The sequence below is a fragment of the Gymnoscopelus braueri genome, assembly GCF_963280865.1.
Source record: "Gymnoscopelus braueri genome assembly, chromosome: 6".
In the NCBI taxonomy this organism is placed as follows: domain Eukaryota; kingdom Metazoa; phylum Chordata; class Actinopteri; order Myctophiformes; family Myctophidae; genus Gymnoscopelus; species Gymnoscopelus braueri.
In genome coordinates this window covers 7663161-7807339 of record NC_137607.1, presented here as the reverse complement: position 1 = coordinate 7807339, position 144179 = coordinate 7663161, and the positions used below count along the sequence as shown (strand labels likewise).

Here is a 144179-nt window from a genome sequence, read left to right as displayed (position 1 = left end):
GGAAATTGTATGCAGTGACGGTAGTGACCAGCAGAGGTTGCTAAAAATCGTTATTTGTGATTCTGCATTGTACAACTTTAAGGAAAGGCAATGTAGAAATACTCTGTTACAAGTGAAAGTCCGGAATTCAAAATTCACTTGAGTAAAAGAACATAAGTATTGGTATCAAAATGTACTTAAAGTACCGTAAGTAAAAGTACTCTGAATTAAATGTCCCGTTTCACAAGGTAATATGTATCAAATGTAAAATCTTTTGAAAATAGCCGATGTGAGCTTGTAGATTGACAATTTTCAAATAGCCAAAGTTTAAATAGGGCTGAAGACTAAGAGGTTAATGTATGTTTTGTAATAATAATTCAAATCTACAAAGTAACTAAAGTTTTCATATAATTGTAGAGGAGTAAAAGTACAATATTTGTCTCTGATATATAGTGGAGTAGAAGTACAATAACTAAAACTTGGAAATACTCCAGTAAAGTAAAAAATACATCAACTGTATGTACTTAAGTACAGTACTTGAGTAAATGTACTTAGTTACTATACACAACATACTATAGGTGACATGTACATCATTAAATGAAATAACCCCAAAACCTAATATACTATTTTGTTTCTTTGTTTCATCTTTTTCAATGGTGGTAACTGACCTCTCAGCTTCTTCCTGTCATCTGTCCAGACAGTGTCCACACAATGGATCAGGTTCAGTTGCATTTAATAAATGAAACTAAGAGACCAAGATGTGCTAACCAATGGGAATATTTTAGATTGATAATTACAGTTACATTCTCTTGACCAATAAAGAGCACATTTCAAGAGCATGTAAGACTAGACAAGGTAGCCAAATAAATGGTTTGTTAAATAAACCTACTCACTACCGGTAACTCTTTGTATCTCAACATTTGTACTAAAACGTGGCACTTGAACTGCATCAAAAAGCCTAGATTCAGTAGGGTATGGTAACCAGTAGAAGTAGTACAAAAGGTTTTTTAGAGTGATTTATTCAAAGTTAAAATATTACATAGTATCACATTGCAGCAGCAAACTGTTCCATTGATGGATGACATGCCATGAGGTCCTTGTCTGTGGCCCAGCTACATTACTTCATACGTACATTTTCTGCATTTGAGTGGATATCAGATCAGCCTTGAACTTCCCCTATAAACACTAGGACAGCTGTTCTATAACATCGCATGTGTCATAGACGCACTGCGAAGAAAACTGGCACCTGAAGTTAACTGTAATGCATTGAAGTCGATGAGAGCAGTTTCTATCAGACATCACATGCTTTCTGATCTCTTGTTTTTCGATGTGCACACTATATCTTTAGTTTCCTGAACCAATCATTTACAAAAGAGCACAAGCATTAAAACATAGATCTTCATAATCATGTCGACCCATCTCTCATAGACTGCATTACGTGACACACAATCCACTCTTCTTCAAACATGTCACAATCATTTTCCAGATCCAGTTGTTTGTCACCTCCTGCACCTCTGCAATTGAGCCACTCCATACAGCCTGCAACACACAAACATCAAAGGTCTCTAAAGAGGAAACATTACATCACCACATCTAATCTAATTAGATTTATAGAATTTCAGGTGTTCTGTACAAATACTTGGGCTCTGTAGATTATTTTAAGTCAAAACTGTGTTATCTAGATTAAAATCTGTACTGTATCAATACATTGTGTCCTATTAACATGTTTAGAAGGACCAGTCAGATTCTGTGACGAGCATAATTCTGCCTAAATGTAGCTTCACAACACTGATTCATATTATTCAAGTGATTTTGTCTGGTGCTGATTCATTAAATAGGATCTGATTATGTATATTTTTGTCTGCTGTTTTGGAGGTCTAGTCAGGTACATGGTAATGTATGAAGCAGGATTTGCTTCTTTTTGTGGTTATTGCACACAATCAAACATAAGATAGAGATAACAAACACAATTTAAGCCACACAAAAACCTTACAAATTAGTATTTTAACACTGTGCATTTAACCAAAAGATATAAACGGGCTCTGAACAGTTGTACAAAATAATGAATGCAGCATGATAGTGCACACACACTTACTTGACAGACAAACGTAATTTAACCTAGCTCCATAAAGAACCTCTCACTCCGCTATACAGCTCCGAGATGAGGTTCTATGTCGTTACCTTCCAGAATCGGGTGAACGTCCGCCAAGGCTCCGCTGTTTACCCTTTTGTATATGTTGTATCCCAAAACTAATGGTAGATTCCAAGCCGCACGGATGTTTAAAGTTTGGAACGGAGCATAATATTTTAGGTCCGAAGCGAAACTACCCGTTTAAATCGCTTATTTAGTCAGCCTGTGGCCATGTTTCCCATTCAACCCGGAAAACCCCCCTACGTCCGCTGCCAGTACTGCTCCCGGTTTGGCTACAATGGGAAACATGGCCACAGGCTGACTAAATAAGCGATTTAAACGGGTAGTTTCGCTTCGGACCTAAAATATTATGCTCCGTTCCAAACTTTAAACATCCGTGCGGCTTGGAATCTACCATTAGTTTTGGGATACAACATATACAAAAGGGTAAACAGCGGAGCCTTGGCGGACGTTCACCCGATTCTGGAAGGTAACGACATAGAACCTCATCTCGGAGCTGTATAGCGGAGTGAGAGGTTCTTTATGGAGCTAAATTTAACCCAACTCGCCTAACTATCTACATTAACAACTGGTAACTTTAGCTTAGAACTTGTCAAGAGAGAAATAACAAATCACCAACCGTAACCCTAAACACCAACTTTGGCAACGGATGCACAGTGACTGGAGATCTGAACAGAAAAGATACGAGATGGAATCAATAAAATAACGAGGCAACGTGTAGCAGAGCCAACTAATGATAGCGAGACATTTATAAAGGGGTACATATTGATTGGTCACTGCTTAATAGTATCTTCAGCTGTTGTTAAAACGCTAAATTTGCATCTGCAAACCATCCTGTTGCCTGTAGGCAACCCTAACGTTATAATGATATAATATTGATGCTTACTATCATAATGTGCCGTCATCAACACGGCTCATTCTATTGTCTGCATCCATTGTATACATTTTCATAAGAATAAGACAACGACGATCATCACAAAACAAATATTACCTCTTAATCTTTCTGTAAGATATCTGTTGTTTTCTTGTTTACAATAGTCCGTCAGTCTGAGCTGTATTTCCGGGTTCTGCTCTTGCAAGTGGTACGAAGAACGTGATTGGCCAACTGAATTGCACGATACAGTAGGCGAGCTTTGATTGGTTTATACTTCGCAGTGGGCTGCCATTTTCTTGAAAATAAGTAACATTACTTAGTGACATTATATCTAAGTTTTATTTTTCTGGCGCAACTTTTCAGGATGGAAACATTTGATAATGTGTTCATAAACAACTAATCTACACAATACTAAAAAATTAGCCAGGCTCTTGATGGGGATCAACCAACTCAAAAACTAAAGGAGATAGAGGCACTCGGCCCACGGCCTATATGTCTTATATAACTATTTTATTAACTTACTGTAGCACTAAAGACATAATGCATATACTGTATGTCTCAATACAGTCTATGATTATGACCTTTAATAGTCAGGTAGAATTTTATAAGATCTTTTATGGTTTCATGTATACTATCTAATATCTATCTATCTCACTAACATCAAAGTGTTCATACTGAGACCTGCTGCAGAGGGAGGATTTCACAGCTGAAAAGCAGTGGTATAAAGTAACTAAGTACATTTACTCAAGTACTGTACTTAATTACACTTTTGAGGTATTATTATTTTTTTGCTTTACTGGAGTATTTCCAATTTTCAGTACTTTTACTTCTTCTCCACTACACCCCAGAGGAAAATATTGTAATTATATGAAAACTTTAGTTACTAGTTACTTTTAAATATGATTACAAAACACACCAACCACTTCAGCCCTACATTTCCGCCATACATTTTGAACTTGTGAAATGGGACATTCTGCAGCCTATATATTTTCGTTATTTGATGTATGTATAATGAAGTATATAGGGCTTAAGTAGTCCTTAGCCTGGTCCAGACCAGGCTAACTTCACTTCAATACAAAAACTTTACGGTCACCTTAGTTGGTACCAATTTGTGAAAATATCAGTGTTGGCCCCTGGACTAATAGTGATATTCTACTGTTTAGACTGATGATAGGTTCTTAGTTTACCTATGATCCTAGATTAGAACTATTTCTATGCATTTGATATATTACCTTGTGAACCACACACAGTTACAGACAGACAGGACAATCAATACAGAGACAACATAAGAGCAACAAAACTAGAAAAGTGCAGATCCCCACCAGGCCAGGTTGCCTACCCAGGGCAGTAGTGATGCGTGGGTCAACCCATCATGGTTCTGATAAATGTGCAGGTTTCTGGTTCACAAGACCATGATGGTTATTACTGTATATTATGTTGTAAAAACTGTTGTAAATAGAGGGAAGGCTGGAGCTCTCTGCTGGAACTGTTGCCCCCGCGACCCGACTCCGGATAAGCCAACCCGATCGCCAGAGGAAACGTTGTCATTGAACGTTTTTCAAATTCCGTGCATAGACAACTGGAAAACCAGAAAATCCGTGCATAGCCGCCTGGCATCTCCCCCATTGTGACTAAACCATTTCGGAGGCGCACAGTCTCAAGGGAACTGTCGCCACGCAAGGGACCACCGAGCGAGCTAAAGCGAGCGAGTTGCCGTCCCGAACGTTGCGACGTTCCCTTGAGCCTAGGCCTACTCAGCGCCGTTTGAGTTACGTACCGATAGGCACAGAATCGTAATTTTTTTTGTGGGGACTGCTCTGCTTCCGGGTTTTTCCGGGTTGCAACTGGTTACGCCCACCAGGCATACTGTATGTCGGCAGCACAGTTGAGTGGGTTCAGTTTGCCTGGTTCCCCCGCTCACCGGCAGCACGTGCCTAATATTATTTTAATGGACATTGACTCTATGAACTTCAACTAAAGGTGGACATACACTACGAGATAATCTTAATATTAACGATTTTTAAATCGGGTATCATCACACACTACAAGATAATCTTTCAAGATTCTCTTATCAGATTATTTTAACATGCACACACTACACGATTAAAAACATCGGGGGCATCTCACATTACAAGATTCTATCCAGATTCTCGGGCTTGCCCGAACAGCAATAATAAATAGGAAAATATATTTAAAAAAATATAAATTATGAATTATTAATAATTATAATTATATAAGATATTATATCAGTAGCCTATATTATTTTGATATTAAATAAAGTTACATATTACAATCCTAAAAAATCGGGCTTTTTTAGCCCGATTATCTCGTAGTGTATGGCCACCTTAAGTAAGAACAATGAACTACAACGACTACGACTTGGAGAGGAGGGAGGAAATGTAACAGAGAGAGGTCCTCTGTTACTTATGTTTGAGACAACCCACATGTATTGAATGATCTTTGCACAGCACATTTGCACTTTTAGTGCACAGTTCACCTTGCAGTGCAATATGGAGAGAGTGAAATATGTTTGTAGTGTGAGGCTTTATTGTTGAGGTTGATTGAATGCTCAACAGTACCTGTTTGTTGCCAGCATGATTTGGGCTGGACCATATCAGGATAACAGAGGGGGGTTATGATGTGATGTGTGTTTGCAATTGCTAATATTTATGTTGTAGTATCATGTGGATAAAGAATCACTATTGGTGTAGTTCATGGAGTTTTAATAGATGTTATGAGAGTTCATGTCATCTGTATTTATGTGTGTGTATTATCCAGTAATCTACCCCTTGACATGGTTGAGTGCCTCCACCCGAGTATAAAAGGCTGCCAGCCACAAACATACTCCGTTGGTGGTAGGATGAGAGCTGGACACCACCATGTCACCTGTGTGGAGAGCTGCCTGTGTTAATGTATTTTTGTATTGTCGGTGAAACAATCAGAATAAATACACCTTTTTGGTTGCACCCTACCAAGGCCTCTGTACTAACTCCAACCACAAGTTGGGCATTCTCTCACACACACTCTCACACACTCACACTCTCACACACACGTACACGCACACTAGCGCACCGCACACACACTAGCACATATACTACAAATCTACTAATATTTATGTCCTTTATCTTTTTTTATACTGTGTATCCATGTTGGATGTATGTCGTTAAATAATGTACGTTTTTCATTTATTTTTCTGATTACATTCTTATTTGTATTGTATTTTTGTTGTTAAAGGACAACTTTGTTTTTTTACAACCAAGGTTTATGTTTTAGATTGTAATTAAAGTAAATAAAAGATGTGTTACAAATTTTAAATTTACAGTGGGCGGGGGCATTCTGTCCGGTGGCTAAATATGTCTTTTTTTTACACAATAACTCGGCGTTTTCTTTATTATTATTTACAGTAGCTCTTCTAGCCCCCAATAACTCACATCTGGCCATCAAAGACCACAGGACCTTTTTTATTGTGTAAAAAAGGCATATTTAGCCACCGGACAGAATGCCCCCACCCACTGTAAAAAAGAAGACTGTAAAACTATAGAAAGCAGTAAATGAAAACAAAATAACTCATCTTTTATTTACTTTAATTACAAGCTAAAATATAAACCTTGGTTGTAAAAAAACAAAGTTGTCCTTTAAATAGGTGTGATCAACTTTATAAACCCCACACCTTTTTTCCTCTCCTGCACAATCTACTATTATTATTTGTAGCATATTTTGTTGTTGCTTTTGTTATTGTCCCGTGATTCCAACTACTTCTATGTCTGCGACTACATGTCACAGAGTGCAAACTAAAAGTTAACTGTGTCCACCCAAAATGTTCCCATTCCCAAATCCATTCTATATCCCAGACCCAGATCTGTTTGTCTGAGTTGTGATTCCAACTAGTCTTTGGCTCTTTGCTAGTGCAAGATGACAATCCTTGTTATTATTAACTTATAGACCAATTATTTGTTTACCAACATTGAGACTGGACACAGGTGATTGTTTCACGCAATCAATTCTCAACCTTTTTTGGGGTGCGCTGGTTTCTCAGTCTGGTGAGACCTGACAGAATGGGTTTCATTGAGCGCATACTGGTTCTTATCAGTGTGACATCGTCTGTTAAGGGGTCTATAGGTATGGCTTACCATTAGTTACTGTTAGTTCAGTCAGACAACTCTTAGATTGGATTAGAATATATATTTATTAGCAATATATATTTAGCAAGCTTGAGCATGGTATAGAAACAAGAGGAAGCATAGTTTGGCGTCAGGCCTCTGAATCCATTCATTCCCTGTAAGGATAACATTTTAATGAATGTTACATGCCAATTAGCATTTACAGGGAATGAATTAAACCCCCAAGGGGATCTAGAAACAGAGCCTACAGGTGGATGCCGGGGAGGCGGTGGGATGAGACTATTCATGGTCAGCAGCATACGTAGCAAGCAAGGGCAGCAGATCCGGCAGGATCTCGGCAGCAGCGCAGCAGCAGCAGCAGCGTCGCACGTCAGAGCAGCAGAAGAGCGCAACCAGACTGAACAGGTAGGCAGAGCATTACTTATAACTCACCGACCAGGAGAAGAGTGCATGTGACTTAGTCACCTGATCGGTTAGCCCAATCCCTTGAGTTGCCTGGCCTGAACTAGCTCCGTAAACTGCGCCTCATTTCAGTCAGACAACTCTTAGATTGGATTAGAATATATATTTATTAGCAATATATATTTAGCAAGCTTGAGCATGGTATAGAAACAAGAGGAAGCATAGTTTGGCGTCAGGCCTCTGAATCCATTCATTCCCTGTAAGGATAACATTTTAATGAATGTTACATGCCAATTAGCATTTACAGGGAATGAATTAAACCCCCAAAACAGCAAGAACCCCCAAAACGGCTTGAGAGCACAGGGCCTGACGCCGGACCAACCATCTGTGAGAATGGTGGAGCTCCATGACTTGTTTCTTACTAACATGATAGTGTTCCTCACATTTAATTTTTTAAGTTTAACTTGCAAATGCAGCATGCACCATGTGTTCAACAAGCCTGATGAATCCAGGTACCTGTTGATCCTGAACCCAGGAGTCCTAGACGGTATCCTAACACTACGGTGTCCACTGCTGTGCCGCACCACGAGTAGGATTCGAAAAGGACATTCTATATTTATTTCTTTTTCAAAGAAATCTGCTATATATATATACGTATATATATATAAATGAGGTCATCCTATGATGAATGATAACTATTGTTTATCATCCATAATAAATAAAGTGTACTGACTATGTGTGTAAAGACGTGCTATCTTTACTTAACATCTGAATCAGTACCCAACGATACCTGAGCGGCAATTACTAATAGACTGAGCTTGATATGATTAGCCTGACTGCATAGTCATAGAAAACCCAACATTTTTTAGCGCTACCATAGAAAACCCAATTTTTTTTTTTTTTTTTAACGCTGCCATAGAAAACCCAAAATTTTTTAACGCTGCCATAGAAAACCCAAATCTTTTTTAACGCTGCCATAGAAACCCAACATTTTTTTAACGCTGCCATAGAAACCCAACATTTTTTAACGCTGCCATAGAAACCCAACATTTTTTAACGCTGCCATAGAAAGCGATACCAAGGAAAGCCCAACATTTTTTAGCGCTATAAATAAACCAACATTTTTTAGCACCATGACATCACCACTAAACTAAATCCCCAGCAATCCACCCGAGTTGTAATTAAAGCGTCAATAATGCTCAAGCAGCATTTATTGAATTAGCGATAGAACAGTGAGAGCACTCATACTCATGAGCTTTTTGCCTGCAGAATGTCATCCTTATTAACCAATATCTACGTAAGCTCCTGCGGACCATCGCCCCATAGATTTAGAGAAGCAGAAGACAAGCAGCGCTGCAGGTGTAGCTACACCAATACGGAGGATGGAGAAAGCCCGCAGCTGAGCAGATCTCTCGCAGCTTTGCAGTGAACCAGTTCAAGTTTAGGCCTACAGATGGAGAGACAAACACAATGTTATTGCAATTCTGGATTAGCCCGGCCATCCTATGACCAATTTAACCAATTTTGGGTTCATGTTGCCATTTACCGTATAGCAACATGCATTTTATATATATATATATATATATATATATATATATATATATATATATATATATATATATATATATATATATATATATATATTTTAATAACTATTTGAAGTTTCCAGAACTTAGTCAGGATTTAGAAGGCGATTTTTTAAATCGCCTTGGTCTAAATGGGTTAAGCGCCGTGTGGCAGCATGTTAGCAATTAGCATCATAGCAGTTGATGCAGAAAGAATATGGTATACAAGCTTAAATAATAGCTTGCAGAGCTTGACGCAGATTATTAGACATGTGAATAATATTAACTAACGCCGATATCCCTCTCCATCCATAGCCTAATAGATTTAGCACGAAATGCCATCTGTTGCAAGTCTGAATCGGCCCAACAGAGCCAGACGCCAGAGGGTTGGCAGAATTGATTTAGCAGAGTTTAGCAGCGAGGCTAGGCAGCTCAGTAGATGATGCAGCATAGGTGCCGAGAAGACATTGAGAAGCCCACATCTCAAGCAGCTCTCTCAACGCTACCTTGAGAGCCTTGTGCTGGCCCGCACAGTAGATGATGCAGCATAGTGCTGAGAACACTGAGAAGCCCACATCTCGAGCAGCTCTCTCACGCTGCCTTAGAGCTCACAGAGCCGCCAAGAGCGTAGGTAGTTCAACCTGGAATCTAGAACCAGAAGCAGAATTATTCTTGCAATTACCATGGTAAGCCACCCTGGACGAGATGACGCCGTTATAGACCGCTGGGACAGGAATTTACTTCCTGAAGCCACTCACACATCCACTGTGAAAAGTGCGTGCTTCACTGTGGATGTGTGGGGACGCATGCTGCACGCCAATGCGCGAGTGTGGCCTCAAATCCTGACACAGTCAGTTGCACACCGCAAGCTGCTGGTTGCGCTGCAACACTCGTCACCAGTGATGAACACACTGTGATGTGGTGCCAAATATGCCGTGAGCATCCCAATCTGGCGGATAAAGCAGCGCCTTTTATACGGGGACAAAGACTTCCAGTCACCCAGCTTTTGATAAGCATGAGAAAAGCAAAGAGCCCATCAACATAGTGTAACTATTGATAACAGGAGCAGCCAGGATCGGAGTCCCTCTTTATCCGTCCTGCGAGATATTTCGCGGATTGGTGCGCACCAGCCAACATTGACAATGACTGATATCTTGACTCTACTAAAGCCCCACCATCTATCCTGTTGCAATAACTTTACTTCTGTAAGCTTGTTGCTCATAACATGACAACATCACTTGGCAACCAACTTTTCTATATACTGTACCATATACCTTCCACATGGAAGCAAGCATGCCATGATAGCTTGTGCTACCACAATCCAGAGCTATCCCCATAAGCAAGCCATGCCGAGTTAGCTTGTGCTACAATCAATTTGATAGCTTTACGCATGGGAAGTAAAACATGCTGTGTTTAGCTTGTGCTACCGACCATCCAAGCTTCCACATAAGCAAAACAACTGAATTAGCTTGTGCTACGAACAATCCGAGCTCCCACGTGGGAAGCAAAACATGCTGTGCTAGCCTATGCTACAAACAATCCAGAGCTATCCACATAAGAAGCAACACATGCTGTGATAGCTTGTGCTAAATAATTCGCCTCCACATAGGCAAAACATGCTGTGCTAGCCTGTGCTACAACAATCTAATCTTCCACATAGAAGCAAACATGCTGAGCTAGCCTGTGCTACAAACAATCTAAAGCTTCCACATAAGCAAACATGCTGTGCTACGACAATCTAAAGCTTCTACAAGAAGCAAACGTACTGTGTTAGCCTGTGCTACAACGTCTCTACCATCTCTTATCCAAGTGTATGCAGCAAAATGAGAATCCCTTTAGCTCATCCTGATCCTTAACAAGTGTAATTTAGCAATACAAGAGCATAACAACGGTAGAAATGCAACCAATAACGTCTAATCTGCACTGCAAGTTCATTTGATTATTTCATCGTAATATGAAACGGCCTACTTTACCTCCACCACATATTAGAGCAATTCAACTGCTACATGATTTGACACTGACACTGTCACTGTTGAAGACACGAGGCCTGCAAACCTGACTTCCCCAGTATCCAAGGTGAACAGCACTCATCCCCATCGGCATTAGGCATCCCATCACCATGCATTAAGCCGGACATGGAAAAAGAAGCACAAAGCAGAATATCAATAAATGCTGATAAATGACTTTGCGTGATATTGCTTTCAATTGCTAAATGTGAGGTAGATGAATGCAGTATTAATGAGGTAGTGGCCATAGCACTAGTAGTAACTTAGCATGTTCATGATCGGCACTTTTGCAGCAATTTTTTGTACTAGCAGCATTAGTCGATTATAGCAGTGGTAGCAATGTAGTCCACATCATTAGCATAATCATGATTAGCAGACATTTTGCCAGCAATTGCAGAATGAGTAGCATTAATGCAGTAGCCTAGGAATGCAGTCAATATAATTAGCATGATCATCATGATGGCACTAGTATGAGTAGCATGCATTGACTGCAGAAACAATGTCAGGGTGACCACCCGTCCCGAAATTCGCGGGACAGTCCCGAAATTGGACCCTCTGTCCCGCGTCCCGCACAAGCAGGGACTGCGGTCACGCTGGCCGCACTTCAGAGAGAGACGGTCGCACTAGCCGTGCTTCAAAAATTGCTGCGCAACTACGTGGCCTTTTACGGTTAGGCGAACTGATGGTGCGTTCAATGAAATCGTAAATCCCAACCACTTCAATATATACATGTAAAAATGTAATAAAACTCTATCTAAAAAAATCTAAAAACATTGTTTGTGTCTAATGTTCTCGTCTGTGATTATTACCAAAATGTTTTACTGCACAAATTATTAATAATAAAATATTGAAATATAACAGTTCAATGTAATTTTTGGGAAAATCTAAAAACAAAGTTATCAACCAGCAACTAAATGTTATTGTGCCAATGTGTGTCCTTTACAATATGTGATTATTACCAATATATTTTACGGTACCGATTAATAATAATAAATTATTGAAATATTACAGAATCCCATCCATTTACATGTAATCTTTCGAAACATCATTAAAAATTATAGTTATCATTCAACAACTATATATTAATGTGCCCAAGTGTCTCCTGCACACCAGGGATGATTATCGATATGTTTTACAGCAGCAATTATTAATAATAAATTATGGAAATATTACAGAATCCCATCCATTTCAATGTTATTTTTCGAAAAATCATAAAAAAATCAAAAAACATAGTTATCACCCAAGGACTAAATATGAATGTGCCCAAGTGTCTCCTGCACACCAGGGATCATTATAAATATGTTTTACAGCAGCAATTATTATTAATAAAGTATTGAAATATTACAGAATCCCATCCATTTCAAGGAATCTTTCGAAAAATCATAAAAAAATCTAAAAACATAGTTATCACCCAAGGACTAAATAGTAATGTGCCCCATAGTCTCCTGCACACCAGGGATGATTATCAATATGTTTTACAGCAGCAATTATTAATAATAAATTATTGAAATATTACAGAATCCCATCCATTTCAATGTTATCTTTCAAAAAAAATTCAAAAATTCAAAAAACATAGTTATCACCCAAGGACTAAATATTAATGTGCCCCATGGTCTCTTGCACACCAGGGATCATTATCAATATGTTTTACAGCAGCAATTATTAATAATAAAGTATTGAAATATTACAGAATCCCATCCATTTCCATGTTATCTTTCAAAAAATTATAAAAAAATCAAAAAACATAGTTATCACCCAAGGACTAAATAGTTTTATTTCCCATGGTCTCATGCACACCAGGGATGATTATCAATATGTTTTACAGCAGCAATTATTAATAATAAATTATTGAAATATTACAGAATCCCATCCATTTAAATGTTATCTTTCAAAAAATCATAAAAAAATCAAAAAACATAGTTATCACCCAAGGACTAAATAGTTTTATTTCCCATGGTCTCCTGCACACCAGGGATGATTATCAATATGTTTTACAGCAGCAATTATTAATAATAAATTATTGAAATATTACAGAATCCCATCCATTTCAATGTTATCTTTCAAAAAATCATAAAAAATTCTAAAAACATAGTTATCACCCAAGGACTAAATAGTTTTATTTCCCATGGTCTCTTGCACACCAGGGATGATTATCAATATGTTTTACAGCAGCAATTATTAATAATAAATTATTGAAATATTACAGAATCCCATCCATTTCAATGTTATCTTTCAAAAAATCATAAAAAAATCTAATAACATAGTTATCACCCAAGGACTAAATAGATTTATTTCCCATGGTCTCCTGCAAACCAGGGATGATTATCAATATGTTTTACAGCAGCAATTATTAATAATAAATGATTGAAATATTACAGAATCCCATCCATTTCAATGTTATCTTTCAAAAAATATTAAAAAATTCAAAAAACATAGTTATCACCCAAGGACTAAATATTAATGTGCCCCATGGTCTCTTGCACACCAGGGATCATTATCAATATGTTTTACAGCAGCAATTATTAATAATAAATTATTGAAATATTACAGAATCCCATCCATTTCCATGTTATCTTTCAAAAAATCATAAAAAATTCAAAAAACATAGTTATCACCCAAGGACTAAATAGTTTTATTTCCCTTGGTCTCCTGCACACCAGGGATGATTATCAATATGTTTTACAGCAGCAATTATTAATAATAAATTATTGAAATATTACAGAATCCCATCCATTTCAATGTTATCTTTCAAAAAATCATAAAAAATTCTAAAAACATAGTTATCACCCAAGGACTAAATAGTTTTATTTCCCATGGTCTCTTGCACACCAGGGATGATTATCAATATGTTTTACAGCAGCAATTATTAATAATAAATTATTGAAATATTACAGAATCCCATCCATTTCCATGTTATCTTTCAAAAAATCATAAAAAATTCAAAAAACATAGTTATCACCCAAGGACTAAATAGTTTTATTTCCCTTGGTCTCCTGCACACCAGGGATGATTATCAATATGTTTTACAGCAGCAATTATTAATAATAAATTATTGAAATATTACAGAATCCCATCCATTTCAATGTTATCTTTCAAAAAATCATAAAAAAATCTAATAACATAGTTATCACCCAAGGACTAAATAGATTTATTTCCCATGGTCTCCTGCACACCAGGGATGATTATCAATATGTTTTACAGCAGCAATTATTAATAATAAATGATTGAAATATTACAGAATCCCATCCATTTCAATGTTATCTTTCAAAAAATATTAAAAAATTCAAAAAACATAGTTATCACCCAAGGACTAAATAGTTTTATTTCCCTTGGTCTCCTGCACACCAGGGATGATTATCAATATGTTTTACAGCAGCAATTATTAATAATAAATTATTGAAATATTACAGAATCCCATCCATTTCAATGTTATCTTTCAAAAAATCATAAAAAATTCTAAAAACATAGTTATCACCCAAGGACTAAATAGTTTTATTTCCCATGGTCTCTTGCACACCAGGGATGATTATCAATATGTTTTACAGCAGCAATTATTAATAATAAATTATTGAAATATTACAGAATCCCATCCATTTCCATGTTATCTTTCAAAAAATCATAAAAAATTCAAAAAACATAGTTATCACCCAAGGACTAAATAGTTTTATTTCCCTTGGTCTCCTGCACACCAGGGATGATTATCAATATGTTTTACAGCAGCAATTATTAATAATAAATTATTGAAATATTACAGAATCCCATCCATTTCAATGTTATCTTTCAAAAAATCATAAAAAAATCTAATAACATAGTTATCACCCAAGGACTAAATAGATTTATTTCCCATGGTCTCCTGCACACCAGGGATGATTATCAATATGTTTTACAGCAGCAATTATTAATAATAAATGATTGAAATATTACAGAATCCCATCCATTTCAATGTTATCTTTCAAAAAATATTAAAAAATTCAAAAAACATAGTTATCACCCAAGGACTAAATAGTTTTATTTCCCTTGGTCTCCTGCACACCAGGGATGATTATCAATATGTTTTACAGCAGCAATTATTAATAATAAATTATTGAAATATTACAGAATCCCATCCATTTCAATGTTATCTTTCAAAAAATCATAAAAAAATCTAAAAACATAGTTATCACCCAAGGACTAAATAGTTTTATTTCCCATGGTCTCTTGCACACCAGGGATGATTATCAATATGTTTTACAGCAGCAATTATTAATAATAAATTATTGAAATATTACAGAATCCCATCCATTTCAATGTTATCTTTCAAAAAATCATAACAAAATCTAATAACATAGTTATCACCCAAGGACTAAATAGATTTATTTCCCATGGTCTCCTGCACACCAGGGATGATTATCAATATGTTTTACAGCAGCAATTATTAATAATAAATGATTGAAATATTACAGAATCCCATCCATTTCAATGTTATCTTTCAAAAAATATTAAAAAATTCAAAAAACATAGTTATCACCCAAGGACTAAATATTAATGTGCCCCATGGTCTCTTGCACACCAGGGATCATTATCAATATGTTTTACAGCAGCAATTATTAATAATAAATGATTGAAATATTACAGAATCCCATCCATTTCAATGTTATCTTTCAAAAAATATTAAAAAATTAAAAAAACATAGTTATCACCCAAGGACTAAATATTAATGTGCCCCATGGTCTCTTGCACACCAGGGATCATTATCAATATGTTTTACAGCAGCAATTATTAATAATAAATTATTGAAATATTACAGAATCCCATCCATTTCCATGTTATCTTTCAAAAAATCATAAAAAATTCAAAAAACATAGTTATCACCCAAGGACTAAATAGTTTTATTTCCCTTGGTCTCCTGGGTCGGGGGATCTTAGTATAATTTGAAATTCAATTCCGATTCACTTTTCAAATAATTATTTTACTGATTTTCCTTTCAGAAACCAAATTAAATATTGCTCCATTTTTCAAATAATCACTTCCAAATTAAACCTCAGATTATACTAAGATCCCCCGGGCTTTTGGAGTCAGGGCATCTTATTTATTATTTGTTTTTCAATTGGAATAAGCGTCTGAAAAGTATATTTTACTGATTTTCGTTTCAGATCCTAAATAAAACATTGCTTCATTTTGAAACTTTTCTTTTTTCCCTTAAAATCTGGAAAATGGCCCATTTTTATGATATTCTCATTACTATTTTGGCTTTTTTTGATTTGGGACTGACACTGAAAAAAAGCTCTTAAAAAAGGTTTTGGCGTTTTTTCATCCCAGACCAAAAATCAAATAATGGCTTCATTTATCCAATTTTCTAGCCCACCAAAAAATCAGGAAAATGCTCCATTTTTCTGATATTCTGATTAGTATTTTGGCATTTTTTGATTTGGGACTGACAAAGGAAAAAGCTCTTTATTTGTCTTTGTTTTTCTTAATTCATCTGGAATCCAAAAGCCTGGAATGGTTATTATTCAAAATGTCAGTCATCTTTTAGTCTACCTTTTTCATCAAAACAAAGAAGCCATGTGACCATGGGTCAAAGCACATGGTCTTTGTCCTTCAAAGTAAAAGTTGTAGTCTAACATGTAATCAATAGGATCTACAGACAGTCATTAACACCACATGTAATTACTGTATGATGTGTTTTTTAATGCATTTTCTGTCATTTTTTTTAGATCAAAGCTACATCTCACAAAAGTATGTTGCAAGACTACTAAAACCTTTCTGGGACATAAAACCGTAAACTCCTTACATCTATATACTTGTGGTGTGGAAGCTCCACCAGCAGGGGTCATTCACTTTCTAGGACCTGGCTAATATATGTGTGCACTTCATTTAGGAGAGAATATCTCAACTGTTCTTGGCTAATATGACCCCAGGGAACAACTTAGGAACTGTGACTAATTCTCTATTCGGGACGAAATACCCGAAAATGACCACGCCCTTTTAAAAATCAAATCAAATCAAATCAAGGTTTATTTATATAGCACATTTAACATGACCAGGTCAACCAAAGTGCTGTACAGGTAAAAAGCAAAACAAAGCAAAAAAATAGTAAACAATGAGTAAGCACAGACAAACAAACATTAGCGCCAATAGAGGAAGGTAAGGCTGCTTTAGTTGTTACTGAATGCCAAGGACAAAAAATTAGTCTTTAGTAAAGATAAAGTCACCCCTGGTAACTTTAGTGGGTGCAGTTGGCACTTCCAGCAGCAGCTGGTCAGCAAACCATAACATCAATGCTCAGCATAAAGTGAATACTGTCATAATAGTCAAAGGTGTATGGAATTTGAACAATATGTTCAAATTAGAATCTGAAAAGTGAATTGCTAAACAACAAATCGTTGCTAGGAATGTGTCTTGGTGTTACAACAACAGAACAGCTCTGCGATAACTGATACATACTGCACCACACACACGCACACGCGCGCGCGCGCACACACACACACACACACACACACACACACACACACACACACACACACACACACACACACACACACACACACACACACACACACACACACACACACACACACACACACACACACTCTCTCTCTCTCTCTCTCTCTCTCTCTCTCTCTCTCTCTCTCACACACACACACACACACACACACACACACACACACACACACACACACACACACACAGTTGCATGTGCTCAGTCCTTTTGATTCCTCGGGTGATGATTGTTTTTAATGTCCTAATCACACAACATCTATATATCGAGATGCAGCAGACTCCAGTTTTGCAGCATTTGCTGTGTCCACTACATGACTTTTGCAGCCACAGTGGAGGAGGATGGCGCAAGCTTTACTGGCATCTGCGAGATGGGTCCAGTAAGGTTCCCAGGTTCGGACATGCTGAATCAGTGCAGCTTGGCTGGGAGGAAGTTCTCAAGGGACCTGGTTACCATTTGACCAACATCAGCCTTCCCTGACTATGGGAAAAGGAGTGCAGGTATCTCAAAGAAACTCTGGTCACCCTTACTTTGGAGCCTGAAAAGATCAACTTTCCATGTCCAAAGATTGGAGTATATGGTCATCATCATATACTGTACGCCGGCAAGAGCCGTGGTGGCCACAGCAGAGTAGATGAATCCTGACAGTGGCTAGTGACTAGTACCGTATGATATCATACTAGTCAATGGTGTATAGAATAGTAATACTATATAGTATTACACTTTATGCTGAGCATTGTTGAACATACTGTATTAGCTCTAGCTGTAGGTCTATCATCATAGGAATTAGTTCTACTGTTAAATCATTCTTGTTTCAATGAAATTACATCGTAAGATACATTGGTTGTTTCAGAACATAGTAGCCATATTTGTGATAATCAAATTAGTGTCCTCTAGATAGATTAAATCATAAAGATAAGCATTCAAACATGTTTTTAATTGTCAAAAAACATGATTTAGACACCAAGTTTGCATTCATAGCTGAAAATGTGGTTCAAACGTTATAGCCAAAAACTTTGTCAGGTGGCGGTCATATTGGATTTGGCCACTATGATGACCCTGAAGGTTGCTGGCTCGGGCGCTCTTGCTAAATCCTTAGAGCATGCCCTGGGTTACATCTGGGACAAAAATATCCTTATGGCCCTGGACAGTAATACGTTTCTTTTAGCTGTTCTGTCAAATATCAAATTAGAAATTTTACACTTTACTATGTTTCCCTAATCATAAGTATTCTGAACATTTTGAGCACCTCAGTAAATCTGTAGCTCCAAAGGTTTAGTAGATAGAGCCATGTTGGAAGTAGTGCACCGGTTATGGTCATTTAAAAAAAGAGCGTGGTCATTTTCGGGTATTTCATTCCGGATAGAGATCACATGGATGCACCTGGGATGTATCATCAGTGTTGTAGCCTGGGGTCATAGGGTGTTTCGGGTCTTGCAACATGAACCTTCGCCCAGGTGACCCAGCCGGGGTTGATCAAGCCCCAACTTACATCCCAGGTAGCTACCCACGGTCAGTCCTATAGGGGAAGACAGTAAATTAAGTTCCCTCACATATACAAATGACATCCTGCACATAATTCTACATTCAATAAAACTATGAACTCTGACTGGGGAGGGAGTTTGGGATATAGGTGGGTTACTTATTGATAATGGGTAATGGGTTATTAGTCTAATGATCATTAAAGAACGACTTCACCCATTTTCAACCTATCTTCATAGATCCTCACTAATGCTCCTGCTAAAATTGTGTGATTTTTTTCTTCTCAGTCTGTGTCTCATAGGAGGGCTATGGACACTTCAGAAACGCATCTACCAGTGAAAGCATAAAGAACGTTCAGGGCATACGTGTCATTGCACAATTTGTCTGTTGTTTAAATAGCTGAAATCTCCAACACATCATAGAATCTCTCTCTCTCTAGGTCGTCCTCAGACGAGCCCTCCATCGTTGCTTCCAGTAATCCCGACTCTCCATACATCTGGCCAGCTCATTGGTGCTATGGGCTCCTGCATCCTTCTTGAGCGTGTCCACATATGTTGGTGTGGGGCGTCCTCTTGACCGGTGCCCATGTGTTGGTTCCCACAGCACCAGTTTGCTGGCTGGCAGCTTTCGGTGCCTTTGGCAGTGTCCTGCTAGTCTCATTCTCCTTACAGCAATCTTCTTGCTCACCCTTGGTATTCCCTCATACAGGATTATGTTGGTAACATGCGCACTCTTGCTGATGTTAAGCACTGCACGCAGCATCCTGGTGTAGCACCCGTCCAGGGACTTCTCAAGGGCTGGTTTCAGATAACCAAAACGTCCAGGACAAACATCAAAGTCCTAAGGGAGTTCATCAGGACTGACATCATGGCTAAGGGAGTTCATCAGTGAAACCGAGCGACATTAACTCTTAGATAAGCATCAGACAACTCATCAGCCTAGTTGGTTTTCCAGCCTAAGCCTTACATATCGATTTTACTTACTTCTCATAGCGGCTCTCGGATCTGGTCAAAGAATCAGCCGATTATCAGTTCAACAGAAAGGATTTTTTCCCTTCAATATTTAAAATTGTATATATTTGTTTTTATTAACGCGAGAACAATGGTTTCCATTATAGCGTGCTAACAGGAATAGAAAGCCTGTAGTTTCTATTATCTTGGATTCCCCATCGGATTTTTTTTTTCTCGATGGGTGCCATATTATCATGAGCATTATTGAGGAACAATTATATGGAGACAGGTTGAAAATGGGTGAACTCACAAATCCTGATGTGAAAGAAAATATTTGTATAGAAGAACAAAAAGGTTGTTAGGTTGACAGCACCTCAGTAAAACTACTTGAAGTTGGGAGGCACAAGGGGAAAGTGAATGACCCCTGCTGGTGGAGCTTCCACACCACAAGTATATAGTTGTAAGGGATTTACGGTTTTATGTCCCAGAAAGGTTTGGTAGTCTTGCAACATACTTTTGTGAGCCGTAGCTTTGATCTAAAAAAAAAGACAGAAAAGGCATTAAAAACAACATCATACAGTCATTAGATGTGGTGTTAATGACTGTCTGTAGATCCTATTGCTTACATGTTAGACTACAACTTTTACTTTGAAGGACAAAGACCATGTGATGTAACACGTGGTCACGTGACATCTTTGTTTTGATGAAAAATGTAGATTAAAAGATGACTGACATTTTGAAAAACAAAGACAAATAAAGATGTTTTCCTTTGTCAGTCCCAAATCAAAAGATGCCAAAATACTAAGCACAATATCAGAAAAATGGAGCATTTTCCTGATTTTTGGGTAGGCTAGAAAATTGGAAAAATGAAGCAATGTTTAATTTAGATTCTAAAAGGAAAATCAGTAAAATAGACATTCTTTGATTTTTATTCTGGGATGAAAAAATTGAAAAAAAAACTATTTTGAGCTTTTCTCAGTGTCAGTCCCAAATCAAAAGACGCCAAAATACTAAGCACAATATCAGAAAAATGGAGCATTTTCCTGATTTTTTTGTGGGCTAGAAAATTGGAAAAATGAAGCAATGTTTAATTTAGATTCTAAAAGGAAAATCAGTAAAATAGACTTTTCAGATGTGAATTTGAATTGAATATAATATATCAGATTATACTAAGATACCCCCAACTGACCTTGGGATCTTAGTATAATCTGAGGTTTAATTTGGAAGTGATTATTTGAAAAATGGAGCAATATTTAATTTGGTTTCTGAAAGGAAAATCAGTAAAATAATTATTTGAAAAGTGAATCGGAATTGAATTTCAAATTATACTAAGATCCCCCGACCCTCCTGCACACCAGGGATGATTATCAATATGTTTTACAGCAGCAATTATTAATAATAAATTATTGAAATATTACAGAATCCCATCCATTTCAATGTTATCTTTCAAAAAATCATAAAAAATTCTAAAAACATAGTTATCACCCAAGGACTAAATAGTTTTATTCCCCATGGTCTCTTGCACACCAGGGATGATTATCAATATGTTTTACAGCAGCAATTATTAATAATAAATTATTGAAATATTACAGAATCCCATCCATTTCCATGTTATCTTTCAAAAAATCATAAAAAATTCAAAAAACATAGTTATCACCCAAGGACTAAATATTAATGTGCCCCATGGTCTCTTGCACACCAGGGATCATTATCAATATGTTTTACAGCAGCAATTATTAATAATAAATTATTGAAATATTACAGAATCCCATCCATTTCCATGTTATCTTTCAAAAAATCATAAAAAATTCAAAAAACATAGTTATCACCCAAGGACTAAATAGTTTTATTTCCCTTGGTCTCCTGCACACCAGGGATGATTATCAATATGTTTTACAGCAGCAATTATTAATAATAAATTATTGAAATATTACAGAATCCCATCCATTTCAATGTTATCTTTCAAAAAATCATAAAAAATTCTAAAAACATAGTTATCACCCAAGGACTAAATAGTTTTATTTCCCATGGTCTCTTGCACACCAGGGATGATTATCAATATGTTTTACAGCAGCAATTATTAATAATAAATTATTGAAATATTACAGAATCCCATCCATTTCAATGTTATCTTTCAAAAAATCATAAAAAAATCTAATAACATAGTTATCACCCAAGGACTAAATAGATTTATTTCCCATGGTCTCCTGCACACCAGGGATGATTATCAATATGTTTTACAGCAGCAATTATTAATAATAAATGATTGAAATATTACAGAATCCCATCCATTTCAATGTTATCTTTCAAAAAATATTAAAAAATTCAAAAAACATAGTTATCACCCAAGGACTAAATATTAATGTGCCCCATGGTCTCTTGCACACCAGGGATCATTATCAATATGTTTTACAGCAGCAATTATTAATAATAAATTATTGAAATATTACAGAATCCCATCCATTTCAATGTTATCTTTCAAAAAATCATAAAAAAATCAAAAAACATAGTTATCACCCAAGGACTAAATAGTTTTATTTCCCTTGGTCTCCTGCACACCAGGGATGATTATCAATATGTTTTACAGCAGCAATTATTAATAATAAATTATTGAAATATTACAGAATCCCATCCATTTCCATGTTATCTTTCAAAAAATCATAAAAAAATCTAAAAACATAGTTATCACCCAAGGACTAAATAGTATTATTTCCCATGGTCTCCTGCACACCAGGGATGATTATCAATATGTTTTACACTAGCAATTATTAATAATAAATTATTGAAATATTACAGAATCCCATCCATTTCAATGTTATTTTTCGAAAAATCATAAAAAGACATAATCCCATCCATTTCGATGTAAATTTTGAATATTGTTCATTGTTTATTGTTCATTGTTTATTAAGGATCACCATTAGTCTAGACCATAGCGGAGACTATTCTTACTGGGGTCCAGGCAAAAATCATCAAAATACAAATCATAAAATGCTGTACAACATAATACATTTGTTAGTGAACAAAAACACAAACTTAGAGAACAACATCTACATTAACAGTAAATTGTGAATTACAAATAAAACACCAACACCAACAATAACAACAACATAATCTAATCTAAATTATTTTCTGATTATTGCTTCCATAAGTTTATTTTTGCAACCAATTGGTAACACTATACTTACATTTTTAACGCAAAATGTACTTATAAGGCTTTATAACAGTTGTTATAGATGTTTATAATTATACATAACAACTTATAACAAGGGTTATGAAGTGTAACTTATAATAATATCATTTTTAAGTGCTGGTCATAATGCATTATAAACTCAGTGGAACAGCACATTATCCCTACCAGGTACCACATTAAAGGTCTTGTCTATAATGCATTATAATCACATAATGAATTATAATGCACTTATAATGCTTCATAACACTAGTTATAAATGTTTATAGTTATGCATTACTATAGGTTACTACCGTAACCCCGGTTTTATGATATAGGGAGCGAGAGTCTCGCCTATGGGAAAGCGCCCTCTGGGTGAACATAGAAGCATTACTTGATACACTCCGGGCAATACTCTGATTGGCTGGACTTGGATGTCTTTCCTGTCTGGAGGTCCCGCCCTCCGTGGTAATAAATACCCAGGACACCTCCGCTTCCTCCTTTTTCGTTTCTTCTCGTTGAGAACTACAGACGCATTCAAGTCAGTCACCTCAAGGATTATCTCTGCTATCGAGCTTCACCAGGCCAGGATAGATTTCTCTGACCGCGAGGCGCATTTAATCCAGGTGATCTGATTATTTCTCCGCTAGGTGACGAACACACGGATCTACAACAGTTAAGCCTGAACTCACAGCTCGCGTCTTCGAGCCTCGCGACTGCTACCTAGCCTAGCCCAGCACACGCTAGCTTCACAGCTAACGGTGTCTCAGGCCTACGCTAACCACCAGCTAACCGCACAGCACATCGTTAGCTTGCTATCGGGTGACTCCGCGTGGCTGTTCTGCTACACTACCATAGCTAGCCCTGTCTACCAGCTAGCCTACCATAGCCTAAGCGGTTGGGCAACACGTGGCGCTCGCCACCATAGTGCTAAGCTACCAAAACGTATGCGCTCGGACAAGCACGACAGAATCTCGTGTTTTCTCCCACACGGGTCGAGTCCACCTCCCCACCCTTCCCCCCACGCCTTCACCAAGAAGAGCATGGCTTCGGGAACCAGACGCAGCGTGAGGTCCACGACCCTCAACAGTTGACAGAAGACGTGTGAGATGTGCAGCCGCCTGATGTCCGGCCAAGACAAACACACCCAGTGTGTAGCCTGTCTGGGCCGGGAGCACGCCGCTCGAGGCCTACGAGAGGGGGCAGATTTCTGCACGGTCTGTGGGGACACAGACCTGCGCTAACTCCGCAAGAGGGACAAGAAATTCCCTCAGGCAGGCTCGACACCACCTCCTGACTCCACGGCAGACGATCAGGAGGCGGGTCAGAGCCGACAATCGGACGAAGTAGAAAGAAAGGTAAATTCTCTCCACAGGGTTTTGAGTCAAAGTCTTTACACTGTTCGTCCACCAGAGGGCAACCTCGCACCTCAGGTGGCCGGGCACACAATGGTAGGTACTTCTCTCACTTCGAGAATCCCAGAGTGGATCCAGTGCGGAGCCTCTCAATGGGTCATCCACACTCTCTCGAGGGGGTACAGGCTCCAGTTCGCATCGAGGCCCCCCGCTTTTGCGAAAATCATTTTCTCAGAAGCGAGGGGCAAGGCGAGCGACATACTACAGGCGGAGGTTCTCACCCTGTTAGAAAACAAGGGAACCAGGAGACCTGGTACTGCCAGACCCCTAGTGGTTGAAATCCGAATGGCCGGACTTCGCATGACGTGTGTGCAGAGGAAAAGAGGGACAGGACAGGAAAAGAGGGACAGACCGACCGACCGACCGACCGACCGACCGACCGACAAAGCCTCATGTAGGCCGACCCCTTGGGTCTGGCAAAAAGAGCCATAATAGAGGTGCCACAACATCAGGTCAACAGCGGGTTTTACTCCCACTATTTCCTGGTCCAAAAGAGGGGGGGGGCTACGGCCCATCCTGGACCTAAACGCGCCAGGGCGAGTGCAATCGACCTAAAGGGCGCTTATTTTCACATGCCCATTTATCCGCCGCACAGGAAATTCCTACGGTTCGGATTCAGGGGAAAGGTCTACGAGTACACGGTACTGCCCTTCGGTATGTCACTCAGCCCGAGAGTCTTCGTCAAATGTACAGTCACCGCGATCGCCCCCTTCCGGAGAGAGGGCATTCGCCTGTCCACGTACATAGATGACTGGCTACTGAAGGCAGACTCGGAACCCAAGGCGTTGCAGTACACACGGAGAGTAGTGGATCATCTACAGAAACTAGGTTTCAAGATCAACCACGAAAAGAGCTGTTAATACCAACCCAGACTGCGTCTTTTATAGGCATAGCTCTAGACTCTGTATCGTTTACGGCTCGCCTATCGCCAGAGCGGGTCCAATCTTTTCAGTGATGTCTTTGACAGTTCCAAGTGGACCACAGGGTCACCTTCAGAACTTGCATGAGGATGATGGGACTTATGGCCTCGGCCATCCCGCTAATACACATGACGAGGCTGCACATGAGGCCGTTTCAAATGTGGATGACGTTACTGGGGATTCCCAGTCACGGTCCCTACAGCAGAGTGCTAGTCACGCGGGAAGGTGTAGCAGCACTCGACCAGTGGAGAGAACCGGGTTTTCTCTCCTCAGGCGTAACGATGGGCATGATCACCCCCAGAGTAGTGATCACCACGGATGCCAGCCTGACAGGGTGGGGTGCCACCTACAACGGCAGGATAGCCAGGGGTGTGTGGGACAGCCGACGGCAGACCCAACACAAACTACCTGCTCCTGGCCGTGATCTTGGCCATGTGTTGGTCAGGACAGACAACATGTCGACGCTGTGCTATATCAACAGGCAGGGAGGCACGAAGTCTCGTATGCTGCACGAGCTGGCACACAGACTGCTTATCTGGAGCGAACCACGACTGCTCTCTCTCAGAGTGTCACACGTGGCGGGACTCCTGAACAAGTGGGCAGGTCTACTATCCAGGGGTAGATGCCATTACGCAGAAAGGTCTCTCTCTCTCTCTCTCTACGTCGTCCTCAGACGAGCCCTCCATCGGAGTCTCCAGTCATCTCGGTTCTTCATACATCTGGCCAGCTCCTTTGTGCTTTCTGCACCAGCATCTTTCTATAGTACATCCACGTAGGTAGGTGTGGGACGTCCTCTTGATCAATGCCCGTGTGTTGGTTCCCACAGTACGAGCTTTTTGACCGGGAATTCTCTGTGCCGGTGGCAATGGCCGGCTAGTCTCATCCTCCTGACTGCTATCTTTTCTGATACACTTGGTAGTGCCCCGTACAGACGCTTGTTGGTAATGTGCTCGTCCTGGTTGATGTTCAGTACCACACGTAACATTCTGGTGTAGCACCCGTCCAGGGACTTCTGTAGGTCTTGCTTTAGTGTCCAGCATTCACAGCCGTAGAGGAGAACGGACTCCACAGTCGCAGAGAAGAAACTGATCTTGATGCGTCGGGGGAGGTTGGATTTCTACACACTGGTCATGCCATTAAGAGCTCTCCAGGCTACTGCTTTCCTCACCTTAAGGTCCTTTTCTGTGGAGCCGACCCATGCGCCCAGGTATTTAAAGTCACTGACCTCCTTTAGCACAGTGCCTTCTGTTGTTGTTGGGGCGGATGTTCTTGGGGGATAACATAGGTCATGACCTCGGTTTTCTTTGCATTTAGCATGAATGAGGCCAACCCTAGCACACTCTAACTCCTCTCTGGACAAGAGCTCCTGTGCCTACTTTACGTGGTCAGATAGCAGGCAGATGTCGTCACCTTAGTCCAGGTCTGTCAGGGTTTCTCGTTGACCTTCCGGGCGTGATAGTGAAGCCGAGCTCATGCTCCCTTCCTTTCATAGCTTGTCTCAGAGCATAGTCCAGTACTGTTATAAAAAGGAAGGGGGCTAGGGTGTCACCCTGCAGCACTCCGGTTTGGATGTTGAACTCCTCGCTGTTACCGTCGGGCGTTGTCACTTGGGCTCTCGTTCCCGTGTACATGGTCCCAATGGCTCGGAGTAGGTTGGGAGGAACATCGTAGGCCTTAAGTATTCTCAACATCATTCCTCTGTGGATAGTGTCGAAGGCCTTCTTGAAGTCGATGAAGCACAGCACCGCCGCCAGGTTGTTCCTCTTTACCTCCTCAATGATCCTCCGTAACGCAAGGATCTGGGCTAAGGTGGTTCTCCCCTCTCGGAATCCGTTTTGGTTTTCCCTGAGGTGGGGGTCGATAGCACTCCGTATCCTGTTCAGTATCATGTGGTTGAACATTTTCGCAATGATACAGGTCAGGCTGATACCTTGGTAATTGTTTTGAGAGATCCCCAGATTTTGGTACCGGGATGATGTATGAGAGAGACCATATTTCTGGCATGATGTTTTCCATCAGAGCTTGGTTGCAGATCTCCAAGATGACATCATCAAGATTGCAGTTCTTGATTACCTCTGGGGGAATGCCGTCAGGTCCAGCACTCTTCCCCTGCCTCAGGGAGGCTTTGACCTTGGCAAATTCCCCAGCTGTGAAAGGGCCGTCATCAATGTTGAGATCCTTCAGGACTGCAGGTATTTCCTTCTCGGCATCTTCCACTGTCTGGTGTGTACCAAGAAGGTTCCTGAAGTGAGTTAACCAGGTGGTCACTCTCTCTTCTGGGCTGTTTCCTGCAACCTGTCCCTCTTTTGGTCTTTTCCTTCCACACATCTCATTGATCACCTTCGATGATTCGCTGTACTGGTGTTCTCCCTGAGCAGCTTCCACTCTGCGGACCGTTTGCATCAGCCTCTGATTTTGTCGTACTCAGCAAAGAGAAGTCGCTTGGCCTCCTTCAGTGTCTCGCGTTGTTCTGTGGACGGGTCTTGACCAGCTGCGTGGCGTGCGTCCTCCACTTTTTGACGTGCTGCTATGACATCCGGGTGTTTCGATCTCGCAGGGCTTCTGGTCTTCTGCATCACCGGTACACACCTCGCTCTTGCTACCTCGTTTACTTCCATGAACTTCATGTACACTGCGCCCGGTTCGTCCTTCACATCTTGTATGTGAACGCGGTCCCTGACCTCTGCTGTGTATCTGGCTTGTTCAGGGTTTGTGGAGAAAGTCCTCCAGTCATGGCGTACCCTGGGGCTCGGTTTTGGGATCCTAAGGCTCAGCCTCACTCTCATGGATACCACCCGGTGGTCAGAACCCACAGAGTTGGTGTTCAACTCTGTGGGTTACGCATTCAAGATGGAATTCCTTCATTTTCGCCTCACTAGTATGTAGTCTAGTTGACGTCTCATACCAGTAGGCCGGTCCTGGAAGGTCCATCTTTTGCCAGTTCTTTTCCTGAACATGGTGTTTGCAGCCATTAGTTCTTGTTCCAGGAGTAGAGCAGCAAGATATGCTCCATTCCGGTTTGTGTCTTCATGGAATGTGTAAGGTGCGTCCTTTCGACCGAGTCTTGCATTGAAGTCACCCAGAATCGCAAGAAAGTTGTGAGCAGGGACGTTACGGACTGCTGTTGCCAGGTCCCTGTAGAACTTCTCTGCTTCCTCAACTGACGCCACATTGGTGGGTGAATACACTGCCATGATGGTTGTTACTGGGCTGCTATCAAACTCAGCAATGAGGATCCGCTCTGAGAAGGTGGGTTTTCCGGACTGCCTTGCGTGCACGAGGGCTCAACTGCAGCCCCACACCTCCGGTTGCTGCCTGGGCTTCGTTCCACCATGCAGAGGAGGTGACGAAGGTGTAACTCTCAACCCTTCAGTATTTGATGTTAATCTCAGCGTGCACCCTTCTATGCTCCTGGACTCCTAGGATCTCCACTCCTCTGCTCTCTACACAGTGTGTAAGTTCCTCCAACCTTCCATCTTCTCTGACTGTGCATGCGTTGAAGGTCCCCATTATAAATGTTTTCCTGCAACGCAGGATAGCATTAGACCGAGTGCTGTTTTCGGACTGAATCCTCCCTTGCGGGTTTGGGGTCCAGTCGTCATGTTGTCCCCCATGAGGAGGACCAGCACTACGGTCCGCTGCGAGGCTCCTACGGACTCCCGCCACTGGAAGTATAGGATTTGAAATAACTAGACTCTCCATGTTGGGCTTTACAATGCTATATAAGGACTGTGGGGCGCAACTCCTCACATTCCTGGTTTTATTTCAGAGTGTCCTTCTCCTAGATGGGTTGCATACCATAGCTATGAGCCCCATCTGCCCATGTTATTTGCCCATAGCTGGGACAGTGGTTGGCAGGCGCCAGGGCATGTCCACACGCCGGTGGGCCTGCACGCCTTGCCTCTGGGGCCCACTGTTGCTCCGAGATCCCCAACAGTTTAGCCTGGGACCTCGCGGTACCCAGTTACCATGTGTGGCCACGGGGAGACACTGCAGGAGTCTTGACGGTGGAGCGGCTTTGTACCGGCAGAAGGAGACTTACGCACTCGGCTCCTCTTTTCACCCTCCACGAGGAGGGCTAGCCGGCGGCAGTAGCTGAAAGCAGAGTTGCAAGCAGAAGCAGCATGCACTAACTACAAGCACTAATACTACAGATCTACCGCACTACGCATCACACAGCCCTGCATGCAAGCACACCCCATCATAGCAGAACAGATCTGGGCTCGTTTTGGGCGACCTCGGATAGATATAGCTATTTGCCTCACAAGACGACGCAAAATGTCGCTTGTTCTTTTCAGTGAGGGGGGCAGCACCTCTGGGCCTGGACGCGCTAGCACATGTGTGGCTCAGGACACTGCTGTACACTTTTCCCCCACTGTCTCTCATCGCTCCTACACTCAAGAGAGTGAGGACGGAGGGCTTGAGGGTGATACTAGTGGCCCCGGCGTGGGGCCACTGGCTCTCAGAAATCACTCCTCTACTACACGAGCGCCCTTGGCCCCTACCGTTACGCAGGGACATGCTAACGCAAGCGGAGGGTGAGATATTCTGCCCACACCCAGAGGAACTGAATCTCTGGGCTTGGCACGTGAGCGGATGAACCTGGGCACCGAGGGGCTGCCTCAGAGTGGCGACGAGGGTGGTGCTTAAGCCCAGACCTGGGTATATCCCCAAGAACCCTCTGACGCCCTGCACTCCTGTGACTTTGGCGGCGTTCCATCCGCCCCCATTTGCGTCATGGGAGGATGAAAGACTGCATCATCTCTGCCCAGTGAGGGCACTGAAAATGTATGTGGACGGATCCAGGACTTCTAGGAAGTCGGATCAGTTGTTTGTGTCATGGGCACCACGATTGCGGGGTAGGCCCATCGCTAAGCAAGCACTATCCCACTGGGTAGTTCAGGCCATTAGTGCTGCACGATTAATCGAAAAAAGATTGTGATCTCGATTCAGACACCTATGCGATCTCGATTTTAGATTATTACGATTTTTTTTTTTTTTTTTTTTTTTTGCTTAATAATTTTATATTTACAAGAGAATTGTGTGAGAATCGTGTGAGAATCGTGATCTCAATTCTTATGGAGGAAAATCGTGATTCTCATTTGAGCAAGAATCGTGCAGCCCTACAGGCCATACAGTTGTCTTACTCCAGTAGTGGCACGTTGCCCCCAGAAGGACTGTGGGCGCATTCCACCAGGGGAATGAATGCATCTTGGGCCTTGTTTAGAGGAGTCTCTATCCAGGCTATATAAGATGCTGCCAGCTGGGCCTCGCCCGGCATCTTTTGTGAGGTTCTATAGTGTGGATGTTATTGCACCCTCAGTGGTGCATACAGTCCTAAACGTGGCCTCAAGGCTCTAGGCAGTACCCTGTAGGGGGCGGCATATGGGACACTGTTTGGAGATGTCTCAGGCCCTGTGGCCTGAGGCCCTGTGGTGTGCCACTTGCCGAGCTTCGCCTCTGACCTTGGAAGGTTTCTACGGGTGAGACGTATCTGCGCCTTAGGGGCACATACGATACCATGCGTTGCCTCCAGGCACCGGGCGGTACCTGAGTCTGGGACCTCTGACTTTGTGACAACAATACGGGAATTTATCAAATTTGCTCCCATAGGCGAGACTCGAAGCGACTCTTCGTAATAAAACTATAGGTTACTAGCATAACCCAAGTTTTATGATATAGGGAGCGAGAGTCTCGCCCACAACACCCTTCTTGTTAGGCGAACAAGAAGAAAACTGTTATCTTGATGAGGAGGGAGCGGATCTATCCTGGGTATTTATTACCACGGAGGGCAGGACCTCCGGACAGGAGAGTTATCCAAGTCCAGCCAATCAGGGTAATAAGTAGTGCTTCACGCCAGAGGGCGCTCTCCCATAAGCGAGACTCTCTCTCCCTATATCATAAAACCGGGGTTACGCTAGTAACCTATAGTTATGCATAACTATAAACATTTATAACCTTTAAGTAGAGTGTTGCCAAAAACAATGTTTTAGAAACTTAAGGAAGCAATAATCAAAGAGGAAATTAGATTAGATTATGTTGTTGTTATTGTTGTGTTTTATTTGTAATTCTTCATTTACTGTTAATGTAAATTTAGTTCTCCAAGTTTGTGTTTTTGTTCACTAACAAATTGATTATGTTGTACAGCATTTTATGATTTGTATTTTGATGATTTTTGCCTGGACCCCAGGCAGAATAGTCTCCGCTATGGTCTAGACTGATGGGGATCCTTAATAAACAATGAACAATAAACAATAAACAATATTCAGAATTTACATTGAAATGGATGGGATTCTGTAATATTTCAATAATTTATTATTAATAATTGCTGCTGTAAAACATATTGATAATGATCCCTGGTGTGCAGGAGACACTTGGGCACATTAATATTTAGTCCTTGGGTGATAACTATGTTTTTAGATTTTTTTATGATTTTTCAAAAAATAACATTGAAATGGATGGGATTCTGTAATATTTCAATAATTTATTAATAATAATTGCTACTGTAAAACATATTGATAATCATCCCTGGTGTGCAGGAGACCATGGGGCACATTACTATTTAGTCCTTGGGTGATAACTATGTTTTTAGATTTTTTTTATGATTTTTTGAAAGATAACATTTAAATGGATGGGATTCTGTAATATTTCAATAATTTATTATTAATAATTGCTGCTGTAAAACATATTGATAATCATCCCTGGTGTGCAGAAGACCATGGGAAATACAACTATTTAGTCCTTGGGTGATAACTATGTTTTTTGAATTTTTTATGATTTTTTGAAAGATAACATTGAAATGGAAGGGATTCTGTAATATTTCAATAATTTATTATTAATAATTGCTGCTGTAAAACATATTGATAATGATCCCTGGTGTGCAAGAGACCATGGGGCACATTAATATTTAGTCCTTGGGTGATAAATATGTTTTTTTTAATTTTTTTATATTTTTTGAAAGATAACATTGAAATGGATGGGATTCTGTAATATTTCAATAATTTATTATTAATAATTGCTGCTGTAAAACATATTGATAATCATCCCTGGTGTGCAAGAGGGTCGGGGGATCTTAGTATAATTTGAAATTCAATTCCGATTCACTTTTCAAATAATTATTTTACTGATTTTCCTTTGAGAAACCAAATTAAATATTGCTCCATTTTTCAAATAATCACTTCCAAATTAAACCTCAGATTATACTAAGATCCCAAGGTCAGTTGGGGGTATCTTAGTATAATCTGATATATTATATTCAATTCAAATTCACATCTGAAAAGTCTATTTTACTGATTTTCCTTTTAGAATCTAAATTAAACATTGCTTCATTTTTCCAATTTTCTAGCCCACAAAAAAATCAGGAAAATGCTCCATTTTTCTGATATTGTGCTTAGTATTTTGGCGTCTTTTGATTTGGGACTGACACTGAGAAAAGCTCAAAATAGGGTTTTTTTCAGTTTTTTCATCCCAGAATAAAAATCAAAGAATGTCTTCATTTTTTCAATTTTCTAGCCCACCCAAAAATCAGGAAAATGCTCCATTTTTCTGATATTCTGATTAGTATTTTGTCATCTTTTGATTTGGGACTGACAAAGGAAAACATCTTTATTTGTCTTTGTTTTTCAAAATGTCAGTCATCTTTTAATCTACATTTTTCATCAAAACAAAGATGTCACGTGACCACGTGTTACATCACATGGTCTTTGTCCTTCAAAGTAAAAGTTGTAGTCTAACATGTAAGCAATAGGATCTACAGACAGTCATTAACACCACATCTAATGACTGTATGATGTTGTTTTTAATGCCTTTTCTGTCTTTTTTTTTAGATCAAAGCTACGGCTCACAAAAGTATGTTGCAAGACTACCAAACCTTTCTGGGACATAAAACCGTAAATCCCTTACAACTATATACTTGTGGTGTGGAAGCTCCACCAGCAGGGGTCATTCACTTTCCCCTTGTGCCTCCCAACTTCACAGCACCTTAGTAGTTTTACTGAGGTGCTGTCAACCTAACAACCTTTTTGTTCTTCTATACAAATATTTTCTTTCACATCAGGATTTAAAGGACGAGTTCACCCATTTTAAACCTGTCTTCATATAATTGTTCCTCAATAATGCTCATGATAATATGGCACCCATCGAGAAAAAAATAATCGATGGGGAATCCAAGATAATAGAAACTACAGGCTTTCTATTCCTGTTAGCACGCTATAATGGAAACCATTGTTCTCGCGTTAATAAAAACAAATATATACAATTTTAAATATTGAAGGGAAAAAAATCCTTTCTGTTGAACTGATAATCGGCTGATTCTTTGACCAGATCCGAGAGCCGCTATGAGAAGTAAGTAAAATCGATATGTAAGGCTTAGGCTGTGAAAACCAACTAGGCTGATGAGTTGTCTGATGCTTATCTAAGAGTTAATGTCGCTCGGTTTCACTGATGAACTCCCTTAGCCATGATGTCAGTCCTGATGAACTCCCTCAGGACTTTCATGTTTGTCCTGGACGTTTTGGTTATCTCCATATGGAGTTCCAGTAGGGGTTCTCTGATGTCAGCGCTAGGTATGTTAGGTATCTCCATGATAATCGTCTAGGAGAGATTCTATGATGTGTTGGAGATTTCAGCTATTTAAACAACAGACAAATTGTGCAATGACATAATTTGTCGTGCGTCCGTCCATTGTATTGGTGAAATTAAGAGCAGACAAGACTGTTAAAATTAAGTGTATTTATTAATCAAGCAGTAAGTTAAAAGTTAGAGAAATGTACTTAACAGAGATCTCTGGGCTCACACTAGCTTTCCTTATCAGCAACAAATTGCATCGAGGTCACCTCACTAAGTCTGAGCCCTCTTATCTGTCCCTAGAGCCCCTATATACTGAAATGTGGGATGGTCTTCAGGTTGGTTCGCCACCTGACTCAGCATTTGTCTTCAAACAATGGGGGGGGGGGGGATTTCTCTCCAACCTGCATCTTTCTAAGATTAGGGAAGGACAGAAAGGAACAGAAACCACAAATGCATACACATGTACAGACAGATGACCTCTCATCACTTCAACGGCCGGGACATCTGACAGTTTTGTCTTCTTTATTGGGACAGCAATTAAACAATAGTAATTAAAGCAATCGCATATTCTTATAATACCAACTAGTATTAACTAAAGCTTTAAAGGGATATCAATTGCCATCAGATGTCAGACTTGGGGAGGTTAATTGTCTCCATCTATGGGAATCTCCATTTGGGAAGGTTGTGATCGAATAGGTCACTAAAGTCGGGACTGAATAGGTCATTCATCCCATTAGGTTTCTGGGCACCTTGCCATGATCCACCTTGCGGTGTTATCCATCTATGGCTAATGCTGGCAAGTATGCCCTGAACGTTCTTTATACTTTCACTGGTAGATGCGTTTCTGAAGTGTCCATAGCCCTCCTATGAGACACAGACTGAGAAGAAAAAAATCACACAATTTTAGCAGGAGCATTAGTGAGGATCTATGAAGATAGGTTGAAAATGGGTGAAGTCGTTCTTTAATGATCATTAGACTAATAACCCATTACCCATTATCAATAAGTAACCCACCTATATCCCAAACTCCCTCCCCAGTCAGAGTTCATAGTTTTATTGAATGTAGAATTATGTGCAGGATGTCATTTGTATATGTGAGGGAACTTAATTTACTGTCTTTCCCTAGGAAAGACAGTAAAAAGTAGGACTGACCGTGGGTAGCTACCTGGGATGTAAGTTGGGGCTTGATCAACCCCGGCTGGGTCACCTGGGCGAGGGTTCATGTTGCGAGACCCGAAACACCCTATGACCCCAGGCTACAACACTGATGATACATCCCAGGTGCATCCATGTGATGTATTCTTTAGTGTATGTACTTAATATCTCAACTGTTCTTGGCTAATATGACCCCAGGGAACAACTTAGGAACTGTGACTAATTCTCTATCCGGAATGAAATACCCGAAAATGACCACGCTCTTTTTTTAAATGACCATAACCGGTGCACTACTTCCAACATGGCTCTATCTGCTAAACCTTTGGAGCTACAGATTTACTGAGGTGTTCAAAATGTTCAGAATACTTATGATTAGGGAAACATAGTAAAGTGTAAAATGTATAATTTTATATTTGACAGAACAGCTAAAAGAAACGTATTACTGTCCAGGGCCATAAGGATATTTTTGCGCAAATCAATCTAAGAGCACCACATTTGTCCCAGATGTAACCCAGGGCATGCTCTAATGATTTAGCAAGAGCGCCCGAGCCAGCAACCTTCAGGGTCATCATAGTGGCCAAATCCAATATGACCGCCACCTGACAAAGTTTTTGGCTATAACGTTTGAACCACATTTTCAGCTATGAATGCAAACTTGGTGTCTAAATCATGTTTTTGGACAATTAAAAACATGTTTGAATGCTTATCTTTATGATTTAATCTATCTAGAGGACACTAATTTGATTATCACAAATATGGCTACTATGTTCTGAAACAACCAATGTATCTTACGATGTAATTTCATTGAAACAAGAATGATTTAACAGTAGAACTAATTCCTATGATGATAGACCTACAGCTAGAGCTAATACAGTATGTTCAACAATGCTCAGCATAAAGTGTAATACTATATAGTATTACTATTCTATACACCATTGACTAGTATGATATCATACGGTACTAGTCACTAGCCACTGTCAGGATTCATCTACTCTGCTGTGGCCACCACGGCTCTTGCCGGCGTACAGTATATGATGATGACCATATACTCCAATCTTTGGACATGGAAAGTTGATCTTTTCAGGCTCCAAAGTAAGGGTGACCAGAGATTCTTTGAGATACCTGCACTCCTTTTCCCATAGTCAGGGAAGGCTGATGTTGGTCAAATGGTAACCAGGTCCCTTGAGAACTTCCTCCCACCCAAGCTGCACTGATTCAGCATGTCCGAACCTGGGAACCTTACTGGACCCATCTCGCAGATGCCAGTAAAGCTTGCGCCATCCTCCTCCACTGTGGCTGCAAAAGTCATGTAGTGGACACAGCAAATGCTGCAAAACTGGAGTCTGCTGCATCTCGATATTTAGATGTTGTGTGATTAGGACATTAAAAACAATCATCACCCGAGGAATCAAAAGGACTGAGCACATGCAACTGTGTGTGTGTGTGTGTGTGTGTGTGTGTGTGTGTGTGTGTGTGTGTGTGTGTGTGTGTGTGTGTGTGTGTGTGTGTGTGTGTGTGTGTGTGTGTGCGTGCGTGCGTGCGTGCGTGCGTGCGTGCGCGTGTGCGTGTGTGTGTGTGGTGCAGTATGTATCAGTTATCGCAGAGCTGTTCTGTTGTTGTAACACCAAGACACATTCCTAGCAACGATTTGTTGTTTAGCAATTCACTTTTCAGATTCTAATTTGAACATATTGTTCAAATTCCATACACCTTTGACTATTATGATAGTATTCACTTTATGCTGAGCATTGATGTTATGGTTTGCTGACCAGCTGCTGCTGGAAGTGCCAACTGCACCCACTAAAGTTACCAGGGGTGACCGGGCCTTTGCCGTGGCTGCCCCCTCTGGAATGACTTTCCTTTACGCATCAAAGCAGCCCAGTCATCTTTACTAAAGACTAATTTTTTGTCCTTGGCATTCAGTAACAACTAAAGCAGCCTTACCTTCCTCTATTGGCGCTAATGTTTGTTTGTCTGTGCTTACTCATTGTTTACTATTTTTTTGCTTTGTTTTGCTTTTTACCTGTACAGCACTTTGGTTGACCTGGTCATGTTAAATGTGCTATATAAATAAACCTTGATTTGATTTGATTTGATTTTTAAAAGGGCGTGGTCATTTTCGGGTATTTCGTCCCGAATAGAGAATTAGTCACAGTTCCTAAGTTGTTCCCTGGGGTCATATTAGCCAAGAACAGTTGAGATATTCTCTCCTAAATGAAGTGCACACATATCTTAGCCAGGTCCTAGAAAGTGAATGACCCCTGCTGGTGGAGCTTCCACTCCACAAGTATATAGATGTAAGGAGTTTACGGTTTTATGTCCCAGAAAGGTTTTAGTAGTCTTGCAACATACTTTTGTGAGATGTAGCTTTGATCTAAAAAAAAAGACAGAAAATGCATTAAAAAACACATCATACAGTAATTACATGTGGTGTTAATGACTGTCTGTAGATCCTATTGATTACATGTTAGACTACAACTTTTACTTTGAAGGACAAAGACCATGTGCTTTGACCCATGGTCACATGGCTTCTTTGTTTTGATGAAAAAGGTAGACTAAAAGATGACTGACATTTTGAATAATAACCATTCCAGGCTTTTGGATTCCAGATGAATTAAGAAAAAAAAAGACAAATAAAGAGCTTTTTCCTTTGTCAGTCCCAAATCAAAAAATGCCAAAATACTAATCAGAATATCAGAAAAATGGAGCATTTTCCTGATTTTTTGGTGGGCTAGAAAATTGGATAAATGAAGCCATTATTTGATTTTTGGTCTGGGATGAAAAAACGCCAAAACCTTTTTTAAGAGCTTTTTTTCAGTGTCAGTCCCAAATCAAAAAAAGCCAAAATACTAATGAGAATATCATAAAAATGGGCCATTTTCCAGATTTTAAGGGAAAAAAGAAAAGTTTCAAAATGAAGCAATGTTTTATTTAGGATCTGAAACGAAAATCAGTAAAATATACTTTTCAGACGCTTATTCCAATTGAAAAACAAATAATAAATAAGATGCCCTGACTCCAAAAGCCCGGGGGATCTTAGTATAATCTGAGGTTTAATTTGGAAGTGATTATTTGAAAAATGGAGCAATATTTAATTTGGTTTCTGAAAGGAAAATCAGTAAAATTATTGTTTAAAAAGTGAATTAGAATTGAATTTCAAATTATACTAAGATCCCCCGACCCAAGAGACCATGGGAAATAAAACTATTTAGTCCTTGGGTGATAACTATGTTTTTTGAATTTTTTAATATTTTTTGAAAGATAACATTGAAATGGATGGGATTCTGTAATATGTCAATCATTTATTATTAATAATTGCTGCTGTAAAACATATTGATAATCATCCCTGGTGTGCAGGAGACCATGGGAAATAAATCTATTTAGTCCTTGGGTGATAACTATGTTATTAGATTTTTTTATGATTTTTTGAAAGATAACATTGAAATGGATGGGATTCTGTAATATTTCAATAATTTATTATTAATAATTGCTGCTGTAAAACATATTGATAATGATCCCTGGTGTGCAAGAGACCATGGGGCACATTAATATTTAGTCCTTGGGTGATAACTATGTTTTTTGAATTTTTTATGATTTTTCGAAAAATAACATTGAAATGAATGGGATTCTGTAATATTTCAATAATTTATTATTAATAATTGCTGCTGTAAAACATATTGATAATCATCCCTGGTGTGCAAGAGACCATGGGAAATAAAACTATTTAGTCCTTGGGTGATAACTATGTTTTTTGAATTTTTTAATATTTTTTGAAAGATAACATTGAAATGGATGGGATTCTGTAATATTTCAATCATTTATTATTAATAATTGCTGCTGTAAAACATATTGATAATCATCCCTGGTGTGCAGGAGACCATGGGAAATAAATGTATTTAGTCCTTGGGTGATAACTATGTTATTAGAATTTTTTATGATTTTTTGAAAGATAACATTGAAATGGAAGGGATTCTGTAATATTTCAATAATTTATTATTAATAATTGCTGCTGTAAAACATATTGATAATCATCCCTGGTGTGCAGAAGACCATGGGAAATAAAACTATTTAGTCCTTGGGTGATAACTATGTTTTTTGAATTTTTCATGATTTTTTGAAAGATAACATTGAAATGGAAGGGATTCTGTAATATTTCAATAATTTATTATTAATAATTGCTGCTGTAAAACATATTGATAATGATCCCTGGTGTGCAAGAGACCATGGGAAATAAATCTATTTAGTCCTTGGGTGATAACTATGTTATTAGATTTTTTTATGATTTTTTGAAAGATAACATTGAAATGGATGGGATTCTGTAATATTTCAATAATTTATTATTAATAATTGCTGCTGTAAAACATATTGATAATGATCCCTGGTGTGCAAGAGACCATGGGGCACATTAATATTTAGTCCTTGGGTGATAACTATGTTTTTTGAATTTTTTATGATTTTTCGAAAAATAACATTGAAATGAATGGGATTCTGTAATATTTCAATAATTTATTATTAATAATTGCTGCTGTAAAACATATTGATAATTATCCCTGGTGTGCAAGAGACCATGGGAAATAAAACTATTTAGTCCTTGGGTGATAACTATGTTTTTTGAATTTTTTATGATTTTTTGAAAGATAACATTGAAATGGAAGGGATTCTGTAATATTTCAATAATTTATTATTAATAATTGCTGCTGTAAAACATATTGATAATCATCCCTGGTGTGCAGAAGACCATGGGAAATAAAACTATTTAGTCCTTGGGTGATAACTATGTTTTTTGAATTTTTTATGATTTTTTGAAAGATAACATTGAAATGGAAGGGATGGGTCGGGGGATCTTAGTATAATTTGAAATTCAATTCCGATTCACTTTTCAAATAATTATTTTACTGATTTTCCTTTCAGAAACCAAATTAAATATTGCTCCATTTTTCAAATAATCACTTCCAAATTAAACCTCAGATTATACTAAGATCCCAAGGTCAGTTGGGGGTATCTTAGTATAATCTGATATATTATATTCAATTCAAATTCACATCTGAAAAGTCTATTTTACTGATTTTCCTTTTAGAATCTAAATTAAACATTGCTTCACTTTTCCAATTTTCTAGCCCACAAAAAAATCAGGAAAATGCTCCATTTTTCTGATATTGTGCTTAGTATTTTGGCGTCTTTTGATTTGGGACTGACACTGAGAAAAGCTCAAAATAGGGTTTTTTTCAGTTTTTTCATCCCAGAATAAAAATCAAAGAATGTCTTCATTTTTTCAATTTTCTAGCCCACCCAAAAATCAGGAAAATGCTCAATTTTTCTGATATTCTGATTAGTATTTTGTCATCTTTTGATTTGGGACTGACAAAGGAAAACATCTTTATTTGTCTTTGTTTTTCAAAATGTCAGTCATCTTTTAATCTACATTTTTCATCAAAACAAAGATGTCACGTGACCACGTGTTACATCACATGGTCTTTGTCCTTCAAAGTAAAAGTTGTAGTCTAACATGTAAGCAATAGGATCTACAGACAGTCATTAACACCACATCTAATGACTGTATGATGTTGTTTTTAATGCCTTTTCTGTCTTTTTTTTTTGATCAAAGCTACGGCTCACAAAAGTATGTTGCAAGACTACCAAACCTTTCTGGGACATAAAACCGTAAATCCCTTACAACTATATACTTGTGGTGTGGAAGCTCCACCAGCAGGGGTCATTCACTTTCCCCTTGTGCCTCCCAACTTCACAGCACCTTAGTAGTTTTACTGAGGTGCTGTCAACCTAACAACCTTTTTGTTCTTCTATACAAATATTTTCTTTCACATCAGGATTTAAAGGACGAGTTCACCCATTTTCAACCTGTCTTCATATAATTGTTCCTCAATAATGCTCATGATAATATGGCACCCATCGAAGAAAAAAAATCCGATGGGGAATCCAAGATAATAGAAACTACAGGCTTTCTATTCCTGTTAGCACGCTATAATGGAAACCATTGTTCTCGCGTTAATAAAAACAAATATATACAATTTTAAATATTGAAGGGAAAAAAATCCTTTCTGTTGAACTGATAATCGGCTGATTCTTTGACCAGATCCGAGAGCCGCCATGAGAAGTAAGTAAAATCGATATGTAAGGCTTAGGCTGTGAAAACCAACTAGGCTGATGAGTTGTCTGATGCTTATCTAAGAGTTAATGTCGCTCGGTTTCACTGATGAACTCCCTTAGCCATGATGTCAGTCCTGATGAACTCCCTTAGGACTTTGATGTTTGTCCTGGACGTTTTGGTTATCTCCATATATGGAGTTCCAGTAGGGGTTCTCTGATGTCAGCGCTAGGTATGTTAGGTATCTCCATGATAATCGTCTAGGAGAGATTCTATGATGTGTTGGAGATTTCAGCTATTTAAACAACAGACAAATTGTGCAATGACATAATTTGTCGTTTGTCCGTCCATTGTATTGGTGAAATTAAGAGCAGACAAGACTGTTAAAATTAAGTGTATTAATTAATCAAGCAGTAAGTTAAAAGTTAGAGAAATGTACTTAACAGAGATCTCTGGGCTCACACTAGCTTTCCTTATCAGCAACAAATTGCATCGAGGTCACCTCACTAAGTCTGAGCCCTCTTATCTGTCCCTAGAGCCCCTATATACTGAAATGTGGGATGGTCTTCAGGTTGGTTCGCCACCTGACTCAGCATTTGTCTTCAAACAATGGGGGGGGGGGGGGATTTCTCTCCAACCTCCAACATCTTTCTAAGATTAGGGAAGGACAGAAAGGAACAGAAACCACAAATGCATACACATGTACAGACAGATGACCTCTCATCACTTCAACGGCCGGGCCATCTGACAGTTTTGTCTTCTTTATTGGGACAGCAATTAAACAATAGTAATTAAAGCAATCGCATATTCTTATAATACCAACTAGTATTAACTAAAGCTTTAAAGGGATATCAATTGCCATCAGATGTCAGACTTGGGGAGGTTAATTGTCTCCATCTATGGGAATCTCCATTTGGGAAGGTTGTCATCAAATAGGTCACTAAAGTCGGGACTGAATAGGTCATTCATCCCATTAGGTTTCTGGGCACCTTGCCATGATCCACCTTGCGGTGTTTTCCATCTATGGCTAATGCTGGCAAGTATGCCCTGAACGTTCTTTATACTTTCACTGGTAGATGCGTTTCTGAAGTGTCCATAGCCCTCCTATGAGACACAGACTGAGAAGAAAAAAATCACACAATTTTAGCAGGAGCATTAGTGAGGATCTATGAAGATAGGTTGAAAATGGGTGAAGTCGTTCTTTAATGATCATTAGACTAATAACCCATTACCCATTATCAATAAGTAACCCACCTATATCCCAAACTCCCTCCCCAGTCAGAGTTCATAGTTTTATTGAATGTAGAATTATGTGCAGGATGTCATTTGTATATGTGAGGGAACTTAATTTACTGTCTTTCCCTATGGGACTGACCGTGGGTAGCTACCTGGGATGTAAGTTGGGGCTTGATCAACCCCGGCTGGGTCACCTGGGCGAGGGTTCATGTTGCGAGACCCGAAACACCCTATGACCCCAGGCTACAACACTGATGATACATCCCAGGTGCATCCATGTGATGTATTCTTTATTGTATGTACTTAATTTAGGAGAGAATATCTCAACTGTTCTTGGCTAATATGACCCCAGGGAACAACTTAGGAACTGTGACTAATTCTCTATCCGGAATGAAATACCCGAAAATGACCACGCTCTTTTTTTAAATGACCATAACCGGTGCACTACTTCCAACATGGCTCTATCTGCTAAACCTTTGGAGCTACAGATTTACTGAGGTGCTCAAAATGTTCAGAATACTTAATAGGGAAACATAGTAAAGTGTAAAATTTCTAATTTGATATTTGACAGAACAGCTAAAAGAAACGTATTACTGTCCAGGGCCATAAGGATATTTTTGCGCAAATCAATCTAAGAGCACCACATTTGTCCCAGATGTAACCCAGGGCATGCTCTAATGATTTAGCAAGAGCGCCCGAGCCAGCAACCTTCAGGGTCATCATAGTGGCCAAATCCAATATGACCGCCACCTGACAAAGTTTTTGGCTATAACGTTTGAACCACATTTTCAGCTATGAATGCAAACTTGGTGTCTAAATCATGTTTTTTGACAATTAAAAACATGTTTGAATGCTTATCTTTATGATTTAATCTATCTAGAGGACACTAATTTGATTATCACAAATATGGCTACTATGTTCTGAAACAACCAATGTATCTTACGATGTAATTTCATTGAAACAAGAATGATTTAACAGTAGAACTAATTCCTATGATGATAGGCCTACAGCTAGAGCTAATACAGTATGTTCAACAATGCTCAGCATAAAGTGTAATACTATATAGTATTACTATTCTATACACCATTGACTAGTATGATATCATACGGTACTAGTCACTAGCCACTGTCAGGATTCATCTACTCTGCTGTGGCCACCACGGCTCTTGCCGGCGTACAGTATATGATGATGACCATATACTCCAATCTTTGGACATGGAAAGTTGATCTTTTCAGGCTCCAAAGTAAGGGTGACCAGAGTTTCTTTGAGATACCTGCACTCCTTTTCCCATAGTCAGGGAAGGCTGATGTTGGTCAAATGGTAACCAGGTCCCTTGAGAACTTCCTCCCACCCAAGCTGCATGTTCAATGACAATTCAGCATGTCCGAACCTGGGAACCTTACTGGACCCATCTCGCAGATGCCAGTAAAGCTTGCGCCATCCTCCTCCACTGTGGCTGCAAAAGTCATGTAGTGGACACAGCAAATGTTGCAAAACTGGAGTCTGCTGCATCTCGATATATAGATGTTGTGTGCAGGACATTAAAAACAATCATCACCCGAGGAATCAAAAGGACTGAGCACGTGTGTGTGTGTGTGTGTGTGTGTGTGTGTGTGTGTGTGTGTGTGTGTGTGTGTGTGTGTGTGTGTGTGTGTGTGTGTGTGTGCGTGCGTGTGCGCGCGTGTGCGTGTGGTGCAGTATGTATCAGTTATCGCAGAGCTGTTCTGTTGTTGTAACACCAAGACACATTCCTAGCAACGATTTGTTGTTTAGCAATTCACTTTTCAGATTCTAATTTGAACATATTGTTCAAATTCCATACACCTTTGACTATTATGATAGTATTCACTTTATGCTGAGCATTGATGTTATGGTTTGCTGACCAGCTGCTGCTGGAAGTGCCAACTGCACCCACTAAAGTTACCAGGGGTGACCGGGCCTTTGCCGTGGCTGCCCCCTCTGGAATGACTTTCCTTTACGCATCAAAGCAGCCCAGTCATCTTTACTAAAGACTAATTTTTTGTCCTTGGCATTCAGTAACAACTAAAGCAGCCTTACCTTCCTCTATTGGCGCTAATGTTTGTTTGTCTGTGCTTACTCATTGTTTACTATTTTTTTGCTTTGTTTTGCTTTTTACCTGTACAGCACTTTGGTTGACCTGGTCATGTTAAATGTGCTATATAAATAAACCTTGATTTGATTTGATTTGATTTTTAAAAGGGCGTGGTCATTTTCGGGTATTTCGTCCCGAATAGAGAATTAGTCACAGTTCCTAAGTTGTTCCCTGGGGTCATATTAGCCAAGAACAGTTGAGATATTCTCTCCTAAATGAAGTGCACACATATCTTAGCCAGGTCCTAGAAAGTGAATGACCCCTGCTGGTGGAGCTTCCACACCACAAGTATATAGATGTAAGGAGTTTACGGTTTTATGTCCCAGAAAGGTTTTAGTAGTCTTGCAACATACTTTTGTGAGATGTAGCTTTGATCTAAAAAAAATGACAGAAAATGCATTAAAAAACACATCATACAGTAATTACATGTGGTGTTAATGACTGTCTATAGATCCTATTGATTACATGTTAGACTACAACTTTTACTTTGAAGGACAAAGACCATGTGCTTTGACCCATGGTCACATGGCTTCTTTGTTTTGATGAAAAAGGTAGACTAAAAGATGACTGACATTTTGAATAATAACCATTCCAGGCTTTTGGATTCCAGATGAATTAAGAAAAACAAAGACAAATAAAGAGCTTTTTCCTTTGTCAGTCCCAAATCAAAAAATGCCAAAATACTAATCAGAATATCAGAAAAATTGAGCATTTTCCTGATTTTTTGGTGGGCTAGAAAATTGGATAAATGAAGCCATTATTTGATTTTTGGTCTGGGATGAAAAAACGCCAAAACCTTTTTTAAGAGCTTTTTTTCAGTGTCAGTCCCAAATCAAAAAAAGCCAAAATACTAATGAGAATATCATAAAAATGGGCCATTTTCCAGATTTTAAGGGAAAAAAGAAAAGTTTCAAAATGAAGCAATGTTTTATTTAGGATCTGAAACGAAAATCAGTAAAATATACTTTTCAGACGCTTATTCCAATTGAAAAACAAATAATAAATAAGATGCCCTGACTCCAAAAGCCCGGGGGATCTTAGTATAATCTGAGGTTTAATTTGGAAGTGATTATTTGAAAAATGGAGCAATATTTAATTTGGTTTCTGAAAGGAAAATCAGTAAAATAATTGTTTAAAAAGTGAATTAGAATTGAATTTCAAATTATACTAAGATCCCCCGACCAGGGATTCTGTAATATTTCAATAATTTATTATTAATAATTGCTGCTGTAAAACATATTGATAATGATCCCTGGTGTGCAAGAGACCATGGGGCACATTAATATTTAGTCCTTGGGTGATAACTATGTTTTTTTAAATTTTATATATTTTTTGAAAGATAACATTGAAATGGATGGGATTCTGTAATATTTCAATAATTTATTATTAATAATTGCTGCTGTAAAACATATTGATAATCATCCCTGGTGTGCAAGAGACCATGGGAAATAAAACTATTTAGTCCTTGGGTGATAACTATGTTTTTTGAATTTTTTATGATTTTTTGAAAGATAACATTGAAATGGAAGGGATTCTGTAATATTTCAATAATTTATTATTAATAATTGCTGCTGTAAAACATATTGATAATCATCCCTGGTGTGCAGAAGACCATGGGAAATAAAACTATTTAGTCCTTGGGTGATAACTATGTTTTTTGAATTTTTTATGATTTTTTGAAAGATAACATTGAAATGGAAGGGATTCTGTAATATTTCAATAATTTATTATTAATAATTGCTGCTGTAAAACATATTGATAATGATCCCTGGTGTGCAAGAGACCATGGGGCACATTAATATTTAGTCCTTGGGTGATAACTATGTTTTTTTAATTTTTTTATATTTTTTGAAAGATAACATTGAAATGGATGGGATTCTGTAATATTTCAATAATTTATTATTAATAATTGCTGCTGTAAAACATATTGATAATCATCCCTGGTGTGCAAGAGACCATGGGAAATAAAACTATTTAGTCCTTGGGTGATAACTATGTTTTTTGAATTTTTTAATATTTTTTGAAAGATAACATTGAAATGGATGGGATTCTGTAATATTTCAATCATTTATTATTAATAATTGCTGCTGTAAAACATATTGATAATCATCCCTGGTGTGCAGGAGACCATGGGAAATAAATCTATTTAGTCCTTGGGTGATAACTATGTTATTAGAATTTTTTATGATTTTTTGAAAGATAACATTGAAATGGATGGGATTCTGTAATATTTCAATAATTTATTATTAATAATTGCTGCTGTAAAACATATTGATAATGATCCCTGGTGTGCAAGAGACCATGGGGCACATTAATATTTAGTCCTTGGGTGATAACTATGTTTTTTGAATTTTTTATGATTTTTCGAAAGATAACATTGAAATGAATGGGATTCTGTAATATTTCAATAATTTATTATTAATAATTGCTGCTGTAAAACATATTGATAATCATCCCTGGTGTGCAGAAGACCATGGGAAATAAAACTATTTAGTCCTTGGGTGATAACTATGTTTTTTGAATTTGTTATGATTTTTTGAAAGATAACATTGAAATGGAAGGGATTCTGTAATATTTCAATAATTTATTATTAATAATTGCTGCTGTAAAACATATTGATAATTATCCCTGGTGTGCAAGAGACCATGGGGCACATTAATATTTAGTCCTTGGGTGATAACTATGTTTTTTTAAATTTTATATATTTTTTGAAAGATAACATTTAAATGGATGGGATTCTGTAATATTTCAATAATTTATTATTAATAATTGCTGCTGTAAAACATATTGATAATGATCCCTGGTGTGCAAGAGACCATGGGGCACATTAATATTTAGTCCTTGGGTGATAAATATGTTTTTTGAATTTTTTATGATTTTTCGAAAAATAACATTGAAATGAATGGGATTCTGTAATATTTCAATAATTTATTATTAATAATTGCTGCTGTAAAACATATTGATAATTATCCCTGGTGTGCAAGAGACCATGGGAAATAAAACTATTTAGTCCTTGGGTGATAACTATGTTTTTTGAATTTTTTATGATTTTTTGAAAGATAACATTGAAATGGAAGGGATTCTGTAATATTTCAATAATTTATTATTAATAATTGCTGCTGTAAAACATATTGATAATCATCCCTGGTGTGCAGAAGACCATGGGAAATAAAACTATTTAGTCCTTGGGTGATAACTATGTTTTTTGAATTTTTTATGATTTTTTGAAAGATAACATTGAAATGGAAGGGATTCTGTAATATTTCAATAATTTATTATTAATAATTGCTGCTGTAAAACATATTGATAATGATCCCTGGTGTGCAAGAGACCATGGGGCACATTAATATTTAGTCCTTGGGTGATAACTATGTTTTTTTAAATTTTATATATTTTTTGAAAGATAACATTGAAATGGATGGGATTCTGTAATATTTCAATAATTTATTATTAATAATTGCTGCTGTAAAACATATTGATAATGATCCCTGGTGTGCAAGAGACCATGGGGCACATTAATATTTAGTCCTTGGGTGATAAATATGTTTTTTGAATTTTTTATGATTTTTCGAAAAATAACATTGAAATGAATGGGATTCTGTAATATTTCAATAATTTATTATTAATAATTGCTGCTGTAAAACATATTGATAATTATCCCTGGTGTGCAAGAGACCATGGGAAATAAAACTATTTAGTCCTTGGGTGATAACTATGTTTTTTGATTTTTTTATGATTTTTTGAAAGATAACATTGAAATGGAAGGGATTCTGTAATATTTCAATAATTTATTATTAATAATTGCTGCTGTAAAACATATTGATAATCATCCCTGGTGTGCAGAAGACCATGGGAAATAAAACTATTTAGTCCTTGGGTGATAACTATGTTTTTTGAATTTTTTATGATTTTTTGAAAGATAACATTGAAATGGAAGGGATTCTGTAATATTTCAATAATTTATTATTAATAATTGCTGCTGTAAAACATATTGATAATGATCCCTGGTGTGCAAGAGACCATGGGGCACATTAATATTTAGTCCTTGGGTGATAACTATGTTTTTTTAAATTTTATATATTTTTTGAAAGATAACATTGAAATGGATGGGATCCTGTAATATTTCAATAATTTATTATTAATAATTGCTGCTGTAAAACATATTGATAATCATCCCTGGTGTGCAAGAGACCATGGGAAATAAAACTATTTAGTCCTTGGGTGATAACTATGTTTTTTGAATTTTTTATGATTTTTCGAAAAATAACATTGAAATGAATGGGATTCTGTAATATTTCAATAATTTATTATTAATAATTGCTGCTGTAAAACATATTGATAATCATCCCTGGTGTGCAGAAGACCATGGGAAATAAAACTATTTAGTCCTTGGGTGATAACTATGTTTTTTGAATTTGTTATGATTTTTTGAAAGATAACATTGAAATGGAAGGGATTCTGTAATATTTCAATAATTTATTATTAATAATTGCTGCTGTAAAACATATTGATAATTATCCCTGGTGTGCAAGAGACCATGGGGCACATTAATATTTAGTCCTTGGGTGATAACTATGTTTTTTTAAATTTTATATATTTTTTGAAAGATAACATTGAAATGGATGGGATTCTGTAATATTTCAATAATTTATTATTAATAATTGCTGCTGTAAAACATATTGATAATCATCCCTGGTGTGCAAGAGACCATGGGAAATAAAACTATTTAGTCCTTGGGTGATAACTATGTTTTTTGATTTTTTTATGATTTTTTGAAAGATAACATTTAAATGGATGGGATTCTGTAATATTTCAATAATTTATTATTAATAATTGCTGCTGTAAAACATATTGATAATCATCCCTGGTGTGCAGAAGACCATGGGAAATAAAACTATTTAGTCCTTGGGTGATAACTATGTTTTTTGAATTTTTTATGATTTTTTGAAAGATAACATGGAAATGGAAGGGATTCTGTAATATTTCAATAATTTATTATTAATAATTGCTGCTGTAAAACATATTGATAATCATCCCTGGTGTGCAAGAGACCATGGGAAATAAAAACTATTTAGTCCTTGGGTGATAACTATGTTTTTAGATTTTTTTATGATTTTTTGAAAGATAACATTGAAATGGATGGGATTCTGTAATATTTCAATAATTTATTATTAATAATTGCTGCTGTAAAACATATTGATAATCATCCCTGGTGTGCAGAAGACCATGGGAAATAAAACTATTTAGTCCTTGGGTGATAACTATGTTTTTTGATTTTTTTATGATTTTTTGAAAGATAACATTGAAATGGAAGGGATTCTGTAATATTTCAATAATTTATTATTAATAATTGCTGCTGTAAAACATATTGATAATGATCCCTGGTGTGCAAGAGACCATGGGGCACATTAATATTTAGTCCTTGGGTGATAACTATGTTTTTTGAATTTCTCAATATTTTTTGAAAGATAACATTGAAATGGATGGGATTCTGTAATATTTCAATAATTTATTATTAATAATTGCTGCTGTAAAACATATTGATAATCATCCCTGGTGTGCAGGAGACCATGGGAAATAAAACTATTTTGTCCTTGGGTGATAACTATGTTATTAGAATTTTTTATGATTTTTTGAAAGATAACATTGAAATGGATGGGATTCTGTAATATTTCAATAATTTAATATTAATAATTGCTATTGTAAAACATATTGATAATCATCACTGGTGTGCAGGAGACCATGGGAAATAAAACTATTTAGTCCTTGGGTGATAACTATGTTTTTTGATTTTTTTATGATTTTTTGAAAGATAACATTTAAATGGATGGGATTCTGTAATATTTCAATAATTTATTATTAATAATTGCTGGTGTAAAACATATTGATAATGATCCCTGGTGTGCAAGAGACCATGGGGCACATTAATATTTAGTCCTTGGGTGATAACTATGTTTTTTGATTTTTTTTATGATTTTTCGAAAAATAACATTGAAATGGATGGGATTCTGTAATATTTCAATAATTTATTATTAATAATTGCTGCTGTAAAACATATTGAGAATGATCTCTGGTGTGCAAGAGACCATGGGGCACATTAATATGTAGTCCTTGGGTGACAACTATGTTTTTTGAATTTTTTATGATTTTTCGAAAAATAACATTGAAATGAATGGGATTCTGTAATATTTCAATAATTTATTATTAATAATTGCTGCTGTAAAACATATTGATAATCATCCCTGGTGTGCAAGAGACCATGGGAAATAATACTATTTAGTCCTTGGGTGATAACTATGTTTTTTGATTTTTTTATGATTTTTTTAAAGATAACATGGAAATGGATGGGATTCTGTAATATTTCAATAATTTATTATTAATAATTGCTGCTGTAAAACATATTGATAATCATCCCTGGTGTGCAGGAGACCATGGGAAATAAAACTATTTAGTCCTTGGGTGATAACTATGTTTTTTGATTTTTTTATGATTTTTTGAAAGATAACATGGAAATGGATGGGATTCTGTAATATTTCAATAATTTATTATTAATAATTGCTGCTGTAAAACATATTGATAATCATCCCTGGTGTGCAGGAGACCATGGGAAATAATACTATTTAGTCCTTGGGTGATAACTATTTTTTTATAATTTTTTATGATTTTTTGAAAGATAACATGGAAATGGATGGGATTCTGTAATATTTCAATAATTTATTATTAATAATTGCCGCTGTAAAACATATTGATAATCATCCCTGGTGTGCAGAAGACCATGGGAAATAAAACTATTTAGTCCTTGGGTGATAACTATGTTTTTTTTAATTTTTTATGATTTTTGGAAAGATAACATTGAAATGGATGGGATTCTGTAATATTTCAATAATGTATTATTAATAATTGCTGCTGTAAAACATATTGATAATCATCCCTGGTGTGCAAGAGACCATGGGAAATAATACTATTTAGTCCTTGGGTGATAACTATGTTTTTTGAATTTGTTATGATTTTTTGAAAGATAACATTGAAATGGATGGGATTCTGTAATATTTCAATACTTTATTATTAATAATTGCTGCTGTAAAACATATTGATAATCATCCCTGGTGTGCAAGAGACCATGGGGCACATTAATATTTAGTCCTTGGGTGATAACTATGTTTTTTGATTTTTTTATGATTTTTCGAAAAATAACATTGAAATGGATGGGATTCTGTAATATTTCAATAATTTATTATTAATAATTGCTGCTGTAAAACATATTGAAACTCATCCCTGGTGTGCAGGAGACCATGGGGCACATTAATATTTAGTCCTTGGGTGACAGCTATGTTTTTTTAATTTCTTATTATTTTTCGAAAGATTACATGGAAATGGATGGGATTCTGTAATATTTTAATAATGTATTATTAATAATTGGTACAGTAAAACATATTGGTAATAATCACATATTGTAAAGGACACACATGGGCACAATAACATTTAGTTGCTGGGTGATAACTCTGTTTTTAGATTTTTTTTATGATTTTCCCAAAAGATTCATTGAACTGTATGGGATTCTGTAATATTTCAATATTTTATTATTAATAATTTGTCCAGTAAAACATTTTGGTAATCATCACAGACGAGAACATTAGACACAAACAATGTTTTTAGATTGTTTTATTACATTTTTACATGTATATATTGAAGTGACTGGGATTTACGATTTCATTGAACGCACCATCAGTTCGCCTAACGTACAAGGCCACGTAGCTGCGCAGGAATATTTGAAGCGCGGCTAGTGCGACTGTCTCTCTCTGAAGTGCGGCCAGCGTCACCGCAGTAAGCAGGGCAATGTCCCGAAAATCAAAGTTATGGAAAAAAAAAAAAAAAAAAGATTTTATTTTATAAAAAAAAAAAAAAGTTCATTACATTTTTAAGTTAACTTGCAATACCCTCTTATATCTAATCCTAACCCTAAAACCAAAGTAAAGAAACCAAAAACTAGAAAAAAAACGAACCCAATCCGCCCAGAACCGCGAAAAAAACGAACCCAATCCGCCCAGAACCGCAAAAAAATTTCACGCGCGCTGCGCGCGCGTGCATGCGTCCCGCGATGTCCCGCGAAACGGGTTAATCTGTCCCTCAATGGACCTGTCTGGAGGTGGTCACCCTAGACGCCATGCCCTCTCTCTCTATCTACCATGGCAGTAGCACTTACCAGCCATATCGCGCGCATCCGTTCCTCTGTGAACGATAGATCGGTGATGTCATCTTTTGAGAGAGAAGCAAGCAACTAGGTCTAGAAACCCAATCTTGAGATAAAGTGAACTACTTTGAACAAATACACGCTAAACTGGGGACCATAACAGAACCACGAGCCCATCGTTGCTACGATAAGGAAACAGAAACTTAAGCAACACTGTTGGTGAACTACCGTTAACCCAGTGCCATAAAGAGAGTTCTGACACTAGCGTCGACTCCCATTGTAAGAATGGAATGCGGAAGTGCTCCGTCTATCTCAATGAGGCAGGCAGTCCCAATGTTTGGAACTATACCCAAGGAGCCCGTTTGCGTGTCGTTACTCTATTTCTACACTCTCTAGTTGACCATACTGAGATCGATCAATGACAAACGCTACTGCTTTTGAGCTGAGCGTTTAGCAAGCGATTTTTTAACTTAAATAAAGAAAGTAATACCACGTTTTAGAACCAGTAGCACACAGCTGAGTAGCTATGATTAGCGCAGCATGGACAATGGCAGCACGCCAATAGCCATCAACCAAGGAACAATATGAGACTATTCATGGTCAGCAGCATACGTAGCAAGCAAGGGCAGCAGATCCGGCAGGATCTCGGCAGCAGCAGCGTCGCACGTCAGAGCAGCAGAAGAGCGCAACCAGACTGAACAGGTAGGCAGAGCATTACTTATAACTCACCGACCAGGAGAAGAGTGCATGTGACTTAGTCACCTGATCGGTTAGCCCAATCCCTTGAGTTGCCTGGCCTGAACTAGCTCCGTAAACTGCGCCTCATTTATGAGGCACCCTCAGAGGAGTCATTACTATGTATCGTTATGACCCGAGCTCAAGGGAAGCAACATAAAGGAGTAATACAAAAATGTTCAACCACTTAAACCCAATATAATATATTTGGTTGACCAGGGTCCACCCGGGAGTCTGTATTTGGTCCTCTTTTTTCCCCCCCTCTAACCAAGTATTTTTGCAGAAGATACTAGATCTTCAAGCTCACAACGTGACCTTGTAGACCAGTGGTTGTCAACCAGTGGTCCGGGGACCACCAGTGGTCATCATTTTAACCACTTAGCTTTGGCTATTCAAAAATAGCAGATATACAAGCTTGTAGATCTGCTATTTTTTAAAAATCTTGAAAATGGGTGCATAGCTTTGAATATATGTATACTTTTTAACTCAAATCTTTGCTTCTGGGGGTCCTTGGCACAACATTTTCAGATGGGGGTCCGCGGACATATCAATTTAGGGGTCCTTGGCATGAAAAAAGGTTGAAAACCACTGTTGTAGACCAACTATTTTTGCTGAATGTTTGTCTACTTTCGCTCAATGTCCGAATACTTCTCAGAACACTGATGCTAGGGGTCCATGCGATTCATAAATCATAATTGGGTTTATTACGGCCAAAAATAATGGTGAAATAAAGAACACAAATGTGGTGCATTTCTTGCTGGTATACCTGTGGTGCAATTGCAGGGGTCAGAGACCACCTCCAGCAATTACCAGCTGATCATCATCATCATTCAAACTATCACATTGCAACAGGTACTGTTACTGCAGTGTCCGCACACACTACACATGTTTTCTTTATTTCACCCTAATGTCTAGTTATAATAAACTTAACCACTTGACTTTGGTCCCTATTTTAGGAATAATGTATAGGTGAAATCTTCACACACACAAAAAAAAAATCACACCCTGTGTGAAGTGGGCGGTGTCTTGCTAGCTAATCACAATACTGAATGGAGTCAACCAATCATGTACAAAAGATAAATACATTTATTGAAACACTCTTTATGATGGACGAAACCATAACTTGAAAAAAACCAATTTATGTTTTTTTCAAGTTATGGTTTCTTATATAGGGTTATGCACATGTGTCATGTGACACTGGCCAATCACAGTCCTGAATAGATTGTGATTGGCCAATCACGGTGCAGGATAATTGTACAAATTTCCAAACCTCACTTATAGGGGCGGTTTCACAGCACAGGATATTTGTACATTTTTCCAAACCTCACTTATAGGGGCGGTTTCACCGCCCAAAAATAAGAAATAATGAATACACAAGGTCAACAAATTTCAAAATGTCAAAAATAGCCCATATACAAGCCCAGGTTCAGGACCTTAGTTACCATATAGCTAATAGTTGCTGAAGTTCTGCTCGTAATTTTTAAAGTTCTGCTCGTAATTTTTAAGGGTAGGTTATTTGAAGGTATCTAGTTAAACTTTAGTGATTATGGCGTTAATGCCAGCTGTGTGCTGAATTGAACACTTTAGTTGTACTGTAGGTTGTGTATTGTTCTAGAGGTAATTGCTAATTATTAAAGACCACCCCTGTTAAAAAGACCACCCCATTCATGTTTTTCCTTGTATTGAGGTTGACTTTTCTAGTTCGTCAGCAGCTCAGTATACATGGCAACACTTGCAGACGTCATTATCCACTTAAATCCAGGGGTCTATCCTTGGCCGCCTCCTTTTTTTTTTCTCTCTCGCTACACAAAAATGGCTGATCTACAAGCTCACATGTTGTTAAATGTTCCATCTATTTTGCCCAGAATAGGGACACTAGACTAGGGTTAGGAAATCTTCCTCTGATGAGTTGCAGAGCAGGCAACCATTGCCATTGAGTTGAGACTTGGCTTTACATGAGAGGCAATTTGAGGATAAATAGTGTGGGACAGTTTCTTAAAGGATTCCCAACAAGTGCTGGCCTCAGCAGATAATAGCTGGAGGTTTTCCACAACATCTGCTATGATACCACAGGTTACCACTACCAGCCAGAAATGCATGGGATATAATGGTATGCATTGCCATCTACTGACAGAAGAAAGTACTGCAGACAAGTGCATTTTCAGAGGAGCTTGTACAGAAGTAGGGTAAGGGTAAGTACTGGAGTTCATGCCCAGACAGGTTCATAATTGCAATAATAAAATGCAAGTCAAGTTTGGATAAAGGTGGTACAGTGGGTGCAGTATTCCTGGATCTTAAACAGGCTTTTGACACTGTAGACCATCCGGTACTCTTGTCAAAACTCTCTTTCTTTAACTTCTCTACTGAGGCAGTCAGATGGTTTGATTCATATTTAACAAATAGGAAGCAAAGGGTTCGTATTGGTAACAAACAGTCAACATATCTTAACAGTGACATTGGAGTTCCTCAGGGATCAATACTGGGCCCTATCTTGTTCAGTTTGTATATTAATGATCTGCCTTCGGTCTGTCCATACAAATGTATGCTGATGACACAGTTCTCTATATACATGCTGAAAACAAACAACTAGCAGCAGAGAAACTAACTGCAGCCATGGTCCATGTATCTGATTGGTTGAGGAACTCATGTCTACATTTGAATACAAACAAAACTGTTTGTACGTTTTATTCACGTAACCCCACAGACAATGTTTATCCTGACATTATCGTCAATGGAAACATTATTAAAGGTAGTATCTGAATTTAAATATCTTGGAATCACATTAGACTCAAACTTGACATTTAAAAAACATATTAAAAATGTAGCCAACACAATCAAATTCAATCTGTCTAATTTCAGGCACATAAGACCATATCTAACAACAGACGCAGCTAAACTCTTTATGCATGCTATGATTTTCTCACACATCACGTACTGCTTCACAACCTGGTCACAGACAAATCTAACAACTCTCAAACCCATAGAATCACTTTACAAACAGGCATTAAAAACACTTGATCAAAAACCCAACCGTTACCACCATTGCCGTATAGTTCAAAAGTATAATTTGTTTAATTTTGATGGCTTTAAACATTTTGCAGATGCTTGTCTCATTTTTAAGATTTTAAATGGGCTTGCACCTCCACCACTAAATCAGTTCATAGAGCGAAGAGAAAGTGGTGACAGAACAACAAGGGCAACTACCAGAGGAGACTGTGAGGTACCATTCAGACAGAGTGTGTTTGGTAAAACAGTCTTCTCTATTAGAGCCTCCCATCACTGGAACAGTCTTCCTACCGAAGTAAGAGAGACCACCAACTATCTAACTTTCAAATTCAACCTGAAAAGATGGCTTAAAGCTAACCAAATTTGTAATCATGAGTAAATTTCGGCTCCATTAATCACTGTCTTCTCATATTTTATTGTATTGTTTTGTCTTCTGTACTACGTCTGCATGTTTTGTATTGTTGACAATGTCTTTTTTTGTATGGATAACTATACCACTTTTTTAACAGCCTGCTCAGGGACTACAGATGAAAATTAGCCAACTCTGGCTAACTCTGGCTCATTTACATGGACGTGAATAACTGACATGTTGATCAATGTGCATTGTCCCTGTCAAATAAATAAATAAATAAATAAATAATTTATAAGACAAGGCAATTATTTATTATCATTCTCATACTTTCGGTTCATTTTACACAGCGGTGTTTCGAGCTTGTAGATCTGCTACTTTTGATGCTTTTGTGTGGCGCTGTAGCGTGATCAAGTAGGGCATTAATTTACGAATATGGAGATTTCTGCCCGACAGCGATGACATACACGGTCCAGAGACAAAAACCGAGGTCTGTGTTCCTCCCCCACCTGTCAGCTCTGCTGCTCCAGACATGCTGCTGCTTGTTTTACCTGAAGAGGCTGGAACTCGTTGTTTGGACCACAACTCACTTTACTGTGATATATTAATAAATACAACTCCACGTATAAGTATAGCGAATACAATGCAATTATATTAGGTAATAATAGGCTGGTGATAGTCTGTGTCGGTGGCCGACACCAGGACATACTGAGACAATCAGCGAGGACAAGGAGGAGCAGTGTATTTGTGTAGTCGAGTTGTGATTGGACAGCTGATGAAAAGCGGTCCGCGTCATAAGCGTATTTCAGAACATATCCTCACTATTTTCCAACTTTTCAAAGCGCTCGTTCGCAGCCAAATAAGACATAGACATATATATATATATATATATACATATATACACTCTGATCAGCGCCTTCTAAAAGTGTCCGGTAAGCGGTCGCCTTTTGGCAATTTATCATAGGCTTTCATGGGGAAAAAAGCCCAAAAGTTGCCTTTTTCTAAGTCAACTGTGTGAAATCTACCAGAGTTAATCGTTATATTGGCTAGTGGCTACCGACTTCATGGTCAATGCATCATCCACGTACAATTGTTAAACAATTTGAAAATAAATAAGTCATAAACTTCTTTGTGTTACAAAACACCTTTATTCAGGGAAACTAAGGCACTGTGTAATAACATTACGAAATTTCCCCAAAACTTGGTTAACATAAGCCACAGGTGTCATACAGGTAGTCAGGTACAGAATAAGTGCCATCTGTTCACAGTCAGTCAGTTCTACATGTAAGTCACCAGTGCAAGGAATTTGCATCTTTTGCTGGCTACAATAACAGCTAAATCCAATTATTTCTGTACATAATTCACCAGTAAATAATTAAGACTTTTTATGTAGATCCTCCTAGTGATGACTGGTTACAGTACCTGCCATTCCCCACAGTCCAGAGATGTTTAAATGGAACAGCAGTAAACTACAGGAGAGTACCGTCCTTGCTGAGCCTATTGGGATTGTGCTGGTAGGATGATTGTCCAGTTTCAGGGCTGGGTGTAGCGCAGGTATCTTTTCCCAGAAGGCACCTCTTTGGTGGTCACACCATTGGGGAAGAGGGCAGCCGCCTCTGCATCAGAGAGTGAGGGGATGACCATGACCTTGTCACCAGGCTAAGAGAGAGAGAGAGAGACAAAAGATGTAATAAACAAAAGGTTAACCACTAAACCCCTATACAGTAGTGTATCCATGACCCAGTCCTTTTTTTCCCCACCCTCCACACCAAATCTCTTCACCGAAAATAGCCCATCTGCCATTTTTGCAGAATGTTCTACTATTAAGTCGGGTTCATGTGGTTATTAAGCCCTATATATACTTGTATAACCTATAACGACATCCCCAAAATAGGGATGCCACGTTGAAAGTGGTTAATCAACACAATCTCCAATATAACTGCTCATACATTGATTGTAGTGTAATGCTGTTAGTGAGCAGAGCATAAAAAAAGATTGCTTTTAGGGTTGCAATGTTCCCTTTGAGACCCCAAAATAGCCAAATCCCATGTGGGTTTCTGTCAAGTGACACAGACAAAGTTATTCACCATAATAGGTACACAGTATGTATACTGTACCACAAAATTCAGGGCCCCTACAAAGCCTAATGAGAACTGCTGGTCTAGGGGAAGGAATCCCAATGGAGGTGGTCGACTACCAGGCTCTCATCAACACACATATCAAGTATCATGGAAAATCTTGAGATTCGTGGCTCTGTAGCAAACGGACAACCATGTCGAATGACAAGCCTGAGCAAGTCCAGGGCATGGTTATATATCAAGAAGGTATTATCATCAGGGTACTGCATTGTAGAACATAACACTTGCATGTTTTCCCCCAAAAGAGGAGTGGGCAGTCAGGTACACTTCAAATGTTCCTTTGCATTTTTTTTATTTAGGCAGCTGAAAGGGAGAGTTGAAAGGGCACAGAAGGAAGGCACTCGTTTCCCATTGTAGCCGAACCGGGAGCAGTACTGGCACCGGACGTAGGGGGGTTTTCCGAGTTGAATGGGAAACATGGCCACAGGCTGACTAATCGATTTAAACAGGTAGTTTCGTCCCCAACCTAAAATATTTTGTGCCCAAGTACGCTTTGGAATCTACCATTAGTTTTTGGATACGATGTGTCGAAAAGGGTAAATAGCGGACCCTTTGCGTCCGTTCAACTGATTCTGGGAGACCTCGGCATAGGACCTCATCTCGGAGCTGTATAGCGGAGTGAGAGGTTCTTAATGGGGCTATGTTGACAGATGTCCTGAACTTTTGACCATCAGTGAGGGAACATCTCCTGCTATGATAGTTCTAAGTCGTAAACAAAAAAATGATTCCAGTACCTTCCAGTCCACAGGCGTGGCAACCTTCTTCTGAGCGGTGAGCTGTAGGGAGTCGATGACACGGAGTAACTCATCGAAGTTCCTTCCAGTAGTGGCAGGGTAGAGGATGGACAGCTTCAGTTTCTTGTCTGGGCCAATCACAAACACCTGCAGGGGAGACGGTTCAGAAAAGGCATTGGGTGAGCTTCAGTCATCAGTTATTCTGAACGTGTACAGTTATAGTACAATGCAGTACAGTAAGCATTCCAGTGTTTCCCCTATATGCATAAAATATGTACGGTATATAATAATTTGTATGAAAATCATTATTTTTGAACAATGGAAGAAGACTCAGTCTTATGACATACAGAGAGCGGAGACGAGAAAAGAATCACACCATCTTTGATCTTGCCGATACGCAATGTTACATATTATATGCATTTCTCTTGTTCTTGTTATCTCTTGAGTCCAAGCACACAGAAACAAACTCAAAATCAACTTTAAGTTGGTTTTGGCAATAAATGTTGGTGTGAATATTATGTTAATGTTCTACATTTACAAAGGATGTATGCGTACGGGTGTGTCTTGTGCGATTCTCTCTCTCAGTAGCCCTGGGATCGGTCCATTTACTGTACAGAACAGCGTACCTTTTCACAGGTTAATTTGCGCTTACCTGATCATCTCAGTTTGCTTCAATGTTTATCAAGATACAACAAGCAGTAAACATTGAAGAAAACCAACTGTGATCAGGATTGTCATTTACTGAAGATGAGACCCCAAACATTTTTTATAAAAAGAGTCCTGCAACTCAATAGGCTGCGTCCCAAAAAGAACAGACCTACAACCGACCATTGCGTAGCAATGGACCAATGCAGCGAGTCGATACCTTGTAGATTTGTTCTTCAGGAGCACAGTTGCGCGATGGAGTATAAATTTAACTTAATCCCTACCACAATGTCACACTAGTGTGGTAACACTGCCCATTCGCTAAGCCTAACAAGATAATTGTATGGTTACACAGTACGAGGAGTGAGTGAGTGAGTGAGACTGGGGGGTTGTTGAAGTGTGAGTGTTGGGGATGTCTCGTACACAGCGTGCAGTGAGGGGCATTCCGTCCTTGTCCAACTCGTCGGGGTCCAGCATGCCAAGCAGGACCGACAGCTCTCGCTTGTGGTCAGCGATGATGGGGAATGGCAGAGGGGAGCCAGCCTTCTCGCCTCCGAAAGCCATCACATCCTGGAACACAGGGATGGGAAACATCATTTCACACACAAATGACTCCATCGTTTACGCCTTTCTCCCACAGTGGATGTGTGTGTAATAAGACTAAAGCTTACATGCACGCCAAGGTAATATGTCTCGAAGTCCTGACTAACACCACTGCCCTAAACATGTAGTGTTGTTGTTAGTAGGAATAAACACTGAAGCACCCGGAAGGAAGCGCACTAAGAAAGGGGAGGAGACAAACCGAGTTCCTGTTTCTACATAAACATCTACTTTGTTTTTACCGAATGGGTTCCCAGATTGTGATTGATTAGATATGGAGGTTAATCTAGTTCAGCTGTAACTAGATTAAAACAAGACTTGGGACCTGTGCGAGGACCTTGAACCGTGTCTACTCTGTGCCTACTCAGAATGACAAGGCAAATCTTTTTTGCATAGGTAAGTGCCATCTTTTGGTGAGAAAGGTAACTATGCATATTTTTGTCGTGGGAAGGTGGGATCATAAGGCTAGACTAGTCTATGGTTATAGTAAGTCTATTTTTAAGAGGTATTTTGTCTATGTGAAGACATAACAAGCAGTCAAAAGAGTGACAACATTTCACTGTTGTCTTCCACGTGAGTGAACTGCAACAGATGTTATAATCAGTAGTTGGACATCAGACAAAGTAAATAGTTCAGTGTGGGAAAACGGTCCGTTTTCTATTCGCAAGGGTTCAGCCAACAGTCTGTGTGTCTAAGTGTGTGTCTATGTGTTAGAGGCAGCAACAAAGAAAACAAAAAGGGTGGGTTTAGGACTCCCAAGAGTGATACTAAATATCCTGACCCCTTCCCAAAACTACAGACCTGTAGTCCAACCTATTTCCACGGCAGATGATTAAATCAAAAGTTACTTTATTTCTCATTTCATGACATTCTGGAAAAACCTAAACTTTAAACAGTAGCTAACGGCTGGGTTAATGATCTGATGAAGTTTTAAGGTGGGCGGTGCTGAATGTAACCTAGTAACCAAGCATTCTGTCCAATCAGGAGTGGCCCAGTGCAGATTCCCCCCCCCCCCTGTTGGACCACTCACTGACCGTCAAGAGGGGAGGCACTGCCTGTAACCTAGCAACACAGCTGAAAGCCAATCACAGTGGTTCTGTTTATGTATGGGGGAGATTAACCTAGACGAGCCATTGAAAGAGACAAACGACCCAGATCAAAACAGTGCAAAGACAATAGCAAATAAAATGATCAATAAGATAAAGCTTCAATAAAGCTAAGAAAAAAATAATTTAAAAAATACGTTAAACGAAAGTCCATAAAACCATAAAGGTCTTTAGAGTCCATAAAGTGCAGTGTAAATGTCAAAGTGCAGGGTGTATTTTCCGGTCATTTAAAAGTTTGACTGCCAGGGGGGCAAAGCTGCAACTCCACAAGCATGTTTTGCATGCAGTTCAGTGACATACTTGTAAAAACTCAGTTTTAAAACCACCTTTATCAGTATCCAGATGGTAATACTGTCCATGGGAAACTTGTAGGACAGACTGTAGAGCCATCTGTACAAAATTACGCCTGGCCAGAAGAGAAAAACCTTGACCCATTCTCAAAAGTGGATTTGGGGGAAATGACTGCTGCCAAAGTTTGGTTATGGTAGTAAATCTGCATTATGCCATAGTTATGCAACATGTAAAAAGTCACATTCCAACCACATTTCCTGACCAGTCTTCAACAGCTGCACTTTCTTTCTTTTTTTTAGGATCGCCTTTAGCTTCCACAAAGTGATCGCTAGTCTTCCTGGGGTCCACAATCTCTGGAGATTAGTAGTGTGATGCTATGCATCTTAACTGTAGCGTAAACCATTCGGAACTGCCACCTTGATTTGGTCCACATGCGAACCGAAATTATTTTGTTTGCAAGTGACGACGTTACCAGAAAGCGTGTGAGAGTCAGGTGAAAATGGCGAGTGTTGCAAAGTGTTACATGCCTGGATGAAATGATAGAGCAATCCCTGGTAAAGGTGTATTGTGTCCATGTCTTTATATAGCGCCAGATTTCTGCATGCTTGTGTGTATCGGCCACTAACCTGACTCCAACTGAGGTGGTCCGCCACGCTGTCGATGGACAAGGCGATCATCTTGACATTCCTTTTCTTGAACTCATCGCTGACCTTAGCAGCACAGGCCAGCTCAGTGGTGCACACAGGAGTGAAGTCCCTCGGGTGGGAGAACAACACACCCCATCTGCACAAGAAAAGAGCCAGGGGGAAATAGAATTGAGTGCAGGTAGGGTTAAGGAAAGGAGAGACATGAGAGCAGGACACAATGGAGAGGGAGTGGAGGCAACAGGAGAGCCATAAATTGCGTGACGAGAGCAGCGGAGAAAGAACTGCGAGTCCCTGGAGGAAATGTCAGAACCAGCGGTTCAAGTTTGGAGCAACAGGTGGCTGGGAATCTGACAGACTCGGAACTAAACACACTTAAACCCAGCAGGGCTGGACTGGGATTATATTATTTTCTGCAAAAGGACTGGGAGAAAAGATTGGATAGAAGTTCTTTCGTTCTATTCATTCTTACATAAGCATGTAACCGAGTGCCAAAGTTATATAATACTTTACCACAGCTACATCTGCGTTTTTGCTGAACGCAGGTGTACATTGCAACGTTTTCATTTGTTATCTATTGTCGAGACAATATAGTACACTTTTCGCAGTGACTTTTTAAAATTGGGATTCACTCTTGAAACCCCCTGAATCAACATGTTTTTCATGAAAACAAGGCATGTGAATAAATAACTTGGTTCACTGAAATCTTCAGTCATCAGATAATGTGGTCCATCTAACCTGCAATACTCATAGAGGGAGTTCATTGGCCAGAGGTCAACTAAATCACAGAGTGTTGAGGCAACAGCAAATCACAACACTGGCGCTTTGTCTCAATGGAGGCCTCGTGACCAGCTGCTCAAAGGGGGAGAGAATCACATGATTGCGAGGAAGCCAATGCTGTGATGGAACACAGCTTTTTATTCAAAGTTAAAAAGGCTAGTTTTCCTAACTGCTTCCTAACAAAGCTACACAAATCAAATGTCATGTTGGGACCATGAACATTTTTAGATCCCAGATAAGGATCTGAAAACAACCAGGCTACTAACAAAGCTGGTCTCCATCATAGTAGAACAATCAGGCTTAGTTTCTTTCTGCAAACTCACGATATGCGTGCACTTGGGTGTAGTTTTTCTAGCTAATACATGCCTCTTTTAGACAACTATAATCTTGGGTGTCAACTACGCCAAACAAAACAGGGCTGGTCTCATCAGGAAAGTCCATACACAGTCAAATAATAAATAATAGTAATGATAAGCATGCAGTTGGGCAAGCATGCAACTTATTTTGTTTTGTGAGGGGTGTGTTGCAATAATGTCCGAGTTGCTTGTGCAGTTAGAGCCAAACCCTTAACAGGAAAGAAAATAGATGACTAAAAATAAAGGAAGGGTGGGAAATCCCCAAAATTCACAGACATTCTTATAAGACATTGAGTGCATAATTTCACCTCATCTAGTTCAGGGGTTGTGGGAAGTGGATTGTGGAGAGTCATGCAAACACACACTCTTATAAAACATGGACTCATAAGCCCCCCCATCCAGTTACACAATGTCAAGTTAGATTCATGTTCTTGTCCATGACCCCTACCTCCCATCCTTATCTGTCCATGAAATTTCATTTAATGCCATAACCAAGATAGTAACTTAGAAGTTAATCTGTGATTTTTGTAACAGTTCAACAAGGTTAATTGCTTCTTGTGTTCATTCATTAAAAAAAATTTGATGATAAAGTTTGTGTGTGTGTGTGTGTGTGGCTTGTTTTCTTTGTAAACCATTCATGGATTAGATAGACACAAGATTGGATGCCAAAAGTGGAGGCAAGTGCTGAATAGTACACACACACACACACACACACACACACACACACACACACACACACACACACACAGCATGCCTTGTTCTCTCTGCTCTCACGCCTCATTAAATGACCTACTCTACCTAAACAGAATCAAGGATTGCATAATGTCTCACTTAAAAAAAAAAGACATGGACGCTCATTCATCCAGATTTTAAAGTAAAGTATCTGAACAAACGTTTGATCTACACTACAGCCAATACTGATTTATTGTGTCGACGTATAGTCCCAAAAAGATTTACTAGACAAATTCTATCAGACAGACTGTCTTGGACTTCTGACAGTGAACCCAAAGGGAACTATTTAATGCGGTTTTCTTAATCATAATGACAATTTTTGTAGCATTATGCAAACCACCAGGTGTCGCATATGACACTGATGATATCTCTGCAGTGCATAATAGTTGTCAGGTGGCAGGCTGCTGCTGATCTGGAGTCAGTTACCACGCTCACCACAGTGAACAGCTTTGTTTTGGAATGTTTTTAACAGTGGTGTAAAGTAACTAAGTACATTTACTCAAGTACTGTACCTAAGTACAATTTAAGTCATTTTACTTTACTGGAGTGTTTCCAGTTTTCAGTACTTTGTAGATTTTGATTATTACAAAATATGCATGCCATTAACCACTTCAACCCTACATTTCGGACATTTGAAAACAGCAGATCTACAAGCTCACAATGCATCAGATCATTGCGAGCTTGTAGATCTGCCATTTTCAAAAAATATATATACATTTGAAAACCTGTGAAATGGGAGATTCTGCATAATGAGTACGTTCTACTTTTGGTACTTTAAGTACATTTTTACACACTTTACTCAAGTAATTGTTTTATTCCGGACTTTTACTTGTAACAGAGTGTTTCTTTCTACATTGTAGTATTGATACTTTTACTTAAGTAAAAAAAAAATGTGAGTACTTTTTCCACCATTATGTGGCAGACTGGCAGTTAGCCTACATGAAGCTCGTGCACTTACGAATCTCCGAGGAAGTCATGGAACTTGATCTTGCCCACGGTGGTGTCGGCTTCGAAGTTAGGTAACACGTCTCCCAGCAGGATGCCCGGCATGGTTCTTAGTCTGTGTCGTCGTGGTCCACTCTACTCTGTGTGTCTGCCAGAGAAACAATGGATAGGGATGGAAGCTGTGGAGCCACCACGTGGTACTACTAGAAAGGAGGCGTGCCCAGAGCCGTATAAGAGAGTTACGACACTAGCGTTGACTCGGATGACTCCCATCGTGAGAATGGAATGCGGAAGTGCTCTGTCTATCTCAATGAGATAGTTCCAATGTTTGGAACTATAGCCCGTAGATCAAAGCGTGACGTGACTCTCTCTTCTACACTCTGGGCGTGCCATGGATTCACTTATGTAAAAACGTCTACCAGTGGTGTAAAGTAACTAAGTACATGTACTCAAGTGCTGTACTTTAAGTAAAATGTTGAGGTATTTTTTTTTTACTGGAGTATTTCCAGTTAAGGCAAATATTGTACTTTTACTCCACTACAATTATTTGAAAACTTTAGTTACTAATTACTTTGCAATTATCAAGTATTATATTATAAAACACACATTAATCACTTTAGCCCTATATTTTATACATAGGCTATTTGAAAATAGCAGATCTACAAGCTCACAACGCTTCGCATCGTGACACGTTGTGACCTTGTAGATCTGCTATTTTAGATGGTACTTTTAAGTACATTTTGATACCGATACTTTTGTACTTCTACTCAAGTACATTTTGAATTCCGGACTTTTACTTGTAACGGAGTATTTCTATATTGCAGAATTGATACTAATACGTAAGTAAAATATCAGAGTACTTTTTCCACCACTGACGTCTACCAATCACAAGGGTAAAAAAAATCTATTGTTATGAAACGACGTTGTAGAGACACTGATAGAGTTGGTTGGTTTGACACTAGCTCTGGGCTCTGGTCCTGACTACTGTGCGAGGTCTCCAACTTTAGTAAAAAATAAAGGAAACTGTTTCGCTACTTATCGAAACAATGGCCGTTTTGTGTTGTTGAAAGACTATTCTCCATGGTGGGAAACGTTTCAGGACCCCATCTTCTCTCTTAGCCCCTACGGAACCTCTCCCTCCGCTGTGGAGCTACTTCTCTCTATAATACAGTGTTTTGGGGCAGAAAATGAAAAATGTCCACCAGACGGAAATTATTTTAAATACTCACCTGCGCCCTCTACCGACCTGGTCAATATAAATTACTATTGACCAAATTTGTAGAGGGCGCAGGTGAGTAAATACAATAATTTCCGTCTGGAGGACATATTTAATTTTCTGTCCAAAAAGTGTATTCTACAGAGAAGGTGGGATGCTGAGACATTTACCACCGTGGAGAATAGTCCTTCAACAACACAAAAAAGCCTTTGTTTCGATGAGTAGCGAAATAGTTTCCTTTATTCTTTTACTAAAGTTGGAGACCTCGCACAGTACTGACAGTAGTGGAATTTCAGTCCATGGGAATTTCCAGAGTTCTGGACCAGAGCTAGTTTGACAGTATTATTATTTTTGGCCACACACAAAAAAAATAAAAAAAAATAATCGTGCAAGATATTTCAACATGACTACACACTGGACTTTTTATTTATTTCATTTGTTTATTTCATTTGTTTATTTCATTTGTCCTTAATCTTTGCAAAGCAACAGCAACCAACCCTAGCTCTGTGGCGTTGAAATCCACGTCACGTTGTAATACTCCATTTCCCAGAATGCTTTGCGATCAGAACAACAAACATGGCGAATCTGCAAAGTGTTGCTCCTTCCATTGACAGTGCATCGTATGGACGTGAAAGGAATTGTCAAGTGTAAAAAGCGATGAAATAAATAAATAATATAAAGAAAAAGAGGACACCCATCGCGAACAGCACTGCAGAACACCTGTACACGGTCGTGTGCAGTCGGATCATACTTTAAACTGTAAATAACAAACAAAAACAAAAAGGAGAAGCCAAAAAAAATGCCGTCTCCCAAAGCAAAGAGCACCGTGCGCAGCGGAGGGGGAGGATCGGGCTCTGGAAGCCCGAGCAGCAGCAACAACGGCCGCTACGACTTCATGTCCCTGAACCGATCCGCCCCGCCGTCGCCGCCGCCGCACCTCCTCCAGCAGCAGCGCCAGGGCGGATCGGACCCGGCCACCGCGGCCACCGCGGCCGCCCGCCTCCGGGCCTCGGAGAGCCCCACGCGGCGCCGGGGCTCCGGCTCGTCCACGGGCTCGATGCCCGAGGAGGACTGCATGCGGCTCAACCCCTCGTTCGCGGGCATCGCGCTGAGCTCGCTGCTCGCCATAGACCTGTGGCTCTCCAAGCGGCTGGGCGTGTGCGCGCAGGAGGACTCGTCGTGGGGCAGCGTCCGCCCGCTGATGAAGCTCGTAGAGATCTCGGGACACGGCGTCCCGTGGCTGGTGGGCACCGCGTACTGTCTGTATAAGAGTGACACCGCCGCCGGCCAAGAGGTTATTCTCAATCTTTTAATGGGTAAGCAGAGTAGCCTTATACGTTGAGTTTTAATTATATATGTGTTGATCATGTACTAGGGCTGCACGATTCTTGCTAAAATGAGAATCACGATTTTCCTCCATAAGAATTGAGATCACGATTCTCACACGATTCTCACACAATTCTTTTGTAAATATAAAAATATTAAGCAAAAAAAAAAGCGAAAAAAGTGAAAATCGAGATTGCATAGGTGTCTGAATCGAGATCACGATCTTTTTTCGATTAATCGTGCAGCACTATGTACTGATCGATCATTCCCGTTATGGCTGAGGGCTCAGCTGACATAAACCATGCTTCATGTTTTGCATTGTTGCATGACATGTGTTTGCAGATACGATGCGGTAGGTACTAGTAGGTAGCCCCACCGATATGAATGAAGTAGTTCTGTCATCACACCCACACAGTAGCCACTACCCCACCCCTTCAACCCTCCCCTCCTTGCCATCATGTTTGGCGTGCCACCCATAAGCTTTGATTACACATTTAAGTTGACGATTAATTGCGATTAATGATTGTGTTTTTGGCATTGCACATTGGAACATAATGAGTACAACTACTCAAAGCTTGTAGATCTGCTATTCCTGCTATTTTTTGGAAACGTTTGAAAATGTATGAAAATGTTTCAACATATGGAAACGATTATATAGAACAATTGCGATAATCTCAAATAATTGCGATCATGTAATAATTGTGACAGGCCTATTGAGTTGTCAGGTCCTCTCCTCCCCACATCCATTCAAAGCGCACGCATCGCCTCGCCTCCTGTCATATGTGCCCGGCAGTAATTGCTGTCTTCCACCTGTAGATGTCATCTGTCATTCGTTCTGCCATCATCACACTGCATTCCCAGTTCCCCCTCTGCTTTCTGCATCCTAGTTACATAAGTATTTCCAACCATCTTTGCCATTCTCATTCCACTCAACAAATGTAAAGGTTGATGGAAAATGCACATCTTCTACTTATTCAGTTCCGTACCTACAGTAAATGCACAATGTAAGCATATAGTAGGCTACTGTATATTGTTTATTTATGTGTACAGTCAGTGTGTCTGAATTCTGAACTGTATATGATATTACTGCCAGTAAACCAGACTGTGGTCTCTGATGTCAGCTCTTCAACTAACTATTAATTGAATTGACAGATTAAGGCAGATTATCAGATGTACTGTATGACTGCACGATTAACATTATGTTCGCTTAATTACTATGCTATTATTGGCATTGATGGCTTTTGGTGTTAAAAATGTTTGTAAATCAATTTCTTATGTCTTTGTTGCTCACTGTGCTTCTGGCTGGTGTCATGTCTTAGGTCATATATGGTATGTAATGAGAGATGAGTTGTACAGTGTTCTGGTATTTCACCCCTTTTGTAATGGTGAGGAGATGAGGTCGGGCAAGGTGCAACAAGCTGACCAAATAAGATGTTAATTAATTGCCAAGTTTCATGATGACATAATAGTGAAACATAAAATCTTTTGACTTTTTCTTATTTTTTTACCATTAATTATGCAGCCCTAATCTGGTGTCATCTCAGTTCCTCTCCTAAATGCACAGCACACTCACTCTAATGCATATTCCTGTACTGTTATCCAAACTGTGTACTGCCGCATTGTCTGATACCTACCCACTCACAGGGAGTCTACCAGCCAACCATAAGCACTGTAGCCTGCAGACAGAACACTGCTCCTCTGTGTGCAGAACATAGAATGCCAAGAAAACAAGACCACATAGAGGGAATCCCTTGCAGAGAGGGGAGGGGGGGGGGGTACAGGTAGCTTACAGGTAGACATTGTACAAATGTACAAATAATATAAAATATTATTCTAATGATGTGAGCAATGATGTATGGTATTTATTGTACATGAATCACATAAATCAATGTCATGCCTCATTGAGTCACTTGTTCAGACTGGCAGCCCAAATTTGATTGGAGTTGGTTTTATGAACAAGGTTAAGGAATATGATTAGCAAAATTGTGTTTCCATGTGAGGTTTTTCTTCTCTTTTTCTTTTCTTCTTTTGCTGTTAAGACTTTAAAGAAAACAATCTGATTGCAATTTGGATAGGCCAAAGATCTGATTTAGGCTGCAAGTGTGAACATAGTGTAATAGAGTTGAGAAATATGTCCCTATCAGCACACAGATTGTACTTTGTGGTCATTGTCCGGGGGGGTTGGTCCAAGAGGTGCTACAAGAGGTATCCTGTGTTCCTCTGTGATTGTGTCCGGCTGACACAGACATGGGATATTTTGCATATCCTCTGTTAAACACTTATTTCTAAATGAGAACTTCACCCATTTTAAACCTTATCTTTATATAATTGGTCCTCACTAATGCTCATTAAAGATGGCATCATTTCATCTAACTCACTCACACTTTGCATCTCATTGGTGGCCTGTGGACAGTTCATAAACCTGCCTACCAATGACGTCATCAATGGCGATTCCAAACTAATAGAAACTACAGCCTTACTCTTCCTGGAAAGTTATTAGACTGAAATAGAAGTTCATTGTTCTTGTATCAATAAAATATTTTAACAACTTTGAAATGATCAAAATCCTGCCTACCTCTGCCTCTCTGAACAGTCCACAGCCCACCTCTGAGACACAAAGTGAATAGACAGAAATAGTGCCATCTTACAAGGTTGAACATTGGTGAAGTGCTCCTTTAATGTAGCATAATGTCACCGTGACCTCAGTGATAAAAGGACTTCTTCATCTCTCACATGACTGCTGATATAATCCCAATCAAAGAGACATGAGTGACAGGCCCTGCTTATTAAAGCAATCTTTTTATAGTCACCGACTAAAGAAAATAATAAAAGTTGATAAGCCCAGGCTGTTACTGTCATGGAAAATGGCTACAGACAGTACCATATGTCCCCAGCTTACCTCTTTTACCTCTAATTACGTATTTAATCAGACTCATATCTGTTTGCCTATGGCTGTTTGTGTATGGAGTTTATAGCAGTATGTCTGTACCGTGCAGACGTCTGGTCACTGGTGTCATTCCATGCTTTGATTATATTGTTTGTTGCCACCGATCGTAATGGACTCTTACTTCCTGACACTCTGTTTGCTCGTAGCGATTTCCGTTTAACTCTTCTTCTGTCTCTCCCCCTCCCTCCCCCGCCTAGCCCTGTTATTGGACCTGGTGTTGGTGGGCATCGTGAAGGCGGTGGTACGTCGGCGCCGACCGACCCATAACCGCATGGACATGTTCGCCACCTTCTCCGTGGACCGCTACTCCTTCCCGTCGGGTCACGCCACGCGCGCCGCCATGTGCGGCCGCTTCGTCCTGGCGCACCTGGTGCTGGCCGCCCCGCTGCGCGTCCTGGTTCTGCTGTGGGCCGCGCTGGTCGGGCTGAGCCGCGTGCTGCTGGGGCGGCACAACGTGACCGATGTGCTGTTCGGGTTCTGGATGGGCTACTGCCAGTACAACCTGGTGGAGCTGCTCTGGCTCTCACCCCAAAGCCTGCAAGGACTGCTGGTGCCTCTGGCCTGAGAGGAGGGACTGGAGGAGGAGGAGGAGTAGGAGGTGATGTGGTCAGCGATGGTGTGTGAGGTTTAAAGGCATTGTTCCATTTCTATGAAAATGTAACCTTTCTTCCAATTGTCCATAAATAACACGGGAAACTGGAATGGTTGGGATTGAACTTGAAAAATGATAAAGACCAGAATCCCAACCATAGTAGTTTACCGTCGATTAATACACATTCAATTTAAACGTTCCAAGGGTTTCAATGGGGTCAAATGGAAGAACTTAAGGCACTGTTCCTTTTATATGAAAATCTATGCTTTCTTCCAATAATGCATACAAACAACTTACTTGACCTTACTTGACCAAAGATAGTGAGAATAAACTCCAATAACGCCCCACCCTCTCTCTCTTTACCCACCTGTCACCAACAAGTATGTGTTGAGAGAGAACACGGGATGAAAAAGAAACAAAATGGGGGCTCACATGTGGTTCAAACCACTCAACACCACTCAACCACTAATTCTATTCTTTTACATTCCTCTCTAATGAATGTATATTTAATATACTGTATGTGGTTTCCTGGGTGGGGTGGGGGGGGGGGGGGGGGGTAGAATAGAATTTTCTATTTCTAATGCATCCAACAGTGATCATTCCTATCTTGGATGTTAATTCATTCATACTGCAAGTCATTCAACAGAGTGTGTGCAGGACACTCTGATATAAACTTGAAATATATTTTTAGGTTTGTTTACTTGATTGATGGTTAACCCCCAGTTATTGTCCGTTTCATAAAACAGGGCTTTGTTTGCACCAGTCAACCCTGTACCACTGTGAAATAGTTGCACATAAATCGTTGAAGATGTTAGAAATTAAGGTAGCATTCTTTCATGTAGTACCTATGACTAAATGTGCATGTGTGTGTGGGGTGGTCAAGACAGAGACTTTGTACTGTTTCATTTAGCAATATTGTTTCTCAACTCCTTGGACAATAATTCTATGGCAATATTCTTGGATTATTCATTTGTAGAAATCTTGTTCTATGTACGTAATTACCACTCATTGATCGCTTTGCGTCATGATAGTAGTAGTACCTAGCTTGCATCGAGGGCGAGTAAGGACGCCAAGCTGTTTGATTTGTGACTTAACATCTTGTGGTAGCGCCAAGGATTATCAATCATTGATGGGAAATAGGACGGCAGAGTTTTATAGCCTTGTCGTTTTCTACCGGACAAGAAATGTTCTCTTTGTGCTCGCAGATAAAGTTGTAGGACAATAATGTGCACGAAGTTCCTGTGAGGTTGAACTGACCTATAACTCCATGTCACTTGATACTTGCAATAATTTATTATCCCTGTGCTAATGGATTATGTTTTCAGTCCTGTGAGTCCGTCTGTCCGTCTGAAAATGTCTGGGTGTTAATATTGGGACGTTTTGTGTTGATGTTCTAATATTTTGTGACCTGCATCTGGCCAGGTCTCTACCTCTGTGTTGCATCTTTTGCTATTTCTGAGAGCAATTTTTTTTTTTTACACTTACACATGTGGATCAATATATGCACGTGTGTGCATGTGTATGTGTATGTCATATTATGCGGCTGAATGCTAGTATATTTTTACCATCATTAAGGTTTCTAGGAGTGACACCAATGTAACTGATGACCACAGCTTTGTCACAGAGGCTGTCAGCCCACTGTGTGGGTGTTTGGGACATGTCACCACACGCTTTTTATCTTAAGTTAAGATGACGTTTCATTAGCTTTGGGTTTAACATTTGTTGTTTTTTGGCCTGCACATCCCTATGTGGGTGAATGGGCAGCTGGCCAGCCAATATTGGGTGCTGTCCTTGAGTAGCTGTCATGACACCACTCACACACACCGAGTTAAGACAATTAATATAGCTCTTTTTGCAATTATCAAAACAATGGTGAATGGAAATCCAGGTTATATTGTTAATATATAATTTTAATTAATAGATGATTACCAGACATGCTGAGACGAGTGTTAGACAACTGAAATGTTTTACCTGCCAAAGTGAAATATTATTTAAAATAAGCATGATTTTAACCCATTCAATCTGGGAAAGCATCGATGTAATTTTAGACTTTAGCTATATACCCGTATATAGCAGCATAAGTTTTTCAGAAAAGCTTTAGGATTTAGAAGGCATTTTTAGAATCGGCCTCCGGTCTAGGGGAATAACGGTAAAAGATCTGACTTCAGGTATGTTATTCTACTGTTCTGTCAGGTCAGTACGATATCTGCTACCATCTGCATTACCCAGGAAAGAAAGATCCCACTAAGCTGCATCCTCCTGAGCTCTGCCAGGATTGTTATGTCACATGTAGATGCAGTTCAAGAATGGAAGAACTGTCGCAGTATGCCGCTGTTGCAGCATCTTGAAGAATGTATCTGGACATTGGGCACATTTTTCTCATGATAGCACCGGATCACCTGAGGTCCTTCTTTCAGGGTGGAATCCACAGCATATCTGAGGGTATAACATTTAATCTTCCACCATAATGTATCCCACCTGTTATCTCCACCTGTACCTAGAGATACTACACTACAGTATGTTGGGAGACACCTGTTGCACAATGAAATTGAACTTGTTTGCTAAAATACCGTGGCTTATATTATGATGGCTCAATATGAGGGTTAATTGGTTATTAAAAGAAAATGGATGTAAATGCTGCAGCATGGGAAGGCAACATGTATGTTTTATCCCAATGTTTTATATTGGGATGGCAAGTTACATAGGCAATAGGATTAAATGAAAAACAAATATCACAATACTGACTACTTATTGACAACCCCCAAACTTATGTTGGATGTGAAAAATGTTTGACCTGCAAATGTTGGAGAGAAAATTGTAGTACATTCAAACTGAGAAAATCGGATCAATGCCCCATTTTCACCCTGAAATGGTGTAATTTTTATCGTAGTGCTGAAAAAAACCTTTAAAATAAATCAGAGGAAATCTTTCATTGTAAAGCAGATTACATATGTCACCCCTTTTTTTCCTTCTCCCTTTTTGAAGAACAACTAAGTGGAGCTTGCGCAAAAAAAACTAATTTCACCCACTTCTTTACATCTGTAAACCTGTGATGTGACAATAAAGTTGATTCTTGATACGTAGTGCTGCATAGTGTTGTGTTAATGTGCATTGACCATTTCTTTGAGTAATTATTTTTATTGAGCGACAGATTTCAACACAGTCTTTCACGGAAGTATATTTGTGTTTATGAAGAGGTCACCTACTTCCATATTGATTTCAAAATGGACAAGCAGGCCATTTGCACTGACTCCTGTCCTTGCGTGTGTGCAAGGTGACATATGTTCACTTTAAAGGTGACTTTCAACCTGGTGTCCTTGGGCATGAAATATAGGTGAAAATGTTCACCTATAATTGTGTTTTGAAAATGCCTAAAATAGCAGTACAGTACAAGCTCACAACACGATGCATTGTGAGCTTGTAAATAGTCTATTTTCACTGTGTTGTGTGACACTGTTGTACAACAAAGTATAAAATAGGGCCTAAGTGGTTAAAAAAAAATCTCAAGCTGTCCAGAACAGGTTTTGAATTCGAGCTTCAGTGTACAGTTTGTGAGAGACTGATAATTGAAGAGACTGTTCTTTGGTACATTGGTCCACTAGGCCTACTATTTTATTGCACTCTTTCATGCTTTACCTACTTTCTGCAATAACTGACCAATGGCCCCTCCTACTGTTGGCCTAGATTTACATTTTCCATGATTGTGCAATAAGGAAACATGCATTCTCCTGTTCTGCCACCTCTCAGTAGCTGTCTTCAGATTTTACATACATTCCACAAATATTTGATTGTCCAAAGCGGCCCACTGCTTCATCACATGACTTTACTATGCTGTAGTGGCCCACCAGCTGTATACTATAAGTTGTTATTGTGTTTTTTGTGATATAGTCCTTAACCTGAGATATTTTATTGTGTGGTACACACACACATACACACACACACACCCCCCTATGTAGTCATTTGAATGTATTGTGAAATGTTATTTGGGGTTGATAGTGGTGGTGGCAGGTGTTTAATGTGAATTGGGGAGATTTACCTATGCCATAATGACTGCACTGTATGTATATTTCTTTCTCAATAAAATTAAATGGAAGCAAATGTGGTACTGTGTTTTATCTTGTGTTATTCTATCAATACCATAAAATATGGACTATGTCGGGTGTACTGGCGTTTCGTCGGCTTGATTCAAACGTCAATGAAACCCACTGATGCACCTTGAGATTTGTTTAGTACGCGGGCGAAAGAATGTATTGTCCACAACAACTTGAATTTTTGTTTGCATTTACTGATCCCAATGTGCAAGTACAAACAGCTTATCCTGGCATTGTTCTCTCTCTGGCACTGGTAAAAACCATTTGTCCACCCAGGTGCATGCCCTTCCCTCCTCACCTGTCCATATAAAGCCCTGGAGTGGCGTGCCCTGGGTGCCCAAATAATAAACGAATAAACCAATACCAAACTAATACTAATAATACCAAATAATAACAAACAGACAAAAAACGTGAAATGGCTTCTACATTGGGTTTAAAATAATCCATGTCTTTAGACTGTACCATGGTCCACTTCCTGTTAATCCAGGTTGATAGATTGCAGCTGCAAGGTAACATTGCAAAATATCATACTGTACTGTACTTTGCAATTTTCCAAAGCAAGAGCACGGTTAGGTTACTCAAGAATGCAGGTTGTGAACATCTTGAATTTCCAAATGCCTTCCCTCATGCACGTGAAGTTCAAAGTTTATATTTCTGTATGCTGTTGTAAGCATGGCAGAGAAAATCATGAACAAACTAGAAAAAGTGCTCCTCGGAGCACAGGTCTCCGCCAGGTCAGGTAGGTTATTGTGGCCTCCTGGTGGCGCTATAATTGGCCAATGTGAAAAGGGTGGCATTTCTTCCTCGGCCTAGTGGGAATGTGCATGCATTCATGATTTGAGGCATTTTGTTCCAAACATGTGTTTTGCTAAAGTAGACCTGCTGGTGGCGCTATAACAGGGCAATGTGAAGAGGGTGGCATTTCTTCCGCGGCCTAGTGGGAATGTGCGTGCAAACTTTCAGGGAAATCGCACGCCGCGTTCATGATTTGAGACATTTTGTTCAAAACGGACCAATCCTGCAAACTTTGGAAGCCAACCTTTGCCAATCAGGATGGAATATGAAATATCGGACAGATGCGTCTTGATCACATGACTATAGAGATACTGTGTACCGATTTGCGTGATGTTTGGATAAAATCTGAAGGATTAATATCCAAAAATGTATTTGACATAAGTCGGCCTCCTGGTGGCGCTGTAAAAAGCAGATGTGAAAAATGCAGTGCAGATGTTTTTCCTTGGCTTCTAGGGAGTGTGCGTGCAAAGTTTCACGCAGATCGGTGCAGTTATAGTTAAAAATGCAAATCGGCCTGTTATAGCGCCACCATGAGGCTGATTTGAAAAGTTTTAAGTGGCATTTCTTCCTCGGCCTAGTGGGAATGTGCGTGTGCAATTTTATGGAAATGGCAAGCTGCGTTCATGATTTGAGGCAGTTTGTTCAAAACTCACCAATCCTGCAAACTTTGGAAGCCAACCTTAGCCAATGAGGATGGAATATGGGAAATTGAACAGATCCGGGTTGATCACATGACTATAGAGATACTGTGTACCGATTTGCATGACGTTTAGTTAAAAGCTGTAGGAGTAATAGGGAAAAATGGGTTTTGCACACATCGGCCTCCAGGTGGCGCTATAACAGGCCCATGTGAAAAATGTGGGGCAGAGGTTCTGAATTGGCATCCAGGGAGTGTGTGTGCACAGTTTCGGAGCGACCGGGCCAACGGTGCCAGAGATTAGCTGCTAACACACAGACAGGACACACGGACACACGGACGGACACACGGACGGACAGGGGCGAAAACATACTCTCTCGCCATGCCTTTCGGCCTGGCGGAGACAGTCATGACCACAGCGTGACATTTTGCACGCACATTCCCACTAGGCCGAGGAAGAAATGCCACTTGAAAATGTTCAAATCAGCCTCATGGTGGCGCTATAACGATTCGAGTTTTTACCTATAACTGCACTGATCTGCATACAACTTTGTATGTGCATTCCCTAGAGGCCAAGGAAAAACCTTTTGCCCTGCATTTTTCACATCAGCATTTTATAGTGCCACCAGGAGGCCAATTTATGTAAAACTCATTTTTTGATATTACTCCTTCAGATTTTATCCAAATTTCACGCAGATCAGTACACATGATAGTCATGTGATCAAGACGGATCTGTTTGATTTTTCATATTCCATCCCGATTGGCTAAGATTGACATTTAAAGTTTGCAGGAGTGGCCCATTTTGAACAAAATGCCGCAAACATGAACGCAGTGTCCGATTGTGGTGAAACTTTGCACACACATTTGCACTACGTTGAGGAACAAATGCCACCCTTTAAACATTTTTTTTAATACTACTCCTAAACATTGTGTCCAAACATCACGCAAATCTGTACACATTATCTCTATAGTCAAGTGATCAACACGGATACGTCCAATTTTTCATATTCCATCCTGATTGGCGAATTCCGAACATTGCTGGCCCACAATAACCTACCTGACCTGGCGGAGACCTGTGCTTCGAGGAGCACTTTTTCTAGTTGGTCTTGTTTCTTCTTCAAATCAAGTGAATAACTACAACCCTGATACTGTTTCTTGAGACCTCGGTTTATGAAACTGAAACAATGGAAGGGGATGCATGGATGATTTGTAACTGGGTAGCCCCGGCAGATGTTTCATATTTAACCATTGAAATTCATGTGCTTGTTGTAGGAAGTATGCAGGATTTATGTACCACCGCCATAGTACTGCAACTGGTGGGGATAGTAAATGCACACATGTATGTAATTTTTGTAATCTAATTACAATTTCCATCAAAGACCTTCAAATGGGATGCTCTGTTGGGGACCGCAGTTACTGCATGTATTCATACTTGGCTTCAAGGTCATCCAATCTAATCCGATCCACTTTCTTTATAAAGCACATTTAAAACAACAGCGTTGAACCAAAGTGCTTAGTCATGAATTAGCTGAACTAAAAACTCCCTTTCTGACAAGGAAAATGTTAGTTTTACCAGGCTAGGAATTTGTGTCCCCTTAATAGAAATGAACCGGTTTGTAACATGAGACTCCCCAGCGAGTAATGTTTGTCTTCCCTGTATAGATACTAAATACGAGGCATGTTTCCTACTAAAGCTGTTTGAAAAGGCCAAATGTCTGATGTTAATCATTGTTGGTACCTGACAAATGACTTTATGCATGATCAGGACAAGCTTCATTTAGTAATGAAAGGGTTTGAAGGGTTCCAAACTGGTTGCATGTGGTAGAAATTTGTCATCGGGGGGATGACAACTTCATGTCAGGGATCTGAAACCCATGTAGGTAAAATTTAGGTAATCGTGTCAGTAGTGTCATTCATGACCAGTCTGTCACCTGCAATAATGTGAGGACAGACTGTAATTGTACTTTGATCAATAAAAGACCCGTAGCCTGAATAAACACCAGTCTTGTACTTTGATCAATAAAAGACCCGTAGCCTGAATAAACACCAGTCTTGACCTTATTGAGATGATTTAAAAAAACAGTAGGTGAATTGGCCCAATCACACTGTATAAAAGGCAGCACCTGGCTGAGGCCTGAGGCTCATCCCACTTGAGAGACACACAGATCTGAGCAGCTAGATCAAGGTAAGGGTTGTTTTACTCTGTGGACTGATGATAGATGATGATTTGAAAGTGTTGAACAAAATGTTGAACTTTCATGTTATAAAAGTCAGAGCATTAGAAATCTTCCAATGCATAATCAGCCTTAATTAATTAATTCTGTTTTATACAGTCTTATCTTGTCTATTTTTCCTGCAGTGCTTTGTACTGCACTGTTGAATGCCAGAGTGGTTTAGATAAGGTTTTAAGTGGGGCTATCAAGCTAATGACATTTCCTCATGGAAGTTTTTTTTGTTGCACAGTGTTGTGGCCCGTTTCCTCCAGGACAATAGGTGTCATTTAATATCACACGATCAACAGTTGTCCCCATTGTGTACATCTACTGTAGTATGTGGACCTAACTCTTCTGATACATGGGAATATTATTGACACATAACACCCAATATGATCAGTCTTCTACAGGAATACTCTTTGCTTTTGTCTAACCCCATGACAACAAGCTGGTTGAATTGTCATTCTCCTTATTTAACTTAGCAGCTGCTCCATTTTGTATTGTGTATTGCCTTTTTGATGCACTGGTTCTGAAATTTCAACACCACTACAATTTGTACTCTGATTACTAATCACCATCATCTGTTTGATATAGGCTAAACAATTTGTATGTTGTCTTCACGTGGAATTTAACACCATTATGCCTTGCAGGCTTGCACTTTTGAGTTTTTACTTCTACTTTACTTACTGCTAATAACTTTTACTAGGACTTTTCATGTAGGACTTGCTTGTAAGGGGAGTATTTTTACTTAAAGGGCAAGACCACTTTGGTAGAGGTTCGGGTTGTGTAGTTGGTTACCCTGCCATGATGTAACTCCAAAAGGTGGTCAAGAAATCAAAAATATTTGCTCCATTGATTAGAAATTGATGATTCAAAATATGCTCCTCATTGTACGGTAAAACGTCTCTCAAAGTCACTCTTTTAGCCTGTACACAAACAAAGCTGATTCAGACAATATAGATCATCACCAAACCAGTACTGTTTTTAACATTTTTTTAATATTATAAAATGCTAACTTCCTGTGCTTCCTGTTAATTTTACTATTTGAATATCTGGATCCAGTCCGGGTTTTCTTCCTAATAAAAATGGCAAAAAACAACGAATACTTCCCTGGTGAATACACCATGAAGTGGATCTGAGATTAACTCTGTAGCATGTGGGGGTGGGGTCGAGGAATGTACTGTGCGACAATGTTTCCCGTAGGAAACGGGCAACTGTGGTTGTGTGGAAACACATAATCTTGTATTCCTTTCTGAAAGCTATTGTTCAGAGATGCAACTCTAAAAATAACTGCTGCACAGAACCACACCATGTTGAATATTGGCAATGCACGGCTAGCAAACACATTTTGTATTGAAAGCCTTCATCTCAGATTTATGCTTGGACACTATTTTCTTATTTCTACCAAAATGGGCAAATTTGCCTGGTAGCTGTTTTGTGTTTCTGTTGCAGCTCACCTCCAGACAGTTCCAACATGGTACACAGAGTGGCAGTGATTGGGGCAGGCCCCTCTGGCCTCTCCAGCATGAAGGCTTGTCTGGATGAGGGCATGGTGCCCACCTGCTTTGAAAGCAGTGACGACATGGGCGGACTGTGGAAGTTCAAGGCAAGGCTTATGAGGGAGTGTCTCTATTGCCTATCTGCATAACCATAGCATGTGGGGGTTGGCTCTACAATGCACTATACCATTGGTTCTCAAAGTGGGGTCCGGGGACCCCCAGGGGTCCTTGGGGTGGTTCCAAGGGGTCCCCAGGAAAAGTAGTTAACCACTTTATCCATTTATAAGTTGGCTATTCAAAAATAGCGGATATACAAGCTCACAGCGCGTCACTTCGTGCCGCACTGCGACCTTGTAGATCTGCTATTTTTGAACATTTTTGAAAAATCGTGAAATTCTTTTGAACATTTTGTATTTGCAACACAAATCTTCTCTTCTGGGGGTCCCTGCCTCAAAATATTTTCAGATGGGGGTCCGTGGACAAATGTATATCAATTTGGGGGGTCCTTGACATGAAAAAGTTTGAGAACCACTGCACTATACACTGTAGAGCCAACAGTACAGCAAATGCACTCAGCATTCTTCATTTTCTCCACCATGTACATGCAATTTAAAAACAAATCATGAAATGCATGTTTTCAGAATGGCTTCATGATTCTTTTTTAATTGGCAAATGTTATATTGTTTATCCTTTTTAATGCTTTATAAGCTTTTATATATTTAATTTATTTTCATTTTCTAACCACTTTGTTGCTTTGAAAAGTACTTGACAGGCCTACTATCTTAGCCTAATATAAAATGGAGGAGATCATTGACCGAAAACTGTTCTTCTCCAGGAAGTGTCGGAGCCTGAGAGAGCCAGTATCTACCGCTCCCTGACCATCAACATCTCTAAGGAGATGATGTGTTTCAGTGACTTTCCCATCCCTGCCGAATACCCAAACTACATGCACCATTCTAAAATCCTGAAATACTTCAGGATGTATGCAGAGCACTTCAAACTGCTGCAGCACATCCGCTACCAGGTAACCATGAGACCAGACCCACATGCCAAATCGTCGATGTCGGGCAGAAAGCTCTCCATATTCTAACTTTTTGTGTATTTTCATAAATTATCGCCCTACTTGATCATATTACAGCTTCACACAAAAGCATCAAAAGTAGCAGATCCGCAAGCTCGAAACACGACATGACGCGACGCGTCTCGAGATTGTAGATCTGCAACTTTTTGCCATTTTTTTAATCCTGAAAAGTAACACTGTTGGAAATATGACGTTTCCACCCGACAGAGACGATATGTATAAAATAGGCTTTAGATCTGCAATATTATGTCTCCTCCTACAGTGTATAATTTGTGTCACAATAGTTGTTTAAGGTGACTCAACTGCTACTTACAGCAATGGATATCAAAATGACCTATTGAACTTTTTGTTTCCATATCAGACCTCAGTGAAAAGCGTCAAACAAAGGTCAGACTATGCTCGCACTGGTCAGTGGGAGGTGGTGACCGAGAACAAGGACGGACAGGAGGAGAGGCATGTCTTTGACGCGGTCATCTGCTGTGCCGGCCATTACACCTACCCTCATCTACCACTGAAAGACTTCCCAGGTGAACAGAACAGATGTCTTTATCTTGACTGTTAGTGATATCACATGATGCAGTGGTTTTCAAACCTTTTCATATCAAGGTCCATTATTTATTCGCCATTTGAGCCCACGGACCGATGAGATTTAGCCTCTCAGACCCAAGACTTAGAATATTCTTTATTTTTCATATCGTTGGATACGATTTTGTCCACAATTCCATGCTGTATTGATGTGGTACCATCCATTGCCAGGAGAGGCAAACGTTGATGAAAATAACAATTATTTAATAGTCAGGGGATATTAGCAGAAAGATTTCCAATCTTGGAATAAATTCCTTACCAAAAAAAATCTTCACCAATGTGTTTGTAAAGGTGTCTAGTAACACATCTCACAAAGACTGAAATTCAGTCCCCCTAGGAGAATTTTTGACAGCTGCTGAAAGTTTGGGTACCCACCATTTCCCTGCATTTCCATGCAGGGCAAAAAAAAATCAATTTTTAATTCTGTTTTAAGTAGCATGTGAGGGGTCAAACTAGGGTGTTTTTATGATTCTGAATCCATTGCAAGCATTTTTTTGGGCTAAAAACGGCCATAGCCATCCTTGTCCAGGTATACTTTTTGTGTAAAAAGCCCATTGAGATTGGGCCATTTTTAGCCCAAGGAGTGGTTTTGGTGCAAAACAAATGCTTGCAATGGATTCAGAATCATAAAAACACCCTAGTTTGACCCCTCACATGCTACTTAAAACAGAATTAAAAATTGTTTTTTTTTGCCCTGCATGGAAATGCAGGGAAATGGTGGGTACCCAAACTTTCAGCAGCTGTCAAAAATTCTCCTAGGGGGACTGAATTTCAGTCTTTGTGAGATGTGTTACTAGACACCTTTACAAACACATTGGTGAAGATTTTTTTTGGTAAGGAATTTATTCCAAGATTGGAAATCTTTCTGCTAATATCCCCTGACTATAATGAAGTAATGTAAATGTTTAATTTGAAATATCTCTAAAAGTACAAATTATTTCCAAAAATTCTAATGGTAGCCAATATGTCCTAAGTAGGCCGAACGTTGTAGAGTTGGAACAGAGTTTCTTGCTAAAAGTATACATTTCCCCATTGAAATGAATGGGATTTTTTTTTAGCAATTCAAAGTGAAATATCTCTTAAAAAAAACTCTTGAGAGTGTAAAATGTTTCGGTTTCATTTTACACTCTCAAATGTTAAAGATCTATAAGGGGTCCATTTGGTTGCCAACTCCATCATTTAGCAGGGAACCCCCTCAGGACCTCTGGTGGTCCCCAGACCACTGGTTGAGAACCACTTGACATAATGGATCCATCACTTTGTACCTCAAAAAATGACTTGCTGTGTGTGTGCGCATGTGTTGCAGGAATTGAGACTTTTGAGGGGAAGTATTTTCACAGCTGGGACTACAAAGGGCCTGAGGACATGCATGGGAAGAGAGTGGTGGTCATCGGCATTGGCAACTCCGGCGGTGACATTGCCGTCGAAGGCAGCAGAGTAGCAGAGGAGGTTGGGAATTCATCTTCATTCATATGTTTATTCTCCATATGTACGTGTGATTGACCTGAGCTGTATATGTGGTTCTCAACCTTTTCTGGATCAGGGCCCACTTGAAAAGCTTCAGAGTGTTCGCGGCCCACCCATCTGACCACTTGACGTGGCAGCCTTTTGACGACTGCCATGTTAAGTGGTCCTTTCGTGCCGCGCTATGAGCTTGTAGAGCTGATATTTTTGAAAAGTTGTGCAAATTTTCACTTTTTTTGAGAAAAAAATCTCAAACATCTTAAAATATCTTGTTCCAGGGACCTCCAGAAGCAAAGATTTGAGTGTGTCAAAATATCACTTTAAATTTTATTTTTAATTTAATTAATTAATTGTATAAATTATTTTTAACTCAAATCTTTGCTTCTGGAGGTCCCTTGAACAAGATATTTTAAGATGGGGGGGGGGGGTCTGCGGCCAAATGCATATAATTAAGGGGGTCCTTGACATGAAACGGTTTGAGCGCCTCTGCAGCAACATGCAGTTTTTCAGAAAAATTTAGAAGGCATTTTGCAGAATCGGCCTCAGGTCTTAATGGGTATAAACCGCCCATCTCTCTCTGCTCCTCTCTCCGGCCTCTGAAGATGTACGTAAGCACTCGTCGAGGTGCATGGGTCATCCGCCAGGTGTCGGACAACGGCCTGCCGGTGGACATGAAGTACAACACGCGCTTCGTCCACATCCTGTTCCAGCTGCTGCCCATGAGGATCCTCAACACCATAGGGGAGGGCATGCTCAACGCCATGTACGACCACACCATGTACGCCCTCAAGCCCAAACACAGGTAACATGTCTGTTTCTCTATATCACGTAAGGTTACAATGACGTGACTGTGTTTTTGATGTACAGATGCCATCTTATTCAGAGCGCGTTTGAACGCATTCCTATTGTGTATATAGAGTCTATACACTGGGAATGCGTTCAAACGCCCTCTAAATAAAATGGCATCTTGGTTTATTGTATGCTGTTCTGGATTAACTGCGGATTATACTAGGGTCAGTCCACCCTAGGTGGACACGCACTGACCTTTTGCACCTTAATCCCATGTATAACGCACTGCCTTTTTTTTTTTTTTTTTTTATTGTGCTCTTTTTTCTCTAAGCACCTTAACGTCCATATGTATATCATGCACAGTATAAGTATAACATGCACAGTATACATACATTGCTGCTATGCTCAGGCACCTTAGTTTTTTATTATCTCAGGTACTTTGTAAATATGTAGATAACTTGTCTGGCCTTCTGTTGCTCTCTTGTTTTGATCTCCCACTTGCCCCCCACCCCTCTTCTTCTCCCCCCCCCTCTTCTTTCTATGGAAATTAACGTTGCGATGGGAACGATGTACAAAAACGAATTTCACCCACTTCTTTACCTTGTAAACCTGTGATGTGACAATAAAACTGATTCTGATTCTGATTCTGGTGCGTTGGACCCCTGTGCAACTCATCTACACATTATCCTATTCTATTGATGTCAACCGACACCCAAATATTATGCTGCGAGTCTCATGTCTGCTGTCTGGTAAATGTGCATTCTACAGCATTGGTTCTCGAAAGGGGGTCCTTGGGGGGGGGGGGGGGTTTCAGTGGGTCCCCACCTAAATGTGTTAATGCAGTGTCACAATAATTTTAACCACTGTATCCATTTATACGTTGGCTATTCAAAAATAGCAGTACATCTGCTATTTTTGAAATCATTTTTGAAATGCATCTGACATTTTCAGATGGGGATCCGCGGCCAAATGTATATCAATTTGAGGGTCCTTGACACGAAAAAGTTTGGAAACTAACGTTCTTCAGTGAGAGTCCTGTATGTCCATGTACTGCATGGAACACAAATATGATGTTTTACCTTTTCAAGCCGGGAACACCTGAGTGTAGTTGTTGCTATATACAGTATAATACCAACATACATTAATTTTTTCAGAAAACTTAGGTCAGGATTTAGAAGGCATTTTTAGAATCGGCCTCAGGTCTAAATGCTATTGGTTAATCTGTTGGGTTGTTGTTCACGTTCACTGCCACTGCTAACAGGCTGTTCAGCCAGATCCCAGTGATCAATGATGACCTGCCCATGAAGATCCTGTCTGGGAGCGTGGTCATCAAGCCAAACGTGAAGGAGATCCAGGGCTCTACCGTTGTGTTTGAGGACGGCAGTGTCGTCGAGAAGGTCAGAAGAATGCTTTGCTTTCTAGATCAACACAATATGAGTTTGGATTGAGTTTATTGACCCTGATCCTGCACATCATGATGTAAAGTATGAATACGTATCAGTTTGTGGCTGAAAACTCTAATTTCACCTCAACTCGTGTGTGTGTTCTAGGTGGATACCATCGTGTTCGCCACGGGATACAACTACGGCTTCCCGTTCCTGCCCTCAAGCGTTCTGCGCAAATCTGGTCATCGTGTGGGTCTGTACAAGCATGTGTTCCCCCCCACCCTGGAACATCCTACCCTGGCTGTGGTGGGCTTCATCCATGCCCTGGGAGCCATCATGCCTCAGGCTGAGATGCAGGCTCGCTGGGCCACGCGTGTCTTCAAAGGTGAGGATTCCAATCATTCCATATACCCTTGTGTGTGTATATAACATTTAATGCATTTTTAGTACCGGTACTAAACCTTGTGTTTTACACATCATAATTGGCAGTCACTGTTATGCATTAGTGGCAGGGATTTGCAATAGAGGGCACATAATACTGTAACTACTTTCAAACTGGTGTCCCTATAAAAGTCATTGCCAAGAAGCATTTTTACAATGGACATAATGTACCAAACTCAAGGATCTGTACTTTTTGTTTGATGTTTAGGTCTTAACCACTCCCAATTTTGGGCATGTCATACTCATAGGTGAAAATAAAAACGACTAGAGCAATTATTTTAGTAGTTAAAGGTAGGGTAAGTGATATTTTTTGGTATTGTTTTATTTTTGGTTAAAAAGGTTAAAGTACTATATTCTGATAGTAATCTTTGCTACAGAGCGTTTGTTCGGTCACAGGGGTCTCCCCAGCTCTTTAGTAAACAGAATATATGTACATTTTCAGGTAGATGACACAATTTAAGCCAATCAGGAGAGGGCACTGAAAATGCATTTTCTGTTTAATAAAGAGCTGGAGAGACATGGGAGACTCCTTTTTTTCTGAACAAACACTCTATAGCAATGAGTACTATCAGAATATAGAGCTATTTAACACTTATTTTAACCAGTAAATCACTTACCCTACCTAAGTGGTCAATATTGCTGGACATAGGGTTCAGTTTAGTTATGAGAAGAAACTTCTATACCACTTTGCCACATTTATCTCAGTTTACTGTCTGTTGTTCCACAGGGTACAACAAGCTGCCTTCCAGCCAGGCCATGATAAAGTCTGTGGATGGTGACACCGAGGACATGGGCAAAAAGTATGATCTCTTAATCTGCATCGTTAATATCATAACCACCAATAAAGTGAAGATGCTCAAACTGACCTACTTCCTCCTGGGAAGCAATAGTTTTATTATTCTTATGCATCTTCTAAAATACTGAAAGGGTTCCCAAACTTTTTAGGCCCCCCAAAAATAATCATCTTTGAACTGGGGACCCACCACACTGACACGCACTTAAATTGTAGGCATTACATTTAGTTTGACTCGGTTCCACAGATAAATATTGTGAAAATAGTCGAACTACCACCTCGCACTGTGAGGTTTTGTGAGCTTGTAGATTGGTTATTTTCACAATGTTTGCCTCTGTCTTACATACTATTTGGTATTAAAAAGGTCTTAAAAGTCATTAAATTTTAATGTGCAGATACCCTGTATACACTTATGCTGTATGTTGGTTTCTTTATTGTTGAGTGAGAAAACTATGTTGGACATTAAGATAATGATCTAAGCCCCCCCCCCCCCCAAAAAAAAGAATGATAATAATTTGGGGTCCCGACCTCTAGTTTGGGAACCACTGCTCTACTGTATATTGAATCAGTCAATCAGACTCACTTTCTTATCTTGCCTCGTCACAGCTACAATGTATCCAAGCTGACACCCCTGCAAGTGGATTTTGTCAGCTACATGGATGACCTGGCTGGTGAGATTGGCGCTCGGCCCAGCCTGCCCTGGCTCTTCTTCACAGACTATCCGCTGTTTAAGAAGATCCTGTGGGGGCCCGTGTCAATGTACCAGTACCGCGTGATGGGACCAGGGAGCTGGGACGGAGCCCGCCGAGCCATCTTCACGCAGTTTGACCGCATGTTACAGCCCCTGAAAACAAGAAAGGTGAGCAGTTGATTCCTATTCATAATGCCGTTTACCCCTCTAATCCACTGTTTCCCAAACAGTGGGTCAGGACCAATTTGTAGGCGCGGAAAGTGTTTGTGGGTCGCGATTTTTCGAAAGATTGAAAAAAATACAGATGAAAATAATTAAGTTTTTCATACGTTAAGCAAATTCTAAACTTTTCCAAAATAATAAATGTAAACGTTTGGAAGACATTCCACAAATGACACGTGAAAAGTGAAAATAGAGCCCTTGGGGAATCGGACCCCAATCAATTTGGTCAGTGGTTTTCAAACCTTTAAATTTCAAGGACCCCAGTATGCATGGACCCCCATAAAGGTCCTTACACACCGGGGCGATTTCTTTAATGCGAATAATATGGTTTTTTTTAAAACCTTATAAAGTCAATGCAAGCTTCCACACCAGTTTTGCGAGGCGAAAAAAGCGTCTTTTAATTATTCAGAACGAGTCCGAATTTTGCGCATATTCGCCGGTGTGTAACCGCCTTAACTCTTGACCCATAAATGGACTTTTGTTCCATGTGTACACTGTCAGAGAAACGGACGGTTGCAACTAGCAATAAGACCCACGGAACCCCCTCTCTGAGAAACAGTGCAAGCTATGATTGATCATTGATTTGATTCAGCTGTGTGGAGGGACATCTTGGCGCAGACTAATGTGACGCTTTTATTTCTGTCAGGTTGTTCCCACATATATGTTAATGTTAACTGACAAGGATCCCTCAAAATGAATTTGACTGTCTAACAACAGGAAGTGATGCCCATACTTGACACACCCCCTTTTCCCTAGTAAGCTCCCTATAGGAAACTTTATAAATGGACTCTGTAATTGAAATGTTGTCGTCTCTTGCCAGGTGGAAGAGCCTGAGAAGTGCATCGCTGGCCGCCTGTTCAAGTTGAGCCTGAAGGTCATGGCCGGAGGAGCCGTTGTCTACTACATTCATGCCCGTGATCCCTCCACCTTCCCCACCCTCCTGGCCAAGCTCCGTCCACAGACAGTCTGAACATACTACACTCATTATGACGACACGAAAGAGCCAACTCACAAACCACTGTGCAAAGTTATTGGCTCCTACTTGCAGGATTAACGTCAATGATGCATCTTATTCTGTATAAATGTCTGCATTAGGAGCCTAAGTGAACTATGTCTTTCACTTGGCTTCATGAACCAGAATAAGCTTTATTCTCAGTATTCCTCCCATGTAGGTTATGGTAATTGAGGATGAAGATTATTGGGTATCCTTATAATGAATATGTTAATCAATTTGTGGTTCCAGCCTATAACTGATTACCTTTGTCAGTGACTGCCGTTCATCACATTTCAATTCACAAGGGCCTACCGACATGTTGGGCACTATTTTATATAAAGAACTAAACTGACTCTTGCAGCACAATATTTAACTTATAACTGTATTTTTCAAATGTCTATGTATACTGTATACAGATGTCTAAATAAATTGTTTAAACATTTTCCACAGTTTATTTTGGTACAATCACCAGTATAACACTGAGTAATGAAGTGTTAAATTGCTCTATATTGTGATAGTAATCATTGTTTAGAGTGTTCAGTAACAGGGGTCTGTCTCCCCGTCTCTCCAGCTCTTCAGGAAATATTTTCATTTCGGATTACCAATTTGATCTAATCAGGAGAGAACTCATACAGGATAAACAAGTGAAATTGGAAGTGATGACACCAAGAAGTGAGCGCACAAAATTGGATCTGGAACAATAAAACTGAAGCTAATAAATGGTTATTCTCTCCTGATTGGCAACCCATCTGAAAATGTATTTTCTTATCAAAGAGCTGAAGAGACAGGGAAACACTGCAATGAACAGAATATAGTGCTTTAACTTTAACAAATAACTTCTTATTTTAAAGGAAAAAAATCACTTCTCTTTAAAATACTACTTAAGTAAGATGTCTGTTAACTAAGCAGTTGCCATAGGAAGCTCATCATGGCATGCAGAGGATCCTTTCAAGCAGGGAAGCAAGCTGTCAAAAGGTCAATACTGTTGCTTACATGCTGGGGCTGTTCCATTCCCTGTGGGAACAGTATTCATATTCCCTTTAAATACCACACTAGCCAACCAAACACATTAATCCAAATTGTTTATTTGTAAGACACACTTTAAAAAGATTTAAAAGTACATGATAAAAGGCCAATATGGCACCAGATTCTCAAGCAAAAAATATGCCAACCCTTAATTCTATACTTGTTAAAAATCAATTTTGTCAATGTTGCCGAGCTGTTCCATACCACAATGTCCTTGCAGAATCATTCAACTTATTGAGACTGTCTGGTGAATGGGAGAGCTGAGAGGACAGAGGAGAGCCTGTCTTTACTGTAGAGGGAACAGCACAGCAGCGCTATCCCCGATACAGCCAGTATCGTGCTCAGTCTAGAAGAGCGCCTGGCTTCTGGCTCTGGTATCACTCTGGTCTTGAAAGGCTGGGCCACCCGCTCCCATTGGGTGAGGATGGCCTGACGGGCTCCCGACCATTGGCCCGGCCCGGTCAGACGGTACTGGTAGGGGGTGCAGGGCCCCGCGAACACCTGTAGTCCTAGCCTGGGGTCCATTATCAAAAGCCAGTGAATGTTGGGTAGAGCCCCTATTTTCTCTGCCAGAGAGTCCATGTAATAAATGTAGTCCACCTGAAGGGGGTTACGGACAGAGCAGTTAAACCTATAGGAAAAGAACACACACGTTGATCAACAGCTTGAAAGACCTCAGCATGTTATAATAACAGTTAATACCTTGGCCTCCAGACATGTACCCTAAACTGGCTTATGATTAAATCCCAATAATGACCATGTTCTCTTCACTGTCCTGTCTCTTTTTTTTTTTAACCAATTGTTCTCCTTGCAACACTGTGCTGCAGTGCAGTGGTATGCACTATGCAGTGAATTATTTTCAATCATTTAAAGATGTTATTAGGGGTGCAACAGTTAATCGAACTAATCAATTTAAATGATTATTTAAAAAAATGATTGATAATTTCATAAAATAATCTATCAATAATTGATTGGGGCATGTCATAGGCGAAAATAATAAAAAAAAACGCTAGTCAATCTACAAGCTCACAACGCATCGCAACGTGTTCTGAGCTTTTTCGGCATGACACCATTGGACTATGAAGCATAAATTAAACTTACGTGGTTATTTGATTTGATGATATAGATTTCGAAAAAAATAAATAAAAAATAAACACGACTATTCGATAAATCAAAAAAGTAATCAATAGAATCTGTAATCCCTTTGTATACTAAATACTTGCCAAGATTACACATACATGCCTATGCCTACCTCTGATTCATGATTTCTGTGTCTTTCTCAACATGTTGTAGCATAGTTTCCTCTGCGGGCAGTGTCAATATACCTTGGGGAAAATGTATTAATAAATACATAAAAATGACTATACTTCTACAACACAGAACCTAACAATTTATAATAACTGACATAGAGGTTATGATTATAAACTAGAGCCAAAGCCAGGGTAAGGACAACATCCACCATATACTGTGTGTGCCAGTGTTGATTTTTACCGCAAACTTTGATTTAGTTTTAGTCATAGTCTTTTGAATAAAATTTCATTTAGTTTTAGTCATATTTTAGTCATCTGAAATGTTTTAGTTTTTGTCTAGTTTCAGTCGACAAAATATCATAAGATTATAGTCGACTAAATCTACAGTTGATTTAGTCGACTGTAATGTATGTTGGCGGTGCCTTGATGGCGTCGTAATGGCGGATTTTACCCTCGGTTGCATGCTGAAAATAGCCGATCTACAAGCTCACAACGCGTCGCAGCACGACGCGTTGTGAGCTTGTAGATCTGCTATTTTCAGCATGCACACCCTAGCGCAACCAACCATAAAATGACTTGTCTTCTCCACTAGTCTCTAGTTATTTTAGTCTAGTTTTTATTTGTTGAATATATTTAGTCTTAGTGTTAGTCATAGCTTAGTTTTCATTTAGTTTTCGTCAGTGAAAAAAGGTAGTCGACTGTTCGACGACGAAATCAACACTGGCGTGTGCATGTGGACACTATACATATTATATACACACACAATTTATGTTATTGTGGATTCTACCTTTAAATACTCTGGTGACCCAGCGAGCCTGCATCTCAGCCAGAGGGTTTATGGCACCGAGGGCGTGGATGAAGCCCACCACTGCCAGTGTAGGGTGGGATAGCCCTGGAGGGAACACATGCTGGTAGAGACGCAGCCGGTGACCGCTCTTAGCTTGCAGGGCCGAAGGCAGGAAGGGGAAACCGTAGTCGTAGCCTGTAGCGAACACCACCACATCCACCTTTATGACACAAATAAATAGACTACAACAATAAGGACTTTGTAATGTAAGCCAGGGCCAGCTTTATTTGTAGAGACCAATCTACGCTACATGCAGTGAAACTCAACTCGATGAAATTTCCATACAGATGAAAGAATATAAATATATCTATATACTGTGCTGTCTGGTGTATTTTAAAATTTCACTGACTTTGACCCGAGACCCAGGAGCAAATTGAATGTGAATAATATGGAAACAGAATCAGGGGGTAATTCAGACCGAGTGAAAAAGAAAATATATACAATAGTTTGCCATATCCCAGTACTTTCAATGTTATAATATCCTCTTTGTAATACAATATAACCCTGACTCAGCAGCTGATCTAATACCTGGGGAAATCATTTAATACTAATGCACACCTCATTTACAACGCTCCCATCAACCATGACCACACTGGAACCATGGAATTGCTTCACGTTGGGCTTTATCTGAACCCGACCTGAAATGATCCGGCCTGGCAGGTCATCGTTCACAACTGGGATTTGTGCAGAAAACCTGCAGAGACAACAGTAAAGAACAATACTATACAGCATGTGGAGCCTCACAGCTATAACATTTTAACCAAAATAAACCCCTAATTAACAACAAAGTCAATGGGAGTCCTTGTTTAATAGCGATCAATGCTGATAATGTTTTATACAATTACTAATTGAGCTTCTATTGTGAGAGCGTGCTGTGGTTCAACTATGCACACCTCTAGGTTGTCTTGTTTCTGTATAATCTGATACATCTTGATCACAGAAAAATAAATAAATGTGCTTGCTTGGCCTGAGAGAGAGGTGATTTGATTGAAGTATTGACTGTTCCATAACAAATGGTTGTATAACCAGGGTTGCATTGCTCATGGGACGTGCTTGCACGCCGTGCAGGAACCTATTTGACCAGGAGCACGCGCAGGCACATGCATAGATTTACAACTACTTTAAATTCACACCTCAATAAAGTTTACAAAGGCTCCCGACTCACACCAGGTGGATTAACATAGGAATGAGCCGAGATGATATCAATTGTCCATTGTGAGACCTGTAGTGTAGGTGTTAACTGTTAAGCGAAGTGCGCGTCACGTCATTAAAATACAGTGCAACCACGTTCCAATTCAGCATTGCAACACTGTGTATAACTGACGTATATTTACTGTATAGAAACTTCTTCCTTTATGATATTGCCATTGTTACCCATGTTTAGGTTTTAGGCCGTAGAGTCTATGGTCAAATCCTTGGTTCAGTTTCTTCTCCAGCATGTTTGCACTCCATGAGGGGAGGAGTCTATATATCATATTATCCAATCGGGATGTCCCCACCAGGTCACCTGGGAGCCCACGCTCCCCTACACGGCCGACGACCCAAGCCCCGCTCCTGGTACTGAGGTACACCTGCATGTTAAGATCAACGTAGAAAGGTTAAAAACCCTTTGTGCATGTCAATTTAATGGTCTTTTGTGTTTAAAGTCCCTCTCCACTGAAAAAAACAACATCAACAACAAAAAAACTTGGTTTTTGCTACATTTACCTAATCTTGGAGGCCTGACTTTGACTATACACCAAATCTGAGTTATATGTGAAGAACTTGCCGCCAGAGCGCCCTTTTCACTTTCTCCCACTGCAGCTCAGGGGGAGCTTCTCTGTAGCATCATGATCCTATATGCAAATGAGCCTCTTGCTAAAACGTGAAACCACTTTGCTTTGATCAGTGGCGGTGGGCCTGAGATATTTGTGTAATTGAATATTCATACAGTACATCCAGCATTTCTCAATGAGGGACAAAGAGTAGATGTGCTTCCAAACCCTTTTCAGAGTGTCTTTTTACTTTTAATGTGGGAAAATCATGTTAAACAACATCATAGCAGAGTTTTTTTTTTACATACCTCAAATAGGTGTCTGGGGGGAATCTAAGGACATGTTTGGTTTGTGTTTGAAACTACAGAGAACGACCCAGAGATTGTGTACCTTATCAGCAACTCGACTGATATCCACAGCAATGTCTCCTCCAGAATTTCCAATCCCAATCACCACCACCGTTTTCCCCTCCAGACCCTCAGCATTGCGATATTCCCAACTATGGAAATACCTGCCTCTGAAGCTCTCTATACCTGAAGCAGGGAATCAGAGACAACAACAACAAAAATCATGCTACTCACTTCAACATTACCATACCGTGTAAATTAAATTGGTCCCATTTGTGCTATTGAGGAAATCTTGAAAACAACAACAAAATGTTGACATATTTGAGGAAGGTGGTTAATTCAAGGTGTTTAAATCAAGGTGCTTATTGTCCCATACACATACAATACAGCTGGTAGCACCATACTATTGATATTATCAAAGCTCTCAATACACACAAGTAAATCACACAATCACCCGAACATGTACTTGAAAGAATAATACTTGATATGCTTAATAGTGGGTATAAGTACTGTAACTGTATTCAATACATGTGTGATACCTGGGAAGTCACTGAGTGGTAGGTGAGGCTTTGTGAAGTGTCCAGTGCAGCTTATGACCGCATCGAAGAGGTGAGTCTCTATCTGCTCATCTTTTCCCTCCGTCTCCACCTCCCACTGGCCTGTCACTGAGAAGTCTGGACTCTGCCTCACACTGACCACAGTTGTCTACAACAAACACACACACACAATATATGTGATCACTGATGTTCATGCGCACAGTTGCTAAACATACCGTACATATATAAGCTGGCCAAGTTACTATCAGGAGTGTTGAAATCAAATAACTTCTGAGTAGGGGTGTGCCGATATATCGTCCCGCGATATATCGAGATACGTTTTCGTGACGATATGTATCGTTTTGGAAAAAAAAGATATATATATATATATCTTTTTTTTTACAATTATAATAATCAGGCTTGAAAACAGCCCCGAGGTGAAAAGGGTGACAACATGTTGTTTTTTTTCGGGTCAGGTGTCACACTATTGCCCTATTTGGATTCAAAACGTCTATTGTAGCTGAAAAGCTACAAGTTTGTGTCTGAATAATGCAAAAACTGAATTATTTGTTTGCATTTTCTCTCCCCCATATATTTTCATAATAAAAAAGTGCGTATCGTATCGAAATCGTATCGAAGTTGTGAGCCAAATATCGTATCGTATCGTTTGGTGAAATTAGTGTATCGGCACACCCCTACTTCTGAGGTTTCTCTGTCTTCTCTACCTGTCCCTTTTAGCACTGCTGACTAAAACAAACAAACAAACAAACAATAAACTATTGTAAAATCTTTAGCATTCATTTATCCATTTGTAACTCCAGAGTGTGAACAAATGTAACATTTGCACACTCTCCGAGTTAAATGAACACTGAGGATCTTACTGTAAAACATTTCCCAAATGTACATTATGTTTAGGGACACGTTAAGAAGAAACTGCCTCTGATGTCAAAGTCAGGACGAGACTATAATGACCTCTGTCTGACCTTGAAGCGTATGTGCCGCAGCAGGTGGAAGGCCTCGGCGTACTGCCGCAGGTAGAGCAGCACCTCGGAGTGGTGCATGTTGTTGGGGAGGTGAGCCGGGGGAGGGAAGTCGCTGAACGCCATCATCTCTTTGGAACTGTTGACCACCACGGCGTGGTAGATGTTGGCCCTGCCAGGCTCCGGCTGCTCCTGCAGACAGACAAGTCAATTATTCATCACCAGAGAGTCAATTATTCATCACTTTGTTTGTGCTTAGAAAATAAATTGGTTCATTATTCATTATTGAGCGTCTGTCTGTTTATCTGTGTCGTGCCGGTGCACTGAATTGCAGCAACAGCGCACGTTTGAACTGAATTGAGAGAGAGACGCAAGAGTCAACTCAAACTGACGCTAGTTAATCATTGGTGCTGAGCCATCATTCGTGGGATCTCGTTGTGTTCTGACGTTTCGAGGATTTGTCGACGTGGTTCTCCTATTCTTAGAGTTTCATTTATTTATTTGTATATTAAATGTCTAATTCTGCATTCTACAGCAGCATTCTATACAGACTTATGGATGTTTTGACCCTTTTTAACCCTCCTGACAATTTTCTTCCAGTATGAAATAAAATGCTGGCCTTAATTGTTGTTAAACAAAATGGAAAAATTTGATGTGTTTGAATGTTTATATTACACAAATACTGTTCAGGTCAATAAGACCTGGCAGTGCAGGTGGAACCTAAAAAGGATCAAAGTGTATCATCATATCATCATATTTACAGTATTTATTTCATTGCAATCTGAGATATGTCCTACTCCCCCCAATTTATTTCACCCTAATCTCGCGCGCGCACACACACACACACACACACACACACACACACACACACACACACACACACACACACACACACACACACACACACACACACACACACACACACACACACACACACACACACACACACACACACACACACACACACACACACACACACACACTTACTTCTATGGGAGACATATGGAACCTAAATACCCCCCTCCCCTTTTTCTCCCTTACTTCATATGTAAGAGTCAGAATGTATATGTGCAAATATCGTGACTTTGATGGGAACCATCATCCCATGGGAAAAACTAACATTAAAACATTCTTAATGGGAACCATTTGGTTCATTGCAATAAATATTGGTTGAATGTTCAGTAAAGGAGGTAAGAAAAATGTTTATTAGGCTTTTTGTTTTGACAACTTGTAGATGATTAAACACTGGGTGATTTTGACCCGGAACATTTCTGTTGTTCCTGATAATAACCGGACAGGGTGTTAAGAACATCTTAGGCATTTTTGTTCTTGGACACAAAGCACATTGCACAGAAGACACGCTCTGTTCCGAGTAGGAAATAAATGAGTAACTGAAGTCAAAGGCTAAATGCAGTAATATCAGTACACACACAAACACACACACAGAGATGTCTTTGAAGGTTTGGGAACGGTTCCAAACCCGGGAAGAGAGCCAAGCTCATTTATTCCTTTATGTTGTCATAGCAGTAAGCAGAGGGATCAAGGTGTTCCCTCAAGAGCCTGCACATGGTTTGTTGAATATCCATATCAAAACAATAAGCAAAATCCCCAGTGTTAACTGTTTTAACTTAAAATCCACTGCTTGTGAAAACAGGATAGTTTAATGGTACATTACATGTTTTAGTCATAAAAGACATTTAACTGTCAACTACTGTTATCAGGACCATTTGACAACAAGCTCAAAGTGTAAAATATGGTTGGGTATACAATCGCTTCTATATCAAAAACTGAGCTTTGCCATTGCTAATAAAGCTGTGTGAATAAATGTGCATGTTTGAGCATTTACAGTATGTCAGGGAGACTGCTGTATCAGGGAGAACGTGCTGTGCTGCTGGGCTCAGGTCCAACAAGGATGACCAGACTCCATCGATCACCATGATGAACTTAAGAGAGTGGCTTATTATTACTTCACTCTCTGGCTCCCCCAAAGGAATGTAGACGAATTCAATACTCATTGTGCTGCTCTCAGGACTTTAGGACACTCACACACAGCTACCGTACCTTGGAAAGTGATAAGCTGTGCAAAACTAGTTTATATCATCCTTGATGTGTAGGAAATATAAGTAGAATCACAATGAGAGTTGATAAAAGGCTTTAATCACTGATAAAAGACTATTTTTGCAACTATTCTGTTGCTTGGTATATGGATTCAGTGAAGTGTTGAATGTAAATATGTCACAATTTCCACAACGATTTGCCCAAACAAGTTAGTCGATAGGTATCTTATATAAAATGGATTTAGTTGATATAATACTAAAAAATAAACTGAAAAAGACCGGAAGGGTCGAAACGTCATATATCTGCTGTTTGTCACGAATACATAAAAAAAACCTTTGGAGCGTACATCAAGTAAGTAGCAAGCCCCGCTTTGCTCTTATGATTCATGCAGTTTGGCTCAGCGCCAAGGAATGGAGGAAATGCGTTATTCGTTTTTTGAATGTTTGACATATCCTCACCTTTAAAGGTTTCATGACGTTCAGTTTTACCACACATTAAAAGTCTTTGTCATGGTCCTTCCAATCTGGGAACCCAGCGCCAAATGAAAATGAAAAACAGCGCCCTCTGCTGTTTTTGACTATCTCAGTTGGCTCTGGGAGGAAGAAAACGTAGCACCCGTGTGCAAGGAAACCGGGGTTTTGGTCTGCCTTCAGCGCATCACTTCCGGTGGTGCGACTATGTTTTCATTCCCACTAACAATATTTCTACACGGAACACTAACACCACTTCTCCCAGAGAACATGGATCGTTTTGGTTATAAGCCCACTTGTTTCTATGATGAAAGAGCAAGTTAAAATGTGAATATCTTTCCGTGGTTTTGTCTGCTCCGCGGACGCTATTGTTAAATTAGTTTCGGTTGGTTTCGAGAGGGGAAGGATCGACGGACACGTGAATCCCGCCCACTACATTTGATTGGGTAAAGCGCGGCCTGCTTCCTGATCTGAAGGCACGCCCACTTGAAACCAATGCGCACGGGTTGTCAACACGGCTACCGACAGATTCAAACGCAGAGCAGAATCTGTTCTTGAGAGATTATGGTCCTTCAAACGTGTATAGAAAGTTTTAACAAAAAATTCCACTCCATTGATCCATGGCAGGTGTTTTTCTCTCACATTTCTAAAGCCTTTTCAACTGCAATGAAAAAATAAATCTTTGCCTGCGGGTGTCGCTGGTGAGGGATTTTGCCTGTCAATCATCGCCTCTGCTCCGCCCCCCCCCCCCCAAAGGAAAGGATAGGGGAGGGGAGGGGCGAGTAGGAGAGTGGGCGGGATTAATCGGCTGTGACCTCACTGCCGAAGGGCCAAGCTCAGATTACTTTTCAGCCTAATTATTCAGAAAACCCCAGACCACAGAAAATCCACTGAATGTTCAAAGTTCAGATTTTTTGGGTGTAATTGAGGTCATAGAACCCCCAAAAAAAACACAAAAAATAAAGAAAAAGTGAAAATGAATGTCATAGAACCTTTAACCTCCAGAGTCCCCCGATGTCATCGCTGCTCTCGAAGCAGGTGGGCTCCAGGCCCTCATCCAGACAGGCCTTGATGCTGGTCAGACCGGAGGGTCCTGATCCCATCACCGCCACTCTAAGTACCATGTTAGAGCTGGGTAGCAGATGAGTACGTTTTAATTCACAAGAGCAATTACAGTGGTCAAAGTACAGAGAAGGTGTACAGAGATAGATTTCCCCGTGTAAAGACCAGAAACAGAGTTTCATGGCCACAGGTTCGAGAACAGGTTAGACAAATATCCAAATATTGTACTTTTACTCCACTACATCTATTTGAAAACTTTAGTTACTACTAGTTACTTTGTAGATTTTGATTATTATTACAAAACATACATTACCCACTTCAGCCCTATATACATTTCGGCCATTTGAAAATAGCCGATCTACAAGCTCACAATGCGTCGCATTGTGAACTTGTAGATCTGCTATTTTCAAAAAGAAATGGGACATTCTGCATAATGAGTATTTTTACTTTTGGTACTTTAAGTACATTTTGATGCCAATACTTTTGGACTTTTACTCAAGTACATTTTGAATTCCGGACTTTTACTTGTAACAGAGTATTTCTATGTTAAAGTATTGATACTTGATTGATACTACTTGATTGATACTACTTGATTGATTGATTGATTGATTGAATATTTTATTTGTCAGAATCGTAAACAGCACTTGGTACAGCAAGACATTTAGGCTAAAGGGATAACACAAAAAAAAGTCCTGGGGACTTGTTTTCCATTGTGCTCATAGTCTTGTGAGTCTTTGTTTTGCTCGAAAAGATGGATTGAGCTAATCAAGCATCTACTGAATGACCCATGAGAAAACGTAGTGGCTTTTAGTCAATTAGAAATGTACAGTGTTTCATAAACTGAGAGAACAGTGCCTATCCATACATATATTGTCTTGTAGAAAATGTCAAGCTACAATAAAGTTTAAACGGTTATTGAATCTTTAAATACAATGCCCATCTGTATTTGATCATGAATCAACATTTTCTTATGCAAGTTACTCTTACAGAGGCTTGTTGGAATCGGCAAAAATTCAAAATAGTTTGGCAGGCTTCAAAGAATATCATTTGACTCACAATTGTATCAGTCAGGGACCAGGGTCAGTGTCAAGTTAGATTGTTTCGTTGGTGTGGCGCTGAAGGGGCCAGCTGTCTAGATTGGTCTCTTTCACAGGTGTTACCAAGGCTCTATTCTATTCAGTGTAGCAGAGACTTTCCACTGAGCCACTGACTCTGTCTGATCTGAATGGAACAGAGCCTTAAAAAGTATCACTTCACTCGTGAAGGAAGTAACATGACTCTGCTATTTAATGCCATGGCATTAAGGGTGCTGTAAAATGGTATATTGGAGCAAATTACACAGCTCAGCAGACAGAAGTGCTAGTAGTAAGCTATATAATCAGATTGTACTCACAAATCAACATAAAGCACATGTAATTGCAACGGCTGAGTCTTGCCTCTGTGTCCTCCTCTGTGTCCTCCTCTGTGTCCTCCTCTGTGTCCTCCTCTGTGTCCTCCTCTGTGTCCTCCTATGGGGAATGATGTTGACTAAAAACACACAGTCTCCTTGCAACCTCCATGGTGTCTTAAAACTTGCAAATGTGTAATCAGGAAGGTTTAAAACCCATACCAGCACAAGTTGATGATTACTCTGTCTGTGACTGACTGAGAGTAAAAAGAGACATGCACAACACTGCACGAACAATGTTCTATGAAAGTACTGCAACTATGGAATTGATGTATTTGGAATGTCAGATAGACAAGTAAATTAGAAAATGTTAGTGTGTTAATGTCAATATTACAAACATAACTATGTATGCATGTACAGTATGTGTATGTATGTGTGAATACTAGCATGTGATTGACTGTGTCACAGTGACACTGTACCCAGGAAACATATTCCTAAAGGGACAATAAAAGTACAGGTATATCTTTCATATTATCACTCAACACATGCCAGGGCCTGAGATCGATTGGTTACAGTATTATTATTACCACACTAATCAGTCTATAATAAGATATTAACACAGGAGACAGTTGGAGTTAAGTTAAATAAAGTAAAACATTAACATAACATTCTGTATTCTCAATTACCTCAATGCACAACAAGTGACTCACACCCAGCTCAGAGTCTATTTAGTTGCACTCAGGCCAGACGTGACTGCTTAAAAATCAGCCATTATCACCAACCCTACAGTCTACCTCTATGGAGAAAGTAAGTGATTGACATAGCAGTGTCAGCTGAGCTGTGTGTCTCGTCTCGCTGTGATTGGTCTACTTTCCTTGGGATATACTGTACAGATGGTCTACTCAAGGGACATGCATATAGACCAATGCTGTTCTAGACTGCTGGCCCTTTTGGGCCTTTGCCACACCCAAAAACCACAAAGAACAATTTCTCCCACATTTTACAGTATGTCAACCTTAAAATGTAAAATAACATACAGAGTTTCAAGTATTATTGTATTCTTTCTTGTACTGTAATCAAAGAATGATTTCACTCTTAAACGCCAATCTGTGGTCAGTGTCCACAGGCCTGCTTCATTTATTTGAATCCCAGATTATAGTATTTTCCTATTCATTCATTCATTCATTCGTTCGTTCATTTGTTCATTCGTTCATTCATTCATTCAACAAAATCTATAAGCCGAGTCATCTTTGAGGGCCCCTTTAAGGCTGGAATATACAGTTCGGTCCATATTTAACACACTTCAGTGTCTACCAGAAGCCCCCTAGCAACGTGTTGAGTCTATCCAGAATCTGAGCTGGTTCCTCCAGCATGGCATGGAGTTTATACTGGGAAAACAGCACAACCACCATTACAACTCCCCCAGATAGTGTGAGCAGCCGTGGGGAGGAGAGTGCAAGTCGCCCGTCTTCACGTTCTGGCACCGCTCTGGTCTTGAAAGGCTGGGCCACCCGCTCCCATTGAGTGAGGATGGCCTGACGGGCTCCGGACCATTGGCCCGGCCCGGTCAGACGGTACTGGTAAGGAGTGCAGGGACCAAGCAACACCTTCAGGCCCAGCACTGGATCTCTCAGTAGAAGTCCTGGGATGTTCGGTCGAACCCCTATCTGTGATTAGAAAGGTATTATGATGAATGAGCCTTTTATATAGATATGCGTGTGGAAACAAAACAATCCATTTATCTAGACTCTAGATAAAAGGATTGTTTTGTTTCCACAGTACGCTCTAGATTCTAGAGCATGCTGTGCTTCTTGTTATCTTGCTATCTTGTTTCTGTAAAGTGTCTTTGAGTAGCCTACCTAGAAAAGCACTATATAAATCCTATGTATTATCATTATTATCAGTAATATTATTAGAGCGATGCTGATGTGTGGACTGACCTCCTCAGCCATGAAATCCAGGTAGGGGATGTAGTCTACCTGGAGAGCAGCCTGCCGTGGACAAGAGTAACTGAGAAAACAAGACAGAAGCATGGATAAAGTGATTGGCCATTATTAAATATATACACGCCACTATGAGTGTCAAAATGGACCAGCAAGAGGACAAATTCAAACTACTATCTACCATGACAAATCAGCTTCTCAAAGATGTGTAAGACAAGGCAAGTTTAATTGCATTTCATACAAAAGGGGAAATCAAGGTGTTTTACAATATATCTTTCTGGTGAAATGCCCGTTTTAAAGCAAATCATTTAAACTGGCTCAGCAGCATCAGAAAACACATTTATAAGACTGTGTGGTGTTTATACCTGTCACATTGTTAACTACCTTCTCATGTGTCTCTTCATCTCATAATCAAGGTCACTCTGCATGGACTCATTGGACGGAAGATTGTTCAGGCCTTACAAAATCAAAGACAATTGCCAAATATTGATTTTTATTAAATGAAAAAATAGTGTGTGTGTGTGTGTGTGTGTGTGTGTGTGTGTGTGTGTGTGTGTGTGTGTGTGTGTGTGTGTGTGTGTGTGTGTGTGTGTGTGTGTGTGTGTGTGTGTGTGTGTGTGTGTGGTTCCGGTGGTTCCGTTTACCAGCAAAGACTTTGACAGCCCATCGGGCCTGCATCTCCACTGTGGGCATAATCGGTCCCTTTGTTTGAAACAGGCCCATGACAGCCAGTGTGGGGCGCTCTAGAGAAGGCGGGAACATGCGCCTGTAAATAGAGACTATTGTAAGATGATGATTTAAACTTGTGATAATAAATGACAGTGAAAGTTGACAGTGATATAGCACACCGTATTTATAATATCATGTGCCTACTTGTACAAGGTCACCTCTCCTCCTGGCCCCTCCGCCAGAGATGGAGGCAGGAATGGGAAAGTGACATTATAGCCGGTACAGAAGACCACAGCGTCAATGTTCTGCTCCACTGTGCCATCGCCAAACACAAGTCCAGAGCCCTGGAACCCCTTTAGGTCAGGTTTCATCACCAGCGCCCCCTGAAGAATTCGACCAGGAAGGTCGTCATTGATCATTGGCTTCTTCTCTAAAAGCCTGGGAAAGATGGCGGATGTAAATCACAAAAATAACAATAAGGGTGAGAAGTAGATAGGCTGCACCTATTGATTATTTTCTTAACAATTATTCTATCAATTACTTTTCTGATTATTGCAAAACACAGACGTGTTCGTGTTGAGAGCTTTTTGACAATGTTTGCCTAGGCTATATGACATGTCCAAAACAGGGGCGTAGCCACGGGTGGGCTGAGATGGCCCGCGGCCCACCCACATAGAAAGCTGGCCCACCCAATCGATTTAGCAAAAAATATATAATAAATTTTTTGATTATAAATTGGTAAAATCAGGCAAAAATATGAATTATATAACATAACCCTAACCTACCCCTAACCCCGAAATAAAGTAACATAATCCGCCCAAAAAACGAATATTTTCACGTGCCCACCCACTCTCGCCTAGGCCCAGCCTATACTAGCATTCTGGCTACGCCACTGGTCCAAAATAGGGATGCCAGCTCTCAGGCAGGTGCATTCTCATGGCCAAGTCATCGTATAGAAGACAGAGCATCCCCCCCTAACAATCTCACCTGTGCTAGTAGCCTAATGTGTCTATCAAAGTTGCAGTAAGTCACCTGTGTTTGGGCTTCAGCCCATATAATCTGTGGTCATATTTGTGGTTCAGATCTCTCTCCGCCACCCAGCAGAGCAGAGCCTTTGGCAGTAGTCGGGTCAGAATGTTGCCGGCCCTTGTGATAAATGTCATGTCCAGAGGAAGCCCAGAGTTTGACATTCGACCAATCACCCAGGTCCCCTTACGTGTACTGAGGAATGTCTGAAAGAAAATATGGTGCAGAAAAGTGCCAGGTGATGATTATCTTGAAATTATTTAGATCATTGGAGCGCCATGCGCATAGTCTCACACTCCATTGACCATATGAAGGGTCTGAGGGGCTCATGTGACACTCCCGCTTTTTGTTGTGAGTACTCAACCCCTGAGTAAGAGTATAGATACTCCCTGGTTAAATTTACTCCACTACAAGTAAAAGTAGCTCAGTCAAAATGTTACTCAATTAAGAGTAAAAAAGTACTTGCTTTTAAATATATAAGTACAAGTAAAAGTAAAATTAAATTTCTTATTTTTCAAATCAATTAATTGCTGTAATTTTTTATATGGCTTTTTTATTATCACAAGTCAAATTAGTGCAGTATTAGTTCAAAACGAGTAAACTAAATTAATATCTGTATAGCCTAGTGGTGCAGCACAAAATAACCAAATAACCACAAAATATTTAAATATACTGTCTAAAATACAAAAAGTACTAAAATATGTCTAAAACCTCAGCAATTCCAATGCAACAAAATAATTCCCCATCTAAGCAGTAGCAGTGATGTTAGGTTTTCAATGTAGTGGGTGCCAGGACCCCAGGAGTGGTCATTTGAATGGGTCCCGGGGACATTTTGTGAACTGTACTTCACTGTCTGTATCACGAGAACACCTTTTCCTAGTGCAACACTGGACTACTACCATAAAGAGAGTGTTAATAATAGCTCAAATAACTTAATCATAGCTCGCTAAAAGAGCCATTAAGACTTGAATGAAAGTATAATCAATAGATGAACCGATAACAGAATTCTGATAACTGATTCATTCATTCTGGCTGTCCAATTATGGATTAATCTGGACCTGGGACACCAGGCTCAATGGAATCAGTCAATTATAGCCTGATTATGCCTCCACCAGCGACATCTGTGGCCAGAGGCACCGTCTATGTTTCTATGTTGTCCGTCCACCACACTACCACGTGAACGCAATATCTCAGTAACGCCTTGAGGGGAATGTCATGACATTTGGCATGAACGTTCACTTGGACTCAAGGATGAACTGATTAGAACACTCAGATCAAACGTCCAGGTCACGGTGATCTCACAAAACATGTTAATTGGATTCCTTGAAAGGTCTTCCTCGACTGTTGAATACTATGTAAGTCTGAACAGACACAGATGTGAACAGCAAGTGGTTGGCTGGAGGCATACAACCACAAGGCAGTATTTGGGTGCCATTGTCGCGCACCAAAAATAGCCGATCTGCAAGTTCGCAACGTGTCGCATCAGCTTGTAGGTTGGCTATTTTAGGTCCGTCATACAGTGCGGAACCAAGTATACAGTAAATCAAGCCTATAACCCTGCAGTAGACTGGCTCCTCAGGTGATCAACTTGATCTAAAGTTGTGTTTTAGAGTGTTTTTCGTTTCTTCTTCCACCTCACCTTGTCCGCCGACCTGCTAATCTCCACAGCAATGTCTCCCGCAGAGTTTCCGATGCCGACCACCACAACCCTCTTCCCTCTGAGGGCATCTGCGTCTTTGTATTCCCAGCTGTGGTGGCACCTTCCAGGGAATGTTTCAGAGCCTGGGTACGTGGAACACAAGGGTAGTCTTTAAGCTTAGGAGAAAGTCTCCTTGTTGAACGTGACATAATTATACTCAACTCATTTATATTGCATGGCCACATAAAACATTACAATAACTGTCTTTGTATACTGTGCCTAATTTGATACCAAACACTATCAAGCTCCTAGTACACTCATATGAGTGGAAATGGTGAATACGTCTGATTTTGTTTGTGTTTACGGACCTGGAAAGTCTCCTAGGGGTAAGACAGGGTGTGTGTAATGGCCTGAACACACCAGAACTGCATCGAAGACGTGCCTCTCTTCCTGCCCATCTCTGTTCTCAGTCACCACCTCCCACTGGCCAGACGCAGAGAAATCTGGCCTTTGCCTTACACTTCGCACTGTGGTCTTAAAGATATGTGCAAGAACAGACCCATGACGTTATATACACCATACATAAATATAGAGACTTACAAATACACAGATATGTGCACACAACATGTTGATTCGATTTTTAGAAGGGATAGTCCCTTGAGATGCGGCATCTCATTTTCGAGGGGGTCCCATAAAACATGAACAACAGACATAAATACATACAATACAAGTAAACAGATACTTTCATACACAGACAGCTTGCTCACCCTCTCCCACCCACCCCACCAACAACCACCACACCATCAGCTGCTGAACAACAGAAGAGAAAGAAGGGTACATTACAAATACATCAGTGTTTATGTCCGTACAGGTACAGTCAATTTAGAAGCATAAACAAGCTGTATCAAGACGTGAATAATAGGGAAGTCCTGAAGCGACAGAAGGATGTAATGGATCTAATAGATAGAGGGAGATTATTCCAATCAAGTGCAGTAGGATTAGGGGAGAATAACCTGGAAACGAATGTGCCTGCCCAGGTCAAAATGCTCAGCGTACAGCCTGAAGTACTGCAGCAGCTGGGAGTTGTGCAGGTAGTTTGGATACTCAGCAGGCATGGGGAAGTCACTGAAACACATCATCTCCTTGGAGGTGTTGACCACCAGCGAGCGGTAGATACTAGAACGCTCTGGCTCAGGTGCGTCCTGCATGTGGAAACAGACAGGTGTCCATGATTAGTAGCAGTGTTGATTTTGTCGACTAAAACTATGACGAAAAATGTTCGTCGACTACCTTTCTACACTGACGAAAACCAAATAAAAACGAAATAAAAACTAAGCTATGATGACTAGAACTAAGACTAAATATATTGACAATTTCGTCAACAAATAAAAATTAGACTAAAACGTTAGGGAGGGACTAGTGGAGAAGAGATACACTAGAACTAAAAGACGAGTCATTTTATGTTTGGTTGCGCTCGGGTGTTGGGCTCTGAAAATAGCCGATCTACAAGCTCACACGCGTTGTGAGCTTGTAGATCGGCCATTTTCAGCATGCAACCGAGTGTAAAATCAGCCATTACGACGCCATCGAGGCACCGCCAACATACATTTTAGTCGACTAAATCAACTGTAGATCAACAGTAAAACATTTTAGATGAATAAAATATGACTAAAACTAAAAATCTGCTGTCTATCAAATGGTAAATGGTGCATTGACAGTTTATAGCGACTTTATCCGCAGCACTTTACAATGTACATTTTGCATTACATTCACCCATTCACACAACCGATGACAAAGAAGACCATGCAAGGCACCAACCTGCTCACCAGGAGCAGTTAGGGGTTCAGTGTCTTGCTCAAGGACACTTCAACACTAAACACGGGGGGTATAGCCGGAGATTGAACCTGGGAACCTTCTGTTTTCCCAAGAGGCCGCTCAGACCTCCTGAGCCACAGCCGGGCCATTGTCTATCAGTCATTATTTGTTGTGCATACGGGACACAGATCTTTTGGATTGCCAATTGGTATATTACTCATCACTAACCTATGCCTCTTTGCATGGGAACTAGGGATGCACCGAATATTCGGCCACCAAAACATATTGGCCGAAAATGGTTAAAAAATGCATTTTCGGCTTTCGGCCGAAAGGGTTTTAACGCCGAAAAAATATCACCGAAAGACACCGAAACATATCGGCCGAAAGACACCGAAACATATCGGCCGATATCACCGAAAGACACCGAAACAATGCTATTTAAAAAAAATCTTAAATAAAAACAAAAATAAAATGTGGAATATTATTATTATATAATTATATAAATGTTTACATTTTACAATCTTTCAGCAGTCATTCTGGAATTAATGTATGGATTCAAAAGTGCTGAATAAATGTTTTATGGACCCATAATAGTGATTATTAAGTTAAGTTTTGCCATAATCATGTATTTTGCCATAATCAGGTAGCTGATCAACATTGGTAAACAAATAAATTCATTTGTATATATATTTATCATATTCGGCCTTTCGGTATTCGGTTTTCGGCCAACTGTTTTCTATTTTCGGCATTCGGTTTCGGCCAAGAATTTCCCATTCGGTGCATCCCTAATGGGAACCAAGATTAGTATTTGAAAAATGTTCCCCCCCACCCCCCCCTCCCCCAGTGAGGAAATGGCAAATGGGATGATAATGGCACATCTAAATATTTCTTAAAACTGTGTCCTCATAGGTCACCCTGGTGGTTCAACGAGTTCGAATCTGTGTCCATACAATATCTTTCATATATGTGACATATCCAGTGTCACATCTCATCCTCCCTCTTTTTATCCTCTCTTTTCAATCTCTCTCCTGCCTGTGTTTAACCCATTAAGACCTGGAACGGTTCTGTGTCATTTTTAGATTTGAGCTAAAAAGCATTAATTTTACACTTTGGCTATTCAAAGATATCAGATATACAAGCTCATAGCGCGGCACCGAGTGCCGCGCTATGAGCTTGTAGATCTGATATTTTAGAAAAATCTTGAACATGTGTGCAAATCATTGAATATATGTTTTTTTAAAGCGAACATTTGTCACTCAAATCTTTGCTTCTGGGGGGGGTCCCTGGAAGAAAATATTTTGAGATGGGGGTCCGCGGCCAAATACATATAAATTTTGGGGTCCTTGGCATGAAAAAGTTTGAGAACCACTGATATAGCAACATACGTTTTTAAAAAAAAAACTGTTCCCTCACCCACCTTAAACCTCCACAGACCACCGATGTCATCACTGCTCTCAAAGCAGACGGGTTCCAATCCCTCATCCAGACATGTCTTGGTGCAGACCAGACCTGAACAGCCGCCTCCGATGACTGCCACGCGCCGGACCATTATGTTTTACCTGCACAGGGATAGGGTAGGTTTAGTGCTGCACTGAGACAGTTACATGTTGATGTCAGCAAAAATATTTTTCTGTCAAGAAGGTCAAGATTGTTTTTTGACAGGAAATAAATATGTTCGGCAATGTCCTGAGTAAAAGTACAAAAGTATTGGCATCAAAATGTAGGCTACTTAAGGTACCAAAACTAAAAGTACTAAAATGTTTTAAAATAGCAGATCTACAAGCTCACAACGCGTCGCATGTAGATCGTCTATTTTCAAATAGCCTATGTATAAAATAGGGCTGAAGTGGTTAATGTATGTTTCATAATATCATAATTTATATCTGAAAAGTAACCAGTAACTAAAGTTTTCAAATAATTGTAGTGGAGTAAAAGTACAATATTTGCCTCTGAGATGTAGTGGAGTAGAAGCAAAAGTAATGAAAATGGGAAATATTCGAGTAAAGTCAAATTTCCTCAAAATTGTACTTAAGTACAGTACTTCAGTAAATGTACTTAGTTACTTTACACCACTGCTCAAATCAAATATGCAAAAAAATATGAAAAAGGACAATTAATCCCAAAGCAAGTATAATGCTGTGTTTCAATAACAACCATACTTTGTGATCCCGCCTCCACTGAGGTCATCGATCATGTGATTATTAACACATGTTACACAACATCATGATCTTAGTCTCAATGCATGAAATGTAAGACATCTGCTCTTACCTACAGTATCCCTGAGGCTTGTGTGCAGCTAAGGTTGTTGTGCAGGAGAACTTAGAAGCCTCTATATTCAGTATGTTTTGTTGTTGCACATTAACTTCAGTCAGTCAGTCAGTGGAACGGACGGAGGGAGAGACTTTGACCCCTGTAACCCTGTTGGGAGAAGGCAATTTGTTTTACTTGAGCGCTGTGGTGGGGTTTACATTTTCTCTTTATCTTCCCAGAATGTTCTGTCTTCCCTGAACACTCACCTTGTCACAGTTGGAATATGTAGCATGTGTGTCCTCACTCCTCACTAACAGTATATATGAATGTCTGAAAACTAACTCAAAGGAGAAAAAAAAAGAAAAGAATTAGGTAGGGTTTGTTAACCCTTTATTTGCATGTCTAGACAGATCACCCTGAAACAAAAACAGCACCACCTTTTGATCAAAATAAATAACTGATCCTGATTCCTTATTAAAATATAATTGCAAATCTATGGGTGAATATTGCGCTATTCTGGTTTTGGAGACAGAAATACGTCATCATTCATTCAGACATTTTACTGATATTGTTATCCAGACTGGCATAATAATAAATAATAATAAAACTTCATTTATAGGCTAGCACCTTTCAAAATTGTGTTACAAAGTGCTTTAGACATGAGGCATGGTACACAAAAACAACAAAAACAAGAAGCAGTAGGATACTTTTCAATAATCAACATGATAGACTGAAATTAATAGGAGCACTGAAAGCTAATCTATAAAAGTGCATTTTCAGCAGCGATTTAAAGGAGGAGATCGATTCAGACAGCTTGATCTCCAAGGGCAGTGCCAGTGCATTCCAAAGTGTTGGAGCTCTGGTACTGAAAGACAGATCTCCTTTGGTCTTTAAACTGAAAACTTGGCTTTCTACAAGTGCTTTGCCTGAGGATCTCAGACAGCGTGTTGGCACAGGAGAGCAGATCAAATATGTAAGGCGGAGCAAGACCAGACTTAAAGGGATTAGGACTGGGAACCAGTGTAGAGAAGCTAAAATGGGTGTGATGTGGTTGATTTTTTTGGACCCAGTTAATAGGCGAGCCGCAGCATTCTGCACTTATTGAGGACAATGAATAGATTTTTTTTGTGAGGCAGCCAGGCAGGTATAAGAGTTATACTAATACACTAGTTGTATTTAGTGCAATTATATCAAAAGTCTTTTGTTGGCAGTGTAGCCAAATGCAAGTCATTCATCTGTACTGTGCAAAACAAAAACAATTCAGCCTTACAGTGCAATAAATTGTCTTTTGTTCAAATGAAGTGTAGCCAATGGTAGTAGCCAGGTGTGAAAAGGTCTCTAATTTTTTTAAATTATAAAAGTAGCCTTTAATTCACATCGTGAGAATGAGACAACACAAGCAACAAGCAGTTAGAAATCCTCACAAATTCTGAGAAATAGATAATCCGTCGAGGTTAATTTCAAAACACTTAAACTTCAATGTGTGAATTTTACGACTATACTGGCAGGCCATAAATAATTTAGGAAGGAGGCCTCAGGCCATAAAAAAAATCGGCCCTCATGCCATGATTGGCCCCTGAATCGGACTTTGGACATGTCTGTCCTATGGGACTTTATGCCCTCAATTCCTCCCCCCTCAAAAAACATGTTTTTCATAATACATGGTCATTATGTGGGCCTACGGCAGGTTCAAAATAAGAGCACGTCCAAGAAGCCATCTTCTAGAAATAGAAATATTGCGCGAATTAGAACCTATCTGTTGTTGGACAATGCAAAAACGTTGATCCACGCTTTTGTTTTCTCTCGGCTTGATTACTGCGATGCACTTTTTTCTGGCCTACCAAAGAAAACAACTGACAGATTACAACTTGTTCAAAATGCGGCAGCCAGAGTTTTAACTAAAACTAAGATGAGAGAACATATTACTCCAGTTTTAGCTTCACTACATTGGCTCCCGGTTGTTTTTAGGATTGATTTGTTTATAAAGCTCTAAATGGTCTGGCAACTTCCTACCTCACTGTTTTGCCTGATTCACTGCCTTTTTTGGTATTATTTTAATGTTTTATGCTTTTGCTTTTCTTTTTTTGCATTGGTGTTTCGCCTTGATTGCGTCTAAACCCTAACATTTAACTTCACTAAAACTATGCCTAAACCTAACCCTAACCTCACAAACACTATGCCTAACCCTAACCTTAACCCTAACCCTAACCTCACAGAAATAATGCCTAAAAATGCCTCAAAACCCTGTCCGCCTGGGCGAAACACCTGGAAAAGAGACTCTCCCGAGGACATTGAGTGTGGAGTTAGAATGGCGAATGGCTGAAAGAAAACAAATTGTCTCTTCATCTTGACAAAACATAGTCTATCTTGTTCGCCCCAAAGAAACACCTTCAAAAGGCGAATAAGATTAATGTTTGTAATTCTAACGGGATGACATTGGATCAAAGTCGACGGTAACATATTTGGGGGTAACCAGCCCTTGTCAGGGGAGGACATTGCAACTAAGGTCATCTCTAAATGTGCAAATAAACTTAAGATTTCTTTACATAAATACCAGAACATTTTGATGCCCTTGATGGGGGCAATGTTTATGTTATAAAACTTTTAATTGCCTGTTCTCTTTTCACAAAGTTTAGCTTATCCTGTAAAATGGTAATTCAGTGCAAGTTTCATGTGGAGAGGATTTTTTCTTCTTTTTATGCTGGTAGCCTGAGGGATATGACCTACTATACTCTCTTCTATCTGCTTGCTGCTGCTAAAAAGCAGGAAAGGTAAACAACTTGCTGGGCTCTCTTCCAAGAAGGGTGCAATTTTGTTTTGGGGGAACCTGGGGCTGTGCAATGATTTAAAGGCAAATGCTTCATTATCGATTTACAGTATAATATCCATTCATATCTAAATGCATTAGCCTCTGACACATGTTGGACATGTGATCTTTCAGCAACATTTGGATGGGGCATTATAACTGAAGTCTGCAATAATTAGCATAATGAAGGGTCCTACTAAATTGAGGTTGCACCATAATGTGCTTGGCGAGAAAGTTTGGCGACTTTTACACTTGTGATGACACGTATATGTAGTAATATAGCCTTTATTAACGTACCACTGCATAGATTTTCAGACTTGTCTATAAAAAAATTGTATTCAAGGCTAAGAACAAATGTACTGCCCAAACTTGCTGTATCAGAAAGATTCTCTTGATTTGTTGCTTGTATTGATGCTTATATAAATAATGACACTTGTCAATATTCTCTTACTTCTCCATTTAGCCAACCTCTGTTTTTCTGAATATCTGAACATGTCAAGGTCAAGGCACACTCTAAACTCAGTGATGCACAAAACACCAGAAAATAAAACATATATATATATATAACAGCTGATAACATTAAATATATTCACACCCATTCTTTTCAGAGCCAAGAAATGCCACCTTGACGGCTCTTATCATGTACCACATGTCAGAGCTCTCAATGACTTTGCTGTATTTAGCTTCTAGTTTCCTCTGGATCGATCACGTGTCCAATTGGCAGTGGTGGAAAAAGTACCTAAAAGTTTTACTTAAGTAAAAAAGTATCGATACTGCCATGCAGAAACACTGTTACAAGTAAAAGTCCGGTAATCAAAATGTACTTGAGCAATAGTATTGGCATCAAAATATTCATATGTACCTAAAGTGAAAGTAGTCATTATGCAGAAAGTCCCATTTCACAAGTTATATGTCTAAAATGTATACAAAATATTTTGAAAATAGCAGATCTACAAGCTCACAATGTGACGCGTTGTTAGCTTGTAGATCTGCTGTTTTCAAATAGCCAGAGTTTAAATAGGGCCGAAGTGGTCAATGTATGTTTTAGAATAAAAATCTAAATCTCCAAAGTAACTAGTAACTAAAGTTTTCAAATAATTGTAGCCGAGTAAAAAGTGCAATATTTGCCTCTGAGATGGAGTAGAAGTAAAAGTGTTGAAATTTGGACAAGTGAAAATACCTCACAATTGTACTTTAAGTACAGTACTTGAGTACATGCACTCAGTTACTTTCCACCACTGCCAGCTGGTGCGTGAGTGTATAAAAGGGTGGCTGTGTGATATCTGCAGTCACCCTCACACTCAGTGCTTTCAGAATGAAGGTTTCCCTGGCTTTGTTTGTTTTGCTGTTCTCACTGTCTGAGGCTGGGGCTCGGGGAGAGAGGGAATGGGTCAAAGAGAGAGACGGAGCCAGGTTGAAGTTGAACCGGGTACCCCCTCCTCCTCCTCCTCCTCCTCCACACCCGACATCCTTCTCTACCGAGCTGAAGGAGCTGAAGAGCTTGGTGACCGAGCTGCAGGCGGAGCTGAGCGTCAGCAACGCTGAAAGAAAGACGGAACACGCAGGTAAGAATGGTCAAGAGGCTACTATACGGGGCCCTATCTTGGCGCGCTGCCTTAATCCATTTAGACCGGGAAAGAATCTGTGTCATTTTTAGATTTCTTTGGGCTGCTATTCAAAAATAGCAGATCTACAAGCTCATAGCACAGTGAGCTTAGCTTGTAGATCTGCTATTTATTTATATATGAAAATGTGTGCAAATCTTTGAATATACATATATTTTTAGGCGAACATTTGTAAAATATGTTGTTCCAGGGACCCCCCCCAGAAGCAAAAATTTGAGTTACAAATGTTCGCTTTAAAAATATATATATATATATTTAAAGATTTGCACAAATTTTCAGATTTTTTCAAAAATAGCAGATCTACAAGCTCATAGCGCGGCACTCGGTGCCGTGCTATGAGCTTGTATATCTGCTATTTTTGAACAGCCAAAGAAATCTAAAATGACAGAATATGTTCCTGGATTGAATAGGTTAAATGCCTAAACTTATCAGCCATATTTTTTTTATTTTTTAAATACATTTTTTAATAGTTCAACTAGCCGATCTACATCGACGCGTTGTGAGCTTGTAGATCAGCTATTTTAACTATTTAAAAATGTTTTTCAAAACAGTAAAACAAATTGCAAAAAGGTTTAGGGATAAGGGGGCGAGGCAATTAAGATAGGGCCCTACATGCTTGCTTTGAAAAAAGTGATGAATAATGTTCAGTGAATGCAGGTAGCAGAGGGTATAGTGTTGAAAAACGACTTGCTTTGGTTTTAATTGCATCAGTTGAGCTCAGAGAATAGATACTGTGTAGATAAAGTAATTTACTGTATATCTGATCCAATTGATACACATGGGACAACTTTCCCACTCAAATGAAACTGCATGGATATGTATGACTGACTTGACCATGACTGCTAATGTTGTTGATTTCAGCCCATCTTGCCGAGCTGTCCACGGTAGAAACGAGGTTGACCTCCAGTGAGAGCGAGGTGGCCGAACTGAAGAGACAGAATGCAGGTAAGATACCTTTTAAAAAGCAGACTGAACACTAATACTGTGATTGTATTCCCCGGACTTGCATAGAAAACCAAAATATCTGAAATGATGTAATCAAAATAATTTGGAATCAGTGTCCATCTGCTATACTCCAGCAAGAGAACAGATGTATGTGATTGGTGTATTGGCTTAATAGTATATAATATATGGTTTTATAGAATTATTAAAAACTATTTGATCATGCTCTTGTGTTGACAGAGAAACCAAAGGTGGCCTTCTCTGCTGGTTTGACTGACTCTGGATCCGTTGGACCATTTGATTCTGATCAAACTCTGGTCTACACCAAAGTCTTCACTAACATCGGCAAGGCATACAACCCTGCTACAGGTAGGTGGCGGTTAGGGAGTAGTGTAAAGTAACTAAGTACATGTACTCAAGTACTGCACTTAAGTGCACTTTTGAGGAATTATTACTTTACTGGAGTATTTCCCATTTCCAATACTTTTATTTCTACTCCACTACTTCTCAGAGGCAAATATTGTATTTTTACTCCACTACAATTATTTGACAGCTTTAGTTACTAGTTACTTTGCAGATTTAGATTTGATCACAAAACATACATTAACCACTTCAGCTCTATACACAATGCGTCGCCAATGCAACGCATTGTGTATAGAGCTTGCAGATCTGCTATTTTCAAAAGATTTGTATACATTTTGAACTTGTGAAATGGGACATTCTGCACAATGAGTACTTTTACTTTTGGTGCTTTATAAAGTATATTTTGATGCCAATACTTTTGTACTTTTACTCAGGTAAATTTTGATTACCGGACTTTTACTTGTAACAGAGTATTTCTACACTGCAGTATTGATACTTTTACTCAAGTAAAAGATGCGAGTACTTTTTCCACCACTGCGGTTTTTAAGTCATGTCAATGAACTTTACAGAATCAATTGGCTCTCACCAACTATTACTACAGCTTTGTTGCTGTCAGGCAGAAACCTTGTATGTATCTCCATATTTCAACTTTTTATGCAGATCTTTCTGCCCATAATGCCCTACTTTGTCATACAACAGTGTCACGCAAAAGTTGTGAAAATAGCAGATCTACAAGCTCACATTGTGATGCATTGTGAGCTTGTAGATCTGCTATTTTCTCTATTTCTGAACAGTTTTGAAAGCTAACCTGAAAGTGGTTAAGTCCATAGAAATAATGGCCTGTCATTATTTTCAGAAAACAGGACAAACTGAACCAAAACAAACTATATGAGATGTCTTAATCATTTCATCCAAAAGGTTTATAGCAATATATGACTATTGACATTGTCAACATAAGAGGATTAAATTACTTAGGCCAATTTTAGGCAATTGTAAACCTGACCTATGCCAAACTATTAATGGAGTAAGTGACTTACTCCAGACTCCATGCAGCCCAATTATTTTTGCCTAAGTCACGTGTCTTTGTGACTGCCATAGTTCAAAGCATTACCATGATGTGTAATGTGTGTGTGTGTGTGTGTGTGTGTGTGTGTGTGTGTGTGTGTGTGTGTGTGTGTGTGTGTGTGCGTGCGTGCGTGCGTGCGTGCGTGCGTGTGTGTGCGCGCCCGCGCTCTTGTGTGTGCGTGCGTTCTCTCCCATAGGCGTCTTCGCAGCCCCATTGAAAGGAGTCTACCACTTCAGATTTACTGCAGCTGCCGGTATATCACCAATGGCGATAGATATCATGATGTTCAAAAATGACCAGAGACTGTTCTATAACTTCGGATTCAATAGTCACAAATGGTATGAATACATATCTAATGGAATCATCGTAGAGCTGGAGAAGGGGGACACTGTTGACATGCGTTTACCTGTGGGGTTCAAGCTCTATGATGACACCGGCAACCACAACATGTTCAGTGGTTATCTGGTTTTTCCTATGTAACGCATGATGAATTGAACATAGGACCACAAATTCCACAATGGAAACAAGCCCTCAGGGCTTTTTGTGTCATCCTTTTAGCATTATTGTATAACTGTTACCTCTGTACTTTTTTGCAAACTGTTAATAAAGTATTCAATCAAACATTGGTATTGGTACCATTACATTACTTTCATTAATCACTTAAGCCCTATGTAAAAGTGAAAATAGCTGATCTACAAGCTCGCATTGCATCACATCGTGATGCGTTGTGCAATGCTTTTTCTTTTTGAATATAGTCGAAAAAATAGTACTCCTATTCATTCTGTCAATAAATTCACATTAGAAAGCAGTGTTGTCTGTCTATTGTGTTTTACTAGAAGGCCAATTAATGATTATGTTATGTTTGTTTTTCCATATATATGGCATAATAAGGAAATACTACTGTATGTTTTGATTACTACTGCAAAAACCTGACCTTATAAATGTCACACTAACAAAACATATATGGAAAATATCCAATTTCTCAAAGCAGCATTTCCAAATGCAGAAAATGTAGGCTACAGGTTACTCACTCAGCATCATCGTTGTCATCATCTTGTCTCAGGTCTGTATCAGGCCATAATATCAATGTCACATATTGTGTTTGCTCTTACCTGTATGTCTCTGCCACCCCCCCCCCCCCCCCCAACAAGTGGAACTCTGTTTACACATATTTTCACCCAAAGGACCACAATGAAAATAAGGTCTCAGGCTTTTTTGAGTTTTATCCTTTTGATATGTACAAAATACAAATATATTCATATATATGCGTGGGGAAAATGGCCTTATGTGCTGTATCTAACCGCCTGGACAGACTCCAGACGCATCACCACAGGTGTCCGCCATTGCTTCCAGGTGTTTTTTGCTGTGCATAGGGGTTGCAATCATACACAACCATGCTGAGAAACAATCCCTGAATCACATTCAGAAATGGGGAAAATGTTGGCAAAAGAAGAATGTCAAAAATGGGGTGATCTCTGCTCTGTGGCGCCTGGTTGTGTGCCATTTTGTATGGGCCCACCTTTGACATGGTGGCTTGGGTATTGTTGTGTTGTGTTTGCTGAATGAATACATTATAGTGAAATTAAGAACTTGCTGGACCACATTTGTGTAAGGTTTTTCAAATGTGTGCTTGTTTTGGGGAATGACAAAAGGGTATGGGTTTTTTTGTGCTTAAAGGGCAAGACCACTTTGGTAGAGGTTTGGGTGGTGTAGTTATCTTGCCATGATGTAACTCCAAAGGTGGGCAAGAAATAAAACATAATTGCTCCATTGGTTAGAAAAAAACATTTGCAATTAATGCACCACAATAGTAATGTGATGAAAAGAGGGAATCTATTAAATGAATAAAGTTTGACATGTGAGCTGTTTCCAACCCCTTTCACATGAGTACAACCTGTTTCCAATTTGCAAATTGCTCAGTAAGGAAGCTGATTGGTTATCCATTCAGTTTAAAATGAACAGCACTAGGATTAACAGGCTGGTTTTGGAGACAGTTCCACAGTTTCCTTTTAGGTGGAAGCAAGTTAGTGTTTTTGTCTCTAAATCTTTATCAGACCACAGCTCTACCAGAAGCCATGTGGCTTTTCATGAGGTAAAAGAAGTTTGGAATTTGATTAAACGTTTTGCTGCTTGACTTATTTCAAGGAAGGTGTCTAATTGATTTGTTGTCTTTAGGGAGGTCTTTTTGGTCTTGCTGGTTGTAGGATGTTATACAGCAAGTGGTGAGTCTTTTTTTTTTTTTTACAGAAGAACATTCACTTGATTAACAACATAATTGATGTGTAGCACTAGCTTGCAAGCTAATTCAGTTAGATACTTGAGAGGTAGATGCATGTTGTGTATGTAAAATCCATAAAGGGTTCCGTTTTTCCCTGGGGGTTTGTATATCTCCCTGCACTTAAATTGTTGTCTCCTAATTTGCTGTGCAGGGAGTATCAAATAATATTCACTCTTGCATTTTATAAACAAAATATTAACCCGACTGATTTTTCCCCCCCCTCCCTTTTGCTCATAGCTCAATTTCTGCCATCTGTTAAAGGCCCAGTTTCAGATGGCCGGCCTGACATGACTACACTGTGTCAGTGTGACGTACTGCCTCAGAATCACCCAGGTCTCCCAAATTCCCCTCATTCTAGCTCTCAGAAAACTATTGCTGCACTGTGTAACTGTCAAGTCTGTCTGACTGTGAGGCCCCAGGTCTCCCAGCAGCCACTGCCAAGGCCAGAGGTGCCCCACCACCACCCCCAGCCGAAGCCCCAGCAACCACCGCCAAGGCCAGAGGTGCCCCACCGCCACCCCCAGGTCCCCCAGCAGCCACTGCCAAGGCCAGAGGTGCCCCACCCCCAGTTACCCCAGCAGCCATGGCCAGAGGTGCCCTACACCCTGCCCCAGTTGCCCCAGCAGCCATGGCCCCAGGTCCCCCAGCAGCCACTGCTAAGGCCAGAGGTGCCCCACCCACACCCCCACCACCAGTTGCCCCAGCAGCCACTGCCAAGGCCAGAGGTGCCCCACCCACACCCCCACCACCAGTTGCCCCAGCAGCCACTGCCAAGGCCAGAGGTGCCCCACCCCCAGTTACCCCAGCAGCTATGGCCAGGTGCGCCCTACCCCTACCCCCACTACCCTTACCCCCAGTTGCCCCAGCTGCCTATGCCCCAGCAGCCACTGCCAAGGCCAGAGGTGCCCCACCCCCAGTTACCCCAGCAGCCAAGGCCAGAGGTGCCCCACACCCACCCCCACCCCCAGTTGCCCCAGCAGCTATGGCCAGGTGCGCCCTACCCCCACTACCCCTACCCCCACTACCCCTACCGCCAGTTGCCCCAGCTGCCTATGCCCCAGCAGCCACCACCAAAGCCAGAGGTGCCCCGCCACCCCCACCCACACCCCCAGTTGCCCCAGCAGCCGAGGCCCGAGGTTCCCCAGCAGCCGAAGCCCCAGCAACCACCGGACTGGTTCCACCAGTTGGCCCAGCAAACACTGCCAAGGCCAGAGGTGCCCCACCCCCAGTTACCCCAGCAGCCAAAACCCCCCCAAACCCAGCCCCAGTTGCCCCAGCTGCCTATGCCTCAGCAGCCACCACCAAAGCCTGAGGTCCCCCAGCCGCCACCGCCAAGGCCAGAGGTGCCCCACCCCCAGTTACCCCAGCAGCCCCAGCAGCATGTGCCCTGCCCCCGCCCCCTGTTGCCCCAGCAGCCCCAGCAGCTATGGCCATGGGTGCCCCACCCCCTGTTGGCCCAGCCGACGAGGCCTGAGGCTCCCCAGCTGCCTATGCCCCAGCAGCCACCGCCAAGGCCAGAGGTGCCCCAGCCGTCAAAGCCCCAGTTGCCCAAAAAGTTGCCCGTTCCTGAGCAGCCATCGCCCCTTGCGTCCCTGTCTGACTACTATGCTGGTCTTGGCTATCCAAAATACTTTGGCGGTTATGGCTACCATGGCTAGGTGAGTGATGTTTCTGCACTGTACTGTATATACTTTTAATGCATCTAATTGTAACGAGTAACGACTAGTTGTAATGGCATGGCACAGCCATCTGTGCATGACTAGAAAGTAAGCAAATATGTAGGGCTGTCACGATTTTTAAATAATTGCGATCAGATGATTATGTAATAATTGTGACAGGCCTACAAATATGGCTACAGGCATTTGGGCCTTCTGTATGGATGTGCTTTTTTTTTTTACGTGTACTTTGTTATGCACAAACAGTTTTTCTCTGCCCTTTCAGATCCTACAACTTGGGAGGTTCCTACAATAAACATGCTAATGCTGGACCGTGTACAGTATTGTAAAAATAAAAGTGCTTTTCATGATTCTTGGGGTTTAGTCTGTTGTGTTAAACTGGGTGCTGCCCAACAGCAGGTACACAAATCCACCACCAGGCAAGGCAGAAGTCGAGACCTGCAGGAGCACCAGCAGTTGGTCTGAGTAGTTCTAAGCCATACATGGGCAACTGGCGGCCCAGGGGCCACATGCGGCCCCCACCTTCACTTAATGAGGCCCGCAGGATAAAATTGGAATACTGATATATTGTTGATTTCAGCTGTTACAATTCCAAACATGCAAACATGACCCGCTTTAATTACTTCAGTCTATATTAGTAGCTTAATGACTAGTATTAAATTGTCTTCTATTGTCTTTCTTTATGTCCAATGTATTTGTATTTAAGTTCATAAAGTTAACATAAGTATAACTAAATGCATTTTAAATTAAATAAAAATGTTACTTTTCAGGAATCCAATTCAAAAACGGCAAAAACAAAATTCTGGATTCCAATTCAAAAGTAGCAAAAATAGATGATCTACAAGCTCAAAACGCGGCGCACTGCGACGCGTTTTGAGCTTGTAGATCGGCTATTTTTGCTACTTTTGTGTGACATAGAATGGCGAAAAAAGTTTAAATACGGAGACACACAGTACGTGCAATGTGGCCCTCTGGAGTGAGTGTGGAAATATAGTGGCCCTCTCCATCATCAAAGTTGCCCACCCCTGTTCTAAGCCAAGGCCATCAGGCCTGCATTACTCCAGTACATGTGCCACTGAGCAAAACATTGCTCTGCTATGGCTGTGTATTCATTCAGAGCAGTCTTTATACCAAGGGTATTATTATAGTTTAGTTTTTTACTTCATTTTGATGTTTAAATTTGCATGAGTTCTGCATAGTGTTTAATGTAAATTGGACTCCCAGGTCTTAGCTATTACACATGCATCTGGCTATGATAGAACTGCACAGGGATGGCATGGGTGTATAGATGGGTTTCCTGTTTGTAAACATGAGAGGATGATGCGCGCGCAGTGGCGGGATGAGCCTGTAGAGGGCGCTATTACCCGCAGCAGCTCTGGCCATTGTACATTCAGAAAATAAATGGTCTTCACCAGGTTTAATGAAAGTAGATTAAATGATGCAGTTTGTAATATCTTCTTTACTCAATAAAAATGATTTGTCGAAAGTTGGATCTGTTTGTATATAATAGCAGCATTATGCCTATTATGCCTATAATAGCAGCATTATGCCTATCTAAATCCCGAAAATAACGAGAGAGTGAATGGCGCTTCCGGTTCGTTCTCCCCCGCGCATGCGCAGATTGCGCACTCTGCTCTGTGATGACGTCGCGCGGAAACCCATCTATACTCTCAGCCGGCATAGCAGTGGGTCCATCTAGTCAATGGCGTTTAGAACTAGCCAACATATGCTGAACCAAATGGAAGAGTCCCCGATTTATCACTTTTTGATAAATCGTTAAGAGGCAGAACAGCGGCTGATCACCAGTAGGTTTGGTCTCCTAAACTATAACGGGTAATCAGCGTTTACTTTGTTTTCATGATTCTGCTCAAATATGACTCAGTTACATGCATTATATGTCAGTAGGATAGGTGCTCTGAAGAAAGGGATTAATTTGTCTGTAATTTGACGTTAACATCATGCATCTATAGATCTAACTGGTTCGCCTAACCTTGTTTGGTATAGTTGATTAAAGGGGTATAGTTAATATTTAAAAAAAAACTTGGGTTTAGATAATTTAATAGACTCAAAATAATAAAACCAGTAAAAACACCACAGTGCACGAGGTAAATAGGATGGCAGATGGTAAATGAGGTTATTATATGCATTGATGTATTATTGGGTTCTTAGTTAATGCTTATAATTGAAAATGGGTGTGTCCTTATGATGAAAGTGTGGAACAGACCTATCCCACTTTTCGCCACAAGGTGGCAAATCCCCCTGTGAGACAGGTAGTGTTAGGTGGTTAGGTGATGTCTTTCTTCAGATACACAAGGACAAGAGCAAGAACAACACCAAAACTGACTCTGTCTCCCGTTTTTCCCTGTTTGTTCAGGTAAGTGATGTCTTAGAACAAACTGGTGGCCCGGGGGCCACATGCGGCCCCCACCTTCACTTAATGCGGCCCCCAGGTTAATATCAGAATACTGATATATTATTGATTTCAGCTGTTACAATTCCAAACATGCAAAAATTACCCGCTTCAATTACTTCAGTCTATATTAGTAGCTTAAAGGTATCATGACATTCATTTTCACTTTTTTTATTTTCAATGTTTTATTTGGGGTTTTATGACCTCAATTACACCCAAAAAACCTGAACTTAAAACATTCAGTGGATTTTCTGTGGTCTGGGGTTTTCTGAATAATTAGGCTGAAAAGTAATCTGAGCTTGGCCCTTCGACAGTGAGGTCACTGTCAAATAATCCCGCCCACTCTCCTCCTCGCCCCTCCCCTCCCCTATCCTTTCCTTTGGGGGGGGCGGAGCAGAGGCGATGATTGACAGGCAAAATCCCTCACCAGCGACACCCGCAGGCAAAGATTTCTTTTTTCATTACAGTTGAAAAGGCTTTAGAAATGTGAGAGAAAAACACCTGCCATTGATCACTGGAATGGAATTTTCACTTAAAACTTTTTGTACACTTTTGAAGGACCAGGACAAAGACTTTGAATGTGGTGTAAAAGTGAATGTCATTAAACCTTTAATGACTAGTATTAAAATTCTATTGTCTTTTTTTGTCTAATGTATTTGTATTTAAGTTCATAAAGTTAACATAAGTATAACTAAATGCATTTGAAATTAAATACACATTTTCCTTTTCAGGATTCCAATTAAAAAATAGCAACAAAAAAAATCAGGATTCCAATTAAAAAATAGCAGATCTACAAGCTCAAAACGTGTCATGCTGCGACGTGTTTTGAGCTTGTAGATCGGCTATTTTTGCTACTTTTGTGTGACATAGAATGGCCTGACAGTATATGTGGCCCTCTTAGTCCATAAGCCAGACAAGATTTCATTATCGAAAGAGTGGGCAAAACCATACCTATATTAAATTGTTCATAGGGTCAATACGAGTAAATAAATATATGATAACCTTTCCACAGGAGCAGCTTTTTCATGGTTATCACACATTTTGTTATTTTCCCCATACGTACATGACAGGTGAAACAATTACAAAATTTAAAAAAGAGTTATCATAATGAAACTTCCTGAGTTGATTACTTACATGAAGACAATGATTTATCGTATTACAAGTTTTCTGAAATTGTATATTTAAATATGCAAATTAGGCATTACGAAAATATGCCCGATTTTTTTCCAGAATCAACATTGGAACATTGGAGAGTCAACATTCTTATTTCATTTTGTTAAGATGTTGGAGTCAAAGGTTTTTAACGAGGGAATATTCAATATCTGGCTCAATTTTGGGGCTCTGGCTCATGGACTAAATGCCTAATTTGCATATTTAAATATACAATTTCAGAAAATTTCAGTAATACGATAAATCATTGTCTTCATGCAAGTAATCAACTCAGGAAGTTTCATTATGATAACTCTTTTTAAAATGTCATTTTTTCACCTGTCATGTACGTATGGGGAAAATAACAAAATGTGTGATAACTATGAAAAAGCTGCTCCTGTGGAGAGGTTATCATATATTTATTTACTCGTATTAACCCTATGAACAATTTAATATAGGTTTGGTTTTGCCCACTCTTTCGATAATCATTGCTCAATTTTGGGGCTCTGGCTCATGGACTATCTGGAGTGAGTGTGGAAATATAGTGGCCCTCTCCATCATCAAAGTTGTGTCTTAGAACATAAAACATGTTCAAAATGAGCACTTTGTAATGTAAAACAAAGCTTGTCTTGGGGTTATACCAGAAATGTAGTGATTTTGTATTAGTTTGTTGTGTTGTGAAATCTGGGCCTATGCAGCCAGGCCTGCTCACAAACATGTCCTGTAGTGTTTCACATACAGTATTTTAGTTGCTCCCTTTAGTGTTTAAAGCTCCCGTTTTTATATAATTAATTAATTATCTCCAGTAATTGCAATGTGTCTTTGTAGTCTGTCCATTGTGTGCTACCAATGCAGTATGAACCGTTTGGGTCAATATTTAGAAGCAAGTGACTTCTGATTGATTTAATGTGAAGCATTATAATTCATGTGTATGCATAGATAAGTTCATGTTGATATGACATTTAAGAAGAATTAATTCTAAACGTATTGGTGTAAGCCAAAGAGTATAATCCAGTTTATTGAAGCTGTGAAAAGTAAACATATGGGTATATGAATGTGAAAATGGAAAATATGTATATTGTGTTTTGATGAATGTGTAAAAAAATATGATTATTTTTTTTGTGAACACGTGATAATATTGGTGAATACAGTAACTGAAACTCTTTAAAACAAAGAAAGAAAAGTAAATGTTGAAATAACCTGCATGATTTTTTAGAAAAATGTGGGCGTGTAATCAGGTTCGGGCTTAAAAAAAAAGGTATCAAGACGTCTTAGTTCGACATAATTTTGACAGGCTTGGGCCTTGTCGGGCTCAATTATTCAGGGTTAATCAAAGCTCTACAGTACAGTACTTGCCAGTGGTCATGGGGCTCAATTTAGAATGACCACAAAAATGTTCATATCAAAAGTGGGGAAAAGTAGTGTGAAATTTAAAAAAAAATCCTTGCTAATAATAATGAACAGTAACACATCTTGCAAAAATAATCAGTTATATAATTGTAGCTGATTGCACACAAATGTAAACAGATACAGCTTAGAGACACAGAATTCCTGCGATAGACTAAATAAGTCTGGGTTCCTCAAGTACAGTATCTACACGAGGACGGTCACATGCACACGCTCCTTGCTACTCCGTGTGGTCCAGTGGTATGAGTCCAGTCTGTCTGAGGACAGTGTTGACAGCAGGGATGAGACGTGGGCTGTAGTTTAGCAGTCGGCCATCATACACCAGCTGGTCTGCTGTCAAATGGGTCTGCTGTGGAGGCCTAGAGAAGAGATAGTTTGTCAGTTTTGACCCGATGAAGAGCCTTGGCTCGAAACGTTGTCTATAAATTGATGAGTGCAGATGAGTGTGCGATTTTCTTATTTTTCTTCTTTTCCTTCTAGAGAAGAGATGGAACCTACTGTACATAGCTACAAATCATAATAAACTCTTTAACTTCTATAGCTGCTACCACTCATGAACTCTACAGAACATGAAAACCCATCAATCCTTCTTTACCTAGTATGATACATCTTTGCCACGTTGTTGTCGACCCAAATACAACCCTTCGTGGAGTCCAGCAGGCCGTGGACGGTGGTGCTGAACACAGCCCGGGGGTTGACGATGATCTTATAGCCAAAGAACGGCTGGTCGTTGACTTCATGGAACAGGTGTGCCAGGATGTTGACCCCAGATGCACCATGCCACTCTGGGCAGCAGCCGGCTAGATGCTCATGAGGTTGGGAGGTGGGAGGAGGACGTGAGACAGTGGACGGAAACACGTTGTTGTGAAACTTGTAGCCGAAGTCTGCACCGTATTTCTGCTCTAGTAGTGGAAGGAGCTCTGACCAGCTGGTGATAATAAATTTAAAAAAATCAGGAAATTAATGTTACTCTCTACCTAATCTCTCAAGAACAGATTCAGAGCTGAAGGTTAAAAAAAAAGCGGAGGGCGCTGTTTTTCCTTTTTTTTGACGATGGGTTCCCAGATTGCTCTCTGCCTAAATGTTGGTCTGTGTACAGTATCTGTTTTGCAAACATGTTAATATGAAGTGGGTTTTCTCCTGGCAATCCTCCATTTGGTGAGATCATTTGTTTTGTTAAAGCTACAAACTGGGACTTCTTTTGAATAAAATGTTACTTTCATTCAGGAATTCTCAAGCCATAGATTAGATTTAACGATTTATTGCAACAAATGGTATACTACAGTTATACTTGCCATAAATGGCTCTGTTCATATGATGCTCCCTGAATTACCCAAGCAGCATGCTAGACTAAATCAGGGAATGCAATGCAGAACCCCCCCCCCATGAGTATACAAGAGCAGACCCAAAGAAAGGCATTGAATTTCAGTTTAACTTTAGAGCCATATTGCAAATATGAACTAGAAAAGTGGCGGATGGGCTGGGGTAGCTTCACCATCTTGAGTCAAGTGTGACACCATGTGGTTAAATGTGGTATTACCAGTCTGGACTGGTATTATGCTTACCACCAAATGTTAGTCAACCTTGTTTGTTGATTTAATGATTTTATGACATAACTAGAAACTGGAAGTAGTGATTCCGTTTAGTTTCATCACATGGTGGAACGGGTCTCAAAAGCACACTTTTAGCTCAAGAAATGCAAGTAAAAGAAGATTTGTCTATGGATATGGCCTGGTATGGCATTTTCAGGAAGGTAATCACAGTGTACAACCCAAAGTTCAACATCACTTTAACTTTCTTAATCAGTCAAAAACGCAACCATTTGTTTCATTCTGTCTGTTGGCCAGTCGGTTTAATATTTCATATAGCCTACTACTCAAATGATGGAAAATTAATGAGTGTAACATGTTTTTACATGGTACAAACACTTCTCAATATACCTGTCCACTTGTTGAGGCAGGATGAGCTCATCTATGTCATGCAGAGCGATGTACTGTGTCTGGTACATGTATCTGTAGACACAATCATTCAGAGCAGGGATCGCTTGGACATAGACCAAGGAATCACCTCCACCAGACCTTGGAGGGAGACAGAGGGAAATGCATTCATTTTGTAACTTATAGTAGGATCCCCTGTCTTCACTGAATCAGATTGGAAAAAAAAATACGCACACGCACACGCACGCACGCACGCGCGGGCGCACACACACACACACACACACACACACACACACACACACACACACACACACACACACACACACACACACACACACACACACACACACACACACACAAACAAACATGCATACAAATACACAAACCATCTTCTACCTGTGTGTGTGTAGTAGTCCAGAATCCTCTGTGTATCTGGGCTACAGCTGGTCTTATAGATGACCACTCTGGGGCCTGTTCCTCAAAAGGTGAATTAGAGCTAAAGCCTGGCTTTACCACCTATCCTGGCTTAATTTAGCCAGGATTAGAGCTGAGTCGGTTCCTCAAAAGGTGAATTATCTTGAAGATTAGTTTAGCCAGTTCACCCTGGCTAAGTTTAGCCTTATCCGATTCCTCAAAAGAGAATTGAAGCAAGCCTAGCTTAGTTACCATGGCAATTTAGCTGTGAAGTTAGCCTGGTCAGGAGCAGGCTAACAGCCAAGCTTACTTAATCTAGTGCCTTGTTCTTCAAGTTTTGTGAAATAGCTGTTAGTCCAATGACTCCAATCATAAACCAATGAGTTTTTCTACACTTATTAAATTCTTATGCGAAAATCAAAGATCTACAAGCCCGAAATGTTTTTGTCTTATGGCGGCCGGGGGTCCCCGGCCCCCCATGGACCCCCGCCCCCGTGGACCCCCGCCCCCGTGTACCCCCGCCCCCTTGTGTACCTCCGGCCCCCGTGGACCCCCGGACCCCCATGGACCTCCGGACCCCCGTGGACCCCCGGACCCCCATGGACTCCCGGACCCCCATGGACCCCCGGACCCCCATGGACCTCCGGACCCCCGTGGACCCCCGGACCCCCATGGACCTCCGGACCCCCGTGGACCCCCGCCCCCGTGGACCCCCGTATACCCCGGACCTCTGTTGGGGGTCAACGGGGGTCCGGGAGTACACGGGGGGCCCGGCCCCCCGTGTACTCCCGGACCCCCGTTGACCCCCGTGGACCGTGGAACCCCGGCCGCCAACAGGCAAGCTTTTCTCTTGTAGATCTTCGATTTTAGAAATTTGAAATTAAAAAATTATTCTAAGTGTTTATAATTATAATTCCAACATTCACTTAAACTCCTTATGTTTAAACCTAACTGAATTATATATTTATGGATTTGTATATAAATGAATTGCATATTTTTGGACAACTTGTGCATTTAATTTGTCGGCAATACTTTGCCACGCTTTCTCCCTGGATCTATATTTATTGCGGCCGTGTTTCCTTTCTTGCTTATTATAAATTTTACTTCCTTGTAAGATTCCATGAGCTGCTGCAGTGCTGCTGTTCAGCCACAGAGAAGAACGCCGCTCTGGTTTTGGGCTCCATGATTGGTCAAGTTCAAGGATTCTGCTATCGACTTTCATGGTCTTTTATAGAAATAAGTGAAGCCTGGCTTCATTATCCTGGCTCGACACAGCCTGGCTTGACAAGGCCTAGCTCGACAAAGTCGCTCCTTTTCAGCCTGGCTTGGCGTTCCAGGAACCGAATAAACCAGGCTATACGGACCCGACTTTGTCAAGCCTGGATTTGACTTAAATCCAGGCTTATTTAATTCACCTTTCGAGGAACAGGCCCCTGGTCACCCCCAGTAGCCTAAACATCTCAATGCTCTGGACCAGCTGAAAAGAAAGTTCACCACACACTGTAAATGACTCACAAGGGTCACCTGAACTTTGGCAATGCAGTTATTGAATATGCTGGGTGTTGAAGACCTGTACCTGGAGCACGTTGATGAAACTAAACATGGTAGAGAGGCAGACGGTGAAATTGTGAGGAAAGGAGTCAATTCTCTTCTCCTGGTTCAACACCTCCAGAAACACTGGCTGCTGCTCTTCAACCGTGACTGGGAGGACAGACAAATACAAAACAAACTAGAAAAGTGCGCTCCTCTGAGTGCAGATCTCCACCAGGCTACCCAATGGCTAGGCTGGGTTGGCTACCAAGGGCCCGTAAACTTTGGAAGGCAATCAAGTTAATCGTAATAGAATATGACAATTCTTACTGATACATCTTGATCACATGACTCCAGAGATAATGTGTACTGATTTCTGTGAATTGGACATATAATAAGTTATAGGAGCAGTAACAAAACATTTGTTTTGCCAAAAAAAGCTTTTTACCTCTTTTTCTCCCCAATTAATCATTATGCCAATGAATTCCTCCCCACACATTTGTCTGTGTTGTCACTGCTGTTGTATCCGACTGACTCACCTGCCAGTGAGGAGCTCCCTGCTGCCCCCAGCCCGTAGGAGTACGTGCAGTGACAAATATCACCCTCCCCGCTTCCATGCCCCAAACACATTTGTATAGACGACAAAGCCGGATGCAACGTGGAAGAGGGGGGTTAAAATCCACCGCGGTGCATCCGGCTTTGTCGTCTATACGAACGTGTTAGTGCGGGGGTGGGCAGACACCGCGCCACCCGACGGTGTGAAGTTCTGACATGTGTTACATTGTCGCTTTGGTCACTTCAATATATATGACTTTCATACCGTTTTTGCCATTAGAAGTCACAGCGACATGAGAGGGGGCCCCACAGCCCACGGGCAGGGGACACAGGATATCCACTGTTCCGTACTCAAAGTAGAAATGGTGCGGGTTAAAGCTGCTTTCACCCACAGAGATGCGGTGTTGTTCTTGAATGAATGAATTATGAATGAATGAATGAATGAATTAATACATTTAAAAATAAATAAAAAATAACACTATAACACACAGCCTATAACACTGCACTGCAAGTGAATACATAAACAATGGGGGGACCGACATCACACCGAGCGAGCCCGGCACTCCCTCAGGTCCTCAGCGACAACATACAGTTAGTTTGAAACTAGGTTCAAATATACCACCAAAGTAGAAAAAGCGGCACTCCAAAGTGAAGGATGCAAGACTGGCTCAGATAAACATCGTCAGATAGGCAAGCACACACACCCTAGTGTAGCGGTCAGAGCACACGCCTGTGGTAAGGAGAGTCGTGGGTTTAAGCCCTGCCTGGGGTTGACGTCAGCAATGACTTGTGATCGCAACGGGTTCCTAACGCCATATCAAATGGGTTCAGATCTGAGGCGTGTCTGAAGCCTGTCCTGGTCGGGAGTGTGCAGAAGTAAAAACAGATGATGATGATTATTGTAGGATATACTGCATCCCATTTTGCAAACATTAAGGCCACTTTAAACTTACTCGGTGGAACACTCAATTTCAGTATTGTGGGCAGATTTTTCCATTCCCATTGTATTTCTTGGCAGGAGAGGATGCAACGGTAGGCCACCACTTCTTTGCGCTGCGCCACAGCAATGACACGGACCTGATGAGGGAAACAGATATTAAAACATTCCCCTTTAACATTTTTCGATTTTTGTAACCCATTTGTTCACCCAGTGCCAATTGCCTAAGCTGTAATCCTCGGCGCTACTCTCCCTCTGCCAGCCTGGGGAGAGCCCCGAATTGAGCTCATGCTTCCTTCAAAGCATGAGGAGTGTGCAGGCCGCTACTTATCACCTGACAGGGGGGGAGTTTCCCCGGTAGGACATAGCGTGTGAAAGAACACGTTATTCCATCCAGTTCCTTTCCCCTCTATCAGGCACCCCAGTTGAACAGGGGGAGGCAGTATATAGACCAGGATTACTGCAAGGGTATGGGCACTGATGACGCCGAGGAGAGAACACTCCCCCAGTGCCCACAGCGCCCACTGTGCCCCCGGCAGGAATCGAACCCCAGACAATCTAGCTTTGAGGCAATAGTGCTACCCACTGCGCCACCTTGCCCCCCTGAAAGGTCATAAGTGTGCAAGCTTTCATCCCAGCCAAACATTAAACCAGCTGACTGCAGTCTGATTGGAGGCGATTATTAGCCAAATCAGCTGGTATAGTAGAACGAAAAACCTGCACAGGAGGATGACATTTGCATCAGATATATGATTAATAATAGAACATTTTCATTTTCATTTAATAAAAATAAAAACATTTATCTCAGATATTTTGCTGCAAATAGTACAGAGTCTGCAGACCTCTTGTCTTAATGTTCGGTGCTCCATGTATGCCGACAGCAGCAGTGTATGCGTCCCATTGACCGCCACTAGGGGCACCTTTTCTGCATGTGGGTGTGCATTGAACAGCAGAGGGGAGGGAAACATGTATGACATTAGTTTTATTATAAGGAAGTTGCCATATTTGTTCTATCAAAATAGAACAATAATAATACTAATAATAATACTAATAATAATACTAATAATAATAATAATAATAATAATAATAATAATAATAATAATAATAATAATAATAATAATAATAATAAGGGTAATAATGATAAGTGTAATAATAATAATAATAATAATAACAAAAATATTAATTTATTGATTTTTTCCCCCCAGCATGGAAGAACATTTCATATCAATCAGATTCAACATGCAGACCAGACAAGGACATCACCTGCTGCAGGTTGTTGAGGTCTGTTGTTCTGGCTCCTTAACTGGTCCGTTCTAGCTGCGCTGTACACAGTAGGTCCAATGAGATAACACCTGGGTTAATTTATTTATTAATATTTAAAAGAAAGTAACTCCTGTATAACTCCTCTATATATATATATATATATATATATATATATATATATATATATATATATATATATATATATATATATATATATATATATATATATATATACATACATACATACATACATACATACATACATACATACATACATACATACATACATATAATGAATCATCATATATTTTATTAATAATCATAGTAAACTAATAACCCTAAAAACCTTATTCTTTCCATATTGCCCACCCCTATGAATAGTTATATCAGCATGCCCATATATGGGCAATTAGGCATAGACCAGGGGTCATCACCATGGCAGCTCGTGATGGACATTTTATTTTTGCCACGGACATGCAAAATAATCATTTTACCCAAAACCCATTGGCTTAGCCCTAAATGAATTATAATGGACTCCTAATGTGTCATAGGGTCAATTGCGATGTGCTGCACAGTTTAAAACAATAGTATGTCTGCATTAACTACTGGCCACACAAAAAAGAAATCCTAACTGTTTTGGATAATAATAATAATTGAGTCTCATCAATACAGACAGTGCTTCCATCGCAAAAGGGCCACTTAGCTGCAAAGGTGAGTGGGTGCGTATTATACATCATATGGCACTTATAGAGATTGCTGGCTTTTCAAAAGGACAGTGTTACTTGTCTTGAGAACAGAAGGAGATCAAGTTCTACCAGCTAAATCGTTTGTTTTGTTTGGCAAGGTAGCTTCAGTAGTTGTGGTTTCCATTAAGGTGATCAGGTATTCTCTGTTGATGTCCAAGGAATGCAAATGGAAATGCACAATACAAGGAAACTTCAGACAAAAAATCACACCCTGTGTGAAGGAAGCGGTGCCTTTGATGAGCTTATTTAATTGGGCTATATATGAACTAGAGAAACAATGTTAAATCCCTGTAAATTCATTTCAAGGCAGGTCTGGCTCGCACGTTTGTTTGCTTGCTTGTGTGTGTGTGTGCACGGTGCGCCTCGCGGGTCTGCGCACACATGCACACGTGCGCGCGCGCGCGCACGTACGTGTGTGTGCAGTCCTGGCTTGCTTGTGTGCAGTGCACGTGTACAGTGTGTGTGTGTGTGTGTGTGTGTGTGTGTGTGTGTGTGTGTGTGTGTGTGTGTGTGTGTGTGTGTGTGTGTGTGTGTGTGTGTGCGCGCACGCGTGCGCGCATAGTACTGGCTTGTGTGTGTGTGTTGGTGTGTGCATGTCTTTAAGTGGTGCATGTGATGCAACGGTGCGCCTCGCAGGACCGCATACATGTTACGCGCGCGCACGCGCGTATGTGTGTGTATGTATGTGTGTGTGTGTGTGTGTGTGTGTGTGTGTGTGTGTGCGTGTACATGATGAGTGATTAACATGCATGATTGTAACATGCATGTCTCAATGGGACATGCAGGCTGACTCAATTTAGGCTGTCTCTTGCATCCCCTTAAGTAGGCTTCTACAACACATGCCCTCAGGGTGGGGTGTAACACAAATTATTTCAAGGCATTGATCTAGCTTCAACGGATGTCGAACTCTAGACGATCGGGGCTCAAACTTATAGTTGTGTTACAATTCAAAGATGTCAAAATCTGCCTTATTTATATAACACTGGAATTTGAATTAATTCATATATAACTAATTCATATATTGCAATATGCTATTCTATTATGCATATTGTGCAAGTTCAGATCTGTTTGACATACACGTACCTGTATAGCCAAAGCAGCAGGGTGAGAGAGAGAATGGTGACGACAGAACTCAGGTATAAACCACTTCAATGTCCTCAGTTTAGGCTGACGGTGATGCTGCCCTGCCAAAGGGATCATGACTGCTTCCTATTGGCTGCTGTCCCCACATGCAGATAGACAGTTTATTAGAAAACAGAGTGGAACAGGGTTGTGTTAGCTCTCTCAGATCAGCTAACACAGGGAAGCTGTCAGAACCTTCGCTAAAACATCCGGGACAACGCTCCACGCGTCCCAGACTCTTCTCCCTTCTGGCTCCCAAACTACGGAATGAACTCCCCATAGCAATTAGAACTGCAGACTCACTACCAATCTTCTGCTGTAATCTGAAGACTCACCTCTTCAGACTCCACCTCAGCCCGTAGCGCTTGCCCCAGCCTTGACGACCTTGCAGGGTCATGCAAAGGCTAAAATGTCATTTAGATAGCATGTTATGTATACAGATGGCATCCTATAGTGTGTATAGTTTCAATGTAGGCTGCACGGTTTACGTATGAAGTTATTATTAGATTATTGGTTTACTTATGTATTACTTTATTATTAGATTACTATTTTTAAGCATTTGACGTATTATGTGTATTATGATGTATTATCTTGTGTCCTTTCTTACTGTAAATCTCTCTGGATTAAGAGTGTCTGCTAAATGCCTAAACTGTAAACTGTAGCAACTGATAAACCTGCTGCAATAGTTTTTATAGGAAGTTTGTACCACAATCTGTAAGGACCTCTCTAGGCACTCCTACCCTTGAAAACAGTTCCAACTGTCTGTTGCAACTGTTTTCAAGGGTAGGAGTGCCTATTGGCAACCTGTCTGGCCTAGATAGATCTAAGGGGAAAAGCTTCTGGACAATGGGTGGCGTAATCACAAATCACTAAGATATATCGCTTTCCTGATGAACTTCTCTCAAGGGGCCCCATTATATCCATGCCTATTCTAAGGAAAGTTGTGTCAATAATAGGTAATGGCTGAAGCTGGGCACGGGCTACTCCCCTAGCTGATGCTAGCTGACATAATAATAATACATTTTATTTGTAATGCACTTTTCATTCACAAGGAATCTCAGAGTGCCACATGGTAAAACATCATCAATCATATAAAATTAAAAAGCAGGATTTAAAAACAGATGTGACTAAACAACAATTCAACACGAAAATGCCCTCTGAAACAAAAACGTTTTCAGGCCTATTTTAAAAGAGTCCAGGGTCTGTGGTGCTCTCAGGTCAATAGGAAGGCTGTTCCACAGGCGCGGCGCTGCCGAGCAGAAGGCCCGGTCACCCATAGTACGTAGGTTTGTACCAGGGACATCGAGGAGGAATCTGCTCGTAGATCTGAGGGTGTGGGTGGAATTTTTTGGGGGCCTAATTAATTTCTGTAGGTAGGGAGGGGCATGTCCATTTATGCAGTTGTGGGTGATCAGCAGGACCTTGTAGTCGATCCTAGCTGAAACGGGGAGCCAGTGCAGTGAAAATAGGACCGGTGTTATGTGATCATGCTTACGCACTCTCATTAGGACCCTGGCAGCGCTGTTTTGGATGTATTGCAGCTTCTGAATACTTTTGCCAGGAATCCCAATGAAGAGTGCGTTGCAGTAGTCCAGTCTAGAGGAGATAAAGGCATGGACAAGTTTCTCTGCATCTGACAGGGTTAGAAGGGGGCGGAGTTTGGAGATGTTTTTGAGATGATAGAATGCAGTTCTGCACAGATGTTTTATATGGTCATTGAAAGTCAGGTGCGGGTCGAATTTAACACCTAAATTTGTGACTGAGGAGGAGAAGGGGATGACCTGACTGTCGAAGGTGAGATGAGATATGGGGCATGACTGGACCTGGTGTGGTGTGCCAACAAGTTTCAAGACATGTTTCACATGAAGCACAAAAATCCTTCACCTGGGTGTACATGCCTGGCCAAACAAACCTACTATTTCCATCATTGAATTGCCTTTATATTTCCTGTTTATGTATTGTATGTGAAGCACTTTGTAAACCTGTTTTTGAAAAGTGCTATATAAATAAAGTGTATTATTATTATATTACTAGCAATTCTATTGATGGATTTCTGAAATGCTAAGTGGCTTGCCCAGGGTATAGAATGCCCCAGCTCCATCACTTTCTGTGTAATCTGGGAACCCATCGCCAACTGAAAATGAAAAACAGCGCCCTCTGCTGTTTGTTCTATGTCTGTTGGCTCTGGGCGGAAGAAAACGTAGAGCCAGAGCGCAAAGGAAACCGGTGTTTTGTATGCCTTCAACGCGTCACTTCCGGTTGGTGCGACTATGTTTTCATTCCCACTAACAATATTTCTACACGGAACACTAACACCACTTCTCCCAGAGAACATCGATCGTTTTGGTTATAAGCCCACTTGTTTCTATGATGAAAGAGTAAGTTAAAATGTGAATATCTTTCCGTGGTTTTGTCTGCTCCGCGGACGTTATTGTTAAATTAGTTTCGGTTTGTTTCGAGGGGGAAAGATCGACGGACACGTGAATCCCGCCCACTACATTTGATTGGGTAAAGCGCGGCCCGCTTCCTGATCTGAAGGCACGCCCATGCGCACTTGTTATGACGAACCTCCCCGACAGATTCCAACGCAGTGCAGAATCTGTTCTTGAGAGATTACTTTCTGTGTAAGGCTCTGTGGCAAACCTAAGGCCTCAACCTGACCCTGCCGCTGGTAGATCACATAGCTAGCCACAGCTAAACAGTCTGCCTTACTAGCTTACATTTCCAAGTAGCTTGTGGCTAGATACTTTCAGAATTATGTAGCTTTCAAGTGGTTCAGCTACTTTTTTCACCATGTAGTTGGGTAGCTTGACAAAAGCTACATCCCTACATTTTCAGTGGCACATCAACAGGGAAGAGCTCAAAAGCTTGTAGTCATGAATATACTCGGAAATCTGTCCGCACAGGTAAAACAAACTGTGAAAAACCTGGGTGTTATCCTCGACTCCGACCTCAATTTTGGAAAACACATAAGCAATGTCACTAAAATAGCTTTTTACCACCTGAGAAACATTGCAAGAGTTAGACCCTTCCTCTCCTTAGAGGACGCTAAGAAACTGACCCATGCCTTTGTTTTATCAAGATTAGATTACTGTAATGCACTTTATACAGGCTTACCCAAGAAAACTACTGAGCGGCTGCAACTTATTCAAAATGCAGCAGCCAGAATCCTAACGAACACCAGGAAAAGGGACCACATTACGCCTGTACTTGCGTCATTGCACTGGATCCCTGTGAAGTTTAGAATAGATTTTAAAGTTCTTTTACTTGTTTTTAAAGCCTTGAATGGCCTAGCACCTTGCTATCTGTCAGATTGCCTAGAGAACTGTTTTGTATTTTTTCTCTTGTCTAGATTTTAACTTATTGTTTTGTTTAACTTGTGTTTTTTAACCTGAATGTAAAGCACTTTGAACTGCATTTATGTCTGAAAGGTGCTCTATAAATAAAGATTATTATTATTATTATTATTAACATGAGTTTTGAGTGCAGTTCGTCCATTACATGCCATCTCGCTCATTTTGTAGTGACCTATTTTTTAGTTTTGAGTGGACTCCAATCACCCAATAGCTCTCTCTCTCTCTCTCTCTCTCTCTCTCTCTCTCTCTCTCTCTCTCTCTCTCTCTCTCTCTCTCTCTCTTTCTGAACTGTCCACTAGGGTTGCCACCTGTCCCGTAAAATACGGAATCGTCCCATAATTGGAAATTAAAAGACGTGTTCCATATTGAACTGATACGGGACGCACTTTCACCACTTTGTCCCGTATTTTAAGGTCGGGGAATAGATATGAATGACAGGGCGATTTATGTGTCGTCCTGTCTCTTTGCTGTGTGAGTGAGAGCTCAGCCGACCTACAAAAACAAGCCAAAAACAAGCCAAATTGTGTCCAAAAGTTGCGGGAAATAAACAGACTTGGCAACGCTGGCTACGATCCCATTTTCTGGGAGTGTGCTCAGCAGCTCATTGGCTCATTACTCATGACACGACCAATGAGAGTTAGCGCTGTGCCGATCCTCTGTCTGTGCACTGCCTGCCCTGCTCTGCCTGTCATGGTTGCCTAGTTACCTCTGCTCAGTCAGTCACTGCTCGCGCAGCGGCACCGCGCTGTTTCAAAATGTCTACAGCCGACACTCAACCGCGTCCTCAAAAGAGGAAACGCTTCAAAAAGTACAGACGTGAGTGGGAAGAGGAAAAACCCTTGGCTTGAAAGTGTCAGTGGAGATGCTTACAAAGCAAACTGTAAAGTATGATTGTCAGCGTATGTAATCTGTGGCGCATGGTGGACTGGTTGACATCAGACAGCATGCCTCAGGAGAACAACATTCCAAAAATATAAGAACCCAAAGGACCCAAGCACATGTGTCACAGTTCTTCATGACTGAAACATCTCCTGAGATCGATTCGGTATGGGATATTACATCTTATTTATCTGGTTGTGTTTTTTAACAGATGTCAGTCAGTATTTCTATTTACCTACCCTAGTGGCAGCCTACATATTGGCTGCTGATGTGGGCAATATCAGTAGACTAATATTGTTGATTGTTTATTAATGTTGAGTTTTTAAAGTCTAATAAATAAACATGTATTTAATACATATTAATCAATATAATTAAATAGTGTGCCCATTTAAAGAATAACTCTTATGTTGTTATGCTCATCAGGAAAACGGAATTCTTCATGAATCCTTCATGGATTAGCAGTTAATAAATACATAAATAATATAATTCATAATAATAATTCAATCTAATTAATATAAATTTCATAGATTTTTTTATTTAGATTTCATAGATTTCTATGCATTTCAGGATGTTTGGGGGGGGGTTATGTTATTTAATTACTTTGGAGAGCCCTCCAAAGTAATTAAATAACATAACCCTAACCTAACCCTAAAACCGAAATAAAGTAACAAAAAAAAATCCAAAACCCGCCCGAAACCCAACAATTTTCGCGCGCGTGCATGTGTCCCGTATTTCCATTTCTGAAACCCTACTGTCCACAGCCCTCCTTCTAAGACGAAAAGTAGACAGAAATGGTCCAATCTTATAATGAGCATAGTGAGGACCAATTATATGAAGACAATCGGTGAAGTGGTCCTTTAACACGGCATCTGAAATTGAAATGCATACTTCCTATTTTCTCAAATCCAAAATCAAAGCCTGTGCAGTATAAAGGTCTGGCACAGACATTATCCTCACAAACATCAAAATGCAGTATGAAGCAGTATGTCACCAAAATGGACATAATGTCCATTATCGTCCTATAGGACCTATAACAATGGCCACCATGCTGTACTACAGCACACAACGGCCCCTTAACAATTATAATTAGTACATTTCTCTGAAGACACAAAAACAGAATTTGTGTGGAATGAATGAATACAAAAATAAATACATAAATAGATAAAGGGGGAACAAAGAAAAAGAAGAAACATTTTAAACCCCAACATATAATTAAAAAAAATACTTACCTTTTGGGAAAAGCAGAACCCAAAGGATCACTATGACTAGATGCAACGCCTTTTAATAAGTCTACACCGCTTTCAGTGATTCATATTTAACTGTGTTGTCATGTTTCAGGAGGATAGTCCAGATTATGTAAACATCAGTGGAAGTGTTGGTCGTAGACGAGCCTCCATCTCCTCTGCTGATCAGGACACCAGGGTTGTAGAAGAGGAAAGCAACGTGTAAAGAAAGACAGAAGCATGAAGACGTTCCTTTACATTTACAATAGACCAGGTGCTTATCAGTGTCTGCTGCCAGGACACTGAAATACAGCTTGTGAAGCCAAGATCAGCTATAGGCCAGAGAGGAGAGATGGTAGCGTGAGAGAAAGAGGAAGTGCATACACCTCACACACACCAGGGCCTGTAGTTCGCACGCACGCACACGCACACACACACACACACACACACACACACACACACACACACACACACACACACACACACACACACACACACACACACACACACACACACACACACACACATACACACACACACTAGGAGCTAGAGTGGACGCGTTTGAAATCATTGGAACAGCCTACTCTAAACGGTGAGGGTGGATAGGTACAATTAAAATATTAGGAAATACTTGAAGTATCCAACATCCTTCCAAGATATTGTCTACAATTCCCTCAGCTGTCTTTATAGCTGCTCTGTCGTTGTTATTAAAAAAAGGAAAAAGGTCAATTTCTTTTAAAGTACTATACATTTTTTTTACAGAGGCAGAGGTCAGCTACGTCAACTGTTTAGGGAGTTAAAGTTGGAACAGCTGTCTACTCTGATTACTTCCAAAATGTAATTATGATATATTTGTATAATTATATTTGTTTAGTTTTTTCTTAGTTCAACTAATTTTTATTAACTTTTACATAATGTATTCAATGGATAATCACCTGCTAAGCTAAATTGACAGCAATAAAAACACATCTAAAATTTAAATTCTAACTTTGTCACTATTTATCCATATCATGGTATTTCAGTTCTATGGTGAATGATTGTAACTCCTGCTGAACAGTAAAATATTAGGTTATGCATGCTTGACATTGAGAAAGTCTACATTTCCTTGTAGTAAAGGTTTACTTATTACTGATGTCCTGACAAGCACAACAACTAGTATGTTATTAGAGTTGTAATACAGTTAATAGTATCTCTCTACAGGTCAAAGGGAAGTGCATTTAGAAAGCCTGGAAGACATCAGGATGCAGATACATTCTAATCCTAAGGACTGACCCCTAGGAGGGAAACTATAACACAGTCCACACATACAGGTAGCATGCTATTGTTATTGTATATATTGTGTTTACTAAAAGTTACATTAACTAGTAAACAGTGCGTAAATGCATTGAATACTAGTGTCAGTACAGTAGACAGTAAACTATTTGTAGCCAAAGCGGTTCTGCTGTCTTGCAAATGAACTGTTTTGACCTGGTCATCTATAGGTATAACACTGATACTAGATATCACAGGAATAAAATGAAATAAAAGCTCAAATATGTTATTATGAAAGTCCTATTTAGTTTTTGTCTCACATGAGACATGTCACTCATGTTGTGAGTTCTCTATTTTCAAAAACAAATAATTAAACTAAATTTAAAAAAAATTGCACTCAACTCAAAGGTATTCAGAGTAGTATGTAACACTATATTAATGCACAGCAGCAGATTCTGCAGAGGTTTTTGAGACATACATAAGTGGGTGGATGTGAGAGTGTTTTTAGGATATGATGAGAGGAAACATCACATTCTAGCGGTTTTAACCTTGTATTCCTTTTTAGTTTTCGTGTTGTCGATCTGGTCATCATTATGTCTAGATGACTGTTAATGTAGACTTAGTGGAGAGACAAGCTCTGGAGACACCTGTGAGTATGTCTGAATTATCTCACTGTAACTTAATAACAATCAGTGGTGGAAAAAGTACTCACATTCTTTACTTAAGTAAAAGTATCAATACTGCAATATAGAAAAACTCTGTTACAAGTACAAGTCAAAAATTCAACATTTTCTTCTGTAAAAGTAAAAAAGTATTGGCATCAAAATGTACTTAAAGTACCAAAAGTAAAAGTTCTAAAATATTTGAAAATAGCAGATCAGCTATTTTCAAAAAGCTTATGTATAAGATAGGGCTAAAGTGGTTAATGTATGTTTCATAATATCATAATTTATATCTGAAAAGTAACTAGTAACAAACGTTTTCAAATAATTGTAGAGGAGTAAAAGTACAATATTTGCCTCTGAGATGTAGTGGAGTAGAAGTAAAAGTCTTGGAACACTCAAGTAAAGTACAAATACCTCAAAATTGTACTTAAGTACAGTACTTAAGTAAATGTACTAAGTTACTTTCCACCACTGGTAACAATGATACTTTATATTGACAGGAACAGGATTGTATCTTATATTCTGATACATGTTTGACAAGGTAGCATCACTTCAAATCATTCAGAGATGTGAGTGAAGAAGTGATCTAAAAATAAAGAGTACAAACTTTCAATGAAACCATGTGATATCACACAGTGTAAATATGAAAATATAACATTAACATTGTAGAGACCATAGATGTATTGACAGCTTATTGTATAACAGAGAGCACAGTACATGTGTTGGTTGTGAAGTGTGTCTTTCATTGCAGTTACTTGATGCTGTTTTCACCTCCAGATACCATGAGGTTTCTAAAGACAATCAGTGTGATCCTGGACATTCTGATCTTGGTACCTGGTAAGGAGAGTTTGAAATGGTTTCATATTCACAGTGTGTTCACCTCTCATAGATTTAATAAATGACTTCAAACTGCAAAGTACAAATCAAATACTGTATTCAACACATAGTTAAATGTTGTGGGTAATGTACATGTAAATGTAAAGAATATTGAAACATATGTATTGAGGTAAATATAAAAAAGAACTATATTTTGTATTCCATTTTATTATATATTATATTTTCATATCGAGGAAAATATCATGTCATGTCATCACAATCTAGTGGATCAACGGAATGAGCCCAGAATTATTATGATAAAAAAGAACAATCAGAAGATTGACATTTTTGTTGACAGTTGTTTATTTTTCTGTGTGTCTTTTACAGGTGTTTGTAGTGATGAGTATGGAGTGACGTTCACCAATCCATCTCCATGTGTCATGAGAGGCTCATCAGTAGATATTGGTTGTTCATATGATTACCCAGTGGGTCACACTGTCACTGATACATTCTGGTACAAGAACAACGTTGTTTTTCTCTATGGCTCTCATCCTCATCATGGTCGTATTCAATACATTGGTAATAAACTCCATGATTGTACCCTGAGGATCAATAACATACAAGACAGTGATAAGGGAGGTTATTTATTCAGGTTTCTGACAACAGTTAATAGGATGTCCAGTCAACGAGTATCTGTGTCTGTAACAGGTAAACAAGAGTACTTTTTTAACCTTTCATGTAATCAAAGTCAAATCTTTCCTGACAATCTCACCAACTGACGTCCATCTTGTTTTTATTCTTCTGATCAGAACTGTCTGTACAGGTGACTCCTCCCACTGTGTCAGAGGGGTCATGGGTGACACTCACCTGTGAGACATCTTGTAAACCAAGACCCAACATTGGCTGGTTTAAAGATGGACAACGAGTATCCAACCCAGAATTCCAGGCCAAAATAGAGGATGCTGGGAGTTACCAGTGTGCTGTTGAAGGACAAGAGACA

General features: G+C 39.9%; 5 protein-coding genes across 5 annotated transcripts; 2 read left to right on the top strand and 3 right to left on the bottom strand.

Moving 5' to 3' along the window:
• Positions 1-58097: 58097 nt before the first annotated feature.
• Positions 58098-66098, bottom strand: LOC308086665 (peroxiredoxin-6-like). The gene is made up of 5 exons (XM_080430298.1): positions 65957-66098; positions 63113-63269; positions 60913-61059; positions 59845-59991; positions 58098-58631 (listed from the first exon to the last, which is right to left on the bottom strand). Exons 1-5 carry the CDS (start codon positions 66046-66048, stop codon positions 58506-58508), a joined length of 669 nt encoding a protein of 222 aa, XP_080286424.1. The 5' UTR covers positions 66049-66098; the 3' UTR covers positions 58098-58505.
• Positions 66099-67703: 1605 nt separating this feature from the next.
• Positions 67704-72538, top strand: plpp6 (phospholipid phosphatase 6). Its single transcript, XM_080431156.1, has 2 exons — positions 67704-68475; positions 71630-72538. Exons 1-2 carry the CDS (start codon positions 67959-67961, stop codon positions 71995-71997), a joined length of 885 nt encoding a protein of 294 aa, XP_080287282.1. The 5' UTR covers positions 67704-67958; the 3' UTR covers positions 71998-72538.
• Positions 72539-81231: 8693 nt separating this feature from the next.
• Positions 81232-89680, top strand: LOC308086746 (flavin-containing monooxygenase 5-like; the record flags this gene model as incomplete). Its single annotated transcript, XM_080430395.1, has 10 exons — positions 81232-81366; positions 82095-82283; positions 82702-82867; positions 84232-84374; positions 84992-85191; positions 86440-86575; positions 86729-86948; positions 87732-87804; positions 88404-88656; positions 89531-89680. The coding sequence occupies exons 1-10, from the start codon at positions 81235-81237 to the stop codon at positions 89678-89680; spliced, it is 1662 nt and encodes a 553-aa protein (XP_080286521.1). The 5' UTR covers positions 81232-81234.
• Positions 89681-90961: 1281 nt separating this feature from the next.
• On the bottom strand, positions 90962-110798 carry LOC308086745 (uncharacterized protein; the record flags this gene model as incomplete). Its single annotated transcript, XM_080430394.1, has 20 exons — positions 110782-110798; positions 109931-110072; positions 107712-107900; positions 107067-107232; positions 106699-106841; positions 105066-105265; positions 104238-104471; positions 104009-104130; positions 103749-103821; positions 103362-103431; positions 102736-103088; positions 99965-100103; positions 96448-96636; positions 95468-95633; positions 94972-95114; positions 94202-94398; positions 93386-93521; positions 92768-92987; positions 91983-92055; positions 90962-91361 (listed from the first exon to the last, which is right to left on the bottom strand). Exons 2-20 carry the CDS (start codon positions 110060-110062, stop codon positions 90962-90964), a joined length of 3345 nt encoding a protein of 1114 aa, XP_080286520.1. The 5' UTR covers positions 110063-110072; positions 110782-110798.
• A 15865-nt stretch (positions 110799-126663) lies between these two features.
• LOC308087645 (uncharacterized protein) lies at positions 126664-128521 on the bottom strand. The gene is made up of 3 exons (XM_080431674.1): positions 128426-128521; positions 127081-127413; positions 126664-126844 (listed from the first exon to the last, which is right to left on the bottom strand). The coding sequence occupies exons 1-3, from the start codon at positions 128491-128493 to the stop codon at positions 126706-126708; spliced, it is 540 nt and encodes a 179-aa protein (XP_080287800.1). The 5' UTR covers positions 128494-128521; the 3' UTR covers positions 126664-126705.
• Positions 128522-144179: the final 15658 nt, after the last annotated feature.

Bases quoted from the DNA above. Each gene is read 5' to 3' on its own strand.
- plpp6 (XM_080431156.1), top strand. From the start codon at position 67,959: ATGCCGTCTCCCAAAGCAAAGAGCACCGTGCGCAGCGGAGGGGGAGGA. The intron at 68,476-71,629 runs GTAAGCAGAGTA...TCCCCCGCCTAG, and splicing joins TATTCTCAATCTTTTAATGG to CCCTGTTATTGGACCTGGTG.
- LOC308086665 (XM_080430298.1), bottom strand. From the start codon at position 66,048: ATGCCGGGCATCCTGCTGGGAGACGTGTTACCTAACTTCGAAGCCGAC. The intron at 61,060-63,112 runs GTTAGTGGCCGA...CCTGTGTTCCAG, and splicing joins ACCACCTCAGTTGGAGTCAG to GATGTGATGGCTTTCGGAGG. The intron at 58,632-59,844 runs GTACTGGAATCA...TCTCTCTCTTAG, and splicing joins CCACGCCTGTGGACTGGAAG to CCTGGTGACAAGGTCATGGT.
- LOC308087645 (XM_080431674.1), bottom strand. From the start codon at position 128,493: ATGTACCAGACACAGTACATCGCTCTGCATGACATAGATGAGCTCATC. The intron at 127,414-128,425 runs GTATATTGAGAA...TATTATCACCAG, and splicing joins CTGCCTCAACAAGTGGACAG to CTGGTCAGAGCTCCTTCCAC. The intron at 126,845-127,080 runs GTAAAGAAGGAT...TCTCTTCTCTAG, and splicing joins GCAAAGATGTATCATACTAG to GCCTCCACAGCAGACCCATT.